Source organism: Protomyctophum bolini, assembly GCF_963924005.1.
Source record: "Protomyctophum bolini genome assembly, chromosome: 11".
NCBI classification, from domain to species: Eukaryota; Metazoa; Chordata; class Actinopteri; order Myctophiformes; family Myctophidae; genus Protomyctophum; species Protomyctophum bolini.
Genome location: NC_137872.1, coordinates 30,511,464 through 30,655,642, shown reverse-complemented (window position 1 = coordinate 30,655,642; position 144,179 = coordinate 30,511,464). Strand labels below are relative to the sequence as shown.

The window sequence follows — 144,179 nt, the reverse complement described above, 5'->3', positions numbered from 1 at the left end:
ATACGGTATATAGTATGTACATGTCGCTATAGGCCTTATTTTGTGAATAATAGTTCTTCGGGTCCATGCCTTCTCTAAAGTTCTCTGGTGGGCGCAAGCTGCATTCAATAGCCAATTAGTGACAAACTGTATATGTGTACAATGTGTACTGTTTTCCTCCTAAAAGTAGACATTCAGGGCTTTCATTCGGTATATGGTTTGTATAGGATATTATTTGTGCTCAATTTTATATCGGTCTTTTGAACTAAAAAAACTGAACTGAAATGTCTGTCAACTTCAGGCCTCCATATCTCTGTTGTTTTTTTTCACAAGCAGCGTGCAGGCAAAAGCAGGTGTTAGAAAAAGGTCAATATCTCCAGAATGGAAGATGGTAGAATCATAATTTTTTTTTTAAATTGAAGTGGACAAGTTGGGCTTTCTTTTGATTTATGCGGTGTGATTCACGCTATAAGAGGCCCCTCGCTGTGGGCCCCCCAAAAAGTTCAAAAAGCCCATGTTAACCCTTCAGCACCAGTAAGCCATGGTCCGCTAGAACCTGTAGCAGTTAAAGTGTTAACAGGAGTCTGAGTCATCTTTGAAATCATATCAGAAAAAGAAAGCAACATTTTTGCCATTTTTGTCAGTTCAGCCTATCAGCATTTATATGGTATTGCCTTGTGCATGTATGTGTGTGTACATGCAGTATCCAAACCAACCATGTATGTGTGTGTGTGTGTGTGTGTGTGTGTGTGTGTGTGTGTGTACATGCAGTATCCAAAATGTATGTGTGTGTACATGCAGTATCCAAACCAACCATGTATGCGTGTGACTGTGTGTGTACATGCAGTATCCAAACCAACTTCTCTGTCTTCCTTTTCCCGTCAATAATAATAATAATAAACACAGCCTTCCTGCCTTTCAGTCTACTACAGGATGCAGTGCTCATCATCGGCATGCTAGACTGGAAAATAACAAGATTTATAGTTTGTTGTGCGCCAGTCAGTGTCACATCTACATGCGTGAGCTTATAGATGAGCTATTTCTGGTGCGTGACACAGTGTTCAGTGAAGTATATCAAACCCTTAACCACATTAACCCTATAGCGTCTCTCTCTCTATTGTGGGCATGTCAGAATAATATAAGGAAACGTTCTACTAAAATAAGTGCACATTTGGTGAAATTAGAAGATCTACAAGCTTGTGTTGTACATTTGGTGTAGAGCGGGGGTCTTCAACAGTGGGTCCGGGACCTTTGTGTGACCCAAGTCACACCCAAGTGGTTAATGTAAAAAAAGTTTTACATTAACCACTTCTGAGAAGAACTTTAACCAAAAACAGCAGAGCTACAAGCTCACAATGTCTCGCACTGCGAGACATTGTGAGCTTGTAGCTCTGCTATTTTTGGCAAAGAGGTCTGTTGTAGAGGGGGGGGGAAAGCAGACTACTAAGTACAGAGTGAAAGGTCAATCACAATCCAACATACGCTGCTGTCAAACAAGTCTAGGAAGCCATCTATGAATGGAAAAGGTTGAATCTGCAACACAGTTTTATACAATATGTATAGTGGGGGTCCCTGCTTCATTTCTCTCTCAGGTAGGGGGTCCTTTCTACTGAAAAGTGTAGAGGGACATAATATAGGCCCCTGGGGGGGCCCGCCTGGTCCAGTATATATAGGGTTTGAGTGGTTAGCCTACTGTACCTCTGTGTTTCCTATAATTGCTTGCAGAGAAGAAATGCGTAAAGTTTCTTCCACGTCTTAAATTGTTCATATCCATCTGCAGACTGCATGCTACAGAACGCCGAGCCAAATCATTCTCAATGCACACTTGAAAAGAGCCAGTGGAAAGTAACTAAGTACATTTACTGGTGGAAAGTAACTACAGTAAGTACTAATTTTCTCCAGTACTGTATTTCTAATTCGTCTTTCCCACTTGTTTTTCTACTCCACTACATGACTGTAGTATTTTACTCTAGGCACTTTAAAGGCATACGTAGATCAACAAAAACATTACTTATTTTCTATGAATTATTCACCCCAAGAAGCCTTGAATTCATTGATTTTCTTTGTCACATTAATTCCTAAGACAATAACTGGATGACTGGCGGTAGCTATAGGGGTGACCCAAAAGCCTGATTTCGACTGCAGCTTTAGCACCATCGCACCACGCCGCATCAAGATATCTAAAGTTTCCATTCAAATAAAGTACCCCCTCGCAGTACCCCAGATAACTGTAATTATAAAAAAATATAAAGTATTATGATGCATTACAACTATGATAATACACTATATGGATTATAACTGATTATAATGCAATGATAAAGTATTCCTTGCGGTGGAAACGGTGGTACAAGTGGGCGGTGGAGTGGTGTGAGGCCATGGTCGTGGGAGTCCTACCGAGTCTCCTATTAACCGATGACTCTGTCATCACATTATTGGCTCAGGAATGTGACAAAAACAAAGAATCTCCATGAATTCAATTTCACGCCTTCTTGCGCTGAATAATTGATACATAAGTACATCTTTGGGTGAAATACTCCTTTAAGTTGCAATTAACTTTACTCAAGTACAATTTGGTAACACATCTGAGCGCCCCGTCCGGCTCTTAAAAAAGCATGTGGTCGTTCTTTTGTTGCAGTTTCGTAAAAGCTGATGTCGGTGATTATTAGGTTGCGTGTCTGCTCTACTTATAGTCTGGCCAAAAAGATTAAATCATCATGAAAACTGTTTCTGCCCCATTAATAATTGATGTCACTGTCTTTTGCATTGCCAAGATCTCCAGAATCACCATAAATAATTCTCAGCCATTATGGATAATAGCTTTGTTTATTCTTTCTGGCTCGATTTAAAGCGTTGCACGCATGGCTCTCGCAGCCCTTTATATAACTCTGTCCATAACTCAGCCACAAGCCTGCATACGGCAGATGTTTACGTCACGTAAATATTTCACAAACATACAATTCGACGCAAGAAAACTCTCGAAGAATGATCCTTTTGAATATGTCACCCCAAGGCCGCTTTTTGCAGTAAAACCGCACGCGTAAAATGATGAATTGCTCTTTTATGAGGACAACATTGTCAGGCAGGCTGTATAGCCATCTCTATGTGCAATGTGGTGCCAAATTAGTGAGGAGATGACAGGTGGCTATAAGGCCATATAGTCTCGCGTAGCCAGGCAACTATTCCACAATCTCCGAATGCTAGATAGAGTCTGGAACTACACATCCCCAAGTCTGAGAAAGGAAGCTGCCATTTCCGTTATTATCTTTACATTTTATTATTTTATTTCCATTTCTGCTAAGCAGCAAGCTATATATGCTTAGATGATTTAGATTTATATCAGAGCTGCCATACTCGCAAGACTATCAAGGCCAGAAATATAGTAGAGCAGCACTGAGAACTGTATACATGAGAGAGAGAGAGAGAGAGAGAGAGAGAGAGAGAGAGAGAGAGAGAGAGAGAGAGAGAGAGAGAGAGAGAGAGAGAGAGACACACAGAGAGAGACACCATGGCACCTTCACTCCATGCATGTTCTGCTTCAAAGAGAGAGCTGCACATTGTGAAAGCAAACAGCAGGATCTGGCAGTGGGATTAGAAGGAAGGGATGTTTCTAGGATTTGAATTGAATGTTAGGGAGGCAGGCTGGCTGGCTGGCTGGGGTTCAGGAGTGAATGCTATAGGCAGGCAGGCTGGGGTTCAGGAGTGAATGCTAGGGAGGCAGGCTGGCTGGGGTTCAGGAGTGAATGCTACGGAGGCAGGCTGGCTGGAGGGCATTCAGGAGTTTAACAGCATCCCTATTCTGGGGAGAGCGCATTCGCCAATTACGAGCAGAACTACAATCTTGCAACAGGATGCGCTGCTTATGTGAGCTTGTATGTAGATCAGCTATTCAGATGGCTATTGGAAATCCCAGTATAGGCTACAGCTGCAGCCCAGGTCTTTTTGTTTTTACTAGGAATAGATGGTTTAAGTCAGTGGTTTTCAACCCTTTTCAATTTTCATACCAAGGCCCATTATTTATTCGGCATGTGAGCCACAGACCATTTGATGAGATTTAGCCTCTCAGACCCCAAACCAAACCAAAGAATATTTTGGTATAGGAAGTCTACAATAGACGCTATATACACAACTAGAGAGAATGTAGAAGAATTATTTTGATCAACCATGCCCGTTATCTATATCTATGGTATACAGTATATCACATCAATACAGAATGGAATTGTGGGCAGAATCGTATCCAACGACAACAAAACAAATTAAGTTTGGGGTCTGAGAGGATACATGTCATCAAATGGCGGTCCATATGGCTCAAATGCCCAATAAATAATGGACCTTGACATGAAAAGGGTTGGAAACCACTGCTTTAGAGGGAACTATACCACTTTGGGCTATATGGCTCGCACATCTGTATGTATCTATGCTGCGGGGCGCCATCTGGAATCATTCTGATGTTCTTGGATTGTGGAAAGACTGTCAGAATATTTCACTCGACTATACCGTCAAAACGGCATGCATGCAATCGCAACGGTACTATAGCAACCATTAGAAGGCCTTTGTTTGCAGTCCATATCTTCAGCCAAAAGGAAAAGAAAAGAGGAGCTTATGTTTCGTCCATCACAGACACACACCAAAGACAAAAAGATATTTCATGCTCAATCCTGTTTTTTTTTTTGCCTCAGTTCTCAGATATTTTTGCTTGGCATTTGGCCTACTGTATCTATAGGCTACTATCTATCTATCTATTTATCTATCTATAGGCTACGACTTAAACGGAAATAAATCGGAAATTCAAAACCTGCAGCATTACTCGGAGAGTAATGTAACCAAATGGACCCCCTGCATGCCCTCAGAGTTAAACGTATAGCACTCAGGGTTTCACAGTGCGGGGCCGGTTAGGACGGGACAACGCCGGTGTTGTCAAATATCAGGCATCTGGATTGAGTTGCTCTCGCTCACCCGTCGGGGCTGCAGGTCCTTAGCAGATGGCGCTCGCCAAACAAACACGCCACTGATTAGAACCAGAGGGGGCGGGTCCCTAGCTGCACTTATACATACGCTCATTTCATGCATGCTTGTCCAAAGGCCAGTTTTAATAACATTTCCCTCAGGGGGGGGAGGGAGGGAGGGGGGGGGGGGGGGGGGTTGCCCCTATATAGCTCTGTGTTAAGGACAGGGAATGCTTAATTTACTTATACAGGGGAGTGATCTGTTGTTTCAGCCTTGGGTGTTTTTAAAACATTAATGTGGGTGAAAAACCGTGAAAACAAAAGAGTCTGAACCCTCGATTCAAGGTTTGTTTTTTTGTGTGGTCCTTCTCCCCCCCCCGCCCCCCTTTTATTCTTCAAATAGGCCGTGGTTCCGAGTTTATGGAAATGGTTCCCAATGCAACATCATGACAGATTTGCATTGACATTTGCATTGACATTCTCACAAACGAGACAGACGGCACTGTGTAAACAACATGCAGGCCTGTCGGGAGATGACACTCACACAGGGTCAGATATATTACGCAGCTTCAGGAGGCTAGAAAAGATGTCCTTCACCCGCACGCGTCGGTGTTCCATCCTAATTAGAAATACACATTATCGAAGAACGACTGACATAGAAACATAGCTTTTGCATAAAACTGTCAGGATGTAGAAGACATTTTTAGAATCTGATCTCAGGTCAAAATGGGTTAACCTACATGAGCAAGATCAGGTCAAATGATCAGTGAATTTCCCAGCTCTACCACAGAGCATTAGAGTACACATACTGTATGAGCTGTGGTGAATCACATGCCAGGGATATGGCTGGCGGTGCGTTGAGCCATGCACTGTGGGCAGGCTGAGGGTGGAATATTAGCAGGTTGGCGGTGTCCTTTTGAAAAGGCTCACCACATGATGTGCACATGACACACAATACAAAACATAGCACAACGTCGCCCACAGTCAATCACCGCCGAGTGGACGCGATTGTTGATTGTTGGCAGCTGCCACGGTGGTCCCTGGGACTCAGCGATGACATCCACCAGGATTTGGAGTGGACTAGAAGGGTTTTTTTGCTAAAGCCTATGCCAGACACAGAAGCTCTTACCATTCTGGATGGCAATGGCATGATGCTTTGAAATACACTGTTGCTTCGTCTGCCTGAGATTAGTTTGAGTCATTGCCAGCGTTATCTCTGTCTATGACACACACAGGTCCAATAATAGATTCAACCACACTATATATATCAATATTCTAAATCAATGTTTCTCAACCTTTTTTGGCTGCTGTGAGCTTGTATATCTGTGGAGTGACGTGCCGTCTGCTGTGAGCTTGTATATCTACTAGTTATTTTAATAGCCAACGCAAACATTTCAAATGACACTGATGCTGTCCCAGTTTTAACGGGTTAAGGAACTGTAGGAAACAGACTAATTATTAGTTTAGTCCAGTGCGTCTCAAACTATTCGGGCCAGCCCTGGACGTTTTTACTTCCCCATTAAAGTTTAAGACCGACCTAAATGCGTGGCTCCATGAACACTCAAATTAAGACTTTACTCAGCTATTTTGTTCCCTGGCCGGCCTTCCATTTCCCCAGGGTTGTAAACGACCCCCTTCCCTCGCTGTGACGTGAGTGACATCCTTCATGTGCCAAATCATCTCCTTTTATGTCACCATGATGAATTTAAACTGTATATTTAGATTTTCTATTATGTTTGTGTATTTAGTTTTTGTTGCACCGTTGTTTTGTTTGAGTGGTGGATGTTTAATGGACCAATGTTTAATGGAAACAATCCTCTGGGGCTTTTTGTGTCGTCCATTTGGTGTGTTTTTAAGACCTGAGGACCTGATTCTACAAATGTCTTCTAAGGGCCGATCCATACTCCTATTTTACCGCTGTAGTGCCGAAATGATTTCGGCTCGTCGGAAATGTTCAGTAGCACCGAAGAGCCGACTTTAGGACAGTATATACCCGCCCCCCCCAGAACCTCAAATGACGTCACATTGTAGGCTCTATAAGAGCCGAACAGACTTTTATTCAGCTCTAAAATAGGAGTATGAATCGCACCTTAATCCTAACAGGTTTCTGAAAAACTTATGTTTCTATATCAGTGGTAAAACCATTCCATGTCAAGGATCCCCAGAATGATATATATTTGGCCGCAGACCCCCATCAAAAAACCCTAACTCTGTGATTACTGTATCTTTTGCAATAATAATCCAAATGTACAAAGTAAACAAATATGGTGGAGTAAAAGTACAATAATTGCCTCCGAGATATAGTAGAAGTAAAAGCATTGGAAATTGGAAATACTCAAGTACAAATATCTCAACATTGAAATTAAGTAGACCTACAGTAGTTAAGTAAATGTACTTAGTTACTTTCCACCACTGCCGGTAGACGTCATCAGTGACAATGAAGGCACGGCAACACAACGGAAACTATAGAAAAATACGCACATCACTTCGGCAACACAACGGGACTTGCCAGACACTCCTCTAATAAAGACACTTTCCCAGACATCATTTTCCCATTGCCTGATGGCCTCTGGCCTCTCTGTGAAGATGCCAGCAGTGCCCTTACATCCATTACAAATCCCACTGCATCGTATGTATAGATGCCCACATGCAATATGTTATGTTTATAATCCTAATGGTTTAATTGCGACCAACGGTCGCAGATTTACATGACATTCCATTATGTTGATCTGACCTCATCAAACCCTGTGTACACTCAAGACACGCTCCATATATGGCCAGCACAGAATTAATTCCACAAGTTGATCTGACCCCCCCCATGCCAAAGCGCCAGCGCTTGCCCAGCAGTCTGCTGTCTGCCGTCACCCAGGCGGATGCTTTCACGCAACCTCGCCCTCAGGGCGCATTACTGGTTATAGTCTGTTAGTTTCAATAAAATGTCATTGTCACATCACAGGTTTACAGTGAAACAGTGGGCCAATGAATATCCTCCACGGTGCATTTGTACCTACAGTATAGCCTACTGCGTCTATTTGTGAAGTAGGCTCAGTTAGGGTCAAAGGTCAGTGGATGCATCGAGGGGAAGAGAAAGAAAGTGACAGCTGAAATAGTTTTTAAAAACATTGTGTGCTTTGACGGAATGTTAAGGGCAACATTTTAACAGCTGCTCCTCTCCTCAGAAAAACAACAAACAACTCATCTCCAGGGTGCCCTCTGCACAGCACAGATAGATAGATAGATAGATAGATAGATAGATAGATAGATAGATAGATAGATAGATAGATAGATAGATAGATAGATAGATAGATAGATAGATAGATAGATAGATAGATAGATAGATAGATAGATAAATGAACGTTGAAGAGGTTTGATCAAACCATCTGCACTGGGAGACTGGGTGAGCGTAAACTACCGTACAGTATATGCATACGTGTGTAACACTATGATCTATATCCAGCATAATGATCTATAACCAGTAATATGAATGAATATACACTACATTATACAATAGGTCGTTTCGAAAAAGACATCTGATTGGTTGAAACAGCCTTCTAGCCGTGGTTCAAACGAGCGCCACTCCACACCTAATCAAAACAAATAATTCAGCTGCTCTGTTCTCCTAGAGCGCAGCAAACTTGGTGGCTAGGCTAGATAGTTTCTTGGGACATTTGTGGTCGTAGTAACTATACATCTGTCATTAAAAAAAGTTTTTTTCTGCGATTTTCTCAGTTTTAAAACTCGAGGGGGAGGTTTAACGTCATTAATGCACGCCTGCGATGCTGCAGGAACAAGTTCCTAAGTATACTTCATGTAACAGATTGACAGAATGATCTACTGTAGCATGTGTGGGGTATCCTGCTGTTGGCTAGAGGTGCGACCTAATGCTCCGACATGTATTCGGGGAGGTTTGGGGGCATGAGACTAGAGAGGCTAACATAAGTGCACTGTTCCTCCTCAGACATGCACACTGTACCCACACAGTGTCCCGTGACCAGGGAGAGACCAGTCACATTTAGCTCCTTTCTCACACTGTGGTTGTCCCTGGTGGGAGGATTCCTCGGGTCCATTCCCACAGCCTCAGCCATGTGAAGGTTCCAACCACGAGTCAGGGAGGTCACAGGAACCACAGAAAGGACACATTATTATAAAGCGGCACCTCACGCCGGGTGGGACTTTAACTATGCAGCGTTTAATGAACTGGGGCCGACGTTTCCTACTGTTTCACACTTTGCCATTCAACTGTGCTGACCTCTGTAACTAATCTGCTATTCTTAATGTAATTTAAAAATAACATACAGCCTCAAACATTGCCACGTCAAGGTCCCTGAAATTGATATGGATTTGCCCATGCAAACCCAAAAGGAGAGAAGTGTTTTCAAGATTTGTTCAGATTTTCAGAAACAGAATAAATAATCTACATGTTCACAAAGCGTCGCTATGTTACACCCTGTGAGCTTGTAGATTGGAAACTTTCAAATAATTAACTGATTAAACAATTCTAAATTGCTGGGGACCCCCTGGAAACTGCCCAAGAACCCCTGCCAGACTCGTGACCTATGACACTGAGTCACTTATAATCTCAATATATTTGAGTGGTGCAACCACTCCTATACAGAGCTTTGTGTGTCTCTGGCTGGCTGGGTCCCTTCATGGGTCCCTGTGTCCGAGAACGAAAATAGCGCTTGGTTGGTCTTCATCACAAAGTGTCACTGTTGTGCAGCCACAGCACACACACACACACACACACACACACGATTTCACGATTACAGTACAGTGACAGTACAGTAGAGGGACCCCCTGGGGACCCCCACACGGTCGTAACTGTCATTTCTCAAACGTTTCGGACATGTCCATTTGGTTTGGAACCCCCTCAAGCAACCCAGAGAGCTAGCTCACTTTGTGGACCAGTGAGTGCATTAAGCAACTCCTAGCCACAATGCTATAATCAATCACACATGGTTTTCGGCCAATCACGTTGCTTGATCGGAACCAGAGAAAAGAAACGTAGTATACTGTAGTAGAACTAACATTAGCCATATGTGGCTAGAAATGTCTCCATTTGAAAAGATGAAGTGGATAGAATTCATTAGTATTATTTTCTTTTTCCTTTCTTTCTTTCTTTAACTTGCCAAATAAAAATAGCATGATCAACCCTGCAGTATAGTCTGGAAGATGCTTCTCCCCCTCATCAGTGTAAAGGGCTTCATTAAATGTATGGCATGACGATGTTGTGCAATGTAATTGATTTGTTGCACCGTTGTTCTTTTGTCTAGTTGTTCTAGTGTTGAATGTATAATGGACTACAATGGAAAGTCTTCGTTTGGTTTTTGTGTCAACCATTTGGCGTGTTTTTAACTGATCTAGAAGATACACACCACTGTGTGACATAAATGGCAAATGGTGCATTTTTATAGTCCTTTTATAGCAACATAGATAGTGCATTACATTCACTCATTCACACACACACACACACACACACACACACACACACACACACACATACACTGATAGCGGAGGAAACCATACAAGGCACCAATTTGCACATCTGGAGCAATTAGGGATTCAAAGTCTTGCTCAAGGACACTTCGACACCAACTCTGGGAGAGCCCGGGATTGAACTGCAACCGCTCAACCGGCCACTCTACCCCTGATCCACTGCCGCCCCCGACGTGTTCTGAGTAGCTTAAAAACCTATAGACTGATTTGCCTTTCTGTGTCGCATCACTCAACAAAGGTTGCATATTTTCAACTGAAAACGCATGATTATTGTCAAGCGATACGTCGCGCAATACGTCAAAACGCAAATGAGGCTTTGGTGTATGTATGTCTGCTGACCTTAGAATGAACCAGGAGATTATATCTATGGCAACATGGTCACATTCTTCCTCTTTCACAACTAGTGGTCATGGATACAGTGGTCTTTGTTTGTTAGTGGCCTTCGAAGACATCAAAGGAGGCGCTGTGGACACTTGCTCTTCGACTGACCACTTGACCCTCAGATGGCCTTCTGGTGGAGAGCGGCGCTAGGAAATGAACTAAAGATTACTTGTAGCACAATCAGTCAAGGGATAAGAAAGGGCTTTGCATCAGAGGATATTAGTCTTTTGGAGAGACCTGGGGGCATCCAGAGATCAATTCCATGGTGGTGGTCCCTCGCATTCAGTTAATGCTGACTTTGGGTGGTAGGGCCATGCGTGCCACTATAAAGCATCTCAGGTTTAGCCGGTGTTATTTATGTCCTTTGAAATAGGCATGCACCGCATTCAAAATGACAAAAGGGACTCAACAAGCTTTGGTCAGAGTGTCATCTTTGACCATCACCCTGGTCACTGATGTGATGTCACTGCTTTGGTTTGCATTCGTTAGGGAGTCTTTCTTTCCCTGCCGTTGCATGCGAGACCATGCGTGACCTCCGTGTTCGCTCTAATCTTCTTGGGTGTGACATTAAAGCCTATAAGGGTATAATTAATTTGTGTACGTCCATCGCAAGGACAAATGCTTGGAGATTAAACAAGGACAAACGCTTGGAGATTATACGAGCTGTGGACTGGTGCAGATCCAACACAGCTATGACGGAAGAAAGATCAAAGTAAGCCAAGAGCCGTGTTCTCCATACTGGAAAATGGCTCAAAGTGTCACATGGCAAAATGTGATTTAAGACAAAGTTTGTCAAAAATATAGAATCCAAAAGAATGGCATTAAAATATGAAGCCTTTTGTTTTGTTTCCAAATGTAAAGTTAGAGCTGGACCAGATATTTCAAACACAGTTGTGGTGGGTCTCTCCCATATTCTGTAGCATGATATGAAATACAAATCTCCCCGAAACAGCAACTGTCCCAGGCCATCCCCCCTGGCTTACTTGCATGCATGCAAATTCCCAATTAAGCCATATAGTCCTGTCACTGCCTCCCCCAGCCCTACCATTTGGTCTTGGGGAGGGTGTAGAAGACAACCCTGTGTCTCCTCCAATAACGTCGCCAGCCCCAAATTCCACCAGGAGGGTGGAACGCGTGTAGACGAACATGCTGTCCTTCCCAGCAACACTTCCTGTGGAGATGGGAAGGAATGTGGCGAAGGGTCTTTTCCTGATCCCTTTCCTGTGTGGAATTGTTACAGTATGTTGGACGCATCCATAACTTATTTTCCAAGAAAGCAAAGCTTGCCAGTCAGTGGAAACCATCGACCGGGCAAGGTCGAGGGATCGAAGCTGATGTGGTAGACCAGGTGGACCTGAAGCAGACAGGCACCCACCCACACTGGCACCACACTTGCTTCTAGTGTGCTAACCAGACACATTGATTGCGTTTACTGCCGAGGGTCCTAGCTATAGCGCATTATTGACTGTACAGTTTTTTAATAATCAATAGCTGGGGATTTGGACTCTGCGGACGCCACTGCGCTGTTCAGCAACCGCTGCTGCTACAGTTATTGTTGATGCTGCTGACATTCCTGCATTTCATCACCCTCCACCTGTAGGCTCTGATTCTAGATTTAATTTGGGAGGTTTTCATCAGTCCCCCCCTACCCTGCCCTCTCATTTGCTAAGCTTTAAATTGTGTGCTTGACAGGGCGAGTTCACAGTCTAGTGTAGTTTATAGACAGTGTCTCTGATGATCTTATCTGAATGAGGGTAACCTTGGTGCCTTTTGAGCATAAATAAAAGGCTTGACATTTTTATTGACCACATAAACTGAACACACAACTTGTAATGTTTACCTCTTTCATTTGCTTGTGAGCTTTGAAAGATGAAATCACGCACGCACGCACGCACGCTCCACATTAATGGTCAAAAACTCCATTTGACCTGCATTTGGGTAAAGTGATGATAATATGAAGACACATTCATTCATGTATCTGACAATGTTTAAAGTCACCATACCGACTTTGATGTTGTGTTGTTCTAAAAACATGTTTTCTTCTTTTTAATTTCCTGAAAAGTTCATATTTTCTGTCCGATAACGACGATAGTATACTGATGTGTCTCTGCAGCACGGAGGGGATAAACAGGCCCTATAGCTGCCACAATAATGCTTTCTTCATAGAGGCCTATGGCAAGACCACGGACCAGCGCAAACAGCAAGAAGAAGAAGAGAAAAACGGTGCTGCTTCATGGTTAACTCCTAAACCGAGTGCCCTCCTCAGGCATTCAAACAATGGCTTTACTCAAGCTTCAATCCACTCTTTTGTTATTGCCTGTGCTTGTGTGAAGCTTTGCTTTAGCATCCTACAATTACAATTTGCAATTCAGGCATTTAGCTTGATGCTTTCATCCGGATAGACTTACAAGTGCCAGATCAGAGTAAGTGGCTTGAACCCTATAGTCGACAAATGACAGGGGAAATGGTCACGTTAAGTAGAGTGTAAAGTAAAAAACAATTGAGTGCTTCAAAGAAACTATAGGATACCATGTAAGCATCAACCCTAGATTCTGTCTGAACAACATGCCATCTAAATATCATTCTTATAGTGGTCAAGCAAACAATATCTACGAAACATAACATCTACGAAAACGTATATACGAACATGTGAACGAGTAGCCAGCTTACATCAACATACTGTACAATAACTAGCGTCTATTAACCCACAAACAAATACAGGAAAGCCAGATGCTTTCTCGCATTTTGTCACTTTTTGATTTTAGCGTTGGCTATTCAAAAATCGCAGCCGAGCTGCGAGCTTGTACAACTGCTATTTCCGAACATTTTTGAAAGATCATGACAGTGTGAGAAATAGGCATTTTGTAGAATCGGCCTCAGGTCTTAAAAAAACAATAGTAAGGATACAACTATATGACTCAAAAGCCATTATCTGCTACCATGCAGGACAGAAACACGATGAAGATCTCCAGTGATTGGGTAGAGAGCCAACAAACAATGACATAACTGGTCCCTAATCAGTGGTGGTGGATGCTCCGGAATAAAGCCAGGCTCTTTTCTGCTACGGCGGTTTCGTTGCATGGCTGATCTTTTCCTCCTGCTGACTTACAGACTGAGAGAGAGGCCTCCAATCCTCCATCCGTTTGAAGTGGTGCCAGACGGTGCCGCGGCACCACCAGGGGAGACATCAGATGCATCTCATGTGATGATAGCCATCTTGTGTTTCCCCCCCCAGTCCGTGTATAGGATTATTATTAAGACAAACCTCGAGTGGTGGAACTACAGTACATGTACTACTGTAGGCCTACTGGGTACTGTACCGGTACTTAAACCCCATAAGATCTAAAGCAAAATTCTAAAAAAGTTATGTCAAGAAGCTTAAAATCAAGTTTTAAGTTTCAGTGGTTCAAAAAACCTTTTCATGCCAAGGACCCCCAAAATGACCAGGGAGTCGGGACCTCCCAGAAGCAAAGATATGAGTTATAAAAATGATACTCTTTCCCGGTTTTAATGGATTAATAATGGACATTGCTGTGAAACATCTCCATAGAAAACTCCCTCACATGGATCTCGTTATGTGGAGCTGACTATCATCACCTGGATCTCCATATACAGTATGAAGATCACAACACTGACCTCATCAAACCCTGGATAGCCATACATGGTTTGACATACTAGATCTGCATATATGGAGCCGGGCCAGCAACTCCACACCTGACATCACTGACACCAGATTAATAGATTAACTCCTGCTTCTCAACTGTGTTGTATTAAGACGCTCTGTTGTTTCAGCGCGACCTCGCCCTCAGGGCGTCTTACTGGTATACGTATATTTGGCTCGACTATAAAACTCCTCAAAAGAAGTTCGGAAACGTAACTTTGGTCCATTATTTCTCCACTTTAATAACACCAATTGGTATTAAAGGGCGCTAAAGGCCTAGTAAAGGGCGATGCCGCTTCTCGCTCTCAGGGCATCTTACTGGTTGTATTATACTGTGTATTATCGCAGTGTATTGGTGTATTATTGTGGTTGCTAAATAATTCATGACTTTTATGATTTCTTTGTATTTTCTGTTGTTAAATGAGGTGTGATTAACCTTTATTTTCTAAATCTCACCTCTGCGACGCCTGTAATATGTTGTTTCAAATTGGTTGTTATTAAATGTGATTTAAAAAAAATGAATAATAACGATAATGCTGATCTGTGTTGCTCGTTACTGTGCCAAGACATAAGACTGCAACAGGTGTACCTCCAGTTGTGTTGGCTCCTATAAGACACAGACACCTGTTGAGAGCGAAGCCTTTGGTGGTGGCGTGCAGGTGGAGGGAGCCTGCCGCGTGGCGTGCCTCTCTGTGGGTAATTAGGCCCTTGTGAAGTGAGCCTCTCTTCTCTTGTGATGCCACGGTGATGATGAGGCCAGGGTGAGGAGAGGAAGGGGCCAACACAGCAAGTCCTTTGTGGCTTCATGAAGCTAGGGCCCCTGTGCCTGTCAGAGAGAGCAGAGATGATGTTGGACAGTTTGCCTCAGAGGAATGCAACAGAGAGAGAGAGACACAGACAGTGCTGCTTGGGTCAAAGCCTGCAGCGTGCACCTCAGTGGAGCAGCAGTGCTCCACTGAGGCCTTTTTTAAACAGGGACCCACTCGTCACTCACAGCAGTCACTCACAATTTAAGGTAAAATAAGTATCAATACTGCAACGTAGAAATACTCTGTTACTACAAGTGAAGGTCTGGAATTCATTGACACCAAAATGTACTTAATGTACAAAAAGTAAAAGTATGAAGAGAAGCAAAGGCTCGCAATTCACTTTTGTAATGCTCCACATACAGTATTGTATTCACAATCACAGCAGGACATACGTTTCCACCGGTATTGGACTTTTTCTAGTATGAAAGTATTAGTTTAGCTCAGCACCAAGATCGGAGGATGTGCGCTGTTCTATCTTATTCAAAAAGTAAAAGTATCCTACTCCTTGTGCGGAATGTCCCATTTCAAGTTTTCAAATGTCTACAAATCTTTTGAAAATATCTAAGTTCAGAGCTTGTAGATCTTGTAGATCGGCTATTTCAAATAGCCAAAATCTAGGTTTTAGAATAATAATCAAAATCTACAAAGTAACTAGTAACTAAAGTTGTCAAATAAATGACTGTAGTGGAGTAAAAGTACAATATTTAGATCCGAGATGTAGTGGAGTAGAAAGAAAAGTATTGGAATTTGGAAATACTCAAGTAGGAAATATCTCAAAATTGTTCTTAACTCATAGAATGCTGAAAGCGTTTTTAAACGTTTTATTATAGCCAAGCGCAAGAAGCGCATAACGTTTTTATACGTTTTATGGTCCAAAAAACGTTTTTTTATTGATTACTATATTTCAACTATATTTGCGCCCGGACAACTCATAATGTAACACCGATCGGCTCTAAAAAGAGTTAAAACCCCCCCCTGCTGAAAAGAGGTGTTGGTCTGAGAAGCGTCTGGCACCGCCTATTGGTTGGTCTATGCGAGGACGTACGACGTATTGGAGACGGCCGTCCGGCATAGACCAACGCAGATGTCAGGGGATCTAAAATGGATGGGACAATGCTCTTGTTTGTGTGAATACACTCGATTCCCCCTCCCCTCCTGTTTCTACATGGTTTCTCCCGAGGGAGAATGGTGGGGGGGGGGGTCTCTTCCTCTTGGATCGCATTGGCAGTTCCCCCCCCACTCCCGAGTCCCCACTGCTTTCAACTGCAAGGCTTGCACTCACTCTCATTCTCGGAACAAGATACAACGCGATTTGCTCTCTGCCCGTATATAAACCTGCAACGATCGGCATTTGATTTCATAACGTAACGTTTGCCAGACACATGTGGAGTTAGTCATGGACAGATTGCACATCATTATCGAGGGCCCGCCATGATACGTTGGTCGCTGATCGCAAGCCGTACTGCTGCTGCGCTGCTCGCATCCAACCATCCAATCCACCCCCCTTTCTCGTTACAACAGGCTATTATAAACTCACCGTCGAGCAGCCTGCCCTGCACCTAATGTGATAAAATGAACGGCAGGACAAAATCGGATCGATTATTATCTGTCTATCAGCAACATACGGGTGTTTGTCTTGCAACGACAGGTGGTGCTTTCTCGTTTTTTTTCTTCCAAATACGTTGACGTGCTGCTTCTGCTGCTGTCGCATCCATCTCGTTGTTTTTCTTGTTTTTTTTCCCAAACATGTCCAGACACAATCCGATCCAGTCTCGCGTCTCACCTTATAGATACGCGAGACTGGATCGATGAGGTTAGTGGTATGTCTGGACATGTTTGGAGCGGCACACGACAATCGACAATAATGTTGATTATGCAAGATCATTTCCTCAAAGCCTAGTTGCCCCCCCCCCCCCCCCCCGTTACTGCGATTGTTTGTAGCTCGAATCACAGAATGAGTTCAATGAGCGTAGGGAGAGGGCACATATGGGGCTACGATTGAAGAAAGTTTCCAAGTCCGTTTTATGATCAGATAATGTGCATCAAGACTCTCTGCTTTCATAAGAAAAAAACTAATACTGTAATTGCGAATGCAATGAGCACTTACTATGAGACCTAGCAGATCACGTCTGTCTGTCTGTCTGTGTGTGTGTGTGTGTGTGTGTGTGTGTGTGTGTGTGTGTGTGTCTGTCTGTCCCGCTTACTGTATATGTGGACCTGGCCCTTTTGTGCCCATATATGGAGCTGAGTGATTTGTGAGTCATGGTGACATGAGTGTGATGGCGTGGTCCTGCTTTGGGGACTCCTTATATGGTTATGGCTGAGTCATGGTGACATGAGTGTGATGGCGTCTTTTGTGACCATATATGGAGCTGGCGTGGTCCAAGCACTAACTATGACACCCTGCAGATCATGTCTGTAATTTATTCTAATTGTTATTGCAATTTACGATCTGCGTTCGCCTTCCGCGTTCGCGCGTCTTACTCGTAATAATAAAAATCACACCCCTGTGAAGTGAGCAGTGCAATGTTGTGAAGTGAGCAGTGCAACATTGCACTGCTCACTTCACTGGGGTGTGATTTCTATTATTATTACAGTATTAGTATTTTTCTTATGAAAGCAGAGAGTATTCTGTTTCATACGGTATATAGTATGTACATGTCGCTATAGGCCTTATTTTGTGAATATTTAGTTGTTAGGTCCATGCTCTCTAAAATTATCTTTTTCAGAGAACTTTAGAGATGGCATGGGCCTGAATAACTATTATTCACAAAATAAGGCCTATAGCGACATGTACATACTATATACCGTATGAAACAGTCGACTCTCTGCTTTCATAAGAAAAATACTAATACTGTAATAATAATAAAAATCACACCCCTGTGAAGTGAGCAGTGCAATTGCACTGCTCACTTCACAGGGGTGTGATTTTTCTGGGTGGTATTTTTCTTATGAAAGCAGAGAGTCTACTGTTTCATACGGTATATAGTATGTACATGTCGCTATAGGCCTTATTTTGTGAATAATAGTTCTTCGGGTCCATGCCTTCTCTAAAGTTCTCTGGTGGGCGCAAGCTGCATTCAATAGCCAATTAGTGACAAACTGTATATGTGTACAATGTGTACTGTTTTCCTCCTAAAAGTAGACATTCAGGGCTTTCATTCGGTATATGGTTTGTATAGGATATTATTTGTGCTCAATTTTATATCGGTCTTTTGAACTAAAAAAACTGAACTGAAATGTCTGTCAACTTCAGGCCTCCATATCTCTGTTGTTTTTTTTCACAAGCAGCGTGCAGGCAAAAGCAGGTGTTAGAAAAAGGTCAATATCTCCAGAATGGAAGATGGTAGAATCATAATTTTTTTTTTTAAATTGAAGTGGACAAGTTGGGCTTTCTTTTTATTTATGCGATTGTGATTCTCGCTATAAGAGGCCCCTCGCTGTGGGCCCCCCAAAAAGTTCAAAAAGCCCATGTTAAGCCTTCAGCACCAGTAAGCCAGGGTCCGCTAGAACCTGTAGCAGTCTATGTGTTAAGTACTACTTAAGTAAATGTACTTTAAAGGAGCCGTCAACGAATCATCTTAACACCACACACACACACACACACACACACACACACACACACACACACACACACACAGTTGCACAATGGTGTAATCTGCAAAAATGCCTTGTAGATCGTCCATATTCATTTTTGGAAAGGTTTTTAAACTTTTTGCCATGACCAAAATAGGATTGATTAATACCAATTATTATAATTTTGTATAACTGATTCAATCAAGGACTTTGATTAACTCTACAGTTTATCAGCCACTAGCCTCGATACCCAGGCTTTCATTTCGTCTGCGCGAAAAATGAAAGCCTGGAGGAACGCATTGGCTGCCTTGGTCTAGAAGTGGGAGTCAACGCTTCCGGGTGGGTGTCGCTACAAATTATGTGACGTAGCGCTTCACTAGGTGGGAGAGGAGTGGCCAGGGCTGACGGACAGATCGGTGAGATCCAATCAGGGTGTGCGCAAATCTCAGCCGCGACCCACCCCTATAGACCAGAAACTTTAGCTCAGGCTAATCAGCCACTAATCTGCGGTGTGTTCTGCAGAAAGGACAGTTGCACAAAGTAGATCACGGCATGCTTGAGGCTAACTGTGTTATGACTCCACACATCCTGGACAGAACAGTATGTGCTGCTACACTATTTAAACAGGGTAGGCCTATCTTTGAAAAACAAAGAAAAGGTCCCGCACACTGTCAGACACTTGCCAAAATGTTTCTCTTTATTAGGTCGACGTTTCGGTCGATTAGACCTTCATCAGGACAGACAATGTCCTGATGGGGTATCTTTGTTTTTCAAAGATACCCTTTTTTGTATGCTCCATTGCCCTACGCACCCGTCACTAGGTGTGCATCGGCCTTTTGGTAAAAATAAATCACACCTGTGTGAACCGAGTGGTGCAATTCCCCCTCACGGCAGGCCATTCCATCCTCACCACTCCCACATTCTGGAGGTACTCTGTGATGAGGTTGGCTCTGTGGGGGCGAGCGTTGTCATCAGTCACTTTTATAGTCACTTTTATAGCTGAGCCAAAAATTCATATCATTGTCCTTGACATGGAAAAAGGTTGAGCACCACTGATACAGCAACATACATTTTTCAGAAAACTGTAAAATCGGCCTCAGGTCTTAATGGGTTAAAAGTGGCATCCTAAGTTCCTATTGTAACATGTCTGTACACATGTGCACCAGCGTGTGTGTGTGTGTGTGTGTGTGTGTGTGTGTGTGTGTGTGTGTGATGTGTGCACACATGCAAGCACACGCACACCCAGAATGAAAGGTTAGAAGGCCCCTGAATTAATGACAGCCCTTTGGTAGCTATAAAAAGCAGCTGGTGGAATATACACATGACTATAAGGCTGTAGTGTGGGTCTTGACAGGTAAGCCTGCATGCGCGCACATGCACACACACACACACGCACACACACGCGCACACACACCAGCAGCAGGTGTGCATGCTTTAATCATCTCATAGAGAGAGAGAGAGAGAGAGAGAGAGAGAGAGAGAGAGAGAGAGAGAGAGAGAGACTCTAAAAAGTATTTCTAATCTATGGATTTTGGGTTCTTTTGAAAAATATTTCTTTATTTGACATTTATTTAAATTTGTTGAAAATATTTTTAAATAATAAATATTTTTTTATGTAAGAAATGTAAAAGAAGAATGAAAGAAATTGAGGATTACTCACAACCCATAGAAAACTAGTCCACGTCTCACAAATGCGTGCTGTCCCACTGTTTGGGAAACACTGCTTTAGATCTGGCAAAGGGTGGACTCAGATTGGGGTGGAATAGGCTAGGTAGGATAGGCTAGGTGGAATAGACAGGTAGGATAGGCTAGGTGGAATAGACAGGTACTGTAGGATAGGCTAGGTGGGATAGGCTACCTGTAGGTGGGCTATGCAGTGTATGGGTGGAATAGGCTATAGGCTAGGTGGGATAGACCAGGTAGGATCATAGATAGGAAGTCAAGCAAAGTATACTGAAGTCACACTGCGTCGCTGCCCAAGTGACGTCACTCATGCGACTTCTCCATGTCTCTGACTCCTCCATGTCTCTGACTCCTCCATGTCTCTGACTCCTCCATGTCTCTGACTCCTCCATGTCTCTCACTGCCACTCAAGTGTGGACTCACAGCGCGTCTTTTCACTGACTTATCAATTCAATCCAAGGGAGCTTTATCACCAGAGCCGGAAGAAGCGTCAACCTTTTTATGTCTATGGGTAGGATAGGAGGGCTCTGCACAGTCTGCGGTGTAACATGTGTGTGTGTGTGTGTGTGTGTGTGTGTGTGTGTGTGTGTGTGTGTGTGTGTGACTGACAGGCTATAGGTGGGTTCTGTAGTGTAACGTGTGTGTGTGTGTGTGTGTGTGTGTGTGTGTGTGTGTGTGTGACTGACAGGCTATAGGTGGGTTCTGCAGTGTTAACATGTGTGTGTGTGACTGACAGGCTATAGGTTGGTTCTGCAGTGTAACATGTGTGTGTGTGTGTGTGTGTGTGTGTGTGTGTGTGACTGACAGGCTATAGGTGGGTTCTTCAGTGTAACATGTGTGTGTGTGTGTGTGACTGACAGGCTATAGGTGGGTTCTTCAGTGTAACATGTGTGTGTGTGACTGACAGGCTATAGGTGGGTTCTGCAGTGTTAACATGTGTGTGTGTGACTGACAGGCTATAGGTGGGTTCTTCAGTGTAACATGTGTGCGTGTGACTGACAGGCTATAGGTGGGTTCTGCAGTGTAACATGCGTGTGTGAGACTGACAGGCTATAGGCGGCCTCTGCTCTGCAGTGTACAGTAACATGTGTGTGTGGAGGATTAGGGTTGTTTGAGGGGAGATAACAGACGGTGGGATCACAGTGCTGTTAAATGTATCTGCCAGAGCACAGCAGCCACCCTGGGCCCGACCCACGCTGCTCTGCCAACATTCCTGGAGATCAACACCTAGTCCTCCCCTCAGCCCCAGCAGCACCATGCATCTCCCCTCCTCAACCCCACCACCATGCCTAAGGTTACAACATACCTGATAAGGAGAGCTCAGCGCAGGCTGTGACATCATCAGCTGCCTTCGCCTCCTCTCCTCTCCTCCTGGGTTTATGGAACATGAGGGAACATCATCACACATCGCCCGCCCGGCAACGAAACACTCAAAGCACTGTAGGGGTGCGAATACATTTTAATGAACGTTATCGATTGCGGGGGTGCATTTATTTTCTTTGTTCTTTCAACATTTCAGCAATTCGATGCGTTGTGAGCTGCTTCTTTGTGACACTGTTGTATGATGAAGTACTGTAGTATGCTAATAAATCGGGCTTAAGTGGTTTTAAGTGGACTATTTCTTTAAGTGTTTGTCGATTATTTAATTATTGAAAAAGCCGATTCATCCTTAGAAAATAATAGTAGTTAGTAGATAGTTGCAGACCCCTAACAGAATGCCATATGACTGAAAACGGCATGGAAAAATACTGCGGTACTTTTGAATGATTTGTTTCCGATTCTTCTTACCTAATGCCTGCCTCCAGAGGCCCTCCTAATCCTTGGCTGGGTCCTCAGTCTCACATGTAGGCAGAGAGCCTTGAAGGATCTGTCAGCAGCACCGACCACAGCCAGACACGGATTAACTAGGCAGCCCCGCCTGGGTACCGAGGCTAAGCAGCCCCGCCTCGGTACCGAGGCTAAGCAGCCCCGCCTGGGTACCGAGGCTAAGCAGCCCCGCCTGGGTACCGAGGCTAAGCAGCCCCTGGCCTCTGCCTCTGGTGGGCTGCCCAGTGCCCATGTTCTGCTGGAGGCCCCTATAACATCCAAAAACACACACATTCTGCACATAAACAAACATCATTCGTACACATGATAGGACCACAATTAAATGGAACCAAGTCCCCAGGACTTTTTTGTGTTTTCGTTTATCGATTTATGAGATAACGGCATTTGGTCTATATTTGATATGGTGGACTCCGACTGGGCGATGTGGATTAAATCAAATCGCCTCAATCGATAATGTGACAATATTGTGGGGATGGCTGCTTTCACAAAACATTTTACGCTGGCCTAAATCATCAGAAAATATGTCTCTTAAAGTGGGTAAGGGCAAAAAGAACAGCTAGAACAGTCTTCAGAAAATGACTTAGGGTCGATTCATACTCCTATTTTAGAGCCGAATAAAAGTCGGTTCGGCGCTGTAGAGCCTACAATTTGACGTCATTTGAGGTTCGGGGGGGCGGGTACCGTCCTAAAGTCGGCTCTTCGGTGCTACTGAAATTTTCTGACGAGCCGAAATCATTTCGGCACTACAGCGCCGAAACAGGAGTATGAATCGGCCCTTATAGTTGGCACCTTTTCTGTTTACTTATATTCTTTATTTAATAAACTTTAAATAAGTTTTCATTTCCCCCCAAAATTTATAAAATAAGTGATAATGGGATATAATGGGTGTGTACAAGCAGGGGGCGTGTCTGATACAAATACCAAATACTGAATACTGAATGGAGCAATTCAAATTAGTCTCGGGGTATTCACAAAAGCCTGAGCAGATGGTAAATTTACTTTTTTTTAAAGTGAAATATCCCTTAAGAATGCTGAAATAGATAATTGATGTTCTCGCATTTAATTGATTACAATAAGTATAAATAAAAATAAATGTTAAATCGAAATGACCAAACCATGACGTCCTGCAGTATGAATATAGGTTTAAACTTAAAAATGGGTAAAGTAACAAATATATACTCCTTTAACTGTATGAAATGCTTTTCTGCCATAGTCCATAGACTATCATGAGATTATGATAGTCAATGAGTCATAATCTCAGACGACGGGTTATCCAGTTTAGAGGCCACCCGCCACTGCCTGCCAGACAATATCGATAATAATATCGAACCATAATTTAATGTCGCCTGCTGCTGCTCTACAAATAGAACTGTCAGAATGCATTACTACAACGGCAATTGACCAACACACTCACATAATCACGGACAAAACAAAATAGCAACCAGCTAAATTGCTGACCCGCATGCCAAGCTATGGTGCTACTGCTACAATCCTTCACTGTAGGTGGTCGAGCTCATTTGGCACTATAGGCGACGTTTAAAAATAATAACCACTTTACTTTTTGTTCCTGGGCGTCCATTCCGTCCAAGGCATTTCCTTCTGAAGACTGTAGTTGCCGCTTGCACACGACACAATTTGCAATCCACATGCACCTGTGGGTGATGATGAATCTCATACCATCATTGAAGCAGGGTCAGCTAAGGTAATGTTATGTTACCAATTAGATTACCATAATAATACCATCAAGACAGCTAGGCTATCCCTCCTGTATTATTATCATCAGTATCAAGAGGGTAGATAGGGGAAGTAAAAAAAAGAAAATAAAGCTGTATAAACTAAAGAAATCTACATGATTTCTATTTGCTCACTGCAACGATTTGTGAAGTTATGAGGACATCTAGTGGTCAAATTGAAAATCCCAAATGAAAACTCATTCTCTTTCTCTCTCCCTCTGTGTGTGAGTGTGTGCATTTTCCCTCAGAAATAAGTGGAATCACTTTAAGTGACATAACTGAATGCAACATGACACTGGCAAGTGGCAACCCAAACAGCTCTTGGGGTAGAAAGGCACCAGGTGTGTGTGTGTGTGTGTGTGTGTGTGTGTGTGTGTGTGTGTGTGTGTGTGTGTGTGTGTGTGTGTGTGTGTGTGTGTGTGGGTGTGTGTGCGTGTGTGCGTGCGTGTGTGCAAAGGCCCCAGCTGCTGGAAGACACTAAAGTATCAGAAAGCTGTCTGGTTCTCAATGAACCTAATATGTCCACCATGTGGCCAGAGGCCATGGTGTCAGCATCAGATCTGTATATGTCCACCCTGTGGTCAGCATCAGATGGTTGTCTCACAGGTCGGTAGGCTACACCATTGTTCCCAACCTTTTTAACAGTGAAGTACCACCTAAGAACATATCCTTCCTACCTTTAATTGTTTTTAAAGCACCTTAAGGTTCATTTTTGTGCTGTACACAAATCAACTTGTCTTTGTCTTGTTTTTCCCTACGATCGCATGCAGTCTCCCTCTTCTCCCAGGATCAGTGTTTGATCCTAGCTGTGCTGACTGGAGGGAAGGCCATTTGACAAAGTAAGGACACACAGAGAGAGAGAGAGAGAGAGAGGAGAGATACTTCAGAGGCATGAGTGGGAGGATATTGGAAAATGCAGGCATGAAAAGACACCGCTGGGAGTCTTTGAATCCACCGACAAGAGTTCAAAACCATCACACCAGAGACTCTTCATTAAGCCTGGCTGCAACTATCGATTATTTGAGTAAATGGTGCAATTGGTGCATGTAGCTAAATAGCCTACATGTAGGCTATATAATAGCGCTTTTATCCAAAGTGCTTTACAATGATTCACTTTACATAGATTCACACACACATTCACACACAGATGGAGGAAACCATGAAGGGACCAACCTGCACATCGGATCGCGAGCAATTAGGGGTTCAGTCTTTCAAAGGACACTTTGACAGTAACTTTGGGCGAGCCCGGGAAACAAAAAAGCACAGCTGATGATATTTCGAATGTGATTAATCCGTTTGCAAATCTTCTATTAACGGCTAGGTGTGCTGTCATTTTTGCGCAACTACTCTGTGTACCACCAGCTCAGTGGCCTTGTGGTTAGAGTGTCCGCCCTGAGAGGTTGGGGTTCAATCCCTGGCCGGGTCATACCAAAGACTCTAAAAATGGGACCCAGTGCCTCCCTGCTTGACAATTAGCATCAAGGGTTGGATTGGGGGTAAGTCCCTGTGACATACTAGTGTCATGTCCAGGGGGTGTACTTGTACATCAAGCTGCCTCACGCTACAGAAACAGGAGATAGGCTCCTGCCCTATGGGCCTCATGGCTCGGCAAGGCTACTTACTTTGAATACCGGTATTCTAAACTGGATCGAACTGGGAACATCGCAGTTGCCGTGCGGCTATACCGCCCGCTCTACCGGCCACTGAGCCACTGCTGCCCCACCTTGTAGAAAATAATGTCTTTATTTGCTCAATTGTTCAGATTTATTTTTTATTACATATTACCAAATTACCAAAACATTACCAAAATAGGGATCAGTATAATCGATCATACTTTCTATTCATGAATCTGTGCTTCTGCCAATGATTGAAACAAGGTACATGTTCATATTTAAATACAATCTTTATTCAAGGTCAAAGACAGGAATAATCCAGTAAACAGTAACACAATCCTTTACAATTCAAGGACGAAGAGTTCACGTTTACAATAGCAAATTATTCTTTTTTTTTTGGTTCTTGCGTACGGTAGCTACGTAGTTTATCGGCAGCTTTTAGATGTTTAAACTAAATAGCATTTAATTTCAGTGTGAGATAAAAATGGCTATTGATGACTTAATTTATACTTCATTGATGGGACTGCCATGCAGTGTTGATTTCGTCGACTAAAACTATGACGGAAAATGTTCGCCAACTGACTTTTTGCGATACAAACGGAATACAAACTAAGCTATGAAGACTAAAACTATGACTAAATCGGCTGACAATTTTGTCAACAAATGAAAACTATATAGACTAAAATGTTAGGGAGGCTCAGGGACGAGTGGAGAAGAGATCCAGTATAGTAGAACTGAATGACAAGTAATTTTATGTTGGTTGCGCTCTGAAAATAGATAGATATGTAGTTGACTAAAACTAGACTAAAACTAAAACCTTTCAGATGACTAAAATATGACTATGGAATTTGGAAAAAGACTATGACTTAAAACTAAGTAAAACATTTCTGTCAAAATCAACACTGCAGCCATGCCCATGGCACAGGGAAAGGTATAGGACTCCTATATACAGTACATGACCTATGTATAGTGGCTCCCAATCTTTTCCGGACCAGAGGGCCCACGTGAATCATGTCTCCAAAGCGTTCGACACACCACACCACCAGTAGAACGAACAACCACAGTGGAGGACAACATCGCTGGGAATGATACACTTCAGAGCTGTTTGATGAACAAACGATAGAAACACTGTCGGCCAAATCCAAAATCAGTCTGAATTTACAACACATTACTCAACGTTATCACGAGCATTATCAATCATCAGTGTGGATAACAGAATTATCATTATTGGTTGTCTTTGTAGTTGTATTCATCATTTGAGATTCTGTAGCCCTGAGGGTGGTGCTATAGAACAGTGGTTCCCAACCTTTTTAGTCCATGACCCAAAAGAGACATTTTATGTCTCAAACTATGAGCCAAACTAGTGAAAATAACAGATCAACAAGCTCACAACGCAATGCGTCACGTTGTGAGCTTGTATATCGGCTATTTTCACTACTCACTACTTTAATTTATGGAATTTCTCAAGATTTTTCTTGAATTTCTTACTGAAAAAAAGAAAATCAATTTTGTTTTTAATTCATGAAAAGTTTTGCTTCTTTGGGAATGTTTTTTAAAAACCATAACAATGTGTCTGCGACCCACAAATGAGTCCCGACCCAGTGTTTGGGAACCACAGTGAGGCCATGGGGTAAATCAAATGACTAGGTTCCAACCTAGTCATTTTTGCATGAATGTGCATGAATTAGCATGTTTCATGGCATTCCGGGACATCTTGAGATCTCTCGTGAGTCGTGTGCAAGTGATGCATCTTTTTAAAATATTGCTGCAAGCCTAGGTTAATATTAACGGGACCATTGCAAAGCATCATAATTGAAAACAAAGTTAACCAAGTAAGGAACAACTGTGTACTTGAATCTGTGGTTTCGTTGAGCATCAGAAGGCAGCCACTCTTCCACAAAGAATAATTGTTTTCAGGGTATTTGTCACTGTACATTTGCACATTATGTGGAAAGTGTCCTTTGCATTTTACCAATCCTATCTATTAGAAGTAGCGGGGATGTGCCATTAGTATGGCATGGCGCTGGGTGAACCGTCTCCCTTCTGATTACCAGCATTATGCTGCGTTCACACGGGCAGATGCAAAGATACAGCTACCATTCATTTTCAATGGAAGCCAGCGACGTGAAGACGGAAAGATACATCCAACGTTTGTAGCTGCTGCAAAAGCTACATACAAACAGCTACAAAGCTATAGATAAAAGTTGAGCTGGTTTCAACTTCAGCTACAAAGATGCAAAGCTACAAATATGCTGTGTAGCTTTGCATCTTTTGCATCTGCCAGTGTGAATGCAGCCTTAGTTCCTGCTCAGTTATGGCTGGCAAGATTATCAACGTTAGGGCCTGTTGTAAAAAGCTTTTTGCAGGAATGAATGAATCAGTGAGTGTAATATGTCATTACTTTTTTATGATTGAAAAAGCCAATTGGAACACTTGACTGGCAGACTTATCAGAATTTATACATTTATTTTCTCGTATAGTGCCGTAATTCAATATAATGAGATCTACCAATTTGGCACTGAGCACAAATAGTTTTCCATAAAGGGGGAGGGGTTGCTACTGAATTCCCAATACTGATTGCCTTTTATGGCCCTGGTTAAAACATATCCACTCATATAATGTATTACAAACTGTGACTCAATCAAAGGAGAGGATGTCACATGGATTAAACATTTCTTCTATTCAAATTCCTTCTATATAATAAACTCCTGAGCAAAAGTTAGGAATGTACCGCATGGGCTCATGCGTAAACAAATGCATCTACGTCTGCCTCCTTTCAAAAGGCATCGTGCAAATGCTTTTTGAATGGACACAAATTAGGGCCGATTCATACTCCTATTTTAGAGCCGAATACTGAATACTGAAAATTTCTGACGAGCACTACAGCACCGAAACAGCGGTAAAATAGGAGTATGAATCGGCCCTTACTCCCATCTCAAGATAAAGAAGATTCTTCAAGACTTTCTTTTAATGCACTAATCACAATTCAGATATGGACAGTCGGTGCCATACGATCACAACTCCACATGGCGGCACAAGAACACAAGCTACAATAAATAACATTTTTAAAATACTACATGTGTCCAATGTTTTGTGTGGACCCTTTGTACTTGCTACAATGATACTTATTTACTTTTTCACGGACACGACTTTCAAGTTTTAACACTTTTTCAATCAATTCCGTGTTGGCTGTGGGGATTACTGTATCCTGACTGCATGAATTAGCAAGTTTAGATTGCAAACAAGCAACAATAATCGGCATCACTTTAGTTTCAATACTGCTAAGCGTGCCATGCTTTGTAGATTTTCCTCAGCTTTGACTGATTACCAACAATATGCTACATTAGTGACAGGTACAAAAAACCTTTACTCGACTCGATACTTGAAAGCAAAACCATGATCACATCACACATGACCTAATTAGGAATTAGTTTGGTAAAAGTGAACGATGTGATTCAACCTACAGCTGTACTGCTTGGAGCCCCACTGATGCCAAATATTCGTTTCCAATGTCGATCGCGATTTTTGAGAGTCTGATATTTTGTCAAAAAGACTTTTGAAAATATTTTTACCGGTGATTAAAGTATTATTGTTTTTAATTTAAAATTAAAATGCATCATATTGCTTTGTGAATTTGTGGATCTGCGCTTGTTGGAAAATGTTGTCAAAACCTTCACCTATAATGTACCCAAAATAGTTTGAAAGTGAATACAAAAATGGCTGTATAATTGCCGATAGTGATGTCCCCTCCTCGCTAGAACACCGACATCACCAAATTTGGAGCGACACCCCTCTGCACTGTTATTGGTTAGCAAAATACAAGGTTCACTCCCACTCCTATGCCACTTTTCCTGGCTCGTTTCCCAGGCTTTTTCTTTTTCTTCTGAAAACAAAACACCTTGAACACCTTGGCTTAGCGAGTTAGGAAACCCTGGCTGTTTCTGAAGGAGAAAGATTTGAGTACCAGAAATCACACAGGCTGGGGCAGGCTACTAACTCACTGATTTCCACGGTTAAGCCGAAGTCCAGTAAACACCTGAATCCAGCTTCAAGTGAACGCGCCACCGGCACATTAAACTCCACAGTGTCCATTTAGAATAATGTCAAACACCTTGTTCATCTTTCTCTACCACTACAACTACTAAAGCATAACTGAGGTATACGGTACGTACTGTAGGCTCAAACTACTACTTTGATATGTAGGCTACTTCCACAAAATAGGTTTTAAATGTTATATCAAAGATATTACAACAAACGTTACGATAACCTCTTTACAAAAAATATAGAGTAGTAACATATACCGGTATGGGTAAACTATTCTATTCTCAATATTATAGTTAAACTAAGACACAAGAGTGTTGCACAGTGACAGGATGCTCTCACAATGTGAAAACTGCTTCATTGTACGTCATTCACCTCAAATGTTTTTTTTTCCCCCAAGCCGACACAGTTGTACAACGAAGTATAAATCTTTTTTGATTCCCTTGTTTTCCTTCTTTTTCCAGTTTGGCATAATTACCGCACACATACAATCAAATCGGGAAAAAAGACTGCAAGTATTGTAAACAGTACAACAAGTACAAAAGCACATGTTTGCAAAGACGGGGCACTGGGAGGGGGGGAGGGGTTCCGATAAAACACACCGATACAGCAGGCGGTGGTGCAGAGCAGAGACGGTCATTACTACTCCTCTTCCATGGACTTCTCGATCTCTTTCAGCCGGCGGACGAACTCCTGAGCCTCCCGGTCTCCGACGCGCGCGTCCAGCAGCCTCATCACTGGCTTCTCTGAAGAGAGAGAGAGAGAGAGAGAGAGAGAGAGAACAGACATCATGACTGGTTATGTAACATATTGGATTAAATACTGTAGATAATAATTGGATTGAATTAAACCGCCCGACTTAGGCCAATTTACCTTACTTACTCCTGACACATTGGATCCCTGGGACAGGTATACTCGTCATATAAATGAATTACGCAGGGTACTCATGACGAGCAGGCTCGTCTTAAGGCGTTTGATATCGCTATAAGATTGCTATTTCATTTCTGGAACCTCTCCGGTTGCCAGGGCTCCGCCCGCGCCGTTTTTTGTTTCTCCATAGCCACTAGCTTCTGTTTTAGCAAACCTAGCGTTTGCATGCACTCTTTTCTCCGAAACTACGTTGCGGTCTGTGGTTTTGAACTATCGGAGGTAATTGCTCCACCACAAGCCAGCATGGCGATGACCACTGGTCTTACCGCTAGGTCTGCTGTGAGTCAGGTGCAAAATGGCCGGTTGGACCGTCTCTTACCGCTAGGTCTGCTGTGAGTCAGGTGCAGAATGGCCGGTTGGACCGTCTCTTACCGCTAGGTTTGCTGCGAGTCAGGTGCAGAATGGCCGGTTGGACCGTCTCTTACCGCTAGGTTTGCTGCGAGTCAGGTGCAGAATGGCCGGTTGGACAGACTTCCCGGCCGCTGAGGCGTTGGGTCTTCCCGGCCAGCAGAAGTCGCTGAGCGGCGCCACGGCTTCACCGGCAAAGTCGTTGGTGGACAACCAGTCGTAGTCCATCACCGTGAAGGTCAGACAGGCAAACCTGTGTCTGTACTGCTCTGGACTGACATGGCTGCAAATAAACAACAACACCAATGAGAATTATACTAGCAGCACACTTTTTTAAACTTTAAAATGGAATGATTGTATTTATTGTTGATTTTCCAAGTCAGTAAAACATTAAGCAATACAATATTGATGGCCAGCAAAGTTCGGAATTTAGTTGTAACTGTACAAAATGTGTACCGATTTGCGTGATGTATGGACAAAATAATATTGAGTAATATTTAAAAAAATGTGAAAAGGGTGCTATTACTTCCCCAGCATTTCACGGCAATCAGACGTGTTCATGATTTGAGGCATTTTGTTCAAAGCGAACCACTCCTGCAAACTTTAGATGCCAATCTTAGCTAATCAGGGTGGAATACAAAAAAAGTCTGAAAGATCCGTCTTGACCACATGACTATACAGATGTGTACCGATGTGCATGTTGGACGACAGTTATAATTTAAAAAATAAATAAAATAAAAAATGTTTTGCAAAATGGGGATTCCGGTGGTGCTATAAAAAGCAGAAGTGAAAAATGCTGGGCAGAGCTTTTTCCTTGGCCTCTGGGGAGTGTGCATGCACAGTTTCACGTCAATCGTGCCAACGGTGCCAGAGATTAGCTGTCCACAGACAGACAGACGGACGGACGTCCAGGGGGCTTGGCGGAGACAATAAGCATGATTACTCACAAGTAAAAGAGTTCGTCAAACACTGGGTGGAGCGTCTTGGGTTTGACTTGGGTACGCTGACTCTTGGCCAAGGGAAACAGGTGGTGAGGACACAGTTCCACGATGACGAAGGGGTCACTCAAACCTAGAGAGGACCAGATACGGGACGGTGTCATATTACAACTAAGCACTGTTTGCTGATCCATTTGTGGAAAAACGTATCTTGCATTTCATTTCGGCGAACACACAGTTTACCTTTAGTGTAGCAAGTACTCAACTGTTCTACTTCAGTAATAGTAGAAATGTAGAAATAATAATGAATTGCATTTTTATAGCGCTTTTCCAAGTGCTCAAAGCTCAACTCGCTCATTCATACATCGGGAGGTGAAGCGGCGAACAGTTGACGCCAGTGTCCTCACTTCCCACACCAATGGTGGCGAGCTCACACTGACCAACTCATTGGAGGCAATGTAGGGTTCAGTGTCTTGCCCAAGGACACTTCGACATGTGGACAGGAGGAGCCGGGATTCGAACCGCTGACCCAGGGATCATTGGACAACCTGCTCTACCTCCTGAGCCACAGCCGCCCTACAAAAACTACACTAAGTAGTCTCGGAGTGTACTTTTGTAAAAGTACAAAAGTGCTCGCATCAAAATGTGTCAAATGTTTTTGTTTTGTGAGTTATTTTCAAAATAGCCTAAGAATAAGAATGGTTGTATGTTTTGTAAATGACTAGCAAGTAAAGCTGTCAAATAAAAGATGTAGCCTACATAACTTTTTGAAAATGTTTTAAAAAGTCTTGTGAAAGTGTGATAACTACTCCTTTAGAAGGCATTTGTAGAATCAGCCTCAGGTCTTAATCAGGGTTAAGTATATTACTTGAGTAAATTTACTCAGTTACTTCCCCCCAGCGTACCGTTGGCATCGAGGGCAATGATATCGGCCGCATGCAGAATCTCCACGGTCAGTCTCTGCTCCGGGGCGTCGTAGTAGCACTTCACACTGATCCGCCCAAAACGAGTGTGTTTCAGTGTTTTCTGGAACAAGGAAGTTTGTCAAGTTTGTCACCAAGAATGACCGTTGCCATCCTTTATCACATGTGGGTTTTCAACAGGGGGGGGGGGAGTTAACCACTTGAACCCTATCATCTCTATTCTGAGGGGAACGTTATTGAGGGTTTAAGAGGTTAACTTTCTAAAATGACATATTAACATGAATGCAAAACAACGCTACACAACATTGACAGTATACGAAGCCATCTATGAATATGTTTAAACTGCAACTCAGTTTTATTTTCTCCAATATATAGAGAGAGGGGGGGGTCCCTGCTTTATCTCTCTCTCACCTAAGGGATCTTTGAAGACCCCCTGCTTTATCATCATCGGCAGAAGAGATAAGTGCAGGAGCAGAGCACTGACAATTCATATTGTAATGAAACATTATAGGCCCTCCTTCCAGCCAGAAGCCACGGTCATAATGTGAGTATTAGCGTATTTGGCTGATCAAATTAAATTGTCAACACAGATCAGCTTCCCACAATTCAATTCCGGCGTGTGAACCACACTTATTAACTACTTAAACCGCTGGAGTCCTTATTCTTATTCTATATGATGTCTCATCATATCAAGAGTGAGGACTGCTGCTTAAGGCATTCGTAGAATCGGCCTGGCATGTTTATGCAATTATGCCAGACATCAGGGTTTCTGTTCATTTCAGTTAAAGGTGTAAAGCGCAATTATATAATTGTGCAAAGTTATGTTCATGTGAATTCTTTATCTGTTTCAAAGCACAGGTTAGATTGGAAAAGTCTATAGTCCCTGGATTGATTGATTTGTGAACAAAATTCAAACATCAACATTGTCTCAATTATTCAGGTAAGTTTGATATTCATTATAATGACTTTGGAGGGGAGGGGGTAACATTATAATGACTTTGTAGGGGAGGGGGTACATTATAATGACTTTGGAGGGGAGGGGAGGGAGGAAACCCAGTAATTATCAGCAGTTCTCAACCCGTCTCAACCGTTGTTATGAATTATAATGTTACACTGATACCTGAACTGCCATCCTGTTTTATTGTTCTATGTGTACTATGTGCCTTTTTACTGTGTTTTTGTGTTTCATGTTACCTGCCTGTGTTATGCCTTGCTGTAAAGCAAATCGCCCCACGGGGACAAACAAATAAATTAACCTTAACCTGAACCTGAACCTGTCCTGGATCAGAGCCCACTTGAAAACATCGAAGATATTCGCCACTGACCACACGGCGGTCGGATGGATGGGTGGACCCGGTCGGATGGGTGGGCCAGGCTGTCTATGGAGCATTGCGAGAGGCAACAGTCTGGCCACCCGAGACTTCTTTTCCCTAAAAAACGGAAGAATAATACCGTCCCAATGAAAGCCTTGATGAGGCGTAGTGCGAGTCACGCTTTTATTGGGAAGGTATCATTGTTCCGGTTTGAGGGAAAGAAGTTCCAAATTTCATATCATATCATCCGCTCCCGACCGGATCATAAACCCCATAAAGGAATGCTGCCCATGCTAAGAGGTCAGAGAGGAGGATTTTCTGCCTAGTTGGATGCAACTCACCTGCAGCGAGATCTTCTCCAGAAAGTACTGCTCGATTAGCTCAGAAGAGGAACACTTATTCAGCCTGAGCTCCTCATCAAGGACCTAGAACAGAAGGAGTGGCGCGCGTGCGTGGGTGGGTGTGTGTATGCGTGTGTGTGTGTGAGAGAGAGAGAGAGAGAGAGAGAGAGAGAGAGAGAGAGAGAGAGAGAGAGAGAGAGAGAGAGAGAGAGAGAGAGAGAGAGAGAGAGAGAGTACAAGTTGAGCTGCGCCTTTGAAAACGGTTCTTTGCTTGCTGGTACGGCAGTCAAGGCAAAATGTCACAAAAGCGCAGGGATGGATTCAAGCACACAAAGAGATCCTAATTGCAAATGAAGAGAGAGGCTTTGCACGTTACTCTGACTCTGTAAATTATGTTTTTTTAATTTCCAATCAAGACTACATTATACATGATACATACAACATATACACACAGCTAGCTAATAGAATGCCGGTGGCATTCATACCTTGAAATCTCCACTCTTCATGTCCTCAAGGGCAAGACCGTCTCCTTCAGCATGGAAGAACTGCAGCAGGGTCTAAGATTAGGAACAAAACAAGTACAAGCTGTAAACAAGACCACAAATAAAGCACCTGATCGGTGATTTTAGTAAAAGTACCAAATACAAGTCAAAGTCCAGAATTCAAAATGTACTTGAGTAAAAGAACAAAATGTGCTTAAAGTAACACAAGTAGAAAGTACTCATTATGCAGAATGTCCCATATTTCCCAAGTTTCCAGATGTAGAAAATCTATAAAAATCGTTTGAAAATAGCAGATCTACAAGTGGATCGGACGAAATGTATACAGGACTGATGTGGATAATGAATGCATGTATTGTAATAATAATGAAAATCTGCAAAGTAACAAAGTTACAAACATTTTCTGAGATGTAGCGGAGTCGAAGTAAAATTGGACATATATATATATATTGGATATATATTCTAGAGGTTTATGGAGTGCCTTCTCTTGGTGGTGGTGTTCTTAAAGGAGAATTCCATACTAGAAGGCTTTCTTACCTTTATTTGTAGTTGTTACGTCCCCACCAAAGAGGTCCAGGTGTTATTTTGTGCAAAAGCGCATTATTGGCTATTTCCCCTACCATAATTGAATTGAATGGGGGCTATGGCGTGTTGTGCTAATTCGCTTATTTCCATCGCTCACAAATCATTTTATTTTGTATATATCCTCTCTTCATAATGTAAATAGTATCCCAAACGGCACACTTTACTACTTATTTCGATGGAAATAAGCAAATTAGCACAAAAACCCAACCCCCATTGAGGGCATATATTGGGGGAAATAGCCAATAATGCACTTATGACACCTGGACCTCTTTGGTGGGGACGTAACAACTACAAATAAAGGTAAGAAAGCCTTCTAGCATGGAATTCTCCTTTAAAGTATCATTTTGATCGTAGCTGAGCACCTGCGGCCAACGATGCGACCAGAGCTAGCGCCCTTGCTTCATTGGGGAACTGTTATTCTTTGAGACTTCAAAATGTGAATGTACTGTACATGTGCAGGTCTATGAATATTTTATGCAAGTACCATTTTCAATGTACACGTGTACGTGTAGAGTGCATTTTAACGAGTGATATCCATAGCTCCGTTCATATCACACGAACCCTTGCATAGGAGTGAGGATGGAGGAGCTAAGTAAAAAAGCCGGAGGCACAGTCTTAGTATTTATACACAGAACTCTGCCATGCCTCTTCTTTCTTGCCAGCTAGTTCCATTGGCCTCAAAATGCTCCCACATTGGCCTCATCCAAGAGGGAACTCCCCTCAGTACACAGACAGTGGCACTGCCTCGTGACTTCATTAATATCTGATCTAGCTGTAGCAGCTGCTCACCAGTGAGCCTGTGGGGTTGGATCGGTCAAAGTCTTTTTTTTTTAAAATAATTTCAAGGACGCCCGGTTTGATGTAGATTAAAATCCCCCCCAGTAACAGATCTGTGTGCAAATGGTACCAGATGGGCCCAGAAGGGTCCATTTGGTTCCATTTAGTATAGACTCTGAGTTATAGACCTGTATAAGAGTCCATTTGTTTCCATTTTTGCAGACTCTCAGGTACAGATCTGTAATGGTCCATTTGGTTCCTGGTAGCTGTGGGCCCCCTGGCACCCCCTCACGGACCACTATGTTAGGTGATGGGTGACCAAGTTACTTTGACCAAAGACGTTTACATAATGGCGTCATACTGTATATGCAGACATATCTCGGGCCGTTGTTCTAATGTCCTTTGTTTCTTAGATCCTTTGCTTCTCAGACGCTCTTATCCAGAGCGTCTGCTAAATGCCTAAATTGTGTCTAATTTTGCATCATGCAGCTGGGGCACAGCTGAACAAAGCCCAACGCTTGAACAGTGTGTGACATTGATGACTGTATAAGCTGTGTGACATGATGACTGTATAAGCTGTGTGACATGGTGACTGTATAAGCTGTGTGACATGATGACTGTATAAGCTGTGTGACATGATGACTGTATAAGCTGTGTGACATGATGACTGTATAAGCTGTGTGACATGGTGACTGTATAAGCTGTGTGACATGATGACTGTATAAGCTGTGTGACATGATGACTGTATAAGCTGTGTGACATGATGACTGTATAAGCTGTGTGACATTGGTGACTGTATAAGCTGTGTGACATGGTGACTGTATAAGCTGTGTGACATGGTGACTGTATAAGCTGTGTGACATTGGTGACTGTATAAGCTGTGTGACATTGATGACTGTATAAGCTGTGTGACATGATGACTGTATAAGCTGTGTGACATGATGACTGTATAAGCTGTGTGACATGGTGACTGTATAAGCTGTGTAGGCGGCGCACTGACCTCCACCGTGTACTGGAAGCGGTTGTAGAACTCCACCTGGATGCCTCTGTTCTCAGCCACGGTGTCCAGGATCATCCTCAGCAGCAGCTCCCACATGCTCTGTTGAACCCTGCCAGGCACAGAGCACCGCCCATACAGTATACACATGTTATGTTCTGACTGGAGAACCCTGCCAGGCACAGAGCACCACCCATACACTCATGTTATGCTCTGGAGTCTGGACAGGCACAGAGCACCACCCATACACTCATGTTATGCTCTGGAGTCTGGACAGGCACAGAGCACCACCCATACACTCATGTTATGCTCTGGAGTCTGGACAGGCACAGAGCACCACCCATACACTCATGTTATGCTCTGGAGTCTGGACAGGCACAGAGCACCACCCATACACTCATGTTATGCTCTGGAGTCTGGACAGGCACAGAGCACCACCCATACACTCATGTTATGCTCTGGAGTCTGGACAGGCACAGAGCACCACCCATACACTCATGTTATGCTCTGGAGTCTGGACAGGCACAGAGCACCACCCATACACTCATGTTATGCTCTGGAGTCTGGACAGGCACAGAGCATGATTCGAGCATGATTTGCAGTAATCTTGGTCTCTAAACTGCCTCCCCCTGGCCAGCCGGGGCGCCTGATGGAGGGGAAAGGAGCTGGTTGGTTCCTTCCACGCGCTACATCCAACCGGGGAAACTCCCCCCCCCCCATCAGGTGAAACGAAGCGGCTTGGACTCCTCATGCGGTGAAGGAAGCATGAGGTCAGTCCGTTGCTCTCCCCAAGTTGTCAGAGGGAGTGTAGTGCCCAGGATTACATTAGACAATTGACACTGGGTGAAAATAAATGTGTTACAAAAATCATGGGATAAAAGTTTTCATCATAAAGATTTTATAGTGAAAATAGCAGATCTATAAGCTCACAGTACATCACATTGTGACAGCGTTGTGAGGTTGTTAGATCAGCTAGTTTCACTTTCCTTTGTGACAAAGTATAAAACCAGACACAGCATTTAATTAAAAATACGTGATCGTAAAAAAGTTATAATTGCAGCCCTGCACACATGCATACACACTCCCACATACACACTGTGAATGTGGCTAATGAATGTGGCTAATGGTCCGAAACGTTGCTTCATTCAAAGGATTCCTGGCTAATAAGACAAATATGCCGTAAAACATTATACTTGCCCTCTAAAACTATTTTTTAAATAAAAGCACCTTAAATATTTGAATTCTTTGAGAATCTTTCACTCAATAGGGACTGCTGCTGTCGCAAGTTGATGATGTCATATGTCCATGTGTGTCCAGCCCTATGGAATTATGGAATAAAAAATATAAAACATTGATTGCTTTGATTCTCATATTAACTTTAGAAAGTATTAATTCCATAGGGCTAGACCACACATGGGCATATGACATCATCAACTGGCGACAGGAGCAGTCCCTATTGAGTGAAAGATTCACAATTTATGAAAGAAATAATAATAATAAGAAGTAATTTTAGTTATAGAGGGCAAGTATGTTTTAAGGCATATTTGTCTCATTAGCCAGGGATCCTTTTAAATAAGAAAATACTCATGTACCGAGCAAATACAGTGTGTGGGTGTATTCTATTGCTTTCAGTGCATGAAGTGTCAAATGGGTATTATTATTATTGCTTGACTGACTTTCATATCTGTAGTAAAGACTATGGACAGTAATAATTACCTTGCCAGGTTCTCCTTCACAAGGGCCTCTTTAAGGACGACCAGAGTTTCGTTTAAGTACTTCATAAGAGGCGACACGGCCTGGAATATTGTCATGTTGTTAGTCCATATTGCATTTGGTACAAAAGACACGTCTTGAGTATTATGAATTCAGACTGCATGAAGCTGCTAGGCCTTACGTCATCGTTGTTAATGGAGTCTGGGGACAGGCTGATGTGTTGTAGACACCTCCGGAGCTCAGGGTGCATCTGCATGCACGCACGCACACACGCACGCGCACACATGTACACACACACGCACACACACACACACGCACACACGCACACGCACACGCGCACACACACACACACACACACACACACACACACACACAATGGAGAACATGATTATACTCACTTATAGTTATACTGTACTGTAAATAAGCTAAAAGAGACCCTACGGCTGTGCCGTTTGTGAAACAAGCTAAATATCTCATTTTGTACTTTTTGTGGTAAAAGCGCTTAAACTTTCTTCTTTCCTGCCTTGATCCCCTCTCTCAGGATGATAAGACCCCTATTTACGCTTTGCTTTACAATCCTATCAGGGTTTATTTCTCAAACGGCTCGCCCTCGCTTAACGGACAGTTTCTTCAGGAGACAGTATACGCCCCATGCCTATAGCCTCGCGGAGCCATACTAATATCACTGCGTGGACATTAGTCTGGTCCCGCTCAGTGTTAGGGTTGTTTCCAAGGGGCGGTTACAAAGAGATGGTCCTACACTGCTGCGGGTTTGCAAAGTCCTACCCACAATGGAGCGACACCAGACAAAATCTGCTTGGGGCAATTCACATTGCAAATGCATATAAGGCTGGCTATGTGAGGCCTGCAGCAATGTGGTGGCTCACCTTATCGGTGAGCAGTGTGGTGGCTCACCTTATCGGTGAGCAGTGTGGTGGCTCACCTCATCGGTGAGCAGTGTGGTGGCTCACCTTATCGGTGAGCAGTGTGGTGGCTCACCTCATCGGTGAGCAGTGTGGTGGCTCACCTTATCGGTGAGCAGTGTGGTGGCTCACCTCATCGGTGAGCAGTGTGGTGGCTCACCTTATCGGTGAGCAGTGTGGTGGCTCACCTTATCGGTGAGCAGTGTGGAGGCTCACCTTATCGGTGAGCAGTGTGGAGGCTCACCTTATCGGTGAGCAGTGTGGAGGCTCACCTTATCGGTGAGCAGTGTGGCGGCTCACCTTATCGGTGAGCATGGCGATGAGGCGCGTGGCCTCTCGCTGCAAGTCCAGGTCCACGTTGTGCAGCTGGCCGTGCAGAGCCTTGTTGACCTGCTCCTTCCCCTCCGCCCCGCACGACTCCTCCATGGCCCGCTCCACCAGCGGCCAGTCCAGGTCCCGCGGCAGCTCGCCCAGGAACACGCGCACGTGCTCCATGTTGTTGAGCGCCACGCACAGCTATGGCGGTGGGAGGAGGAGGGGGGGGGGGGGCAGGCAGGAAGAGCACAGGAGAGAGAAAAGGAGAGAAACAGCGGCAGGACGAGGCAGACAAACGAGGGTGAAGAGAAACGAAGAAGGGGAAAGAGGCAGCAGGGCTACAGGAAGCCAAGTGGGGAGTTTGGGGGGGGCGTGTGTACTGTATGTAAATATAACGGACACAGAAAAGAGGCAGATCTAAAACTATGGCTCAAACATCGTGTTATATACTGTACTGTACGTACAAAATAATGCTTCATGGTTAATTGACTTGTTGTTCAATCATAATAGATTAAAACACGGGATATTTACTCCATAGCAATGTACACCACTGTTTGGTGTACATTGCACTCGACCCACTGTTTGGGAAAAACATACTTTTCTATTTTTCGTCTAATACAAGACACAACACAACAATACAAGACTCAATCAAATGACAGGAAAGTAAGCTTAACAAAACATACAAAAGACACATATTGGTGGGACCGATGACCATCAGAAAGCAGGGACAGTTATGAGCTTGTGTATTCTGTCCATTATGACAGATTTGTTCCAATTTAACAATCAAGAGCATCTTGTTGAGCCATCTCTTGAAACATGGTGAGGTTAGAGACCTCCCAGTTTATCATCAGTATAATTCTTTTGGCAGTAACCATACCTGCCGGAAGGGCCCCTGGTCTTATCAGAGCAACCAGAAATAGCTCAACAGCCACCTGGCTGAATATCCCTTCCCTGGACTCTGGAGAACCAATTAAATATATTTCCCCAGAAATTGGTTATTACTGGACACTGTCAGTATTGATGTGACAGAGAGCCCTCTGCAATACCACATCTATCACACATCTAGAACACACTAACACCTCAGTGGCCGCTCTCCCACTGAGGTGTTAGTGTTGCCGGGGAGAGAACACTGGCTGACATTTACTACCCACGTCACCTTCCCACCTTCCCACCAGCCCAGTGAGTGCACCTACCCGCCTTCCCACCTTCCCGCCTTCTCACCAGCCCACCTTCCCACCAGCCCAGTGAGTGCACCTACCCGCCTTCCCACCTTCCCGCCTTCTCACCAGCCCACCTTCCCACACCAGCCCACCTTCCCACCTTCCCACCAGCCCACCTTCCCACCAGCCCACCTTCCCACCAGCCCACCTTCTCACCAACCCACCTTCCCACCAGCCCACCTTCCCACACCAGCCCACCTTCCCACCTTCCCACCAGCCCACCTTCCCACCTTCCCACCAGCCCACCTTCCCACCAGCCCACCTTCTCACCAGCCCACCTTCCCACACCAGCCCACCTTCCCACCAGCCCACCTTTCCCACCATCCCAGTGAGCCCATCTTCCCACCAGCCCACCTTCCCACCTTCTTTCTCACCAGCCCACCTTCCCACCATCCCAGTGAGCCCACCTTCCCACCTTCCCACCTTCCCACCTTCTCACCAGCCCACCTTCCCACCATCCCAGTGAGCCCACCTTCCCGCTCCCCACAGGCATTCATTTACCTGCACCGTTTGGCTCTTGTGGTCTCTGCCCAGCTGGTTCCTCTCAATCTTGCGTGTTATCATCTCCGAGTAGCTCACGGCCTCGCTGCAAAAGTTCTGCACCAAAACAACACAATCAATGCCGGCGTCTGTGTGAACGTTTTTATTTCATTCCTGCTCTAGTTTGTGAGCCGGGCTTATCGCCCTGCATGGGGAGCTTTTCATTCAACTTGTGTATGTGTGTGTCTGTATAGTCAAGTGTGTACACACTAACACCTCAGTGGCCGCTCTCCCACTGAGGTGTTAGTGTTACCGGGGAGAGAACACTGGCTGACATTTGCGAGCTTGTAGATCCGGCTTGTAGATTTTTTGGCTTTCTGGTTAGGGTAAACATGTCAAAAACAAAACAAAGGCCTTCCAAAAAATGTGTGTGTGTGTGTGTGTGTGTGTGTGTGTGTGTGCCTGCCTGCGTGCGTGCATGCATGCGTGAGTTTGCATAACTTTTGTAAAAGTGTTTTGGCAGGGGCGGGGGTACTCACGTCCGTCAAGCGCGTGACAAAGATGAAGGCCCCAGCGGAGTCGGGCCAGGCCAGCTGGGACCAGATCTGACGCACCTGGCTGAAGCACACTGTCACTTCCACCGCTGACGAGCTGTGTTTGGCCTGCTGCACAGGCTCCAGCTGTCACACACACACACACACACACGCACGCACACACACACACACACACACACACACACACACACACACACACACACACACACACACACACACACACACACACACACACACACACACACACACACACACACACAGCATGTAACTGTACAGGTTCAAGTATGTCCACGCATCATACAGATGTCTGATATTGGTTTTATTCGTATTGCAACTTTCAAATCCTCCAGTCACCAAGACACCGTGAAAACTAGAATAAGGAAACAATGACATTTTGTTCAGTTTTGAGTCATTACACGTGTGCATTCAATTGATTAAACAAAGTCTATAGTTCTACATTACAGAAATATTGAACAATCCACAACAACACATCACAATGAAATCACAAAGAATATACCGTGTGCGCCTTTGAACCATGTGCAGATTGATTAATATCGTCTCTCTCTCAGACGTTCCCAAAACATACAGCTTTTCTCCAGGAAGTCCATTCAACCTCTGACCCTTACTGACAGGTGACGTCATGTGAATGACATGACAACTCTGATCATGTGACTCCCTTCAAAGGGTGTATTTTTACCTTGTAATATAACCCTTTGACATATTTGTTGCCATTCTTAAATTCTATTTATTCATAATGAAATCAACCTTTTTATCCAAGTATGATCATCATAAAAACCATATTTTATATAATTGAAGTTTATACCTGAAACCACTGTCTCTCATTCTGGGACAGTTACACTCCCACCAATTACTGCAATTTAGGGTTTACATATTTGTAATACATTCAGTAATTTCCTGAACCGACCTCTTAACTCTTAGGTCAAGTCCTTTAACCCTCATAGGTAAAAATGAAACACTTTTCGCTTTTCTTCCCTCCACATCCACACAGGTATTATAATGCCCATTTGGCACCTCTCTAAGATGGTGAATGCGACTGTTCACATTCCAATGTACTCCCACCACTGGCTTGGTTGGGAGCTTGCCAGGATCCCCCTCTGTAACTCCACTGGCTTGCTTACTGTCAGGACTTGACTCCAACACTTCTCTGTTGTTGGATATGAACTTGTGAACATGTAATCTCCTTCTCTCAGGTGTCTCCTTCATGTCTCTGTCTTCCACTGTCTCTATTTTGTTGACTGCTTCAAGGGTTCTGATGACAGCAGCTGGTGTCATTGGCAGAAGTTCCTTGACTGATATCCGATGACACAGAACAGTCGCCTCTGTCTTCTTTACTTTCTGTGGTATGCTGCCAACGATGCTCCATCCTAAGTCAGTCTTTATAGCATACGGCTCGTAGTCACCTCCTGTGATAACTCTCCGTGGTGCCAATGCTTTTGCGCAGTCAAACCCAATTAGTAACCCTACCTTGCAATCCATCAGCCCTGTCATTTCGTATGCTATGCCTTCCAGATGCTTCCACCCTTTGGCCGTCTCTGAGGTGGGAATTTGTGAACGCTCATGTGGGATAAAATCCCTGGTATAAGCTGGTGGCAAGTCAACATGACTTTCTGAGTCAACTCCTCTAACTCTTAGCCCACTAACTTTTCCACTATTAACAATGGAGTCTTTTCCCATCATAGTGGTAAGCCTTAACTTAACTGGTTCCATAACTGCCCCCATTCTCTCACACACCTCCTTGTCCACAAAGGTGTTGCTACTCTGGGTGTCCAATAGGGCATACACTAGGAGCGGCCTTGTTTCAGGGGTGGTGGTCGAGGAAAGCCATACAGGCACTATCATGGATGTGCTCCCACCATCACCTCTGTTTACACAACATGAAAGGGATGAGGTGCTTTCTTCTACTTGCTCAAGCTGAGAAGATGATTCATCTCCAACCGGACGGTTTTCATGAAGGGGTGTCGGATGGTATTTCTTACATATGTTGCAAGTGGCCTTTTGCTTGCAGGTTTTCGATACATGTCCTCTTCGAAGACATCCAAAACATAGGTTATTTTCGAATATGAACTTTTTCTTATCCTCAAGAGTCTTGTCACAGAACGTCTTGCATTTGTAGATGAAGTGGTTCTCTCCACAGCATATACATTTGACTGTGTTTGAGGAGGCTGAGGGAGATTTTACTTCCTCGTCTTCAGAAGTGTCCTCCGAACTACTCCCTCCAGCACTGTGTGTCTTTGCCACCATTTTTGGCTCATCTCTGGTACTTAAGTTTGTGACCAACACGTTTGCCTTTGGATGCGTAATGTCTTTGGATTGCCTCTCTTCCATATGTTTCAGCGCATGAAAAGAGCTCACTGGATTGCATGCAATATATGCTTCTTGTGCTATAAACTCTGCAAATTCTTTGAAACTAGGGTAATCCTCATTTTCTTTTAGGCATTTTGAGACTATGCGATTCCACCGAGAGGTCACCCAGTCAGGGAGTTTGTGGAGCATCTCTTGATTCTTTTCCCAGTCGTTCAACGATTGAAGCCCCTTCACATGTGGTATGGCATTGCTGCAAGCTTTAAGAAAATCACCAAACTGTCTTAGTTTAATTGACTCTCGTGAACCAATCTTTGGCCAGTTCTTCAGTTTATCTCTAAAGGCACGCTGGATTATAAAGGGATGGCCATAGCGTTCATTCAGTGCCTCCCATGCCTGATCATAGGCTTCTTCATCCTTCCTGAAGAAGCTTCCCTCCAACACAGAACGTGCCTCTCCTCCGACATATTTTTGCAAGTAAAAGAGCCTGTCTGCTGTGTTTGTGCAGCGGCGTTCAATTAATGCCTTGAAGCTCGTGCTCCACTCTAAGAAGTTCAGTGGGTCGCCTGTAAAGATGGAGGGCTCAGGTGCAGGTAGTCTGGTAAGCACCATTGTGTCATGAAGGGCTTGAACTAATGACACTTCATTGTTGGTACTGTTTGACTGTACATAGTCCTTACACGTTCCTTCACTTTTTATTTCTTTCTTGCTTGCACTTTGTATGTCTGTCTTGTTTTCGCTTTTTATTGTTCTTTCATTTTTTGGTACTGGCTGATGAATGGCCATTTTGCTACGAACTGATCTCTCAGAGCCCTCGCTTGAGTCTACTTCCGAGTATGCCTTAAGCTTGGCAGTTAGTACTTTAATGTCCCTCTGATTTTCTAGCTTTTTGAGCTGTGCTGCCATATCTGCTTGCTTAGCACGTTGCTGTGCTGCCATAGCTTGTTGCTGTGCTGCCATAGCTTGTTGCTGCGCTGCCATATCTTGTTGCTGTGCCGCCATAGCTTGTTTTTGTGCAGCAATAACATCCGCCATGTCCATTTCTGCTTGTTTCGCAGCCAATTCTGCTGTACATTCCGCAATTTTTGCTGAAACATTTGAGTGTTCTGATCCATGCTTTGAGTGTTGCCTCCCATCAGATTGAGTTAATATAGTCTCTAATAAGGACTGGGCATATCCAGGCAATTCTGCTGAACAATCCGCAAATTTTGCTGAAGCATTTGAGTGTTCTGATCCATGTTTTGAGTGTTGCCTCCCATCAGATTGAGTTGATATAGTCTCTATTAAGGACTGGGCATATTCTTGGTCAAACACTGCATCGAGTCTTGTCATTTCTTCCTCAACATTAAACACCAATCCTACCTTTCCCTGGCGTAATTTTAAGAGCTCCATCAGCTCTCCTGTTAGGGCTACACAGCCATCTATTTTTCTCCTAATCTCCGTAGAAGGTGTCGACTGTGCTCTTATGTTATTATACGCATCTTTCAATTTTGTTTCGGACGCTTCAATCTGGTCCCTCATTTCGGTCAAGTCACTGTCCAGGCACTCAAATTTCAGATTTGTACGTACCAATTTCACATAACCCTTCCAATTGTGATACAGAGCGCTAAATCTATTCTCCATTCTGAAAACCTCTTGTTTTTCCAGTTCCTGCATTTTTGGAGTTAGCGTTCTCACTCTACTAGATTTCCTACTAGCTTGTTTTGATGAGACTTGTAGTATTTGTAGTTTGGCATGAGTTTCACCTATTAGTATTTCTAGGCTTTCTCTCTCTTTAACATCACATTCTGCTTTAAGTTGTTCTTTTAGTTTGTTATATTCTATTTGAAGGGACTCGATTTCTTTCTCATCTTCTTGGCCAGGCATAATTCTGTTTTATAACCTGCTGTATATACCATTAACTTATAGTAAATACTCAAACTCTTAAATGCAACTTTGTACAAATTGAACTAAAACTGTGTATACCTTATACCTCAAAATAAACCTTGTGTGCTCTGGTCACAGCCATTTCCCATTATCAATGCTATAATTAAATGTTAAACACAAAAATGGAAAGTATGCATAGCAATGCAACATATATATATATTTTTTTTCTTTCTTTTCTTCTTATGCATACATTTCTTTATAACCTTTTTGTTTGTTTGTTTAATTTTCTTGTCAATAGTTTAACTATATATATTTATTTGTTGTTTACTGTCAAACCTTGACGTCTGGAATGATGATGCAATCTTGATTGGATAACAAAGTCTCTTGTGGAGATGTAGTGCACGCTGGATCGACGCTGCACTCTCTTGGTGACACCGCGCCACTGTTTCAGTTGTTCAAAGCGTACTGTCTTTTCTCTCTTTGGACGTTCTCTCCGCGTCCGCGAGACAACGACACGTTCTTGCGCTTGGATAACAAAGTCTCTTGTGGAGCTGTAGTGTACGCTGGATCGATGCTGACCTCTCTTGGTAACACCGCGCCACTGCTTCAGTTGTTCAAGGCATACTTATTACTTCCTCTCGTTGGACGTTCTCTCTGCGTCCGCGAGCCAGCGACACGTTAGTAATGTTCCACTTATGTCAGTCTCTTTTCCACAATGTTGGCGTGCCGTGTTACATTCTCTAAATCCCTCTGGGACCACGCTGGCATGCCGTTTTCTCTGGTGAACCACGCTGGGCGTGACGTTTTCACTGTAACTGTACAGGTTCAAGTATGTCCACGCATCATACAGATGTCTGATATTGGTTTTATTCGTATTGCAACTTTCAAATCCTCCAGTCACCAAGACACCGTGAAAACTAGAATAAGGAAACAATGACATTTTGTTCAGTTTTGAGTCATTACACGTGTGCATTCAATTGATTAAACAAAGTCTATAGTTCTACATTACAGAAATATTGAACAATCCACAACAACACATCACAATGAAATCACAAAGAATATACCGTGTGCGCCTTTGAACCATGTGCAGATTGATTAATATCGTCTCTCTCTCAGACGTTCCCAAAACATACAGCTTTTCTCCAGGAAGTCCATTCAACCTCTGACCCTTACTGACAGGTGACGTCATGTGAATGACATGACAACTCTGATCATGTGACTCCCTTCAAAGGGTGTATTTTTACCTTGTAATATAACCCTTTGACATATTTGTTGCCATTCTTAAATTCTATTTATTCATAATGAAATCAACCTTTTTATCCAAGTATGATCATCATAAAAACCATATTTTATATAATTGAAGTTTATACCTGAAACCACTGTCTCTCATTCTGGGACAGTTACACAGCATGGTATAGGCTACGGCATGCTGTAATACACAGTATACATACTGTGGTACAGGCTACGGCATACAGGGACACACTGTAGTTGGACAACGCTATGAGGAGAAATTCGGTTTCATTAATGGCACTGATTCGCACAAATGACCGGGCAAGGAGTGGAGCCTTAGCCCATGATCTGCTGCCTCTGATCTGAGCTTGTGTTCAGTGCGTTCCGCTTTGCCTATAGTCTAAGTTACGTTATGTACGCTGTGCATGTGAAGGTGAAGGTGTGTGTGTGTGTGTGTGTGTGTGTGTGTGGTTCCTGATTCTCTCATGCATGAAGGTGTGTGTGTGTGTGTGTGTGTGTGTGTGTGTGTGTGTGTGTGTGTGTGTGTGTGTGTGGTTTCTGGGTCTCTGATGCACACAGAAAAGGTTAATGGTCTAATTCGTCCCCGCTGAGCACAACTGACCCTCTATTATTAGCCTAGCCGTCATCATGCTCACCACATAACATCTTTCATTTAGCCTGCGCTGCAACGGGAATACATGCTAAAGGAAGGAGTGTGTGTGTGTGTGTGTGTGTGTGTGTGTGTGTGTGTGTGTGTGTGTGTTTGAGAGAGACAGAGAGAGAGAGAGAGACACACTTGCAAGTAAATAAATACGACTGCTAAATGCCTCCATCTATTCTCCATTCTCTCTCTCTGTCTCATTCTCTGTCTGTAAAGCAATTGAATGGACTCATTAGTGTGGCGTATAGGCAGTGGAAAGCCGGCAGTTACATTTGGATTTGGAATCATAGCCTTTGATTGACCGGTGATGAAACATAACGGACGCCGGGAATAAAAACCATCAGACTTTGCACATTATACGGAGACATTGACAATGACAGCAATGTGTTTAGAATGACTGTGTGTGTCGGAGATCTGGAGAGAACGGGACACAGCGTATACAAACAGCATAGCTCAGTATAGGGCTCTGCAGCCCGTCATGTTGGAAAGGGCTAATAATAAACCATCCGTCTTTATTTATACACAGATCCCTTCTGAACAAAACACAATGTTATAGAATCATCACATAGGATATATAACCGCTTGGCTCTGAACCTCCTGGGGGTGCTCGAGTACTCGTGTTTTACCTCAGTAAAAGCATCAATATTGCATCTCTTGCATATATGATACAAGTATGAAGTCCGCAATTCAAAATGTACGTGAGTAAAAGTACTGGATATTTGACACATACATAAGTAAAGCACAAATACATCAACAACGCATGGAGACAGCTCAGGTCCAGTTTACTACGTCTAGAGGGTTTAAGAAACTGCATAAGCTGTCTGGTTGTGGTGTTCCATTGATTGATTCAAACATAACTTGATCAAAGTGTGTCCCTTATTATTAGATCAATGAGGGAGACGTGTTTTAGTTTCCAAATAAGGGACAATTCCTACCATTGCATACTGTACAATATGGTTGGTTGGCCCTCCCTTGTTACATACTGTACAATATGGTTGGTTGGCCCTCCCTTGTTACATACTGTACAATATGGTTGGTTGGCCCTCCCTTGTTACATACTGTACAATATGGTTGGCCCTCCCTTGTTACATACTGTACAATATGGTTGGCCCTCCCTTGTTACATACTGTACAATATGGTTGGTTGGCCCTCCCTTGTTACATACTGTACAATATGGTTGGTTGGCCCTCCCTTGTTACATACTGTACAATATGGTTGGTTGGCCCTCCCTTGTTACATACTGTACAATATGGTTGGTTGGCCCTCCCTTGTTACATACTGTACAATATGGTTGGTTGGCCCTCCCTTGTTACATACTGTACAATATGGTTGGCCCTCCCTTGTTACATACTGTACAATATGGTTGGCCCTCCCTTGTTACATACTGTACAATATGGTTGGTTGGCCCTCCCTTGTTACATACTGTACAATATGGTTGGTTGGCCCTCCCTTGTTACATACTGTACAATATGGTTGGTTGGCCCTCCCTTGTTACATACTGTACAATATGGTTGGTTGGCCCTCCCTTGTTACATACTGTACAATATGGTTGGTTGGCCCTCCCTTGTTACATACTGTACAATATGGTTGGCCCTCCCTTGTTACATACTGTACAATATGGTTGGCCCTCCCTTGTTACATACTGTACAATATGGTTGGTTGGCCCTCCCTTGTTACATACTGTACAATATGGTTGGTTGGCCCTCCCTTGTTACATACTGTACAATATGGTTGGTTGGCCCTCCCTTGTTACATACTGTACAATATGGTTGGTTGGCCCTCCCTTGTTACATACTGTACAATATGGTTGGGTGGCCCTCCCTTGTTACATACTGTACAATATGGTTGGTTGGCCCTCCCTTGTTACATACTGTACAATATGGTTGGTTGGCCCTCCCTTGTTACATACTGTACAATATGGTTGGGTGGCCCTCCCTTGTTACATACTGTACAATATGGTTGGGTGGCCCTCCCTTGTTGCATACTGTACAATATGGTTGGTTGGCCCTCCCTTGTTACATACTGTACATACTGTACTTGCGACTAGGAGGTTCTTAGCGTTGGTTCTTATTTATCTATAAAAGCTTTAATTGGGAGTTCAACATTATTCAAGTGAAATGAGTTGGTTATGGTTTTATAGACTATTTAACAGCAACATTGGACTAATATAGCCTGCATGTACGACACAGGACAGGGAATAAAGGTTATATATATTATCATGACGGCAAGCAGACAGACAGACAGTATCAGTGAGCACAGCTGTCCGGGCTAATGTTTCTGAATATCAAGCAGGTTTGATATTTGGCTCTGTCGCCGACTGGACATCGTACAGTATGAAATGGATTGCAACCGCGTCCCGAGAAGTCCTGTATTACAGCCAATGAGAGCACAGGACAGCTGTGCTCACTGATACTGTCTGTCTGTCGTGTCGACTGTATCGATAGATGATCAGGTGATAATATATATAACCTTTATTCCCTGTCCTGTGTCGTACATGGTAGCTATATTAGCCCAATGTTGCTGTTAAATAGTCTATAAAACCATAACCAACTCATTTCACTTGAATAATGTTGATAAAACCGCATATCGGAGAAAACTTTTGGACGTTGTGCGCTCTGTGTGTGTGTGCGAGCGCACGCGCGTGCGTGCGGAGAGAGACAGAGAGTTATTTCATGAAAATCAAGATTTAATGTTCTGTCTCGCTGCAGCCCACGTAGGCTACACGCTGTCACAAACATTTCGCCGTGTAGCCTGGTTATTCCTGTGTGTGGCATGCACAAAGAGAGAGAGAGAGAGAGGCGTCTTTGTCGGTCTCGTGCTTGTATCACGGTATCCTGCACGTGCGTGAGATGTCAAAATGATTTGGAAAAAAAAGTGTGAAAGGCACAACGATATAATGACAGTCAATTAAAAAAAAAGACTCCATAACGATCTGATGACTCACCGACAACTTTAAAACTCCTACAGTGTGTGGGGGCCATTACAGAGGGCCCTCATCAAACCCTGTACACTCAAGAGAATGTCCCCGCTACCACCCTTAGATCTCCATATACTGTATGGACATTCCATATGTTGATCTGACCTCATCAAACCCTGTACACTGAAGACATGCTCCTTATATGGCCTGTACAGAATTCATTCCATGGTGATCTGACCCCCCCGTGCCAAAGCGCCAGCGCTCTCCCAGCAGTCTGCCGTCAAACGAGGCGGATGCGTGCTTCTCGCCCTCAGGCGTGTTACTGGTAAACTATGTGATGAAATGTTATTTTATTCATCTATTTTTCCCCCCTTAATTTTTACATTATTGTTGTTTTGTTTTTTTGTAATCTCGGCACCACTGAAAAAGAGGGTCCCAGCCCTCAGTGTGTTCCTAAATAAAGGTTGAAATGAAATCAAGTGAAAATTCAAAGGACGGTTGGGAGCCCTCCTAGACGGAGGTGGAGTATGAAGAGAGACAGAGGTACGAGCTCCTCTCCTACCTTGTCAATTTCCACAGCTCGGTGAATCCTGTCGCATGACTTCTCATGGACAATTTGCAGCCACTTATGGATGGATGTCTTGAACCAGTTGTGAAAGCCCATCAAGGCCAACAGTTTACCATCCCTGGAAAACGCACACGAACACGAACACGCACACACGAACACGTGCACACGTGCACACACACACACACACACACACGCAAAAACCAAGACATGACATATAAGCTTCACTGTCTGAAATCACCCGTCTACGCTAAATTGTGACTCACTAAACGATTCCAAAAATCGATGCGTTTCTCTGACAGGCTAATGTGAACGGCATAATTGGAGTGAGGGGGAAATAAAGGGTGACTAACTTGAGAGGGAGGAACTCTCGGAAGCCTTTGATTGTTTTCAGGGTCATGAAGAGCTCGAAGATGGTCTCTCCCATGGCGGGCGTGAGCCTGGAGCCCTCCGTCTCCAGTGTCCCACACACCCTCTCCATGGCCACGTTCATGTCGTCCGCGACCTGCGTGGAGGAGGAGCACAAAGAGCCAACCCGTTTAGGCCTGAGGCCGCCGCGTCTGTGTCACCAACGTTAACCATTATTTTAAACTTCACCTGTTGAAAAATAGCAGATCTAAAAGCTCATAGCGCGGCACTTTGGTGCCATTTATCTTGCAGTACGTGTATGTCCATCCAGCACAGACAGACATGCCAGCCTCACATGCAGGGCAGTTATTGAGATTGAGATGGCCAGTTTTAAACATCGATTTTGTTGTCGGTAAACGTCTTTTTCATGTGGATGCATTTTGTCGCTCAGTGGCATGCTGGAAGATCTATTTTCATCCCAGCTTGACCCCCTTGGGAGGAGGTGGGGAAAACATATATATATTTGTATGCCTTGCTGATTACTGAGTTCACGATGCCATGGAAAATGCCAGGAAATGTAGATGCAAAAATAAAGAAAGAAAGATCTGCCATATTTCATTTTAGGAGTTATTATTTCCCATTGAAGTTTCACCTCATTCTGGATGAATGGGGTAACTGATGTTGAAATAGATGCCATTGCCTGGACTGAAATCTGCCAGATGTTTTAGTTTGCATTTATTTTTTGCATGTTTTGCCAGCTAGCCTTCCAGAATGTGTTTTCACTTCGTCATTATGGGGCATTGTGTGTTTAATTAGTTTGAATGAATCATGGAGTATTCTGGTCCCCACTGAAATGTAGTATAAATAGCGAATGGCCGACAAACAAACACAAAAAGCACCATATTACTATGTCAGTCACAAAAGTAATATCACATAATAATGTGTTACAATACGTAATGCATATGTACACTCACTGTATTGCAATGGTTTTCAACCCTTTTCCTATCAGGTCCATTATTTATTCAGCATTTGCGCCACGGACCACTATTCCATGATATTTAGCCTCTCAGACCCAATATTTATAATATATTTTGTTGTTGTTGTTGGCCACAATTCCATGCTGTATTGATGTACCATAGAGACAACAGGCAAACCTTTATGAACATTACAATTCTTCTACAATGTCTAATTGTGTAGACTTTAAGTAAATTAAGTAAATGCAGACGATTAACAATCATTTTACACTCTCAAGAGTTGAAGATCTATAAGGGTCCATTTGGTTACCAACTGGGTGCGGGACCCCCTCCATAGGACCACTGGTGGTGTTCCGGACCACAGGTTGAGAACCATCCACAACAACAACATATCATTATGTTATCCTTAATAATGGCATACCAGTTTCTCCAGCTGTCTGTACGAGATGCTGAAGTAATCTACCTTCACAGCACTGTGAGAGGGTCAAACAGACAAAGACAAAGGTTAAAATGCAAGTCAGTCCGCTAATGAATTCACACGCACGCACGCACCCACGCACGCACGCGGGCGGGCGGGCGGGCACGCAGGCTCGCACGTGCGCTGTTTGAGAGCTGAGCCACACTGTACTCCGTACACTCTGATAGTGTACAAGTGCGGAACCATAATGGAGCCGTGCTGCACGTGCAGTGAAGTGTGTATTGGCGCGCACGCACCTGTGGAAGAGCTGGTTGTAGACAGCGTGTGCTCTCTGCAGGTCAGAGCACACGGCGTCCACCACCTGAACCCTCCTCTTCAGCTGCTCGTCAAGTGGCTGCAGTTATTATTATGGGACGCAAAACACACACACACACACACACACACACACACACACACACACACACACACACACACACACACACAACGAGAGACGATCATTAATGGAAACCAAACCGTTGCCTGTGTTTATTCTGCGGTAATGACCTTGTATGTCGCTGCATGCCGGCTAGCTTATTACACGGCTGCATGTGAAACAAAATCAATGATCCGACAAAGAATATCGACACGGCAACGTAAACACGGAGGCAGAGCGGAGAACTTTTATTCGGAAATCAGACCTTGATTGGACTGACTATTCAGAATAGAACAGTGATTATCAATTTGTGCACTCTTTCAGAGTTATATGGCCGTCATTGAAATTGCAAACTTCGAGAAACACCGGAATTGAGTAAGCTATATATATTATTATATAATAAACATGTTTCATTGTGTTCCAGTCAAAATAAACTTACCCCCTCCTCCGGCTTGTATTGTGCAATGATGCTTTCATACCACTCTGCAGTTCCCTTCTGTTGAAATAATTGCGTGATTATTAAGATATGAAAATAAATCCACTCATTTAATGTCATAGATTACCTCAGATTATCATTATTATTATTGTTGTTGTTAATAATAATAATAATATTATTAACTAGAGCGGTGCCCATTGGAGTCTCTATACAGCAGTACTGGCCTACTTGGAACGATGCAAGTTGGAAATGAATGCCCCACCCAGATATTATGTCTGTGTCCCTTTTATGCCTATATATGGAGTTCTTTGTCAGGCATGCCCAAATATGGAGTCTATGCAGACGTCAGCATGATATCAGAACAGGGCAGCTCCATACTATATATGGTGTCCATATATATATGGACACTGGGTACTGGGTGAGGGTCCTGTCTAAAGCCCGGGAAGAGGCCTTTTTGGGGCGGTTCTGGACAACCGTGGGTCCGACCGACTCGACACCGGGCACTGCTCTCCCTGTGGGGGTGTGGAACGCGTGTGTCGAATTTGAAGTCGGTGGGGCGAACGGTTCTCAAGTTACGTGGATTACACACACACACACACACACACACACACACACACACACACACGGTGCATTTATAGTTAGAAGATTACCTTGACAGCGGTGGTAATGTCCAAATGTAGTTCGTTTCGAAGTGGACATACTATCTTAAATGCCTGCATGGTCTGCATGCATCCAATTCCCCTATCATGTACATGGAGAGAGAGAAAAGTCCAGAAAAATAAAAAGATTATTTGAGTCAAAACATATTTATGATTTATTTATGGATATTTGTTGAAATGGGTTTCCTTTGCTTAACGTTTTACGTGAAGCTCACTTGCATGGCATCGTTGAAATGTGCTTTACTATTAAACCTTCCTGCTGGTCTTGCATTGTCTATGAGGCTTTATAGTTTATAAGGTCAATCAAATACCCCTTTGAAATACCCCTCTCTCTCATTAGCAGGCAACAGAGCAGCACTATCCCTCTCTCTGTTTCTGGCGCCCCCTACTGGAACTAATAGTCATATACTGGTGCTCATTAACGTCACATACATGGGTGAACAACACATAGGTGTACACAGACATTGCTGGTTGTAGGAGTGGTTGCACCACTCAAAAAGACAAATAGGCGTTTTACAAGCTCACAGCGTGTCGATGTACATGCTAGTTTAAAATAGTAAAAATCACACACGCCAATCAAATCATCACATTCCGTGATCAGCCAATCAAATCATCACATTCCGTGGTACAAACACACACACAAAGCTGTGCATAGGAGTAGCTAGGAGTAGCCCCTAAAAAAACCTGTGTGAAGTCATCGTACAAATTTACGTCATATTTGTCAATGGAAAATATTGAGACGTGTGGGGACAAAAGCTGTATATAGGAGGGGCTAACGCCCCTCAAAAAAGGAAAAGAAGTTTAGGGATAAAGGGTAAGGCACTGTCGAAAATAGGGCCCTTAAAGCTCTTGCAAAAGCAACCTGATCTCTCAGATTTAAGCAAGACAAGACGTATATAGTATGAATTTGAATAACTATGTGAATGAGAGAAAAAAGTGTGTGTGTGTGTGTGTGTGTGTGTGTGCGCGCACGTGCGTGCATTCCTGTGTGTGCGTTCCTGTGCGTGCGTGTGTGTGCACATGGGTGCTCGTGTGTCTTTGAGCGATATGAGATCTCTCTTCAAGTGTCAATCTGTGGACCGAGCTGTAAATCTTATTGGAAAAGTCCCAACTGGATATTGACTCTTCCACTCCAGTATCCTCCCAGGTTAGATGGTGCCCTGGGGGGGGGGCAGGCCGCACAGAGAGGACACGGCAACAATCAGACCGTCTTTTATTAGAAAAGTGTCTTATCACTGAGGTGGAACAGGTTCCTTAAGCCATTAAGACCTGAGGCCAAAGTGTCTACAAATGTCTTCTAAATCAGTTTTCTGAAAACACCTGTGTTGCTATATCAATGGTGCTGCTCACCGGTTTTCATGTCAAGGTCCCCCAAAATGATATGTTTGGTCGCTGCAAGCTTTAATAATAATTGTCCAGTTCCACAGAGACATCCTGCACAGAACGTGACCTGAGAGAGTGAATGTGCTCCTATTCTTTCTTCTCCTGCTGCTAACGTGGGGTGAGAGAGGTTGTAATGAATTGCATTTTTATTATAGCGCTTTTCTAAGCACTCAAATAAGCACTTTACAATGTCTCATTCATTCATACATCGGGAGGTGAAGTGGCAAACAGCCAATGGTGGCGAGCTAGCACCTACCGACTCATTGGGAGGCAGTGTAGGGTTTCAGTGTCTTGCCCAAGGGCACTTCCACGTGGACAGCAAGAGCACTCATACTCAATTTACTTATCTGGGTCTCTGTATTTTACTTGAGTGTTTGTAATTTTGAATACTAATGACTTTCACTCCACCACAGTACAAATATTGTACTTTTGACTCCACTACATTTCTACGAAGGGAAATGATATAGTGAAAATAGCACATCTACAGGCAAGTCCAAATTTTGACAGAGCTGCGCTGGCGACGGCCGAATGATCATAACGGCTTCTCACCCTATCGGTGTGTGACATATTGGACGACGCGGAGTCGGCATGCAGAAGCTGGTTTCACGTCGACACATCGCTCCCTCAAGGCCAATCCTGACGGCATGCGCACCTGTCTTCTTTAGTGCAAGCACAACTCAGTGTAAGTGACTCTATTCACTGTACAGCTGGACTAGCACAGCTCAAAAGAGTTCAATATCAGGAAAAGAACTGGCGGAACTCACAGAAATATGCTTCAGGTACTTAAAGTGAAGCCTTCCTCAGCGTGATAATAATTATCACACAGAGTTAGACTTATGCCGAGACGCATTGGTGGTTTATCCGTGACTACCTTTAATTAAAAGTACCTCAAGGACATTTCTGTGAGTACTGGCAGTTCTTTTACCTGATATTGAACACTGCTTTGTTCTCAACTGTCTCTTGACAGCGCATAGTCCCCCCCACAAGGTCTATTTCAGCCATTGTGGTAAGTCTACTTGGCTAACCTTCACATGCACACAATGGAAACAAAGGGGTACCCAGTGGGTTTAAAACTAATGCTTTCTTTGTGTTGTCATAGAACAAAACATAAGTTTTGAAATTATTGATGTAATATTAGGGGCAAATAGGCTATATCTCAGGTACTACTGTATATCTCAGTTAACACTTAAATTAATGAAGATTTGTTCTAAACATTTGACCTTTTTTTTTACCATTATGGTGCGACGTCCGACCCGCAATAGTCCGACGTCCTAACAGTCCGACGCCCTAACCTAACCCTAAACGCACACAGAACGACGGAAGCCACGAGTGAGTCATGACCGCCCACGTATGTCGGACTATTGGTACGTCGGACTAATGTGTACCAGTATGCCTCCCGCATGACGTGGCAAGAGGAAGGTGGTTGGTGGGAGACTTGTTTTTACCTTAGCATGAGCTCGTAGCGTGTTTTTACCTTAGCATGAGCTCGTAGCGTTTCTTTACCTTAGCATGAGCTCGTAGCGTGTCTTTACCTTAGCATGAGCTCGTAGCGTGCGATGGCAGCAGGACTGGTTGTGGGGAACACCTGACGCATGTTCTTCATCAGACTCAGGCAGTGTTCTGTGTACAGCCGGAAGCTGTCTGACAGCTGCCTCTCCTATTGGACACAGGATGGAGGAGGAGGAGCCTGAGGTTATTATAGCTAGTGGTGGAAAGTAACCAAGTACATAATGAATTGCATTTTATAGCACTTTTCCAAGTGCTCAAAGGGCTTTACAATGGTTCATTCATTCATACATTGGGAGGTGAAGTGGCGAACAGTCGACGCCAGCGTCCTCACTTCCCACATTCACACACCAATGGTGGCAAGCTCACACCGACCAACTCATTTGAGGCAATGTAGGGTTCAGTGTCTTGCCCAATGACACTTCGACATGTGGACAGGAGGAGCCGGGATTCGAACCACCGACCCAGGGATCATTGGACTACCTGCTCTACCTTCTGAGCCACAGCCGCCCTTGCACATGCACGTAAGTACTGTACTTATACGTACACATATGTGACCGTTTCTGACTGAGGCTAGGTCATTGAAATGTTTTTAATTTTCGTTCCTTTCACGTCATATGAAAGCAGGGAATCATTTATTTCATATTTACATGTCGATTTCAGCTCTGACATTTATTTCAGACATGCTCTAGTAGTATGTGAAGAGTCTGCCTGTGCTATTATCTCATTTTTGGATAATACATGAATAAAAAACACATTATTTTCTCCTCTCCTGAACACATGGGCACCTGGGCAAACCAAACCACCTACCAGGTCTCCCCTGACAGCCACGGGATCCCACTCGGCGTCCATGGTCCTCAGCAGGCGCAGCAGGAGGGAGTAGCACAGCCTCTGGCTGCGGTGGTGGCTGCTGTAGCAATGCCAGCGACTGCAGCAAAAACACATTTAAACTCCTCGGATGATGAACAATACTTTGGGTGTTATCATGTGTCATATATTGTAATATACAATTACGTGATATCTGTTGCGGCAAATTTGATCTTTTCCCTCCCGTCCTTTACTCACGTAATTGCCTGCTGCAGGGGTGAGAGATCAGTTTGCACGGCATGATGGGAAAGCACGGTCCATGCCAGGGGACTAACCTGCCCGTTCCAATTATATGGCTCCCTCTGCAATAAGCACGATGGTTTATAGCGTTACAGTGGTCAGTGATATTAACTGGAAATGAACATTTACTAAGTACAATTTTGAGGTAATTTGACTTTACTTGAGTTAAGTATTTCCAATATCCAACAACACTTCTCTATTCCACTATACTGCACTTTTACTCCACTACATGTATTTCAAAACTTTAGTTACTAGTTAGCAGTGTTGTAACTAACGCCCTTACATCACGTTACGTTACCTAACGAAACTACTTTTTGCAGTAACTTGTAACCTAACGCTTTACATTTCCCCATTCCATAACGGCGTTATAGTTATTGTGCGTGCGTTACCCGCATTATGGCGTTATTATGTCAACTTATGTGATCAAAGTGAAAATTCTCCCCATGCAGCGCCGTGAGTCTATCTGTCATACAGGCTCTGTGCTGACTGCTGAGAGAGCGCTCTCTGTGTGTTGACAGTTTGTGCTCTCATACTAGCCTCTGAGCACACATGGCTTCTCACTCGCAGAAGAGGTCATTGGTTGGCTAACGTAGGGCCAGATTTCAGGGTAAGCCAAATAGCCAATCAGAGACAGTCTGACAGAGTAGGGCGGGTCTTACTCTTATTGCTGTGGTAAACACCAGAGTCACAGACACACAAACCCTTGTAACGCGTACACACTAAAACGCCGGTTGAACAAACATTATTACCACACCCTACAATGGCAAATGCGGATGTCAGCGAGATCGGATGCTTTGTGGGTTGGAAATACAAGCATTATTTTGAGTACTTGCGACAAAAACATTGAGGTGAAATGCAACTTATGTGGCGGACATAAAGCATTGTCCACAGCCAAGAAGAGCAATGCAAATCTAATAAAGCATCTTAAATCAGTCCATGAGCTAGGCTGCCTCACATGGACCAACACCACCAAAACAGACAAAGATCGGTTTTAAATCGCCACAGCAGCATGTCACCAAGAGTCGACTTGACAAAATGATTGCCAGGTATGTTGTTGAGGAAATGCTTCCCCTCTCAACGGTGGAGTCTGTTCCTTTCAGAGCACTGAAAAATACCAGTGAAAGCAGGGCCAATGTGCAGAAATATACATTTTCAAAATACCTGAACAGTGAATATTCTAAAAATGGAAGATGAGCTCAAAAATACATTCGATGAATTAGAATATCTCTCTACCACTGCAGATATATGGACTCATTTTTTATTTTATTATTATAATTTTTTCCATATTTTTTTCAGCCTCACCTGAACACATGCATGGTCATACTCCAGAATCTGACTCAGCAGTTTCCTGTGAATGGACACGTCAGTCTCTCTCTGGGTCAGGGCTGTGTCTCTCTGGAGGAAAACATCATCCAAACCAATTATGCCAATTCACACAATTAACATGTATGCATTTGTAACTTACAGAGAGTACAGGTTTATGAACAGATTCATGTTATGTACATTTATACATTTAAGTTAAGTCACTGCGGTGAACCCCCATGAAAGAAGACATGTGATATTTTACAGTCCCACGTATTATCAATGGATTTCCTAACACGGCACATCTGCCGTCTGGAGAAATACATGGCGGTCTATGAGCGACCCTGGAAGGCAGTCATGCCTTCACGGGCATATGCGCCTTCCGGGGTCGCTGAGGCATATGCGCCTTCTGACAAAAAGTTGCTATGTGGCTTTTCGGGAGTGAGACTGTGTTGACAAACCTGACTGGTGAAGACTTTCAGGATCAGGTGGCACTCTCCTTGTACTTTGGATGCGCTGGATCTGGGCTCCAGCTTGAACCACTTGTCGTAGCCGGCCACAGGGATCTCCTGCAAGAAGCCAACACAGCGGAACAGCTCATGGACGCTTCGTTGAGCAACATGGGCAAAATGAGTCTTAAGAGCAGTGGAGAAAAGCTTCCCAGGTTTTGACAGTCTATACCTGGGGACTGCTTCACAGTGTAGCCCAGTTGGTTCCCAAAGTGGGGTCCGGGGACCCCCAGGGGTCCTTGAGGGAGTTCCAGGGGTCCCCGGCTAAATGATAGTTTGGGACCAAATGGACCCTTATGGGTCTGTAACTCAGAGAGTGTACAAATGGAACCTGGTTCCATTTGTACACTCCCTGTGTTAAATTAACATTGATTTTACAATGGGGGGTCTGTAGACTAATGCATGTCAAACTGGGGGTAATTGAAATTAAACGGTACTGCTAGACCCGTAAAAAAGTATTCTTTTTTGGAGGTACCTGGCATATCTTTTCAAATGGGGGTCCGTGGGCTAATTAGTGTTAATTTGGGGGTTCTTTGACATGAAAAGGTTTGGGAAGTAAAACTAATCCATTTGTATTAATTAGAAGAAAAAAAACCCCACAATGATAGTTTAATTAACACCAGTGACTGTCCAGGGGCTTTTTCTGGAGAAACAACTTTTCAGTTTCTTGTCAGCTTTGCTTCAATTGAATACACAAGACACATACAATGTTTTTTGTGTATGTCTTTAAATACAGTAGCATAAATGGACTGCAACAGTAATTCAGACTAATCAATGTCATTGATTGGGTGTGGATGGAGATAACAATGAAAACCCATTTTCTCCTTCAAGGTTTGAAAGAAAAATACAGGGACTTTCTGTTTACATATATATTTTTTATATTAATGATACGCCTATATCAAGAATAAAATCGTAGTGTTTTGCCTATTATTTTGGGGCCCACTTGCAATATAGACAAATACGGTGGGCCTCAGCCCATAGAGAATCTCAGGTTTCGTACACCTGGGTTACACAGACTCACGTTCAGAGGGACGTTGATACAGCCGAGGAAGTCGTCTGCGTTCTCCTCAGATCCTGACGAGGCAGATCCATTGGACCGCACTGACTTAGCTATCTGCTTAAAATACCTACACAAATAAACCAATGGACAAACAAGGCAAATGTTTCATTCTAAGGTGCAAAAAAAAAATCTTTGTGTGATAGGAACTTATTTTATTTGCATTAAGCACTTGAACCCAACATCCCTATACTGAGGAGAATCTACAATCTACAAGAGATCTACAAGCTCACAGCGCCTCGCGTTGTGAGCTTGTAGATCCCTGAAGACCCCTGTTGTAAAGGGAAAGCCGGAGCAGACCAAGTATAGAGCCCTGGGGGACCCCAAAGTGACCCCTAGGGGTCCTTGAGGGAGTTCCAGGCGGTCCAAATGGACCCTTATGGGTCTGTAACTCTGACAGTGTACAAATGGAACCAAATGGACCCTAAATTGGGGTCCCAGAGATAGAAATGCCATGACATGGAGGACTGTATAGCCTAATTCAGGTCAAACTGGGGGTCCTTGAAATGAGAATCACTGCTTTAGACGTGAAAATCTTCTCTCATGGAGGTCCTTGGCATATATTTTCCAATGGGGGGGGGGGGGGGGGGTCCCGCAGGCTAATGAGTATCATTTTGGGGGTCCTTTTTGGGAACCACTGAACTACAGTAAGTAAGTACAGTACAGTTTATAGGGATTAACCCATTTTGGGCGGGAACCCCTTTTGGTGTTAGCATTATGTTATGCTTTAGCTATTGAAAAATAGCAGATCTACAAGCTCGAAGAACGACTGACATAGAAACATAGCTTTTTCAGAAAACTGTCAGGATGTAGAAGACATTTTTAGAATCTGATCTCAGGTCAGAATGGGTTAAACACTAAAGATTTCACGTGGTGTACCATGTTTCCTAGTTCATCCTACAACTAAAGTCCAGGTATATAGCTTGCACACACATTTTCTTTAGAGCCTTTTAGGTTCACGGAGGTTCCCGTGTTAATCTGGCCATGATGAGACATTTAATGCCAAAGGTGCGGCACACAGTTAATTTAACTAATTTAAGTGAACAAATCGATTCATTAACACTGAGGATATTACTATGCACGTGCACTTAACCACTTAAACCCTATATATATATACACTTCATTGACCCCTGGACCCCTGGCGTTAATGCTAAAGATGGATTACATCATGACAGTTCCTTTTACCTGCCCATTCCTCGAAGTCCACTGATTTCATTGAGTTTTTTGCAGGCCTCGGCGACAGAGACATCATCGTCATGATCCCTACGACGATGGATGGAAGGACAACATAGAGGACAGTTATTGTACAGTTAGAAACCATTTGCATTTAGCAGACGCTCTTATTCAGAGTGACTTACACAGTGCAAGATGCATACGCAGTTAGATCTTCAACATGATGTTTCTGTATCAGTGGTGCTCAATATTTCATGTCAAAGACCCCAGAAATTATATGTATTTGGTCAACGACCCCCATCTCAAAATATGATGTTCCAGGAACCCCTCAGAAGCAGAAGATTTGAGTTACAAAAGTTCACTCTGAAAGAATACATATTCAAAGATTTGAGCCACATTTTCAAGATTTTTCAAAAATAGCAGACCTACAAGCTCGTAGTGCGGCACTCGGTGCGGCACTCTGTTATTTTTAAATAGCTAAAGTATAACATAATGCTTAAAACACCAAAAGGGGTTCCCGCCCAAAATGGGTTTTAAGAGGCTATTTATAGCAATCCCACTTAATACTATAAATGTTTTACCTGTGATAGATTGTGTATATTCACCATTTACTGTGGATTGACAGTGCATAATTATGATATTTCACCAATACTACTAGGAATATCTCGCTCATGTACAGTACACTTTGATTTACCTACATAATATAGGTTAGCAGGTATATGTACATAAGGTATGAATATAGCCTAGGCTATATTCATACCTTATGTATACCTGCTAACCTACAGCATCTGTCTAAACAAGCAGCTATCTAAATAATACATCTATCCAAAACAGGCAACAAGAATGGATAGAACGGATGAGGATTGTTGAGGGTGAGACATAGAGTCTTCCAACCAATCCAATTTGGCTCAGAAGCATCCAAGATGCTACTGATCCTGAGCCACAATCAAAGAAACATATTTCAGAGCAGAAATTAATCAAATTCAAGACTCTCTCTACTCTTCAATAATAATTCAAACCACAGGCTCGGGCTGCTGTAGAATAGATTATATCCATGTCACGGTGACTCAATGGTCCATCTGAGTCACCACACAGCACAGTGTTCTGGGTGTAGTATTTATCGTGCTTCATGATCTTACCATATGTCAAGGTGCAGGAGATCATTGTGGACGTCATCGATGTCACTGAAACAAAGAGCACAAGAAGTGGTAGGCTACGAAATTCAAGGGATTAAACAAAAACTAGCAAGTTAGACATACTGTAGCTCTAAAAATACAAATAATAATAATAATAAAAACACGGCCCCCTCATGCATTAGGACAATCACCAGAACAAAGGAAATCTAATAGGGTTCAAATGGAGTTGCAGAAGTTACAATTACAGATTGTTACAGTTACAGATTGATAGGAAAGGGGCGTGTCTGATAAAATGAATATCACATATAAATAGTAAATACTGAATCTTTAAGCCCTATTTTATACTTTCAAACATTATTCAAAATAAACAATGCAAAAGTGGTCGATCTACAATGTCACGTAATCGCTTGTGCTCTGCTATCTTCTTTTAAAATAAAAAATATATATTAACGTCACAATGTCGATACTTGGGTATTTGGTGAAAACATTGTGACGTTTAGTATTGCCCATATTGAAGAAATGGAGAAATGCCACCATTCATTTCAACAGATCTTATTTTGGAAGCCGTTTACTTTGAAATGGAAACACAGGACGTTTAAAATCGCCATGTAACGTGACCCGTGAATGTTATTTAATTCACCCAAAAGATACATTTTGTAAGCGGCGATCATAAGCGCTTTAGTTATGAGCTCATCAAGCTTGTTTTGATCAAAAACACAGCCGGGAAAAATAATCAGAATTAAGGTCCTTTAAAACGGGCAGTGATTTAATGTGCCTATAGTTCATTTTCAATGAGACCTGCGTTTTTTTCCTGTATGCCGCGAGAAGTCGAGGGGCAACAACGCAAGCGTATTTACGCAGGCGTGTCCCCTGCCTCACCAGACGCTTTTCTTACGCTTGCGTTGTCGCGCCCCTCTTGAGCAGACGGCGAACAACGTCTGTGTATACATCGCTGCCCGTTTCAAAGGACCTTTAAATGGATTCTACAAAGATCCGTTCCCACAGACATCATAGGTCAGCTGTCTTTTCAGTTTTCTTTTCCCGTTTACTTCACGGCAACCGGAGTGATACAGACGCATGCAGAACTGTGTTATGAAACGTAATCATTAAATATTACAAAGGATCTCAGCAACGAGCGCCATAGGAGCAAAAGACTTCAAAAAACGAACGTGGCCGGCAAATGAGTCAAACTAGCCAAAGTGTCGCACGTACAAGACAAAGTGTTCGTCCCACACTGGGTTGAGCGTCTCCGGCTTGACTCCGGTGGCCTGGATGCAGCGGGCAGGCAGCACCTCCTTGGTGCTGGAGCGTTTCTCCAGCTTGTCTCGTCTCTTCCTGAAGCTGAACCTCCGCTCCTTCTTCTCCTCCGTCTCCCCCGCCCGGCAGGGACTCTGTCCCAGCAGGATCCCCAGCATGCAGTAGGGGTCACTGTACCCTGATGATCCAAGGCCGCGGGGCAGGCAGAGAAAAAAGGTTACCGTGTGTGTGTGGCGTGTGCACACAAAAAATGAGCTGTGAATTCATTTAGAACAGCACTAAAAATGATCTGTGAATGAATTTAGAACAGCACTAAAATGAGCAGTGAATTCATTTGGAACAGCTGGGGTCTTCAATGTGTCTTCAGCTGTATTATCTTAATATCGTATAGATTATATTACTATAGTATTATACAATATAACATTACTGTAGGAGTTATTATTATACTTTCAGTGAGACCTGCGCCACCCATTCCACGGTGACACTCGGCATTACTCGTGTCACCCTTTTCCAGCATCGTGGACTCTTCATTGTGTCAAATGGACCTTCCTTTCCTTTTTGTGATAATGTCTTGCCCAAATTGCACTATAATGCACAATGTAAGCACTCTTTTTATTGTCCAAAAGTGCTGGAAATAAATTAACTGAACAGCCCAAGGACCCCCTAGCTGAGACAGAGAGGTGAAGCAGACCCTCCCACTAACATATTGGATTGACGTTCATGTGTATTTTCAGACAGTCAATACCTAGTAAACTTCACCTTTGGCTCTGTACTTGGTCTGCTCTTTCCTCAGTCTACACCAAACGTCTTTGCCAAAAAATAACGCCTCGCAGCGCGAGGCGTTGTGAGCTTGTAGATCTGCTATTTTTGGCAAAGACGTTCTCCTCGGATTAGGGATGCTATAGGGTTCAAAGTTCCTATCACACAAAGAGTTGGTGGACCACCTGTAGTGACTCTGAGGACCCCCCGCTGATGACCCTGCCCTGATTTAGAACATAATTATGCTATAGTACTGTAGGTAATGAGTGTTGAATGTCAAAAGCATTTAGAATACATTATGGGACGACGAGAACGTTTCAAGATATCATCTTTAAAACCACATTAACCCTGGTGGTGTTCCTATTTTCGGCATGCTGTACAAAGACTTTCACAACACATCATGATGCAATGCATTGTGACTTGTGAGCTTGTGGATCAGCTATTTTTGCTGTAAATAATATAAATGCCTCAACAACATTTTAAAAAAATGGCAAAAACAGCAGCTCTACAAGCCAGTATTTTTAGGTTAAGTGTTTAACCAAATCATGAACCCTATAGCATCCCTATTTCATGCATGTTATAATAGGTGAACATTCTGCAGAAAAAAAGGTGACTACGAGAATAATAGATTTGGTGTAGAGATAATAATAAAATGAGGGGACGATGGACAATGAAGTACAGGGTAACATGATTATAGGAGCATATTGTCATGCACAGAGATTGTTTTTGCATTGTAAAAACATTCAGTGGGTAAAGGAATGCCTCACAGATTGTTTTTGCATTGTTAAAACATTTCTTTTCAAACATTATTTTCATGCACAGAGTACTGTTCTCATTCATTTTCATGCACTGAAACTGTTGTTTATGCATTGTTACACATTCAATGGGTGAAGGAATGTCTTACCGTTGGCATCCTTGGCCATCAGATTCTTTGCTTTCATGACAGACACCCTCATGGAGAAACTGGCTCGCTGAAAAACATGGCCGCACAGTCTAATCAATAATACAGTCAACTGAGTCCAGATATACAATGCCTTATTCATCCCATTAAAACCCATTCTGACCTGAGATCAGATTCTAAAAATGTCTTCTACATCCTGACAGTTTTCTGAAAAAGCTATGTTTCTATGTCAGTGGTTCTTCGATTTAAAAAAAATAGCAGACGAGTGGCGCGCTATGGGCTTGTAGATCTGCTATTTTTCAATAGCTAAAGCATATCATAATGCTAACACCAACAGCGTTCCAAAATAGGTTAAGCCCATTTCTATCTTTTGTCACTGGCAGCACCATGGCAGCACCAGCAAGGAACTGGATGTACCCAACCCACTGTTCTGAACTCCATTCTACAAAATACATTCCAAATCATAGTATTTATTCATTTATAGTCCGGCTTCACCCCCAAAGTGCAGCATTTTACTGAATACACTCTGATAGCTAGGTCATTAAATAGTGCCTTAATGGTGGAACGGGAGACAGCTGAGGGATCAAAACATTCAGGGGAACATTTAAATGCCATGTTTTCGGCATGGTTCGCAGACAGCCTTTGCACAATTGTTGAATGCCTGACAGTCAAAAGCAACAACAACCAAACATTATAATGGGACGGCTTTACCCTGAGAAAACCTCACTTTCCATCCATGGCTTCACATTTAAGGTCCATTCACACCAGGACTGTGTGTGTGTGTGTGTGTGTGTGTGTGTGTGTGTGTGTGTGTGTGTGTGTGTGTGTGTGTGTGTGTGTGTGTGTGTGTGTGTGTGTGTGTGTGTGTGTGTGTGTGCGTGCGTGCGTGCGTGCCCTCCATCCGTCCGTCGATATAAGTGCTACCTGAAATGTGTGCGTTTCACCAAAAATAAATTATAAACGGCTGTGCAATGTGCAACATAACAAGCTTTTGTTGTAGTTTGTAAGTAATTTTCCATAGAAATAGCCTATCTTGTCAGTAGATCAATGCTGGCCTGTATGACCACCAGTGACATAGGTTTACATATTTGGTTCACTTAACAAAGTCATGTGTGAACGCTAAACGGACCCAAATCTAAATGCAACAATGTAAGCATTTGGTCCCTGATCCGGACCTTCTAAACAAACTTTGGGTGTGAAAGCGCCTTTAGTGTCAATACTGCGGCAGCGGCTCAGGGGTAGAGTTGCAGATTGAGCGGCCGGATGGGAAAAGCGCAAGGTTCTCAGTTGGATCTATGTAAAGCGCTCTGGATAAAAGCGCTATAACAATGCACCATTTACCATTTATATTAACCGAGTGCCCTGAACAAACTGATTGGGATCGACCCAATTTGTTCATGACTACAACTGAAGAGTAGCCGTCATTTTGGAATGTTATGAATACACAACAAAGCAAGACAAGAAAAGACCTGTGAATATTTTCTGTGAATATATCTCTATTTATCATCAGAGATAGGGTTTAAATGTCTAAAAAGCACAATCGTTATTTATTGTCACTCTCTTCAAATGGTGACATTTTTCTTTTCTTTCTTCAGCACAGTAAATAGATAGGCTACTGTATGGCAGCATGATGGCATGGCATTATGGAACAAAGCATCTCACCTTGGATTCTTGGACTCTCTGTAGAATGATGTCATGCTCCTCCTGACCCATGTCAAACACCTTGGGAAATAGCAACACAATGAAAAGGTTAGCAAAGCTTTGCGCTACTTACAAAGTTCTTTCTTCCAGGAAATAAAACTTCTGGGTTTCCGAGCCTACTTACAAAGCATCTTGTCCCTGGCAATGTTGTCTTATATCTGTATCTAACTATGGTAGGAGTTAATATACCACAACTAAACCTTGAATGCATTCTATTCATTCAGACAGATCTTCTAATAAAGGGCAGATGTTAATGTTAATGAAAGGCGCACACCACTCTCTCCAGTGCTTTTCGTCAATGTTTTTTCTTGTCCACCTTTCATGAATTAAAGCTGTTAGATATCTCAATATTATACTTCAGTACATCATTTGAAGTGATGAGACCAGTGACAAATTTCACAATAATGTGAGCTTTCCTGTGCACACGAGTTAATTAGGTACAGTACATAGAGAATTGAGCAGTGAGCTTAAGATACAACTGTTAAGAAAGTCTGTCATGGAGGATGTGAGATGATTCATTTTCACCTTGAGGTTTGTTACATAGAAACAAAGTCTAAAATCACCCTGCAGGCAGAATTTTCCTCCCCCTAGGCACCAGATTTGAGTAGTGTTCACACACAATCACACTTGTCTGAAGTGAGGGGCACCCAGATTTCTGGGGACATGTTGATGTTCTCATGTCTATGAAACATGAAATACATGTATTAGTATATTACAAGATGCATTTATATCAGCGAGATGACGGCGCTGATTACTTATCCTAAACAAATATTAAAGTCTATAGACTTGGCTGTCATGAATTACATCATCATTTACACTAAACAAGGTCCATAGACTTTAGCTGGGATGGGACATTTTTAACCCATTCTGACCTGAGATCAGATTCATACGAGGTTTCCACTGGACACACACTGGTCTGATTAACCCATTCTGACCTGAGATCAGATTCTAAAAAAATGTCAGTCGTTCTTCGATTTTTCAAAAATAGCAGACCTACAAGCTCGTAGCGCGCCACTCGGTGGCGCGCTATGAGCTTGTAGATCTGCTATTTTTCAATAGCTAAAGCATAACATGATGCTAACACCAAAACGGGTTCCCGGTCAGAATGGGTTAATTAGGCTCAAAACAAACATTAAAACTAAGTCCATAGACTTGACTGGCCTATGACGTAATTTGGGAAAGCCTTGCATTCTTCCCTTCTACACATTCTACATTCCATCTCGGATCCAAATACTGTACTTTTACTCCAGTACATTTATTTGACAGCTTTAGTTTCTAGTTACCGGTACTTTTGTATTATTGTTACAAAACATACATTAACCACTTCAGCCCTATATATTCTGGCCATTTGAAAAGAGCCGATCTACAAGCTCACAAATGTGTCGCGGTGTGACACATTGTGAGCTTGTAGATCTGCTATTCTAAAACCATTTTTTTAGACATTTGAAAACTTGAAATGCTTTTGGTACATTTTGATGCCAATACTTTTGTACTTTTACTCAAGTAAAAAAAAACCCGGGGCGTACGTACATCCGTCTGTGCACACGCTCCAGGTGCGTGCACGTACATACACACACCCACTGTGGATCCAAGGACACTGCCATCCTTCCTAAATTGAGCCGTTCTCTCTGCATGCAAATTAGCAGATGTCAACGTGTCAAGTGTCTCGATAAAACTCTTGACGAGATGCTCCAGGCATTTCACAGTAATGAAGGGGAGTGTGATAGGTCTTTAACTGCAGCCAGGAGACTTGGGCACTGCCTGCTATGATTATATAAAGCATTTCTTACAACAGCTATAGGAACAACACAAAAAATCTAACCGTAGCAATTCAACTTCAAACTCCGTGTTAGACTCGTCGTAAAAAATACACGCCGGTCCATGCTGTTGTTCTGGTGGTGACTTGTCACCTTCAGATTTAATGGGAGACCTTCATTTTTCTATTAATTTTTCTTTCTTTCTTTATTTATTAAACGAAGAAAAAATGAAGGTTTTCACATTCATTAAAATGACAATAACAGTCAGCAGAAGCAGATATCGTCAAAATATTGAATAAAGCCATTTAAGATGTCTGGGGTGCTTACAAATGTTAGAGTAGATGTGATAATTACCCTAGAAGTGTTTAAAAAAAGAAATAGGCCTTTAAAGGACGACTTCAGCCACTTTATATAATTGGTCCTCACTAAATGCTCATGATAAAATTACAAAAATAAATGGGTTCAGGAAAATACAAAATAATATATAACTGTTCTGTTTCACAATATTCATTTAAATTTGAGTTTGAAAAATAAACTTTCGACTCTATTTTCAGTGCATGGTACCGGCGATACCAAAAGGCCATGTGAAAACATGATGATTACATGATGATTACTGAGAACATCATCAGTAAAGAAACAATATAATGTATGTATAGGGAGAAAATAGACCTGCTTCAGAACTCGCATCTGCTTTTTTTAAATCCTCAAAGCCATTATTTACATACACATCAAAGGTGCAGTGCAAATTGCCCTGTCCCTTAAGTGCAATTTACTGCATGGAATTAATGTCCGGTTTACTAGGGCAGCAAATAATTACACATTCAGCATATGATATGGGCCTCCTTCAAGCCACGTGTTTGAAGCATTGATTAAAAGATACAATGGAATATAGTGGAATTTGGAGCCATCAGCCAGTTCAAGAATAAACTGGAAAAACTAGTATAGCAGAACACGGAAACATTTTGGAGGGATGCAATATATATTTTATAGAATAATAAGATAAGTGATAGGTATATCTAAGTGGCAGCCGATGCTGGGGAAAGGAGATTAATTCATTGCTTCCTTCGCCTCCTTTAGCATATTGGGACAGTACTATCGTTTAAAAAAGGAGATTTTCCGCCGCCCTTCAATTCCCCGTTTGTTAAAGAGACAGCGGAGCCTGGCTCCAGCCCTGAATCGCTAGTCACTGCCATTAAAAAAAAATATATGCTCTGGAGATTCAGGTCTGGTGACTCTTCATATGGCGGTGTTGTCTCGGTCGAAAAAATGCTTGCGGCAGCTGATTTGCCATCGCTGTTGTTTCAACTCAATGACGTCAAACAACAAACATGGCTGCCCCCACTGTGGTAACTTGCGACCGTATCGATTTCGCTATTAAACCGCCCTATGATAAATAATTTCTTAACAGAAACAACAGGTTTTAGAAACATCATCATCCAACATCTGTTACTGTGTTTGTTTACATGCTAGCGCTCGTTGACCGTGTTTGTTTGGTTATAAAGTGCCAACACTATGACTCAGACATATTGTTGTTGGGATGAGCGGTGCGAGGTAGGTGTGAGGGCTGCTGCGCTGCACGCAGCATAAGGTACCCCACAAGGTCCTCTTAACACCCCGTTGGGTGGTCATTCGTAGCATGCCATCTACAGTACGCAATAGGATCATCAGCCAAGACATGATTAACGAAAGACAATTGTACCTTGAGAAGATAAGTGAGCAAGTCCTCTTCGCTGGTCACATAGTCTGGTGAAGGCACTCCCACTCTGTTGACCACTGTGTACAAGGCCTCTTCATACAGAAGGTCCAGCTACGTAACAACACACTGCATTTAGTAACAGGTCATTAAAGGTAGGGTAAGTGATTTTCTTTGGTTAAAATAAGTGTTAAAAAGCTCTATATTGTGATAGTATACTCATTGCTATAGAGTGTTTGTTCACTAACAGCTTTTTATGAAACAGAAAATGCATTTCCAGGTCGGTATACACATTTTATCCAATCAGGATAGAGTATTCAGTCAGGATACAGATTGAACAAGTGGAATTGTAAGTGATGGTGACACAAAGAAATGAGCAGGCAAAATTGGAACTAGAAGGAACACTATAAATAGCTACATTCTCCTGATTGGATGAAAATGTGTCACCTACCTGACCATTGTTTATTAAATTGCCGGAGATAGAGGGAGACCCCTTACTGAACAAATACCAGTCTATAGCAATGATTACTATTGTATTGCGTTGTGCTTGAAATGTACTGTAATTCTGCAAACTGTATACTTCAATCAATCAATCAAAGGGGGCGCAAATTCCGCTGCGCCCGGGAGCCGTTTGTGCCCAGGCGGAAGATTGGGCCCTTAAAACTCAAATGTCTTTTGAATTCCAGTGAAAGCATGCAGGCGAGCTGGGGATGACGACTAACCTCTCTCCTGCTGATTGTGTCTGGGATGAAAGCCTGGTCCACATACTCCAGGGGTGGTGGCGCAGAGCTGGAACCTATTTGGCTCTGTGAAGTCAAAACAAGGTTAACCTATTTTGGGCGTGAACCCCTTTTGGCGTTAGCATCACGCTATGCTTTAGCTATTGAAAAATAGCAGATCTACAAGCTCAAATAGCAGATCTACAAGCTCATAGCGCGCCACCGAGTGGCGCGCTACGAGCTTGTAGATCTGCTATTTTTGAAAAATCGAACAACGACTGACATAGAAACATAGCTTTTAGAATCTGATCTCAGGTCAGAATGGGTTAACCTAAGCAATACCTACCCTTTGCCAGAACGAGACCCCTGCTGAGATGGAGAGTTGAATAGGTTGCGTGAAGCTCGGACACTGTAAATCCCTCAGAGCACACTACACTCTCTCTTGGGAGCAGTGATTGTTATTGATTTTCTTTAGACTGCTTTTTATCTACTTTATCTATGTTCCACTTATGATTTCATAACAAGTCAGCCTCTCACCCCAAATCCTCTGCAACACTTCCCTCTGCACGGCTCTCCACCACATGGCACTCAAACTCCAGAATTCCAAATTTTAATAATAATAATAATGATAATAATATTTAGCCTTAATTATTCTTTTGACTGCACAATATCTTGGAAAACGCAATGTGTATTGGCAGCCTCCATCTGGGGAACCCCGGTGAGCTAAGATGGTATTGATAATCCTTTCCTTTCACTCACAGCACACAATCACTTAGAAGCAATAATTAACTGTTCTTTTCTTTCATCTACTTCAAGAACGTATCACAAAGAAATGGTCATCCAGCTATGGTTTCAAAACGAGAAACCATCCCCTGGTACAGTAGGCACTAGGCAGTATAATTGTCTGGCCAACAATTAAATGAGTTATAACCTTTTACACATGACCATTTGAGATCGATAGATATATAGACATCCAGCTGCCATGGCAATTACAGCAGTTATTAAAACACATCAGATAAGAAAGATATAAAGGAAAGCAAAGAATAAAGGGTCAAGAGCATAATAAAAGAGAATAAATTCATAGTCTGAGTCCCATTGGTCATTAGTCTGCAGAGCGGGCGGAAGTGACCCTGTCCATCAGTCCTCCATAGTGGGGGCCAGGTGAATCTGTATGTCGCTGATACTAAGGGCCCATTCATACTCCTATTTTACCGCTGTTTCGGCGCTGTAGTGCCGAAATGATTTCGGCTCGTCAGACATTTTCAGTAGCACCGAAGAGAACGACTTTAGGACGGTACCCGCCCCCCAGAACCTCAAATGACGTCACATTGTAGGCTCTACAGAGCCGAACCGACTTTTATTCGGCTCTAAAATAGCAGTATGAATCAGCCCCAAGCCGCTCGCCGCTCTTTTAATGGCCATTCAGCCAAAATGAAGTTAAAAGTCATCAAGGGCTGGAGCATAACTCAGTGGAGGGTACAGGAGAGGTGGGCACATTTAAACAGCTAGAGGAGGCATGGTGTCTCAACAAATCTGTCAGGGAATTGGAGGGAAAGGTAGACGCCTCCTCCGGCTCTGGGGCATGTGTATGGTATCATGGCGGAGGCACAGCACGCTGCCGCTCAAAGTGACTACTGGCCATTCACAGCACGCCTACAGGACTATAGTCACTGGGGAGGAAGTGATGTCACTGACGAGGAAGTGATGATTCTGACCCGGGTTGCCCCGGAAATGACTGACTGTGCTGTGCTGTGATTGGCCAGTAGTCACTTTGAGCGCTATAGCGATATAGCCAATATGGACAGCAGCAGCGAATGAGGTATCTAAGTTTTTACTTTTTATATCTGTGGCCTGAAGTCTTATGAGGGGAAAAGAAGAGCATGGATTTGGGTGGTCGTCTGAATGAAACCTTCAAACAGCCAAAGCACATTTTGTTTTCAGTGCCTTCTGACTAACATCACACAACGGGAAATCAATAGGCACCTACCTGTCAACTCAACAGTTACATTCAAGGCGACAAAGACTTGATCCAGTGTGCTGCTTTACTGGTTGTCAAGAGCTCACATGTAGGATTTTCTGGGGATTATGCTGGGATTTAGGAGGAGTGGGATCTAATATTGGAGATCAGAGGCTTGGTGTTGTGTTCATGTAGTGAAAATACAGACGCACTGAGGATGGCCAATGTGTGGAGGATCAGTGCATTGCGACGCATTGTGAGCTTGTAGATCGGCTATTTTCAAAAGATTATTATACATTAGAAAACTTTAAACATTCTGCACAATTAGTACTTTTACTTTAGGTACATTTTAAAGCCAGTACTTTTGAACTTTTACTCAAGTAAATGTTGAATTCTTACTTGTAACGGGGTACTTCTATATTGCAGTATTGACACTTTTACTTATGTAAAAACTTGAAGTACTTTTTCCCCACCACTGACTGTAAGTCTGTCTGGCACCATTCCTGGCATAGTGTAGTAGATGGGGCCGATGGAGGGAGCAGCTTGTTTCAGCTTCCCAACATCTTACTTAACCGTGTCCTTCTGTCTACGGACGTCATATTGGCTTGATCAGTGGGCTGAAGGACAAGCTGTACAGTATGTACAGCACGCCATGCCTTTGGTCATAATTAGCGGGTGGAAAGGGTGGAAACAAGGCTGGCAAGCCCACTCTGTGCTACTAGTTTGACAGAAGGAAAGGTGGTGGGGGTTACCTCCGCCTGAGCAGCGTGCAGCATGTTTTCTTGCTTCTGGAGGATCGCATTTATTCGTTCAAAGAACTCTGCGCTGTCCTCGGAAATCCTGCCAAGTAGAGGAAACAACATGTTAGGCCTATAACTATACATCTATACAATGGAAATTCTAATTTGACGACAAGGCATTGAAATAATAGGAAACCATATCAATGTTGTACATTTGGACATTACTGTATGCTTTCAAAGGTTTCTTCACTATTATACATCCTGTGTACAATAAGTACATGATAGTAAAATGTTGTTCTGGTTCACGTAGGCCTATACAACAACAAAGGAAAAAAAAACGTGTGGAAAAACAACAGTTTGTCCGATTGTCCTGGCACTTTATTTAGGGTGGTTCCCAAGCTTATTTATCTTTTCCCTTTGCTTGTTCATTCACAAGTCTTATTGTCCGGGGAAGTAGCCCTTTAGAGATCTCCTGCCAGTGGCTATGAAGACACTTGCCGTGGTTAACTTGGGATGGCTCTAGTGTTTTTCTGACACCATGTCCATCATTTATGTGCTGGATTGAGAGAGTGCATCCACTGATGCCAGTTACATCCCTGTGCTTCCTTTGCCTTCCTATCATTAATTGTATTCCCATGGGTTAAGACAAACAGATGAGAGCGAAGGCTCTGAGTGATCCACCATTATGTCTTCATTAAGCACCTTAATCTACAATTGTGCGCGGAGGTCCGTGGGAAAACATGTATGACGTTTCCTCATCTCGGAGCGATTGAGTCAACCCCTAGACTCATGTAATTTGGTAATTTCTGAGCCTCTGTTGTCATGGTTATGGACTGAGGCACATGCATGTTCACGGAGGTACATTGAGGGAGATATTGGAATCTTGGGAATCCCCCCCACTGCATACCACCATGATGTTGACGTTGATGCGTCATACCAACACGGTGTCTTCTGAGATGTAACGTCTTTTATAAAGTATAAAATCATCATCATACATCATCTCATTCCAGCCAATCAGAATTTGCGTCCTCACCTTCGTCTTTGTTTGTGTTAAGCAATGTTTGTGTTTAAAAATTGTCCATTCATTGTCACTGTGATTTGTGTAGGACACACACCAAAAGCTGGACATAGGAGGGAGGGGCAAAAAAAACAACCCTGAAAATATGTTACGTTTATTTTGGCAAATGGCGTAGTATGCACCCGTTACGACCAGAGGCCGATTCTACAAATGCCTTCTAAATCAGGAGTTCTTCTCACACTTTCAAGATTTTTCAAACTCACTGTTCAAAAATAGCAGATGTATGCAAGCATGGAGACATGGCCAACGCATTTCCGGGGGGCCCCAGCCAAAACGTTGAGAACCCCTGGTTTATAGAGCACGTTAAACAAACAGAGCACGATAGGTGCCCCTAACTTCACACAAGTGTGATTTATTTAAGCAATATTACACGAGAGGGTGTGGGTTAACGTGATTATTGCCACGACAGGGATGCGGTCAGGAACGAGACGAAGTCGAGTTCCGCAAGCATCACTGAAGTGACAGATGTAGTCACTACGACCACAAATGTCCCAAGAAACTAGCTAGCCTAGCCACCGAGTTTGCTAGCGCTCTGGGAGAACAGAGCAGCTGAATTCTTTGTTTTGATTAGTATGGTGAATGGTGCTGGTTTAACCCACGGCTAGAAGGCTGTTTCAACCAATCAGATTGCTTCCTCGAAACGACCTGTGGTAGAATTATTTATTTTCTGCTTCTTAATTAGCAGCACACAAGTCTATACGCCTGTCATATGAAATGAAGTGTATAAATAAATAAACTTGGCTTGACTGATAGCCTCTTGGGGCAGAGGAATGAGCCACAGCAAGACTAACACAGTCTAACACAGTGTGCCTGTGTGACTGACTCCCACACATCCTGTCTCAGTGATCACCTCTGCTCACTGCCACAGATGGAGAACCACACACACACACACACACACACACACACACACACACACACACACACACACACACACACAGCTCAGTCACACTCCTTTATTAGCGCCCGTCGCGGTATGCACAGCGGGCGCGTGGCAGCTGGGCCGGCCCAGCACCCACTGATCTCTCCTCAGAACGAAGACCAGGCAAAATCCCCGAGGTATTGATGGAGACCAACGGCAGCCATGCTGGGAAAAGGCTGGACGGGTGTCTCCATTGACATGGAGGCACAGCGGAGGCGGAGCTTTGACTGATATATATAGGCTGCGGAACAGAGTTCAAATGTAGTTTGTAAGAGTTGATCTTATTCATCCATCAGAAGGGGGGAGGCTATCCCTGCACAGTGCAGTATGTGATTTCACGGTAAACCTGGTGGTTTCTATACATTCTTTATGCAGAGGAAGTATAGGCTTTAATTATTGTGTTAATAAATGTGATATATTATTTTAAATATTACGCTATGGTAAATAATAGACGTTTATACATAACAGTTTTTTCTGATTTTGTTCTTGTTCATGTTGTTGAACTATTCTCTATTGCAATCCGTCCAACAAAAAAAAAGAAGGCAACTCACACTTTCTATTCCTGCCGTCGACATTTTAACCGTTTTTTAAACTCTTTTCTGAGACTGGACACCACAGAACCAAGTCTCTCTGTGACAATGGATTATTGTTGGCTGAGTTTGATGACTCATAGAGCGTTTGTTTTAGCACATGGAGCGACCATATCTCAGGAGAAACACAGTCCTCGTGTCCATTCACTGCCAGAAGAATAACTCAAGGTTCTTTGTGAGAACATATCTTTTGTTTCCAGATTTCAGCTCATCAAAGCACAAAAATATACTGATTTAATCAAGGCCAATTAATTCACTTTAGCATTAAATGAACAAACGGCTGTGTAACCAAAAGCGAAATCAACATATCATAGTTTACAAGGACACGCACGCACGTGCACGCGCTGAAGCACAAGCACACGCACGCGCGCACGCACGCACACACACACACACACACACACACACACACACACACACACACACACACACACACACACACACACACACACACACACACACACACACACACACACACACACACACACACACAGAATAACAATGCCATTTGTTGTTGCTAGGGAACAGGTTCTTCTTTTGTTTGGTTTTATTCTAATTTACTCTGATTATTCGTTCAAAAGTTACCCTTGTGTTTCATTGTCTGGGGTGGGACATTGATGGAAAACAAATTAAAAAAACAATGACAATGAACCCTTATTTCATATTTGGGCTGTGGAAATTGGATAAACATAGTTTGCAAGTATACATCTCATTGCAATTATATCACAGGTGTCATAGATCAGGCCAAGGGCCCCTTAATTAGCTGAGAGAGAGAGCAGGGACCTTCACTACATAAATTATCCTATGAAATTATGCAGATTCAACCATAAGCAGTGATGCAAATAGCCTGCATCCTGCGTCCTTAGACACACTATTGAGGAAGGAAGGGCGCAATCATGTCACCCTCCGGAGTACTGAGTACTGTAATATTTCATTTCATTTTCATATAAGATGAAATAGTAAGTAGCCTTGCCGAGCCATGAGGCCCATAGGGCAGGAGCCTATCTCCTGTTTCTGTAGAGTGAAGCAGCTTGATGTACAAGTACACCCCCTGGACATGACTCTAGTATGTCGCAGGGACTTACACCCCAATCCAACCCTTGATGCTGAGTGTCAAGCAGGGAGGCATTGGGTCCCACTTTCAGAGTCTTTGGTATGACCCGGCCGGGGGTCGAACTCCAACCTCCCAGTCTCAGGGCGGACACTCTAACCACAAGGCCACTGAGCTAAGATGAAATGGGAGTTTGTAAAAAAAACTCCTAACGTCGTTGAAGTGGGACTCGGACTCGGAGTGTGACTGGGATGTGGGACTGATCTAAAAGAACACCCCTGGGTCCCGGGACCCAGGGGGTTATTCATTACATTGAATAAGACGGGATGGGTGGAGGTTCTTCCTTGGCCTACTACTACTGGGAGTGTGTGTGCACGTTCAAAGCTTCTTATTGATTGGTCAGACTCCAGCAGTGCTTGTGGCATTTCGTGCAAGATGTAAACCTTCCGCACATTTTTAAAGCCAATTGACTCTAGCGGGAGCCCTAATTCAGCCCTACTTTGACTATGCTTGCACCTCTTGGTTCTCAAACATCCCTATGACACTAAAGACCAAACTACAAACCTCTCAAAACAAATTTCGACTATACTTCTCGGTCTGGGGCCCATGACCCATCTCTTTTCAACCCATTTTGATAGTCTAGGGTGGGTCCGGGTAGAAAAAGAGTTAAGCAATTGAAATTGGGACTGACATTTAAAATTGTAAATGCAGCTCTGCCCTCTATGCCCTCTGTACCCGCATACTTGACAACCTACCTAAAACAAAGTGAGCGACTCCCACAGCCACAATACAAGAGGAAGCGAGAACAACGATCTGGTACCACCCACTTTCAAAACATGGGCAAATTCTCCTTCTACAGCACTGCCACCCAAGTGTGGAATGCCCTGACTCCCTCCTTCAAAAAAATAAATCCCTGGCGTCCTTTAAAACAGGCCTGAAAATCCACCTTTCAGCATGCCAAAGGGAGAGGAAATTATTACCCCCCCCCCCCCCTTAGTCTAGTGACTACCTTTTTCGATTTTTGTCGACTTGTCATGATTATGAATTGAATACCCAGGACCTGAATGGAAATAAGACCGCAAGGACTTTTTAGGGCCCCTAATCATATACCCTAGAAAGCACTAGTGTCTAGTTTTGTTAGGGGGGGTCATATTTTGACGGCAGCAAATGCCTGTCATAATTTCACCCCCCTCCCTATCTAATTTTTGGACAGTATAAAGATGTTGATATTAATTTTGTATTCATCTTTAGGGCCCCAAATCATACCCTAGAAAGCACTAGTGTCTATTTCAAACGAAGTGTTTTTAGATAAATGCCTGTCATAATTCCCCCCCCCCCCCCTATCTAATTTTTGGACAGTATAAAGATGTTGATATTCATTTTGTATTTAGAGCCCCAAATCACACCTTAGAAAGCTGAGTGTCTATTTGAAACACAAAGTGTTTTTTGACTGGGGAGTCATATTTTGTATAAAATTATCAAACGTAAAAAGGTTGTGTTTTTTATTTGTTATTTGGATGACCCTAAGGATCATAAAAATCCTTGAACGATTAGGCTACTATTGTAATTCATTTTGGATCAAACCTTAGATAGATTGACTAGCCTACTTATTTCTCTCTTCTGCTCTCTGGCCCTTGGCGCTGTCTATGGTGCTGAATGGTGCTTGGTAGAGAGAAGGTGTTACTTTCTAATCCAATGTGTCAGAATATTATGATTTAATATTTAAGGGTCACAGCGGAGTATTAAACTCCCATCCAGGTCTTTATTGATTTGGCATTTCAGAAGCAGATCCTCCTCCTGCCTGTCTGTCTGTGTGACGGGCAGGAGGTCTCATCATGTCTGATGAGATTCACCTGGGACAGATTCATAGAGACTCACAGGGAGACACGCGGATGTGGCGAGTCACGGAGAAGTCATTACTCCACATGGAGTAATGGTTTTGGTTAAATGAGCATATTAACATATTCACATTATAATCCCATCACAAAAATAACGATACCATTATCTAAACAGGAATGATCATGAAAAGGGTCAAACAACATTGCCATTGCATGACTACGAGGGCTTTCCATTTTTTAACACAATTCATTCTTCTTCAATAATGAGCCGAACGTCATCTCAGTGTCACTGGGTCAAAACAATTTGCATGTTGCAGTGAGTCAAAGACTAACAACACAAAGCCACTTAAAGTATCAAAAACACACCCACATGAAGTGAGGGGCGCTCTTATGGGAATTTGTCATCATGACCGTGACATGTCTATTTGCTCAGAAACTATGACGTAAAATTCTCCATTCATTGTCAAAGGGAATTTAATGTATGTGTAGGATAAAGTTTACCCTAATAGCTGGTTCTAGGAGGGGCTAGCGCTCCTCAAAAAGCAAGACCCCATCTAAATGGAGATGAGCAGGCCATTAAACAAAGCAAACACCTGCTGGGATTCGAATCATGTGTCGATTTATTGCAACGTAATCTCCCACTGTTAATTCCCACAATGGCTGTCCAGTTCGTTTATAGGATGTGAAAAACATCTCGTTAATCACTTGTTAACTCGGCAGAGCAATCTCTAGAGCTGAGAAGTCATAGCTGACAGCGATCAGGGTGCTGATCATGAATATATGCATTTGCAAATCGTTAATGAGTGAGCCTGTGTAACCCTGTCTCTCTGGTTGGATCATTAATGTGGTTGTCGTCCCCCATCCGTGTGTGTGTACGTCTGTCCATCCGTGAACAGCTAATCTCCGGCACCGCTAGAACGATCGGTGTGAATCTTTGCATGCACAGGTCTCGGTCACAGACTGTACAGTAACACGTTACCTATGACTCTTGAACCATAGGTCGTACAATACAACTAGTTTCCCCCTGGATTCCTTGGACACAACTCCCCATTTGCTTCAAAACACACATTTTGCTACAACTCTTGGACAGTTTTTTTCTCTCCAAAACTCACACAAATCTGTACACTACACATTATCTCTGAAGTCGTGTGAACATCATATTTCTCATGCTGCACCATTCCAATTGTCTATAACTGCATTTCAGAGTTTGCGAGCCAGCCAGACAATCCGGACTTGCAGAGACCTGTGCTCTGAGGACAGCACTTTTTTATTTGTTTTGATGTATTAGATGTAAAGTTTAAAAGAAAAACACACGCCATGCATGCCATAAATGCTGCTCAAAGAAAGAAAACGTCAAGGATATAAAAACACAAAAAAATACATTTTTCCCCCATTGTGGTTCTTGGTCTTGGACACACGAAACATGACAAAACAAAGTACAGGCATTGGCACTGTACATGCAATTAAGCCGAGCTAAATAATAGTTTTGTCTCCGGTTGTCGACCGACTCTATTAAATATGCACGACCCAGATGATTTTATTGGCATTTGGTGAAGAAAAGAAAATGAGAGAATTCGACCAACCAAAAAGGTCTTTGATCACTAAAATTCTCTTTGGTTGCGCAAACAAGTCAAAATAAAGTTTTCTTTCATCTAAAATATCACGTGCGCAATTTTTTTGGATTGCGCCAACGCGAGGAGACGCAATCGAGAACACAACGAGAGAGAGATAGAGAGATAGATAGAGAGATAGATAGAGAGAGAGAGAGAGAGAGAGAGAGAGAGACAGATACCCCCCCCCCCCCCCCCTCTCCACCCCCCCTATCCTTCTTCTTCCTCTTTTTCTTTCTTTTTTTCTATGATGCAAGAAAGATGTATTTGGCGCTGCACTGTGGCGACATGGACTAGGGCTACGCTTGCATGCGGGCCCTTTGTCTAAGACTAATTTCTTCCTCGGGAGACTAATAAAGTATATCTCTATCTCTCTAGAGAGAGGTGACGGATGAAATCATGAACATTAATTAAGCCCAACACTTATACACATACGTGACATGACATAGGCCGCCGCCTATCTGTTTCGGAACGGTTCACTTCACTCAGCATGCCGTGTAGCTCTCCACTCGAAATGAATTAATCTCCATGGAGTTTCGATTGTGCCTATACTTCGACTTCGTTGCGTGGCGGCGGTACCGCACACCCAAAATAGCCGCTCTACAATCTCACAACGCGTCCGCATTGTGAGCTGTGTGTAGTGTAGTGTGTGTGTGTGTGTGATGGTGAAGTGGTCCTTTAAGGAAAAGTACTGTGTGATATGGCTGTAGGACATTAGAATGGACATGAAATAGCTTCCATGCTGATGGCTCAAGCAAATTTTCAAAGAATAGGCCGCTATTTTGTCCGGTGTATGCCAATAAACACTATCCTTCGCATGTTGCGGGTCTACAGTACTACTCCAACTGGTCCTTCAAAAGAATGGCAATTCTGATTATGTACAACACAGTTGCAGCCAGGGAGGGTACGCCATGCACCCTCCTTATTAACTAGACAAAATGTAGTCTAGGCATATCATGTTACTAACAAAACACTTCACGGTTCTTTTGTAGCAGCTTGTAGAAATATGAGTTTCATTACTTTTGGCTTTGATGTTGGCTTTGATTGTTGATGTTGTCAGACCAAGACAGAAAATCTAATTATTGATCAAATCTGACACATACAATCACATTTGTTATCAACCTTCAACTTAGATAAACATAGACATGAATTACAAGACAGATGTACCGATTTATTTTTTGTATCCCTCTCATAAGAAGGAAATGATGAAATAGCAAAGTGCCACTAATGAGTTAAATTAAACAGGTGGACAGTGCCATTATCTTGTTGCTAGGAGACATGAAAGCTGCATGTCAACATCATGTATTGCTGGTTTTCATCACTAGCTAATTTAATACAACAATCAATCTATAAATCCAGGAACCTACCTCTGTCTGTCTGTCTGTCTGTCTGTCTGTCTGTCTGTCTGTCTGTCTGTCTGTCTGTCTGTCTGTCTGTCTGTCTGTCTGTCTGTCTGTCTGTCTGTCTGTCTGTCTGTCCCTTTATTCCTATATGGCAGTAGTTCCCAAATTTGTAGCTTTTTCTTTTCTGTGACTGTCACTCCAAAAAGAGAAATCTGATGTGACGTCTCCCAGGGATACAAACTAGTGAGAATAGCAGACCTATTTTATTTTTAATGTTTTGAAATGATATTAAAAACAAAACGTTCCAGGGGTTCCCCAACTTACCCAGCCATAGTAGTAAATATAGCATCATAATTTGAAACCCCTTTATTATTTTACACATTAAAAGCTATCTGCTATTTTTTTTAAATCTTTCCAAAAACGTATAATTATTTTAGAATTTGTTTTAACACAATCTTCTCTTCATGGGGGTCCCTCCCCGGCCAAATATATATGAATTTGGGGGTCCTTTGCACGAAAAGGTTTGAGAACCACTGGTTTCCGATGCAGACAACGGTTTCTGTTGCCGTTTCCCATGGCAACAGAGACAAACAGGAAGTTCACAAAGATGGGAACATTGAATTGATAAGGTGTAAATGCTGCTTTGGATTAAGGCCGATTCTAAAAATACATATCCTAAACCCTAATTAAGGTGTTTTTGTAACCAACGTTAAAAAAAAAAAAGAAGAAAAGTTGGGGAAAAACTATTTGGGAGGTTTAACCTTTGACTTTAACTCAAAATGTCTTTAATTTGCCTAATCATATAATAATAATTACAAAAATAATGACAATAATATGTGTGTATGCGTGTGTGTGCGCGTGTGTGATGTGTTTTTTTACCTGTGAGCCAAGGGACCGGGGCTGTGTGCAGTGAGTGGGCTGCTGGCGGCAGAGGGTGGAGGCTCCCGCCGGCCCCTCAGTGACTGACTCCTCTGCACCTGCCTCAGAACACTGCTCTTCAGGTCCAGGAGCGTCGTCATCCTGTCTCACTGGCTGGACAGAGGAGACAGACACGGTCAAATCCAGTAAAAAGCCAACAAGGTGCTTAAAAGGAGTCAAAGTCTGAAGATGCTTCTAGGACAGGGCTGCCATCATTGGACTGTGGGAACTTGGAGGAGAATTCCGAGCACTAGCAAAAAGTGGAGGAGAGGATCGAGTTGAAACAAACTTTAATAAAAGATGGCAACATGTTTCGACCGGATAATAAGGTCTTCGTCAGGCTGAGAACTTCATTTAACTCCCTCAGAGTGGACAAATGGAACAAAATGGACCCGCATTTCTATTTGTCCGTTTGGATCATAGAGTATTAAAAGGATAGAGACTGATCTGGCGCGAAGCTCCGCCCCCTCCGCTATTCATGTCAGTGGAAGTTGCTCAGTGGCGTTTTGAAGCACCCGGAAGGACCGTCTACTTCCGCCTTTTTTCGCCGATTCAGCATTTGGGCACCAAATTTTGGTGCCCAAATGCGGAAGTGCAGCTGGGCTTTAACATTGAGCACTCGGTTGCACGGGGTTTCCTCGTCAAGAATCCACGGGTCCGCCTGCAGTCCTTCCTCTTACCACTAGGGCCCAGCGCTTCAACATTGGAGTGCCTAGCTGGCCCCTTGGTTTGGATCCATTCATCTCTGAATTAAATTAACAGGAGTGCACTGTGCAGTGTGCAGACAGAGGGAGAGAGAACAAACACTAATAACTACAGCAAACATCAATGCAACACTTGTAACACATTTTGAAACACTCCGTGACATTCCTGGCTTCCTGCAGTTTCCATGCTGGGCCGGAGATTCCACACTATTTTGTCCACGGTTTGATATTTCTAGTTTGATTCCCCGGGCTAATCGGTGGCTCAATCATCGTCCTTGCATAATTACGCTCGTTCCTCAGCAGCAGGTGTGCACAATTTCTGTCTACACCTGACTGTTACGGTAGTCTGGGAGAGTTATCTTCCATTTTATAATAATATGATCTCCGAGTTCAGAGTTCTCACATTCTTATGTCTCAATCGACCTTTATTTAGATGTGGAAAAATGATATAAAATGAAATCACTTCAAAGTGATTAAATAATCATTGGAGTGATTATGCTAAAATATGCTAACACATTTTACACATGATGCCCATTAAAAGACTCAAGGACATGAATAATAAAAGATACAGTATTTCACACAAAATCACAAGGGTTAGTTGCAGTTCCATATTCCATATTGACACATTAACATACACGCACACACGCAAGCAAGCACGCACGCACAAAAAAACACTGGCACGCACGCACGCAACGCACGCACACGCACGTCGCACACGCACAAGCACACAGAAATGTAAAAGAATGGAGTAAAAGAAGTGTGTGTCTCTGTCCAAACTTACTTACTGTACGTACTGCTACTGCCCTCACTGTATAAAGCAAAAATAATTGGGCCACATGGCTCGGCAAGGCTTATTACTAACTAAAGTGCTCATGATAAAAGACAGGCATGCAACTAATTGCAATGAATAGTGCTACAACCTTCAGTAGTCGGCTTCAAAGCAATTAAAATATGTTGAAGAATAGGCTCGATCTCATTGGCAGCAGAGATTTCAAACATCAAACGTAATCATTTAGTTTAAAAAAAAAGAAGTTCAAGATTTTCAGCTATATCGGTTCATAAAATAAATTAAAAAAAGTTTGTGTTGCATCCTTAAACACTATAGCATACATTCTCACTCAATGATGCATACCATCAGGCCATTAGAAAATAGCTCCATTGTACAACAGCAATATAACTCATCATTGCTGCTATCCACAGTATAGCAGTGAAGGAATGGATCAATTCATAATTACAGTATGTCCAGACCCGATATTCAATGAAAAATCACACCAACGTGTGAACTGAGCGGTGCAGTGTGTGCGTGCGTGCGTGCGCGCGTGCATGTGTGTGCGCATGTGTGTGCGTGTGTGACCTGAATGTGACCCCAATTAGCTGACTGCTTGGGGTCAATAGGTCGTACTCTAAAGAGACAGACATAAGGAGAGACAGACATATAGGGACACACATAGCTATTTAAAAGGAGTGGTGTGCGCCTCTCAAAAAGCTACATAGGTCAGTGCCCCCTGAAGAGTGAACTGTAAGTAACCGTGACGAAAACTTAGTTCACAGTGGCTTGTGCAACAGTAAGACGCCCTGAGGGTGAGAAGCGACCTCGCCTTAATTTTCTTTTAACTTACGTTTTCGGGCCCAGGTAGTGCTCAGCTTGTAGATCTGCTATTTTTCAATAGCTAAAGCATAACATAATGCTAACACCAAAAGGGGCAGAATGGGTTAATTGTCGGGCCTGAGAACTCTAGTTTTCGCCGGCTGCCGGGCGTGGCTGCACTATTGACTTTGGGGGACAGGTATCAGTCAAAAGGGGGACATCGAAGAGGAAGGACGGGTGGGGAATGGTCAACATATGGAACGGTCAGCTCCATATATGGAGATCTAACGTCAGATCAACATGAGTGTCCGTGAGATGAGATCTTCATATATGGAGACAGCCATATATGAAGCATGTCACGAGGCGTGACTGACGGGACTAACTGACTGACACGAGTCGTGACTGACATGAAACACAGGCTTTCATAGTAAACACTCACAATAAATGCTTTAAAACACATTTTGGGCGGGAACCCCTTTTGGTGTTTTAAGCATTCTGTTATTGAAAAATAGCAGATCTACAAGCTCATAGACCACCGAGTGACATAGAAACATGGGTTTTTCAGAAAAAATGTAGGATTTAGAAGCCTTTTTTTTAATCAATCTCAGTCCAAAATAGGTTAATCGCAGATGAGTTCATGCCATTCAGTAAATGGCATCACTGCAACTCAAGACAGACAGAGATGCAGGAAATGTTCCTGTTGCCATTTATTCAACTGTCAAGGTCAACACAACGTTTTCAAATGGAACATCCCTTTAACAGCTTTATAGTGAAATATCTATGTATCAGATTGTCCTTTGTAGAGATGATACCTGTTTTTAAGAGAATGTAGGCTACAGTATTTATGAATACCTGATTTACCTGTGTTCAGTATTACGGTATGTTATAGTGCTTAAATGTTGTCACAACAGGAGATCATTTCTGCTCTTTTTTTTAGCAGAAATATAAAACTACTTTAGCAATAAAATAGTGTATAATTTCACAAAAATTATGGAAAGGTCTAGAATGTATTATGCTAACCCTCGAACGCTGATACATCAAGAGAGCAATATCAACTGAAAGAGTATACGCTTCACATGCATTCAATTTCATATTTGACTAGCTGGGATTCAACAATCATAAAATGGAACCCTTAACCAATTTTGGGCAGGAACCCCTTTTGGTGTTTTAAACATTATTATAATTTAGCTATTGAAAAATAGCAGATCTACAAGCTCATAGCCACCAAGTGGCGCGCTACGAGCTTGTAGGTCTGCTATTTTTGAAAAATCGTGAAAATGTGGCACAAATCTTTGAATATATATCTTTTCAGAGTGAACGTTTTTAACTTTTACATATATTTTTGGGGGTCCTTCACATGAAACTGTTTGAGAACCACTGACATAGAAACATGGGTTTTCCTGAAAACTGTCAGGATTTAGAAGGTATTTGTAGAATCGAGCTCAGGTCTAAATGGGATAACATGCCTCCACCGAATGAGTATTGGAAATTATAAGCCTCAAGGCTCAAACACATTGCCTGTCTGACTTCAGCAAAGGAGAGAGAGAACAACCCAGGAGATCCGAGGCAGAGTGAAAACCACATAGGCGGTATAAAAACGACAAAAAGAGAGAAATGACAGGGAACACAAGAGCAAAGGTTTAGTTTGATTGATGGAGAAGTTGTTTCAGGAGACTGCATGATAGACAGTTACATAGACGGATGGACTGACAGAACATCTTTTCAACCGCGGACAACGACTGATTGTCTTTTGTTATGTATGAAAGTGTGCCTCCTGGCCCTGGGCTACGGTCGGTGGAGTCCCACGACCCACGATCACAACCCCAGAGGGGGTTCAACAAACCACGTTCAACCCAGATCCGGCTCAAACAAGGGGTTAAATTAATTTCGCTCCTATATGCCACTAAGATATGGAACGCCCTACCATCAGCCGTCAAGGGATTCAGCCGTTCCGAATCCCTAGACTCCTTCAAAACCACTAGCTCTCAAAGAGCAATTACAGGCGGATGCAATTCTAAACTGGCCCCTGTAAAAGGTATTTCTATACTGTACACGTTTTCCCGTTTTTTTTTTTTACCCGTGTATATGATTTTTTTTTTTTTCTTTTTCTTTAAATGTTTTGATGAATTGAATTGAGCAAGTGCTTTTTCTGGTTTATTTTTTAATGACCTGTACTTTCCTTGAACTGTACTCATTCATACAATTTTCAATCAATCAACACCGCCTATTTGCCCTCACATTTCCTGACTCCCAAATTGTTTGGTCCATTACAAATTACCCTTGTGACAGTGCACTGCATCTATATTTTTATGTGTGTACTGTATGTGTATGTGTATGTACTACTGTCTTCTGTGGGTCCTAGCCACGCCCAAAGAAAGGCTGGTCAGCATTGAAGTGCTGAGCCCTATCTGTCCGGGGAACTGCAGAGAACACACCGATTCTACGGAGGACACACCGAATAAATGGTGCATTTAGCCAAGTCCCTGATTGATTGGCAAACCAGACCTGAGCTTCGCTTCGTTTGTGCTGCAAGATTATTATTGGTGTAGTGAGTAAAAGGAGTGTACCAAGTACAGAGCTCTGGGGGACACCGGTCAACTATGTGTAGTTATGCGAAGATAGCATTAATTACTGCTTCCCCCACACCCCCCACCCCCAGGCACTACCTCTCATTCAGAGTTTTAATAAAACAAACATATGACTTATTGTGCAAAGTGGAACAGAGTCCAGAATATCCACACACAAACATCTCCAGTGTTCATTTAGCTCAACTGCATTACAGTTCAATTAGTTAAATTAACACTAAAGAAAGCAATCCGCCTCTCAAAATGACCGTCCGTCTGTGTCTGGCATTCTGTGGATGTAAAGTGGCAGGCTTGGGAAGCTCAGACAGTTAGCAGGCATCACAGAGCCTGCCGACCTCCCAGGTGAGCTCATTTCAATTAGACGAGTGGATCTCCCCCAACTGGATATCACTCTGTCTCAGTCATCAAGTCCCCCGTGACAAAAATGGCTCGACATGCCACCGTCCGTATGGTGCCGGTGTTGGCTGCCAAGGAAACAGTGTCACTGCCAAAGCAAATGCCTCTCCCTCTGTGTCTCTCTCTCCCCCTCTCTCTCCCTCTCTCTCTCTCCCCCTCTCTCTCTCCCCCTATCTCTCCCTCTCTCTCTCCCCCTCTCTCTCTCTCCCCCTCTCTCTCTCTCTCTCTCTCTCTCTCTCCCCCCCATGCATGCCGGAGACATGCCAGGGCCGGGCTTGCCCGACAGCGACTCTCTCCTGCATGTGAGAGCCCGAGAGCCTCGCTGATAGGGATGAAGTGTCTCTATGGTAACGGCGGTTGGTTGGAAAAAAGGAGCTGGTAAATGAAGGTAAATAGAATTCTACCGAGGCCGTATAAGAGGCAGGTATATACGCTCTTGACGTTCTGATACCAACCTGTGTGGTACCCATGTTAACATGAACAGCAGCCTTGACGTGCTGTCCTGTTGTTGCTTTCTATTCTATTCAACTGCATCACTTAAACGTCTGCTCGTGCGGCATGGCTAAGACGGTTGAATTCTGATAGAGGCCTTCACTCACTCAGGCCTATAGCTGTGATAGGAGATCAGCGGGGGGTTAATTCATTTCTCCACATTATATGGAACAATAATGATAAAAGGCATTCACTGAATCCATTGCATTCCTGATTAAGTGCCCTATCAATTAAAATCTTGAGATGAAATCGTCATTGGAGTTTTTGTAAGAAAGTTGAACATTTTAACCTTCGTAATACTCACACAAATCGACACAAACTACAGATCTGGAACACCGTCTTATAGAGAAACCACCACTGTACTCGCTAAAAGGGCCACGGAGCTAAAGTAATCAAAGCACACTGTGCTAGAATCATCGACAGGCAATAACAGATGAGCTATCATAGATATAGTTTTTCATTAAAGTGTCCTGCATCATAAGATGGTCTGTCTCTATCTCTCTATCTTGGTGTATGTCCACAAAATGGACATACACCAAGATATACCACAAACAAAATACATGAACAGTTACTTATGGATTCTCCTGCCATGCCTGCAAAAAACTTCGTGAAACAGCCAACTTAACATACAACATTCAGACATCCAAAACAAATCTGGATTCATATCCTGGATTTTTTTTTTGTCAAATAATGCATTTTTCTTATACATCATAGTACAGTGGACATATGGAAAGGAAAATAAAACTCATCCTCCAATCATCATGTGTATTATGAGTGAGACCAGAGGTTTAAATGTGTCAAACATGGATGCTGCTGCGTGTTAAACCTTTTTAAGAAGCTTTCAAATGGATCTGGTGTGGAAGAGGCGGGGACATAATATCACCACCATCTACGTGCACAATCCAGATAACACACACATACAATCTACTCTAGCGGTTGCTGATGAAAAGGAACAGAGAAAACACAGGGGTCTACAGGGGGGAGTCTATTCCCCAACGCTGACAGAGTTGATAAGGATAGCTCTCAGAGAAAATCCATAGAATTGATTCCGCACAGGTGTTGGGAACAGCCAGGTCAGGAGGACCATAGTGTAACTAACAAAAAAAAAGTTATAAATAAATAAAAATATGTGAAATACAAAACAAAAATGGCACAGTACAGCACTATACAATATTGACATATATGCATCCAGAAAGCCTGAGGTCTTTACATTGTAAAACATGAATGTGTGTTGAATGATTATAGAGTGTTGTGATGGTCATGCAGCTCTATATACGTCAAGCACCTTCGTACGAGAAAGCTCATACAAAACCATTATATTGTTCTTCATTGTATGGTTTTGTATTCGCTCGCCTCGGACACAACCTTTTCTGGGGGACTCGGAGCATATCTGGACATGACTATAAAGGGGGAGGGTCGGCAATTAGTGCTGCACAATTAAGCGATAAGTGATTGAGATTTAGATTCAGACACCGATCTCATTTCTAAGAATCATGCAGCATTGGCTGTCATTTTAGTTCATCTTTAAAGAGAGGTTTAAGTCAAGCACTTTGATGTTGTCTGTGTAAAGCCACAGTAGGTGGCTCCATGTGCCACATGTTTAATGTAGTAATGTTGAGTAACTATAGACAAAAAATATATTCATGAATTTCTTTTTGATTGGTGATAGGCAGCCACTCCTATAGAGCGTTGCCGTTGCGTCCGCCCCCTTTCATGACGACGCCAGGCCCAGGGAATAATTCCCAAGGCATTTTCCCCATAGACATTTCAAAAAGTATTTATTTAAATACCTTTTAAGCGTCATACGAAGCCAACTCGAGTCGTGACAACTCATGACAACAAACACAATATTTTGGACCAAACAAATAATTACAAAGAAGAAAAACCACAAAAAAAGTGTTGCCGTTTTTTCTTCTTTCTAATTATTTGTTCGGCCCAAAACATTATGTTTGTCATGATTTGTCACGACAAGAGTTGGCTTTGTTCGTGGCGTAAACGTCTTTAAATAAATACTTTTTAAAAAGAAAATGAACGGGGGATTATTTTCCGGGTCTATCGAGGGGGCAGGACTGCGACGCTCTATTGACAGCAATGTGTGTCCCTATGTCTACGTACATGTCTGTCTCTGTGTCCGAACACAGAAAGCTGAAACATCTCACACACACACACACACACACACACACACACACACACACACACACACACACAGAGGCCAGGGAGGAGAGCTTGTACAGTACAGTACAACAGCACGGGTACAGTACAGCACCACTCAGTTCAGGCGGGTCAGATTTTTTCTTAATTGTGAGAAGCGTGATCTCAGTTCTTGTGGAGGAAAATTGAGATTAACATTTGAGCAAGAATCGTACAGCACTAGTCAGCAGTCTGTCTGTCTGTCTGTCTGTCTGTCTGTCTGTCTGTCTGTCTCAGCACGGACAGCTGCAGTAGTGCTATGTGACCTGGGGACCTGGCACTGCTGTGTGGCACACAAACACACACACCCATTGCCCACTGCAGAAGCTTAGCAATGTTAGTTACAGTTAGTACAGTACACACATTGACCAGTGACCACTGCTTGTACAGCAGCAGTACTTTACACTTCTACTACAGTACACAGTACATATATTTATTCACATCGTGGCAAGAGTTGCCAAAGAAGTGACCAACAGACACAGACAGTTATATGTATTGCCCTGCAGTGTCCACCAGTGGGGAAGTCACTTGAAGTCATTCAGGACGGGAAGCCCTTTTGGTGTTTTAAGCATCATGTTGCATTATGTTATACTTTAGCTATTGAAAAATAGCAGATCTACAAGCTCATAGCGCGGCACCGAGTGGCAAGCTACGAGCTTGTAAATCTGCTTTTTTTTTTTTATCGTGAAAATGTGGCGCAAATCTTGAATATATATTCTTTCAGAGCGAACGTTTTTAACTCAAATCTTTGCTTCTGAGGGGTCCCTGGAACGACATATTTTCAGACGACATATTTACAGATCATTCTGGGGGTCCTTGACATGAAAATGGTTGAGCAGTGCCACTTAGAAACAGGTTTTTCAGAAAACCTTCAGGATTTGGAAAGTCTAAATGGGTTAAACTGAATCAACCTGGTCAAAGACGTCCCACAGTTGTCCCTCCTACTGTACCACTATGACAATCAATGTCATATTTGACAACACAACAATAATGGGTTTTCTAGAAAAACAACAACTAGGTAGGTAGGTATGAATGTAGGTAGGTAGGTAGGTATGTAGGTATAGGTAGGTTACTAGGTAGATAGGTTGGTATGAATGTAGGTATAGGTACAGGTAGGTATGAATGTAGGTAGGTAGGTACAGGTAGGTATGAATGTAGGTAGGTAGGTAGGTAGGCCTACAGGTAGGTATGAATGTAGGTAGGTAGGTACGAACAGGGGTGGGTATAAGGCAGGTGGTAGATAGATAGATAGATAGATAGATAGATAGATAGATAGATAGATAGATAGATAGATAGATAGATAGATAGATAGATAGATAGATGTCACATTCGTCTACTGTATTGTCTCACTAAAAAGCATTGTATGAATTGTGCTTCATAAAAAAGAAACTTGACTTATCTTATCTTGCACAATTAGGCTAGTATAGCTAGACTACAGGCGACCTACAAAACCTTTAAAAATAAAGGCAATTATGTCGGCCAATGGTAGCCTATAGTTTCAACATTATCTACGACTACTATGTTAAACTATTAGCCTATAGAGAAAACTTTTAGTCGTCATAAATCATATCAAACAGGGCGTGCATTTCCACGGAAGGTGCTCCTGCAGACCCGGTCAGTTCTTAACGACTATATCTGCCCTTAAATTAATGTGCATGGATATCAACAGTCATTAATGACTGTCAACACCCTTCACGTGACAACTTTGCCGTGCAACAAAATAGGCTTAAATTGGTCAGTTAACTTAAATAATTGTATTTTTCATAGCAGGTAGGACGTAGGCTACCTGTAGTAATGCTGGCTAATTTAAAATACGTGAAACACATAGACTACACAGTACACAGTAGATAGCCTACTGCAAAGAGATGTTGCTCACCTGTGGCGCTTGCATGCAGTTTGGAAATGGAATTAATGTAAAAATGTTGCTGCTTTTACAGCGTCTCAGCAGGAGTTCAAATTAGAGCTGTTGTTGTTGTCTGCTGTTCTCTCTGAAGTCTCAACACAAAACATTCACGCTGTCAACTTGTTGTGCAGCAGAAACGCTCCGAGATGTTTCTCTTTCTCGTGTGAGTCAGACAACAACACATTAAAGCTCTCATATCTTCCTCCGATGTGCTTCCCTGCACTCCGCCGCGCTCCTCGCTGCTCTCCAAATATGGCCATAGGAAGTGCGCGGCGCGGCACTTTGAGCGCCTCGAGCTGTTGTTGCTGAGGGATGTCGGAAGGAAAACCCTGCCTGCACCCACCTGCTGCCACCATCCCAATCTACTTGTAGCCTATCAGTCCGTCTCATTAGCCGACCTATTCAATTAATAACCACTTAAACGCTATAGCCATTGTTATATTGAATAGGCTATCAGGCTATATGGACCCCAATGGAAACAATTAAGCCTTTCTTTTAAGCCTTTCTTCTTGGGTTTAACAATCCTTTAGCAAAGTAAGCAGACCTTCTATGTAACTGAAGGTAGGCTACTTTGCTGTGCTTTTTTGTGTGCCAAAAATTAAATCAATCAATCAATCAAAGCCAAGTGTTTCTCAACCTTTTGTTTTATTTCAAGGACCCCCAGTTAGTTTGATTAGCCCTTTAGTTTAGTATAGCCTGTAGGCCAGTGGTTTTCAAACAGTGGTCCCCAGCTAAATGATGGAGAGATGGCAACTAAATGGACCCTCTCAGGTCCATTTGGTTTCATTTTACCCTCTCAAGAGTTCCATTATTGTTACACAACAGCTAATTAATTTACAAGAAGTTTACACATAAAAACACACACACACACATACACACACACACACACACACACACACACACACACACACACACACACACACACACACACACACACACACATATTAACTATGATGGTTTTGGGTGTGACAGTACAGTACAGCGACAGTACAGTACAGTGAAGAGGGACCCCCGGGCGGATCACCGGAAACGGTTCCTGTGGGTCTGGAAGTTCCGGGGACCCCACACGGAGTTGCACCATTTACTTCACACAAATGTGATAGATTATTTATTTATTTATTTATTTATTTATTTATTTATTTATTTATTTATTTATTTATTTATTTATTTATTTATTTATTTATTTATTTATTTATTTATTTATTTATTTATTTATTTATTTATTTATTTATTTATTTATTTATGGTAAATGAGAGTCCAAGATAAGTAGCCATCAATTTGCATTTCAAAGATATGCATTTCATCAGATTCATCCTTCCACTGTACAGTGCACTGAGGAGTACGTATGGACGTTATGGACTTTTAAAATAGTTGATGTGACAGGACACAGGACTACTGTAGACCTACATGAATTGTGTTGTAGAATTAGAATCAGAAATTCTCCTGAATGCATCAATATTTAGGCTATAAGGCTTCTACCATACAGTACATCCTTTAAAATATGATTTCAGTTTTAAAAATACTCAAATGTGGTCTAAACTGTACGTGTTGTTATTAGAAAACAGTTTTTAGCCAATACTAGACTTCCAAGACGAGTACATTTAATGAGACATTTACAGATCCTTTTGAAATTAAGTGCCTTTTTTTCTAGATAGTCGGGTTTACCATGTCAACACTCATTAGAAAAAGGCTGATGCACAGTTTGCACACCTCAAAAGGTTGGTGACAGCTAGGTGCATATAAAGTACATATATCTTTAAAGGGTATCCTCGAAAACCCCCATGCTGTCGGAAACTCGATTCTAATGATTGCCTGCATGTCCAGATGAAGGTCTAGCGACCAGAACTTTGATTTGATTAAGGATCAACATTTCAAAGATACGCCTTTAAAACATTCATTTTAATGACACCACATAAAAAATGGCAACATATTATTTTGATTGTGCACGAATATGACATTTTCCGTTCTTTTAAAATATTTTCTTTCACATTAGTATAATGATCATTAGACTCAGAACAATAACCCATATAGGCTATCTCCCATAGACTCACTCCCGCAAGATAGAGTTCAGAGTTTTAATGAATGTAGGCTTAATTGCAGGATGTAATTGACATACAAATGTGAGGAACTTGACTAATTATTTTTTAAATAGTTCATTTTAGACCAAAGATCCTCTCTCTCACACTTATGCAATGTGTACCTGTGATCACCCTCCTTTGTGCCAATGCACCAAAGGTTGCCTACTATACCCCTGTATGATGAAACGATCAGGTTACACAAATTACACAATGATAACATTGACATAAAGTGATAGTACCACTCTAAGGCTTAGGCTATACATGTCACACCCAATTGACCTTTTCAATTGAGAGAAACGTTTTGAATGATGATCCTCATCTTTTTCACTATTATATAGCAAAGGTTTCCATACTCATTATGTTTGGACATTGTTTTTCTGGGCATATCTTATATAATCATATGTTCTTATACACAATGTAGTACTTAAGTTAAGATTCTCCATGTACAGCATAGCCCAAATCAGCAGGTTGAGGATATATATAATAATAATAATAATACATTTTATTTATATGGCGCCTTTCAGGTCACTCAAGGTCGCCTAACAAAACAGAAAAGAAATACAATACAATAAAGCAAGTTTAAAATACACACAAAGGCCTGCAGCAGACTTCTACTCAAGGTGGGAGTAGGCTTGTCTGAATAGGTGAGTTTTGAGGTGGGATTTGAAGGTGGGGAGTGAGTCCATGTTTCGAATGTCGGGGGGAAGGCTGTTCCAGAGGCGAGGGGCAGAGCGGCTGAAAGCTCTACCCCCCATGGTGGACAAACGAGCTGGGGGAACAGTGAGGTTGGTGGAGGAGGCAGACCTAAGTGACCGGGTGGGAGTGTTGATATGGATGAGATCAGACAGGTATGGGGGGGAGAGGTTATGGATGGCATTGAATGTGTTGAGGAGGATCTTGTAATCTATGCGGTATTTGATGGGTAGCCAGTGGAGTTGGTGAAGAACGGGGGTGATGTGAGAGATGGCAGGGGTTTTGGTGATGATGCGGGCTGCAGCGTTCTGGACCAGTTGGATTTTATGGAGGAGTTTGTGGGGGAGACCGAAGAGAAGGGAGTTGCAGTAATCGAGGCGGGAGGTGACCAGAGAAAGGACTAGGATGGCAGTGTTGTTGGGGATATATGAGGAGTCAAGTCTGCCTTGACTTCTCATAGTGAAGGGTAGGCATAATAAGCTTCACTGCTTCAGCCTACACCTTTTTGGTGTCACCTCTGTTTATGTAAACACAACAGAAGTATTTAACCATGTAATTGTAAAGCACCAAAATAAACTTTGCATTCATTCATATACTACAGACTAGTACACTGTAATGTACTGTATCAAGTGATCAAGTTCAACACTGAGGATTTCGCAGTGTGCATATTCATCACTCTCTTCTCTTTTGCACATCAAGACACGAGGGGCACGTGCACAGATTCTATAAATAGGTATATGGGAACATTAATTACATGCTTACAGGGTAAGGATGCCTTTGTAACTGTATACTATATACATTATTCCTTGACAAAAGCTCCAGCACAATTTGATACATGACGGATGCTTTCTGAATGGAATCAGACAGCTGATCAACAAAGCCCATTCTCCTTTGTGTTCAATAATTACGTATAAGCTACATAAGTATTTCTGAGGTGTTCAATACATGTGAAGACCCCAAAGCGATTTTAATACATTTGTAGAATTCTGCTGATTATTGTCAGGTGACATAAGCTCAAGATTGTGTTAAAATGTGAACTGTCTTTGACAAAGACAAATTTCTATAGAAAGCTATTGTCATGTTGATTTCATAAACCTACAACATCACATTCCATGCATACTGTATAGGCTCATCAGCTTTGTTCCATACTTCTAATCAAAGAACACATGTTCAACCACAATTAATTATTAATAATACGAAGCTTGCGAGGCAGTTCAGTCAGTCAACCTCAAGGGGGTTCATGCCATGCTCAAGGGCACATACTATACTCAAGGGGTTAACATGCTGCATTACTATGTGGGCGTATAAGTGTGTGCAAGTCTCACACATCATTCGCCGTTGCGGCAGTCAGCTGACCAATCGGGCAGGCTACTTAAGCTCACTAGACTCCATGCCCTTCCTGCCTTCCTCTGCTCATGGTTCCCGGTTGTATGTGATGTTTTCTCCCACCACCACCCCAGCACCACCGGTGGGCTCTGCTATTTATGCGCCCCATGGGGGGGTTATTGTATATCTATCTCCCTGCTCTTTATGTTTTATGTTGTTGCTTAATCGTGCTGAGCAGGGAGAAATCCAGCAGAGCCGAACGCCAAGTAAAATATCATATGCACACTTGTTACTCATTCTTGCAATAAATATTGGTCAATCTATTCGTGAGTTGTCTGACTGAATTATTATTACTTGCGCAAGCAGAGTGCGCAAGTACCATACATGGCCTACTTGTGTGCAAAGCGCAAGTTGGAGCTCGACAGAGCGCATTCCTAGTTTACTTTTAATTGGACCACAAGCTGGACTGTTGGCTGTTCAGTATACAGTAGTAGCCCACTGCACTGGACAGACACACTGTGATGGGTTGAGCACAGCTCTCCAGGTATTTTTGGTTGATTGCAAAGACGGTTCGAATCCCACTTCCCACACTGATATTTTAATTTATTTTTTATAAGTGCATGTTGTCACTGTTTCATACAAGTGAGATTCCACAAACAATCGGATGGATATTGAATGATCTTTATTATTGAAAAGAATATAGAAGATTAGTGAGGGTACTTCCAGCTTCCCTGTGTTGGCTGATCTAAATGCGCGGGAGGGTTTGTAGGGTTCAATCATACTTGCAAGATATAGGGGAGCCATACCTTTGGTTGCTTTGAATGCCAGCATCAGAGTTTTGTATTCTGTGCGGGCAGCGACCGGGAGCCAGTGGAGGGAACGGAGCAGGGGGGAGACATGTGAGAATTCTGGCTGGTTGAAGACCAAGCGAGCTGCGGCATTTTGGATCAGTTGGAGAGGCTTAAGTGCACATGCTGGTAGGCCAGTAAGGAGGGAGTTACAATAGTCAAAAGAGTCGAAATGAGGCATTATGTAGGAAAATATGCAAAATAATCAAAAAATATGAAAAAGCTACTACTGTGGAAGGGTTATCATGTATTAATTTACTTGTATTGATCCTATAAACAATTTAATATAGGTTATAGTTTGCCCACCAACCAACCGGTGGAAAAGGGGTCACTGAAAACTAATTTTCAAGGTTTTAAAGAAGTCTACAGAATATCAGACTCTGTTTTGATAGTCTGTTATGACATGCTTGTCAGAATTTAAAAAGAAAAAAGGAACTGAAGGCTTTTCTGCATACAGTGTGACCCTCTGCTTTGTTTCCATGGACACAACTTCCCCAGCTGGCTTGAACTGCTTGATGAGTCTCTGACACAGAATCTTTCAAATATCAATCGTCCATATAGTATGCATGGATAAGAAAATCATTTTTTAAATAATGGAAAATCTAAACGAAACAGTAGATAGATAGCCCAAGCCCAACAGATTTGGAGTGATTGAACTTGACATTTTAGCTTTAGATGTTTTTTTCTTACCAATAAAATGCAGTATATAAAATATAATTGAATGAATTCATGAGATTCTATGAATATATTGACCAGGGGTATAGGCAACATTAGGCATGGGTGCCATCATTGGCACAGAACCTTTTTTTTCTTCTTCTTCTTTCTTTCTTTCTTTCTTTCAAATATCAAGCATATACAGTACGTCAAGGCAGAGTCATACAACGTTATGTGTCCAGGTATAGCAGACCATCACATTTAGAATTAAATGATGTGAATTCTGACCTCGCATTGGCTGATATAGGCATGCTATGATGAGTGCGTCAACCTTATTTACCTTATACCTGTAACCTAGCAACGGCCACCAGCTGCTGTTAGTAACAACGTAGTTTTCATTTTATTTTATTTCTATAATCATATAGTAAATAACTAAATATAATTACATAATGCAACTGTGTATAGTATTAGTAGCCTTACGGAGGTCGGGCACAATATTGACAATGGTGTGCCAACCACTCGCCCCGCTTCAGCGGAACTCTCGCCCCCAACTCTCGCGGAACACACTTGCCCCGCTTGGTGAGAACAAACTACAGGGCCTATACCTAACATTACGCTAGGAAGTAGTTAGGCAAAAAACTGTGACAGAGCAGATGCATGCCTGGCGGACCTCCATCCGAGGTCTTCTTGTTCCAGGCAGCAGGGGCAGGGAGGCCGAGCTGACCCTGTACATGGATGACATGAATATCCTATGTAAAGATAACAGCTCAGTGGTCAAGGCCCTCGGGTGGAGGGACTGTTTTTCCAGAGCATCAGGGGCCAAGCTCAATAGAGCTAAAAGTGAATGCTTGTACATAAATTGGCATGAGAACAAGTTAGATTTGGGCCTAAAAGAGCAAAAAGAAAGAATCAAAGTTTTGTGAATTGAGATTGGAAAGGATATGACAAAAGTAAATTGGGAGTCCCGACTCCCAATTATAAAAGGAAAATTGTTAAGATGGGAAGATAGAGAGCTCACCATGACAGGTAAAGTCCTCGTGATCAAAGCTGAAATGTATGCCTCCCTAACATATTTGGCTGCCACCCTGCCGGTGCCCAGGGAATTCCTTACAGCACTAAGAAGGGCAGTGTTCCAATTCGTATGGGGCTCTCAGCAGGAGAGAGTCAAAAGGGAAATCATGTACCGACCCAACGAAAAGGGGGGGAAAGCAGTGCCAGCAGCTATACAAAACTAGAAGCCTTGGGTTGAATGGACAGTATACAAGTCTATGGTCTAATTTCGCAAAGGTTTGGGTGCGGGGCAAATCATTTCAAGTAGATTAGGGAAAAGATTACCACTAGACACACCGCATGCAGAAACTAGACCACAAGTATATGAGAAGGCAATTACACTGTTTAAGTCTGCGTTTGGGTGTGGAAATTCAATAGGCAAGGTGAACAGGGGTATGGTGGAAATGAGACTGTCACCACAAACAACTAGACTTGTGCCAGTTGGCATCTTAATTGGAACGGAATGTGCTCAAGTCTGGAAAAATGTTAACTCAAAATACCTGTTGAATGTACAAAAGGATGTGGCCTGGAGTGCAGTGCACAACTGCCTGCCCACCAGAGCCTTTCTGCATGCGAGAAGGTGCTCTAGAAGCAGCAAATGCCCCAGAGTGAACTGTAATGTTGATGAAAATGTACGTCATTTGTTTTGGTTCTGCCAGCATTCTCAGAGGGTGTGGGGAGTCCTGAGGCCCTGGTTGAAGGACCTCTATAGGGACCCCACTGTTAACGATGTCATGTATGGCGAACTACATTGCAAAGACAGTGCGAAATGGTTAAGATGGTGGGCCGCTATTAACAGTACAAAGGAAGCCATATGGAAATGCAGGAATGTATTTGTTTTTAAGAAGTTCAGTATGCCACCAGAGACAGTAGCAAAACTTGCAGTGACTATAGCACGAGCAAACATTCTCAAAGATAAAACAGAATTTGAAAACAGGGAAATAACAGAATTGTGGAAAGTGGGAAATGGGTTTGTACACGACATTTTGAAAGATGCAATGTGAACATGACATGTAAATATGTATATGTATGTGTTTTTGTTATTGACATGCTACTAAGGATGATATTATGAACAATTGAACATGTTTTTTGTTTTTGAAATACCTGTAAATTTGTGACTGAATCAAAGGAAAAAAAGGTGAAAAGTGAAGCAGGCTGTGCTGCTGTTACTGCAAGCAGACACAGGCAGCGCTGTTGATGATCGCACCAGGCGATATTATATTTAATGTATCCTTTATTATAGTTATTTAAGTTTACATATTAGCGTGCTTTTAGAACACATTTTAACGTACTGATGTTATTATATGCCTTTATCTTCTGGATGATTGAACCTCAATGGAAACGGTGCCACTGATTAAACATGCGCATTATATGGTTAAATGGGCCGTAAGAGATGCAGAAATTAACTAGAAAAAGTGCCCTTCTGGGCATAGGTCTCCACCAGGAGGATAGGAGAGTGTGTGATGTTTGGCAAAATGTTTAGGACTAATTTAAATGTGTGTTTGGGTGTGTGTGTGTGTGTGTGTGTGTGTGTGTGTGTGTGTGTGTGTGTGTGTGTGTGTGTGTGTGTGTGTGTGTGTGTGTGCGCGCGCGCATGTGTGTGTGTGTGTGTGTGTGTGTGTGTGTGTGTGTGTGTAAATGGTCACAGGAAAAATGGAGAGACTGAATGAAGGACTAGTTGCACTGGAAAGTATATTCGGATGGCTGGTGCAAGGAGAAGTCACCATGCTAAATATCATAACTGAAGTTGTGGACATTGAAGTGATGCACATCAGCGTCGGAGAGGAACAGGCACTGTCAGAACAGTTGCGCAACTTTTGGGAAATCGAATCACTTGGAATCCACATGAAAGAAATGCATTCTGAGAAGGAAGACATATGGCAGTGTATCCCAAGCCGTGGATATGCTTGGGATACACTGCCATATGTCTTCCTTCTCAGAATGATTTGATGCTATAGCCGCATGTCAGGTAACATTGTGAAGCTGCATACTAAATACATTTTCCTTATAGTTCTCACTTTCTCATTTTCTTTCAAGAATTTTCTAATTCTCTAAACCAGTGGTTCTCAAAAAATGAATAGAAATGATAGAATCTTGGAAAAAAGAAAACAGAAGACAAAATAATAATTTAGAATGGGGGAGTACTGACACAAAACATTTTCTGTTCTAAATCTTCCTCTCATGCACTGCACTCTGTCAAACAGAACTCCATCTTCTCAATAATTGAAGGACTCACTCATATTAAGTATACCCTGCGGCTCTTCATTATATCTCAGCCAGTTGCTTTACATCATATTTATTACGGAGAATACAAACTCCAGTTGTGAGAGGGGCATGGTTTATTTTTAAGTGTTGATTGTAGGCCTATTTATATCGACATTATATGAATTATTATCCAAATACCTAACCCATTCCCAGATAGACAGGAACTCTATAGCAACCAAGTCATGTCATCTTGAATAGATTGCTGCGTTTATGACCCCAAAATATATTACTGAAATGTATTTCAATGCAATGCAAATCCTTGATACAGCTGTTTTGCAGGATCTTAAAAGATTTTGAGAATTGAAGAGAACCCATACACAAAATTGAATGAATTCTGAAGACATGCTGCCCCCTGCAGCAAATTAGTGAACAGTGCAACCGGAAGTGGCCAAAAATGTATTGTTTTTTAATCGGTAAAAAGGAATTTATTTTCCGATTCAATGTAAAAAGTAGTAAATAGTAATACACATCATCAATCATCAACCAAAACAGATTTCCAAACCAAATCGTCCTTGTCAAAATTAAAGCATTGATAATATGTATTTTATTTCGCTGCCTGCTTGTCATCATGATATAATTGACTATTCACATGATGTGAAGTGAATGAATAATGAATTATACCGGTTTGAAAAGATAATTTGGCTGTTTGTTTGTTTGTTTTGTTATTTTAGAACGAGTTATGTTTGTCATCTTGTTTTGAAATTCCACTCAGACCGGACGTTTGCACCTGTTTTTATTTTATTTTTTTGCCACTTGATATCCTTTTAGCCCAGCAGACAGATTTATGTCTCTCTTTAAAAAAAATCATGTCAACATTAGAACGTCAACCAAATCTGTGCATTATTTATTTTCCCGCTGCAGGCTATTGAGGAGGACACAGTGTCGTATCGCGGCGAGTTTTTATCATTTTATACGGAGAGACCTTTATGCGGAGAGACAGAGAAGACTGTGACTGTGAGTGTGTGTGTGTGAGTGGTGTTGTTATTGCAGCGTTAGCATCGTAGCTAACGCTGCTAGCTGCCAGTGTTGATTGATGCCGCGGGGCGGCACAGCGTTTTACATACAGGCAATAATAAGGTAACTTTGGAGTACGAAAACAATGCTGCAGAACAAGTACAGAAGAATTCTGGGGTCGGTGTGAACGGGTCGCTTAGTTTGTACGCCATGCAATGTTACCCAGCAGCAGCATATTAGTCACTGGTGTGGCTGCAGTGAGCGATGTGTTGTTACTGCTTGGCAAGTTGATCAAATAAAAGCAAAGTCAGCTACATGTTTTGCAACGAACCACCTTGATGGAGATGTTGCTAGCCAAGGTTAGCTAGCTGTGCACGATCTGCTGGGTCTGACAGACAGACTGACTGACAACAACAGCAACATTTCCCCAACGTTAAGTTCATTTGAACGTGTTGACAATGATGATGATGGACCACCAGAAGAAGCCAAGTCGATAGCAATGGCTCTCATAATAATACCGCACAGGACATCTTCGTGATATTGTGCGAGTTTGTTTGGTTGTTGTTGTGGTTGTTGTGCAATTTCGGATCGGAGGAGCAGCAATCATGTCTTGTAAATCTGCAAGCAAGGACAAGAAGTCGAGCTTCAGCAAGAAGCTCTTTAGGCGGGGTTCGGTGCGCTCTGTGAGTAGTTTTATGAGCAGGGTGCTGAGGACCCTGTCGACGCTGTCTCACTTTGTGTCCGAAGTGCCAGAGGACGACAAGGATGACGGGGGGTTCACCACCTTCACCAAGACTGGAAGTAACAAAGATGTGCCCACTAGCGTGGAGGATGGAGACATCGGGGTCTTCCTACTCGGGGAGAAGGTGCCCGGGGTGTCTGGTCTCAAGAACCACGGGAACACCTGTTTCATGAATGCCATTCTGCAGTGCCTAAGCAACACCGAGCTCTTCGCGGAGTATCTGGTTCTGGAGCAATACAAGGCCGAGGAGATGGGCGAGGAGAATAGACCAAAGCCAAACGGTTTAGGCCTACACCTACAGAGGAAAGGTGCCCCGGCCAGTGGAGAAGTGACAGAGCAACTATCTGGACTTGTACGTGCGTTGTGGACTTTTGAATATACCCCTCAGCATAGCAGAGATTTCAAAGTAAGTATGAGTAATTGAGTATAGTATGAGTCAAGATAAGTATGACCAAATTAACCTGTGCATTCACTGCTTTCAAAGCTGATAGTGATAGTTGGACTGGGACATTATGATTGTTAATGTTAACACAAATACAGTTCGTTACCGCTATAATGTTAAAAACGTCATAAGAAATGATGACAAAATACTACTGACACACTAACTAATTTTGTATCATGGGAATCAAACACTTAACCTTATTGTATAGACATCACCTTGGGTGTCTATGCTAGGTCTGCCATATAGCCCCTTTTGGGGGACCCTTTTCCTTCTCTGTATTTGTGAAGAATTCACAAATACAGAAAAGGTAAACTAGGGCCACGAAAGGGGCTAGGTTTGCCAGTATTACCCTCCACTAAATCCTTTCTGTGAAAATGCCAGATCTACAAGAGCACAGTGAGTCACAATGAGACACATTGTATAGTTGTAGATTGGCTATTTTGACCGAATGTTCACCCTAGAATAATTTACACACACAAGGGTTCACGTGGCGGTTACGGTCTTGCCCTGCTGAACGTTGGCCGTGCGAATACAAAAGTTAAATTGTACTGACATTTTGACATCACAAGCAGTGTGGTTTTGAGTGGAGGGCATGATGTTGTTTTGTTTTGCAGAATGCTGTGTCAAAAAGCTGCCTGCAGTACAGAGGGAATGCTCAGCATGACGCCCAGGAGTTTCTGCTGTGGCTGCTGGACAGAGTGCATGAGGACCTGAACACGGTCAACCCCAACACCAGACCCTCCATCAAGGTATAGGCTGAGATTTAGAACCAATAATCACTTAATCTTGCTCATGTGGGTTAATCGATTCATTGAAAAGCAATCTTTTTCATACTGTAAATGTATATACTGTATATGTATATATAATGTATATACTTCCATTAATTCTAATCGAGACAACATTTTGAAATAATCGTGATTATCGCCCCGCCCTGATGTGTCCTGTGTACTTGGACACTCTCTTGCACTTCAGAGGTAGGTCGTAGAAAGATTAAAATTGACTCCCTATTCTGGAGACGTTGCAATCCAAGCCACAGGCTGTATTATGTTACCAATGCCTTTCTGAGTCTCTGGAATATAAGGTGGACTGTGTAAAAGTAGATCTAATTTAGTGTGGTGTGGTCCCCACAGTAGCTCTCAGTCATGAATAATGTTTTGCTTGTGAAAAGGAACATTGAGAATAAGCTTCACACCGCCTTGTTTCAGAGGATTAGCTTGTGTTGCCTAAATTGGTAATTAAAGAAAATGAAATGACTAAAACAACCTTAGCTTTTATGGCAAATCTTACAAGAAATGTGAGGAATCTCTGTATGAACGTACGTCTGTAATCCACGTATCTCGACAACCGTTCGACCGACTGACTTCAAATTTGACAACGCGTCACAGACAACCCGAGTGAGTGCAGTGCCCGCCGGTGTCGAGTTTGACAGATAGGTGGTTGTCCAGAATGAATTAATTGCTATGCATTTTTGGGGGATAGCCAATACGATTTCTGTAAAATTAATCCGATAACATGTCAATTTGAAAAGTTGCCCAACAGGCATATTTCTGGATCTCTTGGAAATGTTATCCCATGGATTGCTGATAATGCATTACATAATCCTTGCTAAAAGGATGGCAACTTGTTACACTGCCAAGTAGAGTGAAAAAAAGTGCCTTCTGCTATACCACATCTAAATCAAAGGGACAACATTTTGGGATTATACCATGTAATTTGGAAGAAGTAAGATAGGTCTGATGATGCAAGAGGAATTTTTACCCCATTTTCCCCTTCAATTTAGTCGTTATGACTGGTGTTGGACTCCGATTGACAGTTAGGAGCCCCTATCGGAAGGACACCGCACCTCCGTCCAACTCGTCCCATTCAACCCCCCTGCTGACAGACGCTGCCCCGGCCCATAGGAGTGGCAACAGGCCTATGTGTCTCTGTCAACTAATGTGGTGGGGATCAAATGTCAGATAATAGGGGGGCCTTTGTAGTCTTTGGCCTATAAATCTGGGAGGTTTGTATTTGCTGGTTGACAGAGAGCAACCACAACTTTCCATTTCTCACTGGGACAGAAACCAAACGGCTCACGGACTCGCATGCAAATGCGTATTGAATGTCTTCATGTTTTTCCACTATAACTTCTGCATCTTGCATCAGCATAACTGGCTCATACGAACGCCGCCTTTTACATAAAATCTCATTTTCTTTTCTTAATAATTTAGCCGCCTGTGGAAGAGGATGACCGAAGCCTGGAGGGACCATCTCCTCCCCTCTCTGCTGGGTCATTTGTGCAAGAACTGTTTCAGGCACAGTACAGGTGAGTTGTTTCCCCTCAACAGAAAAATGGTATTCTGGCAGTCACTATTGCCTTGTTAAATCTCTCTCTCTCTGCCAACATGGTGAGGTTCTACTTTGTTTTTCCAACAGGTCTTCACTCACTTGCCCGCACTGCCAGAAGCAGAGCAACACCTTTGATCCTTTCCTGTGCATCTCCTTACCCATCCCGTTACCACACACAAGGTGAGTGATGGCCTTCACTCCAATGTGGGAGACCTAATAGTGAATGATCCATGCTCTCAGAATTCTGGGTCCAATCATGCTTTTGGAGAGTCCTAGACGACCCATTACTGGGGAGAAAAAAATCATTTCATTTAACCACCTAAACCCCATTAACCCATTTTGACCTGAGATCAGATTCTAAAAATGTCTTCTACATCCTGACAGTTTTCTGAAAAAGCTGTTTCTATGTCAGTTCTTCGATTTTTCTAAAATAGCAGACCTACAAGCTCCCTATGAGCTTGTAGATCTGCTATTTTTCAGTAGGTAAAGCTTAACATAATGCTAACACCAAAAGGGCTTCCCGCCCAAAATGGGTTAGACTTGTTAGACTTGAAAGATAGGAAATGAAGGCTTTTGGCCAATGGCAAGGGTCTTCAGTTGCAGATATGTACAGGATTGCAATTCTGTACATATCTACGTATTTCTGTGAGATCAGGTTGAGTCTTTAGTACCTTTGTCATTGGCCAACATTTAACATGTACGGTATATCAATGATTTGTACTATTTTTGCGCTGCCTTAAAATACATTGTGGTGTGGTTAATTGATTTGAAACTGGTCTGAAAACTATTGGCGCTGATCTTCCTAAAAGCAGTTTTATACTAGCGGTAATCTTGCATTCCTCCCATCATGAATAAAAGAGTGATAGACAGCCCTTTCACTGCGGGTGTGTTGTGTGGGATCATGAATTCACATGAATTCATGAGTACATGCAGTCATGCACACAAAACACAAATATTCCGTCGCAGCAATAAAACATTAAACGAGATCAATTTTCACAGTGATTAAAAGCATCAACCTCTGTGAATGAGGCATCACCAAATGAATAGTAGTTTGATGTGAAATATTTGCTGAGAAATCTTTTGATCGTCCATTTATTTAGTACGTAAGGAGGGCGTTTATACTCTCAATGGTTTTGGGAAACTCAGCCTAGTTTATTCAGGTCAGTCAGATGCACAAAACAGGCTCTGGAGCCAAAGTTTACACAATTGAAGCAGTGTATATCAATATTCACATATTTGCATTCTATCTTATGTAAAAGAAAATCCTGTTCTTACTCGAGCTGTAGACCTGGCAGGTTTGTTCTGAGCATCAAAAAGATGGTGTGACATGAGTGCCGGTGCAGGCTAAAGAAAGACAGAAAGAATGTCATGCTGACCGTGTAACAGCAGCAGTGAAGGTTGAGAGCTCACTGCCGTCATGGCATGTCACAGTGATGACATTTAAGACCGTACGCTACTGGCTCAGGACAGATTATTGTTCTTCATGGCGCCCCCATGGCTAATTAAAGACTAAAGTGATGAGGGCAAATGATGAGTTGCACCACATTATACAGTTCATTTCACTATATACTCCTCGAGCAATTCTGCTAAATGACACAATGATGCATTAAGCTGTAAAGAACACAATAATGATAATAATAAGCTGCAGAAGAGAAATGTGACTTGACATTTCAAAACTTAAATATCATCAACATCTTAATCTTATTAGTATTAGTATATAATCATTATTATGATATTATGTGCCTATTATTAGTTCACCCACAAGTGGGTCTGTTACCCCAGTTAGCCATGTGGAGGCACTATAATTAAAGAGCATCACTCACACTTATTGGGTTCAGTGCTATTGTTACAGGCAGCATTTGGCACCCTAGTAATACATTAGTGACTTATATAACTGTGTGATAGTGCCCCATTCATATGAAGGTCCACTTCGAAAATGTATACAGTCTGCTGATTTGCTTTGTTGTAGGTTCTAATCATGTCAACCGAGAAACGAGACTGAAAGACTCCCCGAGTTGGCTCGCAATCGGATTCAGTTTCCAAATTACATAAGGATGTCGCCTCCTGTCCCTGCGCGGGGATTGGTCCGCACAGACTGCATTCATTTCAAAAGGCTGATTAAAATGAAGTATTAACTCTGTCCCCCCAGGCCCCTGTATGTGACGGTTGTCTACCAGGGAAAGTACTCCCATTGCATGAGGATCGGAGTGGCAGTGCCTCTGAACAGCACGGTCTACCGGCTGAGAGATGCTGTGTCACGTGAGACCAAGATCCCCATGGACCAGGTGCATAACCCCTCTTATCAGTCACGCTGCAGTGATACTGGGTTACACGCAGTGTTAGTTCAGCATTCCCACAGCCAGGAAGGATACAGCCTGTGAACAAACATTGTTTGGTTATGTATGTTCTTCTGGCTGTCTGGCTGTCTGTCTGTCTGTGCTAGTGCTGCACGATTCCTGCTCAAATGTGAATGTCAATTTTCCTCCCCATGAATTGAGATCACGATTCTCATTTTTCCCATGAAAATATTCATTGTCTTTTTGTCTGTAGTTGCTGAACATTACTACATTCAAAATGTGGCACATGGAGCCAACTACTGTGGCTTTTAAACAGACAACATCAAAGTGCTTGACTTGAACCTCTCTTACAGTCTCTCTCTTGTGGCAATAGCATAAGAATAACTAAAATTAATTGGACAGCCAACTAGTGCTGCACGATTCTTGCTCAAATTTAGAATTGAGATCACATAGGTGTTTGATTAATTGTGCAGCACTATGTGTACAGTATATACTAATATACTATACACACACTTGGAATCAAAATGAAATGCAGGGAAGCATGCATAGTAGTCAAGTGTGTCAATTTGTAACTCCCTACCTCCAAAAATGTAGAGATGCAGGAAGTGGAGGATACCCCCTGGCTCTACAAATCAAAATATTTCAAATCTGCAAGCCATCGATAACTGTACTGTACTACGACGGTTTTCTCCCCCTTTCAGTTTGTTCTGACTGAAATGTACTACGACGGTTTCCTTTCAGTTTGTTCTGACTGAAATGTACTACGACGGTTTCCTTTCAGTTTGTTCTGACTGAAATGTACTACGACGGTTTCCTTTCAGTTTGTTCTGACTGAAATGTACTACGACGGTTTCCTTTCAGTTTGTTCTGACTGAAATGTACTACGACGGTTTCCACCGCTCCTTCTGTGACGACGACGACGACCTGGACATCATCCAGGAGAGCGATTCCATCTTTGCCTTTGAGACGCCGGAGACTTTCCGACTGGAGGGCATTCGCACTAAAAGAGGTTTCTGCTGCATCAATAATTACACTGACATTATGTATTAGCGCTGGTCAAAGTATCAAAGCCTGTTTTCTCTCTTATCACTCAGGAAGCCTCCTCGCGAACTTGAACCAGAACAACTTGAAGTATGTGAATGAACTGGGCAGGACGCCGTCGTTCATGCAGGGGGCGATGACTCCCGTCACGGCGTCGCCCAACAAGAACGTGGGACCGGAGAAGATAATTCTCTTGGTCTGCAACCGAGCCTGCACCGGACACCAAGGACGGAGGTACTGTTGCATCCCTCAGAGCAGTCACTGTCTGTCCCCCAGTGGACCCCGGTGTTTGACTCAGCATGGGTTTGGATGGCATCCAGTCGAAAACATAAGCTGTTCTGTGAGGAGACTGTATTCACATTTCAGAATACACTTATTTTTTTGTCCCTGTGGCGAAACAAGTCTTTGGACTGAAATGCTGCAATTGTATTGCTGCCTCCATAGTCATCAGTCAAACAGAGAAGCATATTTTGCCTTTTTCCTTGATTACAAACCTCAGTCCAAAGGTTTAGTCATGCTGCCTTTTACTGTGCACTGTATGTGATTGTCTGACATGTGACAGTCTGGCTGCTGTGTTACTGTGGCTGCTGGTCTATGACAAACTGCAACTCCGTCACTAATTTGGTTTCATCAGGTATTGTGCAGGCTAAAAATAAGGCTGCACAAATCTCTCTCTCTCTCTCAATTAGCTATGGACCCAAGCGCCATGAATTTAATTACATTGTGTCTGTCTATGTACCACGTGTAGGGATCCATTTCAGAACAACCACCAAATATCCTCTACAATTCTTGAGTGTCAGAAGATCTCTCTATAGCAAAATTAAATTAATTCACGCCTCACTAGGCTCACCTGGTTGATTTATACTTTTATAACTTGTTTGTTTTTAGTTGCATGTTCATAAGATTGAAATATTCAAGTACCGTACTTGACAAAACAAGTCTCAAAGTGGACGATCAAAGTAGCATGCCAATCTTTTTCATGTAGTTTCCTATTCCAAGGGTTTCAATAACTCATAAAATGCTCCTGATTTTTTATACAGGTATTAATATTCGTTAACCACTTATGCCTTATATTATAGCGAAAACTGTTAGATCTACGAGCTGTGAGCTTGCAAATCTTCTATATTTGACTATTTTCTAAAATAAATAACAAATAAATTTGCCTAAAATAGGGACACCAGGGTTAAAGTGATTAACGGGCCTTAACTTACCTAAGAACACAATGTCTTTCAGATTTGGTCTGCCATTTGTGCTGTACATGGAGCGCACGGTGAGCTGGGACGTCCTGCAGAAAGAGATCTTGGAGAAGATGCGTCATCTCCTGAGGCCTGGAGTCTACATTCAGGTAATACGAGGACGGGGCGTTCCTGGCCTTATCCAGGAACACGGATTAAACAATTCATCACAGTAAATGCAAACAAGCCTCACTATTTCAGTTGTATTCTAATTATTTTAACCGATACAAAGAGCTTCTATCTGCACCCAGTTGCTTAATAACAAAGGTTATTCAAAATGAAATGTCGCAGTAAGATGTATGGGTATTATATTTGCAGATGGGGTGAAGGGGTTGCTGGTTGGGTGCCTTCTCATCTTGCACAAACGAGACATTTTGGGTGGGGCAGTATGAAATGCCTCTTTCAGAAAGGTTGATGGGGAGACTGCGGTGCAGCTACTCTCATATTATTACACCTTAAATGTCCCTCCAGTGTTAAAGGCTGTGAACCTTTTTAGGATTTTACAGATTCCTTCATGACGTAAATTGACTGATTCCTTAATGGTACAATACATTAACCGTTCCCTTTACCGATCTGTCTCTCTCTGTGTGTAATATATCCCCAAAGCACTTTCTGTGGGCATACTGCCCTGGCCAGCGCACACAGCACATTAGATAATGCTAAAGGTGCTATTAGTTCCTCACACCATTAAGTGATGCAGGTCCATTGTTGTGATTTGCCTGTGTCTGATAGAAACACTAGAGGGTCTACTGTTAACACCGTGTCTGTCTGTCTCTCTACTCTAGGTGGGACCTTTCAGTCTCAGAGTGGTCGGTGTTGTTGGAATCACATACCTGCTTCCCCAAGACGATCAACCACTGTGTCACCCAACCGTGGAGAGGTCTGTCTTTCCCTTTGTTTTAACTCTCCTACGTCAACTACAGTATGTACCTTAATGCAGTGGTCGTTGGTTCTCAACCTTTTCAGAAATATGACCCTGTAGTAGAGTAGAGTGTTGAGGCATTCAAGTTTCGGTTAGACAGATACATATTGTGAACACAGCCTATTTTCAAATCTTTTGCCTATTTTGGAGGGGTGCTACTGCTAGCCCCTCCACCGTCATATGGCAACCAAGTCTATGGACCCTTTAATGTTTGTTTAGAGCACTAAATGTGACGTCATGTGGAAGCCAAGTCTATAGTCTGTTTGTTTAGAGCACTTTTAACAGTAGCAGACAAGTCTATGGACTTGTCTTTTAATGTTTGTTTACAGCACTTTGAACAAACCTTACCAGGTGCCCCACTTCACACGAGTGTGATTTGGTATATTATTTGACAATTTGGCCAGTTTTTATAGTAGTTTGTTGATTACCTTTGATGCAGTAATGGTCTTTTTCTTTTCTGTCTTTTTTAAGTATTAACAAGCCCTAAAAGTCCTTAAAGTGTCACTTACTTCACTGTCATCTCTGGGGTCCCGACCCACAGGTTGCCTTACTGTATATCTCTACTATACCTACTTTCTTTCCCAGAACTGTTGTTGACACAGTGGTTACGCAACGCACCCCTCTAGCCATCTCTTCACATACTGTACATGCCCCGACAGATGGTTACCTCTCCTGCTCCACTTTGTTGACATGCCTCGACATGAATTTGATTCCCAGACACTTTTTTTATGCTTTTCCCACCAAATGGCTACATAACACAGTTGTTGATTTTCACCTGGGACCTGGGTCATGATGTTGTCATGAATATCCTCTCTGCTGTGAAGATATATCCATTTAAAATGTCACTTCTTCTTTTTAAAGCACTACATGGTTTGGCCCCATGCACTCATTACTGTATATAGGCCCCTGAGAGTATTTGGATCTTCTTGGGAAGGTCTATTAGAGATTAGAGTTAATTCCCAGAAGAAAATCGGTTCACTTATGCCCCTAATCTGGGGAACACACAACACAGTACCTCAAGACATAAGGGAGCCATTAATCACAGTCAACATCTTTTAAGTGTCAACTGAAAGCCCACCTTTTGACCTAGTCGTCCTAGCATCTTATGATATGGTAGTTAAAAGATATCACTGCTCATTTGTTGTCGTTTTCTGCCCTCAAATTTGATCCTCAATGTGTACTTTGCTCAGCCAATCAAATTATCGCTATGGGGTGATCAGCCAATCAAATCATCGCTAAAATTCACACAAACAGACAAAGCTGGGAATAGGAGGGGCTAGTGCCCCTCAAAAAAGAACGCCTCTCACATCATCACATGACATAACACAGTATATACAGTAAGCTTCGTCGTTCAGTTTATTTACGGTTTATTAAAATGTGCATTTCCACGTGAAATGTAGCTGCGTATGCGTTTAGCCCAGTGGTTTCCAAACGTTTTCACGTCAAGGACCCCCAAATTGACACTAATTAGGCCGTGGACACCCATTTGAAGACATATGCCAGGGGCCTCCTGTCACCTCCATAAGAAGATTTTTACGGCTCTAGCAGTGATTCTTAACCCGTTTCATTTCAAGGACCCCCAGTTTGACATGCATTAGTCTACGGACTCCCATATAATGGCATTTATATCTCTGAGACCCCAATTTATATTGTAAAATCAATGTTACGGGTCCATTTGGTTCCATCTGTACACTCTCAGAGTTGCAGACCCATAAGGGTCCATTTGGTTCCAAACTATCATTTAGCTAGGGACCCCTGGAACTCCCTCATGGACCCCTGGGGTGTCCCCGTACCCCACTTTGGAACCACTGGTTTAGCCGGCTTGCTCTGCTGTTCTGACACAAGTCTTTATTCACAGAGCGTACAAGTCGTGTTCTGACACAAGTCTTTCTTCACAGAGCGTACAAGTCGTGTTCTAACACAAGTCTTTCTTCACAGAGTGTACAAGTCGTGTTCTGACACAAGTCTTTCTTCACAGAGCGTACAAGTCGTGTTCTGACACAAGTCTTTCTTCACAGAGCGTACAAGTCGTGTGGACAAGGGGGGCCCCCGCATGTCAAGATCGTGGTTGAGTGGGACAAGGAGACCAAGGAATAGTGAGTCAAACACGTTAATGTTGTAGCTCTGCATTCCTGTGGTGTGACGTTCACGATGTGTTTGGTTTGTGTTGAATGCCGAGCACATTCAAGACAGTTCTACAAGCTCATAGTGTGGCACAAAGTGACGTGCTTTGAGCTTGTACAGTATATCTGCTATTTTTTTATAGCCAAAGTATAAAAGAATGCTTTTTCTTTTAGCTCAAATCGAAAATGACACAGGCGCTTTCCTGGATTTAACGGGTTAAAGAACGATTCGACTAAGTGAAACCTGCTGCACCAAATTAGTGTTTGTTGGACAAAAGATCCCTTATACTGTATGTAACGAATGCTTTTGTTCACATTGCCGTCTTAGCAAGCTGCTAAAATGTACTACAGGAAAATAGGAAAACGACATAACTGTCCTTAATTTAATATGTGTATAATTAAATCTACCGTAAGCCTATACCAGTACAACTACATATATATTATTTGTGTCAACAGGCAACCGTCTGCTTGATGTTATAGTTCCACACAGTGAAGGAAGGAAGACATGAGGGGGGAGAGAGAGAGAGAGAGAGAAGGCCGGGAGACTTGAGAGGCAGGAACTAGAGACAGGTGCAGGAAGGGCAGCGCTAATTTAAGATATGAAGTAATAAGAGGGAAACCAGAAAACATTGATTCAGAAGCGGAACACGAGTCAAGTGGTGGAGAAATTGTTCTGAGAAGATATTTGTGAGAATGGAGAGTTACGAAAAGGAAAAGATTAAACTGTGATGCAGTACAACATCCTCGGCTCTGGATGGTCTGTCAAAACTGGCCATACTGTCTGAAAAAGCCCCAATTTTCGTTGGCTTTGTGCATCTGCCTCCATTAACCCCCCCCTCCACTAATGTTGGAAGCCAACTTGGCAAACTCTGAACATGAATATGGGGTGTGTCTGGGACTGACATAAAGGTGAAACGACCCACACTGCCCCACACAGACATGAGATCGGGGAGTGCACCGAGTCATGATCTCAACCCCGTCGAACACCTTTGGAGTAGAATTGGGAGCCTGGCTTAACCCATTTTGGGCGGGAACCCTTTTTGTTATGCTTTATCTATTTAAGAATAGCAGATCTACAAGCTCATAGTGTGGCACCGAGGGCCGCACTACGAGCTTGTAGGTCTGCTATTTTTGAAAAATCGTGAAAATGTGCCGTAAATCTAATATATATACCGGTATATTCTTTCAGAGCGAACATTTTAACTGAAATCTTAATTCTGGGGGTCCCTGGAACTACATATTTTGGCGGCCAATTACATATAATTCTAGGGGTCCTTGGCATGAAATAGCTTGAGAACCACTGATACAGAAACATAGGGTTTTCAGAAAACTGTCAGGATTTAGAAGGCATTTGTCGTCCTAGGGTCTAAATGGCTTAATTGACCAATATGAAGCGTCTGACCTGACTAATGCAAATTGCAGCAGCAATGTTCCAACTTCCAACTAGTGGGAAGCCAAATGATCAGAATAGAGGAGAATGTTTCAGTACTAGCAAAGGGGCGAACCAACTCCGTATCAATGCCTGACCACAATGAGTGGTTATGACTCAACGCGGTATGACTCACCATGATGGCAAATAGATGCGGAGAAAGTGTGGGAAATGTGGTCACTGTGATTTAGTCGATGAAAATCCAGCGAGGTCACTGTGAAATATGCATGCCACTGTTCTATCAGGATCCTACCAAGCCCATTAATAAATACTCTCTTGGCTTTGTATCCCTTGGAAATTATTTCTTCAGTTGTAGCTGCAGTACGGTATTTCCAGACGTTGGTCTAGTCAATCTTTCATTTGAATTTTAGCTGCTTATTGTCTTATTTAAAATTGTGTGTATTTTGTTCCACATTATTAAATTGTATTCCATTCCTGGTCAGTTGAGTCTCAAAACATGTTAATATCAAATTGATATATACCACATTTGAAAATATGTTGTCTCTGGGAACCCCATCAGAAGATATGTGAATAGTCATTGTTGTTATACATTATTTAATTGGGCTAACTACTAGTTGGTGATATAATAGTGAAATTAAACCGCTCCCCAGCCAAATCTGTACATTTAACAGCACTTAACCCGTTAAAACCCGGGATAAGCATCTGCCATTTTAGATTTGTTTGCGTTGGCTTTTCAAAATAGCAGATATTCAAGCTCGCAGCGTGTCATTTCATGCAGCGCTGCGAGCTTGTACGTCTGCTACTTTTGAACTTTCTTTTAGAAAAATCTTGAAAGTGTGAATGACCGATTCTACATGTGTAGAATCGCCCTCGGGTTTCAAGTCATTAAGTCAAACAGAAAATGTGACGCAAAGGTCCGCATAGACCATGCAGGGCTTTCCTCTGCGGCCCGGCTGAGAGGCACTGTAAGAGTACTGTAAGCAGCCAGCAGATCCTCTCATTTGATCTGGAGATGGTGTAGCTGACTGCGCTCCTCTCACTACTAGTCTGTTTGGAGAGCGTGTATCTGACTGTGCTCTTCTCCCTTCCTCACTAGTCTGTTTGGACACACGGAGGAAGAGTACATCCCTGACGCTGAGAGCGTGTATCTGCACAGAGAGCAGCACCACCAGCCACAGGCCTGCACACTCGCTCAGTGCTTTACGCTCTACACCAAAGAAGAGCAGGTAACACACTTTTTTATGTGCCTAATGTGTATTGTTTTGTTTAGATTGTCTTGTATTTGCACAAGCACAGTGCAGTGAGCTGTGTGTTTTTGTAGTATGGAGTCTCCCAGCATTAAACCCTTCCTCCCGAGCGGGCCGTAGCCCTGCCTGCCTGCCCGGGGCTTTGCATGTTGTTGTTTCATCAAACTGCCTTTCGGTCCTTTCAGCGGGTTTTTACTGCATATCGTGGCGCTTGTGTTTGGATTAAATCACAACTTCCAGGAGGACACTGGGAAAAGTCCACATATAGAGCGCGTGCGGTTTGGCTTTCCTGGCAGAGGTCTGTTAAAGGATAGCGTTGAAAAGGAGCTCTGGTGGTCAGAGGAAAGTGTGGGTTTGGTGGAAGGGAAGCCTGGCGGGGCCTCCTCCGTTCTCTAAGCAGTGTGTAGTGGTTGGAGCCTGTCCTTGACTCCTTGATGCAGGCTACTGCCTGCTGGGCGCTGTGTGTGCAGTGCTGGATGAAGTACTCAAATGTTTTACTTTAAGTAAAGGTATCAATGCTGCCAGCTCAGTGGCCTTGTGGTTAGAGTGTCCGCCCTGAGGCTGGGAGGTCGGGGTTCAATACCTGGCCGGGTCATACCAAAGACAAATGGGACCCAGTGCCTCCCTGCGACATACTAGCGTCATGTCCAGGGGGTGTACTTGTACATCAAGCTGCCTCACGCTACAGAAACAGGAGATAGGCTCCTGCCCTATGGGCCTCATGGCTTGGCAAGGCTACTTATCAATGCTGCAATGTAGAAATACTCGAGTAAAAGTCCAGAATTCAAAATGTACTTGAAAGTATTTGCATCAAAATGTACCAAAAGTGAAAGTACTCATTGTGCAGAATGTCCCATTTGATGTTTCAAATGTATATAAATCTTTTGAAAATTGCAGATCTACAAGCTCACAATGTGTGGCGATCTGCTATTCTCAAGTTTTTGAAATGTATATAGAGCTGAAGTGGTTAGTTTGTAATGATGATCAAAGTAACTTAAACTTACTAGTAACTAAAGTTTTGCCTCTCAGATGTAGTGGAGCGGAAGTGAAAGTATTTGAAGTGCAAATACCTTCAAATTGTGTACTTAAGTAAATGCACTGTGTGTGTGTGTGTGTGTGTGTGTGTGTGTGTGTGTGTGTGTGTGTGTGTGTGTGTGTGTGTGTGTGTGTGTGTGTGTGTGTGTGTGTGTGTGTGTGTGTGTGTGTGTGTGTGTGTGCGCCTGTGTGTCTGTGTGTGTGTTGGTTCCATCCCAGCTGGCCCCTGACGATGCGTGGCGGTGTCCCCACTGCAAGCAGCTGCAGCAGGGTCGCATCAAGCTCAGCCTGTGGACGCTGCCGGACGTGCTCATACTGCACCTCAAGAGGTTCCGACAGGTACTGCACCCTGAACCGTCCCAAACTACAGAGTGACTATTACCTATTTACTGTCGCCATTCCATTGTGTTTTTGGCGTCAAACGTTGGATCATATGAATACAAATTACATTTCTGTTTGGTTTTTAGGCTTCATAGTCACAAATTGCACAGGGCGGTTATGAAAAGTTACTGACTCATTATTCAAAAATAATAATAATTAAATAGCAGATCTGATCTACAATAGCTTGTCTACAAGCTTACGTGTTTTAAGCTTGTAGATCTGCTATTGTGTTTTTTCTGGCATTACGATTATGTCTGTGACATCAGCTGTATTCTGTGTTGTTTTCCCTCCTCCTTCCTGATATATCTATTCCAGTGTTTCTCAAATTATTATATCCTTTTTTATTTTCCTTTTATTTATTTTTGATTAGCATTACAAAAAGAAGTGTATTGTTTCCAGTGCAGTGAACGGAATAATTGTCTTTGAGTACTTTGAAAAGCACTGCAAACAATGAATGTATTGTCATTGTTAATATTATTATAACATTTTGAGAGGACTTGGATGTTCTTTTTCTCATTGATGAATTGAAGTGAGGAGTTCTTTTGAGCATGTCTTCTGTGGAAGCAATGTGAAACATGGGTTTTTCAGAAAACTGTCAGGATTTAGAATGGCCGTCAGGTCTAAATGTGTTAATCCATGTGCTGTGTGACAACACCACAACGTGCTGCAGGAGGCCGACAGGAGGGTGAAGATGCAGAACATGGTGCGCTTCCCCCTGATGGGCATGGACATGGCGCCCCACGTGGTGAAGAGGAGTCAGAGCAGCTGGAGCTTACCCTCCCACTGGTCGCCGTGGAGACGACCCTACGGCCTGGGGCGCAACCCCGACGACTACCTGTACGACCTGTACGCCGTGTGCAATCACCATGGCAACATGCACGGAGGACACTACACAGGTAACCATGGCAACATGCACGGAGGACACTACACAGGTAACCATGGCAACATACACGGAGGACACTACACAGGTAACCATGGCAACATGCACGGAGGACACTACACAGGTAACCATGGCAACATGCACGGAGGACACTACACAGGTAACCATGGCAACATGCACGGAGGACACTACACAGGTAACCATGGCAACATGCACGGAGGACACTACACAGGTAATTCCAAAGTATGTACATTGTTTAAGTGACAGATGCATGGTTTTCATATGGTACATATATGAACTTTGGCTAAAAGCTTGTGTTTAATTCACATGGTTTAGACTATAGTGCTCTGAACAGCACAACTTTCCCTTTAAGTTTACAATTTACAATTTACACAATTTACAATTTAGGCATTTAGCAGACGCTCTTAATCCAGAGCGACTTACATTAAGCAAGAACAAAAAGCATGGGAATACATCACATAAAGACATTTATCATGAAACATGCGTAGGCTAAGAAAGTAACAGTGGAATATCTATAATGAAACTATACATATAAGCTATACATCTATACTACTATGCTACACATATGTACTATGACGTGCTATGACTACATACAATGCACTTGTCTACATAACATGCTATAAGTCTGTATCAAATGCTATCTAAGTCTACAGAATTGCTATCTAAGGGGGTGGGGTAAGTGCTATGGGCCATGATGGAGTCTGAAAAGGTGGGTTTTCAGACTACGGCGGAAGATTGGGAGTGATGCTGCAGTTCTGACTGCAATGGGAAGTGCATTCCACAGTTTTGGAGCCAGAAGGGAGAAGTTTCAACAAAGGTCATGGTAGCTTGGTTACAACCGAAACGGACCCTCCTCTGAACTTCCTCTTCAAAATAAGAGCCACTTGTAATGATTAGTCAACACTAGTTTTATTTCCAAGTGTACTTACAGGACGTAGATAGACATTTGAGTGCCTGGCATAATGCACCGGAATGTCAGCTGTGTCAGGATTCTCAGCTCTCGCTACGCAAAAGCGCTTCCGTGCCTTTGATCTGCCAGTTATGTGCACCACCCCTGTATATAATTAAGTCCAAGCTAATGGGCCTCGGCTGTGGCTCTGCGGTCCAGGCACCTTGGCTGGTAATCCAGCCTGGCAGTGTGCCGCGGGTTCGACTCCCGGTCCCGACGGCCTTTAATGCACCCCCCCATCTCTCTTCCCATTCAGCCTACTGTCTGTCCCACCATAAAAAATATAAAGTAAAGGCGAAAGCCACAAAAAAAAACATTTAAAGAAAATGTTGTAATGGAAACCCGTTTGACCTCTCTCCTCAGCCTACTGTAAGAACTCTATGGATGGTGTGTGGTACTGCTTCGACGACAGTGAGGTCCAGCCCATGGCTGATGAGGACGTGTGCCAGCAGACGGCCTACATCCTGTTCTACCAACGAAGGACCGCCATACCCTCCTGGTCCGCCAACAGCTCAGTGGCCGGTCAGTGGGGTTTTTTTCCTCGCCTCCCCCCGCCCCCCGCTATCGCATCTGACGTCAGCCTGTTGTATTTTACAGCAGGAGATCTAAAACTCCAGAAGGAAACCGTCACAGGATTACAGGCCTATGTGTGTAGAACACACCTCCTGTGAACCATACTGTTAGTTAAATAGTGTCTTAGTAGGTTGTGTTAGGACTTGTAATCTCTCAAGAACAGATTCTGTGCTGCGCTACTGAAAGAAACAAACAGCAGAGGGTGCTGTTTCTTTTTTTTTTGCCAATGGGTTCCCAGATCTGGACTTACTGTAACTGTTACTTGTAATTAGTAGTGAAATTATATATATATATATATATATAATCAGATGTGAAAGTATTGTATGATGTGTGTATATGGTCCTTTGACTGTTTATTATTTTTTTTACATTTTGTAATTATGTGTAAAAAATGTGTATGTGTGTGATGAATGAGATGGGTTTTGGTAGTTTATTATGAAGCTAATGAGTTGCACCTGTACGGCATGGAGGTGTTGGCCCAGAATTGGTTGGGAACTAACTTTTATTTTGGTCTTTGTTTAATGCAGGTTCCATCAACTCCTCTCTGTGTGACCAATGTCTTTGTTCCATCCATGCTCCACCATCTCCTCTGTGTGACCAATGTCTTTGTTCCATCCAGGTTCCACCAACTCCTCTGTGTGACCAATGTCTTTGTTCCATCCAGGTTCCACCAGCTCCTGTCTGTGTGACCAATGTCTTTGTTCCATCCAGGTTCCACCAACTCCTCTGTGTGACCAATGTCTTTGTTCCATCCAGGTTCCATCAACTCCTCTCTGTGTGACCAATGTCTTTGTTCCATCCAGGTTCCACCATCTCCTGTCTGTGTGACCAATGTCTTTGTTCCATCCAGGTTCCATCAACTCCTCTCTGTGTGACCAATGTCTTTGTTCCATCCAGGTTCCACCATCTCCTCTCTGTGACCAATGTCTTTGTTCCATCCAGGTTCCACCATCTCCTCTCTGTGACCAATGTCTTTGTTCCATCCAGGTTCCACCATCTCCTCTCTGTGACCAATGTCTTTGTTCCATCCAGGTTCCACCATCTCCTCTCTGTGACCAATGTCTTTGTTCCATCCAGGTTCCACCATCTCCTCTCTGTGACCAATGTCTTTGTTCCATCCAGGTTCCACCAGCTCCTCTCTGTGTGACCACTGGGTCAACAGGTTGCCAGGGAGCAGGCCTGCTAGCTTAGCCTCCGGGGCGTCTTCCAGACGCACATCTTTAGCTTCGCTCGCCGAGTCTGTGGAGTTTGCAGCCGAACGCAGCGAAGATGACGGTGAGACATTCTGAAATGTATTATGTAAATGTGAGAAAGTCCGACCTCGGGGCACATGCATCCAAACGATAAAATCCAAGGTTTTAGCCAGAAGAACAAAGAAATGAGACTGCACACTCGATCGAGCTCCCAAAAATGTAAAAATGATGAGATAAAGAAAGAACACACACGTTTTAAGATTATCCTTGGGCATGTTTTATAAACAACACAGTATAAAGAAATTGAAAATTCATGGGCGGAGGAGGGAGGATTGCCCAGAAACAACAACACAGGTCCCCGACTCCAAGTCGAACCGGGGGTTATTGCAATTTTATGGCTGCTGCTCGAACCATTGCACCGTGGAGGCACCCTGAGAAATACACCTTTTGAATGTTACAAAGCACAGTTTGGAGACAAACTCTGTAGGGCCAGCCAATATATCAATATGATATTCATGATATGAGTGATATGGGACTATGGTAACGCACTATTGTGGATTTGTGATGGTAATCATTGCTATAGAGTGCTTGTTCATTAGCTCTTTAACTTATTGACAGCCAAAACCACTATCTGGTGTCTGAAAAGGGTACTCTAGGACCGCCGCCCAGTCAGTTAATACGTGGAAGCTCATAGTTTGAAAGCCATTTCACTCGGAAGCCGAGACCCAGGAAGTGAATTATTGCTATATAACGGGTGCCGCGATTGTTATTTAATTCATCCAAAACATACAATTTGTAACCGGGGATCAAATCGGTTAGAGAAATGAGCCACAAATCAAGCTTGTTTTGAGCCACGATTCTAAAAACGGTGCTTTTTGTCATCATTCCAAATTCACACGTTTATCCTCTGTTCTGTTCTGTGTGAGTTCTCTCTCCTGATTGGATAAGATTGGTATCCCGACCTGAAAATGCATTTCTGTTTAATCAAGAGCTGGAGGAACCCTAAGCTCTATTTTATAGTTTATAAAATGTACGGAAGTGGTTAAACTAGACTATCACAATGTGTCACATTGTATTGTGGCACGTTGTGAGATTGCAGATATGTTTGCAATTTCTGAAACCGTTTGAACGTTATCGTTGCCATCAGAATATTGATATGAAGGTATTTGGTCAAACATATTTTAGTTTGTCCATATCTCCCAGCCCTAGTGTCTAAACTATTGCTACTCCAGTGAGTCATGATTCGATGGAAAAAAACATATCCTATTTTTATAGGAATTGGACACTGTTCTACACAAAATTGTGTAGAACCTTGTTGACCGTGTAGAATTGATGAAAAAAATAATGGACCGTGCCAATGTGTGAAGGAGTACCATCTATTTTTTTTTCTTTATTTATTTTTTTGTACCAGGCGGATTTTCCACCCGGCCTTTTGTGAGAAGCATTCAGCGTCAGAGTTTGTCCTCCAGGTCGTCCATCGCCAGCCCTCTGGCCATCAGTGACTCGGGACTGAAGCCTTCCTGGTCTCTCTCTGCCAAGCTCCACATGAGGTCCAACTCTACCAGGTCCAACTCTCCGTCGCGCTTCTCCCTAGACTCTCGCTCCTCGCCGCCTCTAGAGAGGATAGGTGAGGCCTGCGACGACAAAGTCTCCTCGTCATGTTTTGGCAGCTACAGCAGACACGAGCGTTACTTTGGCAGCAGGTCGCCCCTGTCCATGATGGAGAGCTACAGTGACCAGGAGGGCAACAAGCGTTACCTCGACCACGTCTACAGCAAGTCACTTCCCACCGAGAAGAAAATCATCAATACTGAACCGCGCGAAAACAACAACCAGATAACGGCGTTGGACCAAAACACACTACCGCCCCAGGCCACTCCTTCCAAAGAGCAGAAACGCAAGAGCAGCATCGGAGGATTTGGCTCAAAGGCAGAGAGCGCGGGGTCGTCCAAGAACTGCAGCAAAACGGAGCAGGACCGGACCTCCAAGAAACGCCTGTGCTCGTCCTCTGCCCAGAAAACCTCCGCTCCCCAGTCGTCTTCCAGTACTCCGGTTAAAGGCTCCAAAACGGCCAGTGTCAAGGACAAGAGCACCAATGCCAAGAAAAGCAGCTCCACGCCCAGCGGGACCCCTTCCAAAAAGAAGGAGCCATCTCAGCCCGCCGAGGGGACGCCGCAGCGTAAGCAGTGCACCTGCGCCACGGCCCAGTCCTCCGCCTCCCCCTCCCCGACCGCAAAGAAAACGCCCACCGGCAGCGCGGACATTAAGACCTGCACAAGCAACCGAAAGAGGCTGGTGGAGAGGAGCTACAGCCGGGACTCGATCCACGCCGCCAGCCCTCTCGTGGGCAGTCCCCGCGGCGGCCCCACCGTGGCCCGTCTGTCCATGTCCAAGAGCGGGGACGGCCGGCCGGAGTGGAGGTCCTTCAGGAGCTCCAGCAGCAGCTCGTCCGTCACCAGCCTGCGCTCCCCAAGCGTGTCCTCCAAGGACCTGCGGCGCGGCAGCAAGTCCGAGGACAAGGGGCTGTCCTTCTTCAAGAATGCCCTGCGACAGAGGGAAAGCCGCCGGTCGGCCGACCTGGGCAAGAGCACCATGCTGTCTAAGAAGGCCGCCTCCGATAGGACAGGCAAGCCGTGTGGAGGACAAGGCAAGGACAGCGGCACCAGTGGCACCGACGGCGACGCCACGTCAGACAGTGTGTCTCTGCAGGCGTCCCCAGACAGTCACGCAGGTGAGAAAAAGTCTGCGTCAAAGGAGTCTTCCAGTTCCAAGCCCCCCGGCGGCTCGCTCAGTCGCTCCCTGTTACACGTTGGCAAGTCCAAGTCTTCCAGTTCTGAAATGAGCCTCAAGTCTCCCTCGAACGGGAACAAGCCTCTCGAAAAGAAGGCGTCTTCCAGAAAGTCCAGCATGCAATCTCCTGCACGTCAAACACAGAGGCCTCAATGATATACTAATCGTAGTTCCATTTTAAAGCAATGCAGCTATTTTCTTTGTGCCTAAGTTTAAAGTGAGCGCCAAAAGTATTTGCCAAGTGACAGATTTATTTTTCAATGTTGTGGACACGTACACTAGCTGGCAGTTGATCCATACAAGGACTCTGAGGTTTTCCTATGATACAGTCATCTGGAATATAAGTATTTTTCCACATTGGATGAATGGTAGAAAATATGCAATATTTTTTGCACTTGTCCCCACTTTTAAGGACACAAAACCTATTTTAGTTGAGTATATACGTATAGTGAAAGGTAAATTAATTAAGAATTTGGCTCCTGTGAGCAAATTGCAAAAAGCAGGGTATGGAAAGTACACATGGCAGTACACAGGAACATGCTAATTGCATGCCACATGTGTAGTTATTGTGTACGATACAACTTTTGTGTGTAGTGCACACACACGGTAGTGTAGTGCACTACTGCTATATATTTGATACGTGTTTATTCTAATTCTAAACAGATTATTACCGACTAACTGTATTCAAACCTCTCTGTTTTTGTATCAGTCTCTCACCGTGTACAGTGATAACAACGACACAACCCATACATTGAAAAGGCACCTTGGAAATACTAGAGCTCACATTTGTACAGTTACAGTATATACATAATAATGCTCCGCTAGTGCACACATACATAAAAAAAGAGTTTCATTCCAAAATGTTGTACGCAAGTGAACATTTTCAAGAATTGCCATTGTTTTTGATCAATTACGTTAAGTAATTCAAATCAATCCACACAGTAAAATCTAGTGCGTCAGTAGTCCGTTTGGTTACATTTGCACACAATCTGAGTTGAATTAATTAACACTGAGGATTTTACTGTGTGGGCTGTTATAGAACATTGGCTGTTTTGGAACATTTATAATTTTATATCATATAGAACACATTACGAGGTAATGGGGGGGGGGGGGGGGGGGGGATGGGTTAGGTTTTGCCAAACATCAAGAAGGAAAGCACTTTGCAAAACGGTCAAGTCAATGGAGAATATCATGCGTGCTTTAACAGTATATCCACTTTCTTTTGGCCATGTGGAACATGGATCTATTGGCACTAACTACAGTACCATTGAGTTTTAGGTACTAGATGGCAGGGTCACGGTACACATGTGTCCATGTGGCTGGCACGTCCCATGCTTTCCCATTACTGCATATGACCTTAAGCAACAGCTAAATTAATCTTAACGCATTGCTTGATCGCCGAGTGCAAAATCTAAAAGCATGCTTGCTAATAGTTTGAACCTGGCATTTCCCGACTCTTTTTCACCTCTTGCACCACCATTCTGGCTAATTAACTTTTTGGATTACTTTCCTGGCATTCAGCATTCCAGAATTATTCTATTGTTCTCTTTTGGGCAAGAACATTCATGTATTCACTAAATCATTCCATGTTCTGATTAGAAGCCGAGAACCCATTTTGTGTGTTAAATTAACTAAGTGAATTCATGCTCAGGATTTTACTGTGTAGAACTTTGATTTTAGATTTTGCCACAATATGCCATCTTTGAGAACAATGTGTGATTTGTGATCATCAGGTGATGAAGTGTAGCTCCATGCTGTATTCCAACCATACACAGTACTATGGTTTAATAGACTAGCGGACGAACACTCAAGTTTCATGTTTATGATCCTTTAATATCCCTTAGTGAAATACCCGAAAGAGAAATGGCTCGGATTCAATTTATTGTTTTCAGAAGCACAGTGTAATTTATACTGCATCGTACGCCGATAATGGCAGATCTACACGTTTTCAAGGTATAAATCAGGCTTTTAGATTCACTGGTGTTTCTGCCATGTTTCAATCTCCCAATAATATGCCCCGAATGCTGTGCTCAGCCTCAGGTACGCGTCATATGAGACGGCGCCCCTCTGTCACAGTCTAAAACTACTTGCTTGGAGGTGGGCGTGACGATCCAGCACTGGCCTCGGGTACACCTGACAGACGTGTCGTGCCGTGCAGATAACCGTGGGAAATAACGCGCAGCAGGAATTGATATTTCTATCATGAAATACTAGTGTATGAAGTCTGAACATTGCAGCTGGAAAGGGTCAAATAAGTCATTGGTGGAATGTCACTTACCGTATGAGTCAGGACTGTCGCTTAGGTCTAAATTACTTCTCCGCAGCTGAGGGCCCCTTTTTAAACTGATAAATCCAATATTGATATCCTATTTATTATTTTATGTAATAAGTGCAATATTAGTTGTGGATTTTAATCTAGCTTCATAACCTTGATGTGAATATAAAAGCAGCGTCCATATTTAATATACTTATTTTGTCCATTGTATTTTGGCCAATTGTGACTTATGTTAGAGATTACTATGAAGAAATTAGGGCTATTAAATATCTATATTTTTTTCTACACACATTTCTTCACGGAGATGGTCACAACAGAATGTGAGAAGAGCGGAAAGTAGCCGATCTACAAACTCACAAAGTGTCGCAGTGCGATGCGGTGTGAGCTTGTAGATTGTCCGTTTTTGGTGCGTAACACCTGGCATACAACCTGTTGATTAATTATGGCCCATTTCTTCAGACCAGATAGACACATCCTTTGAAAGAAAAAATGTGTTACTTTAATAACTTGAGTTATTATAAAACCCTCATAACAATAGTAGTTTTTTAGGATAGAATCAAATGTATTTTTATTAGTCAAATGAAATAGGCTAGATGTAGCTTTTCTTTATATAGCAGATATATATATTGTATTTTGGAATGAAACCCTTTAAAAGAAACAGAGAGAAACATATGTGTATATGTACGTATAGACAATATAGATAGTATAAGCGGAGGAACTATAGTATACGCATTTTCCTTTTTTCATGAGAAAGCGCCTTTCAGTACCGTTATGTAACTAAACCATGTCGACTGCTGTATGCATCGCTGAGTAGAAAGGTTTAATTTTATATAGTCTACTGCTGTATGCATCGCTGAGTAGCAAGGTTTCATTTTATATAGTCGACTGCTGTATGCATCGCTGAGTAGAAAGGTTTAATTTTATATAGTCTACTGCTGTATGCATCGCTGAGTAGCAAGGTTTCATTTTATATAGTCGACTGCTGTATGCATCGCTGAGTAGCTAGCCAGGTTTCATTTTATATAGTCTACTGCTGTATGCATCGCTGAGTAGCAAGGTTTCATTTTATATAGTCGACTGCTGTATGCATCGCTGAGTAGCAAGGTTTCATTTTATATAGTCTACTGCTGTATGCATCGCTGAGTAGCTAGCCAGGTTTCATTTTATATAGTCTACTGCTGTATGCATCGCTGAGTAGCAAGGTTTCATTTTATATAGTCTACTGCTGTATGCATCGCTGAGTAGAAAGGTTTCATTTTATATAGTCTACTGCTGTATGCATCGCTGAGTAGCAAGGTTTCATTTTAGCACTTTGTATATATTATATTTTCAAAGAATGTTACACGATAACTTCATGGATCTATATGATATTTTTTTTATTTTGTTGTGTTGCGTGTAAATAGTTTGACGACATATCTTAACGGATGTGTCTAATGGGGCCTCAGACTTGAAATGGTAAAAGGGTACTTTCATCTCTTGTTTATGTATATGAGGTGTTATACTAGGTCACTGTTCCACTGCTATACTTGGTGCTGTCAAAATAAGGTCAGTGCTGCTCCTGCACTGATATTTCTTAAAACTATCATATTTTTTAAGATGCTGACTTTTCAGAACTGTGACCACATCTTAGCGAACTGAAAGAATATCGGTAGCATTAATCATAACCTGTGGTACCTCATTTGAGAAGACGGTAGTTTGCCTTTTTTTCTGTTTCAAGCGGATAAACGATGTATGAATCCATAAAAAGCTTTTATTTTGTTTACTACATTAGATCATCCCCCCACCCTCATTGGCCGGCCCCTAATTGAACGTCACACTGCATGGATAGTTACTGTATCGTAGCTAGCCTGGAAACCAGACGCATCTGACACAGGAAAAACAAACACAAAACCTGGGGAGATTGGTCTGGCTGGCACTCCTCAGTTTATATTACATTTCCGCCACCCCAGAGTTGTGGGTGACCAATCAGAGCCCACTATTCAAAGTGAGACTTTTTTGTTTGTTGCTGTGGAACGTTGGAATCTGTTTGTAACCATGTCCCTAAGTTAGAATCTGTTTGTAACCACGTCCCGAAGTTAGAATCTGTTTGTAACCACGTCCCAAAGTTAGAATCTGTTTGTAACCACGTCCCAAAGTTAGAATCTGTTTGTAACCACGTCCCTAAGTTAGAATCTGTTTGTAACCATGTCCCGAAGTTAGAATCTGTTTGTAACCACGTCCCTAAGTTAGAATCTGTTTGTAACCACGTCCCTAAGTTAGAATCTGTTTGTAACCACGTCCCTAAGTTAGAATCTGTTTGTAACCACGTCCCTAAGTTCCACGCTATTATCTACAGTACACATTGATATTAGTCTGGCCACGCCAGGCTATATCCTAGCAGCTTCACCCCTTAAACCCCGGCATTCGCGTTCTGGTGATAGTACACGGATAGTACTAGTTAATGTAGAGAGAACAAATAGAAACTGAGGGACTTCAGTCCAAAAACCTGGGGGTTTAAGTGCTTAAAGACTTGCCAAGTGTGAGGTCGTGCCACCATGACTGCTGCCCTGTGGGTTTTGAACTGCCACTGATCTTTTACATGTCCACCTGCAAGTGCAATAATGAATGTGAGGATTATGTTGTGAACGTTTGCGCTAGATACCAGCATACTGTATGTTGTCCGTATAGAAATGAGCATGGTTACACAACATTAAAGGTCACCCTTATGCAAATACTCCAGTCTTTTAATCGTACATTATTTTTAAAGGAAGACCAGTTTCCAATTGACCAGTTCGTTTTAATGGGAAATGCCACTAATTTCATGGACTTGCATGTGTAGTTCCAACAACTCCGGTAGCCCAAATACCTACAGTGTATGTTACTGTTGTTTGACAGATTGCTTGAAACCTCGGTTTCCTCTCTTGACTATTTTTATTACTAAACTGTGCCTTTGCTGAATAATTGCAGCTAAATAACTCCAGTGACTTTTGTACGTGGAACACGTAGTTTTTTTTACCAAATTGCATCTCATAATTGGCTTGGCAAAGTAGTCTGTATGAGCCGGCAGGTGAACAGGTTTGCTTGCTGACATTTATCGTTTTAAGTCGAGCAACAAATGTCAGTGCCAAGAGGGAAAAAAAATAATTGTTATGCAGCTTATGCCCAATTTATATACATGACTGTTTGTCGCCCACCAAAGATGGCCGATCTGCAAGCTCACAAAGCGTCACGATGCATTTTGTTGTGAACTTGTAGATCTGCTGGCCCAAAAGACTAAAGCCCAATCAGGCTTTGGTCTTTTTGGTCTGTTGAGCATATTTTTTAGGAGCGCGGTTTGTTTGGCAGCCAGCCAACATGCAACACCATGATTAGCAGCAAGTCAGGTTTTTTTGGCAGGCCTTCAGTTTGGCTACAAATATAATGAAACCTTTAATGTCTTGTTATTCATGAAGGCTTAAGCCCAATTTACAGTATAATGAGGTTTTAGTTATGGGGTCGGGCTCTGGAGTCTTTATATTTTGCTTGCCCGATGGGAGAAAAATGTGTTCACCCTCACTTTATATTGTAACAATGCAACATGGTCTTCTGCCTCCCCAAGAAAAAATAAACATTGTGTCAGAGCAATGTACACTACAGTACATCCATGTAGCTGAGTGGGACAGTGAGGGTTCTCATCTGTGAAGATGGAGTTCGCTAAGGAATCTGCCTTTTAATGATGAAAGTTGAAACTACAGTAACCTCCGTCTTGGTGGACATTGTGTTTAAATTGGCTTTTGTCGTAGGAATAACACACTGTATAGGGATATTAAATTGAGTGGCATTCCCCTGTGAAGCGGATCCGTCCGGTTCTAATTTCAGTCTGCCAGGAAATCGTTTCTTTTGATAATTTTGAACGACATCTTAGCAACCTGTTTATTGTCATTGTCGTTGTAAATTCTGAACTGGTAGTTGGAGCTGGTGGGGAACACAATCTATAAGGTCTCGGCTCATGTGAGCTTGTAGATTTGGCTCTTTTCAATCAAGAGATTTGTTCTTTTGTTGCAGAGGGAAGAAAATGGAGGATACCCCTGTGGGGGTCTGGTTATCAAAGTGTATATATAGGGATTAAGTGGTTAAACATACATTTATTGGGGCACATTTGTCAGGTCATTTTAGGGGGAAATTATTTTATTGAGTCTTTCTTTTGTAGCAGCTGATGGCATAGATACCAAAACCTATTTTTTAATAATAGCATATGTTGCAGAAAGTTGTTGGGGAAAAAAAGACACCTTTTGTTTTAAATCCTCTGCATCTTTTTGTAAATGGATTTATATCTCACTTCATCTGGGTATCCATCCAGCTGTACCTACTGGTGGTCAGACTGAGATTTGTTTCGGAGAAACGCGGTTACATCAAGTAGTTATTTGGGTACCAAGGGCAGGTTACATATTCAGGGAATCGGCCAGCCCCGAACAGGTCACTGTTCTCGTGGATTAAAGTTCTCAGTCGCCATGACTGATTTCAGTCATTTGGATTCCATACATGCGTGTCTTCTGTGAAAGCATGCTGTGCGCCGAAAATAGCCGATCTACAAGCTCACAACACGTCGCACTGCGACGTGTTGTGAGCTTGTAGATTGGCTATTTTCTGTCATTAGTTATTTTAAGATTAACGAGATTTTGAAGTGATCAAACTAGCAATAGAATACAAGTTTAGAAGCTTCTTTCAGAAACATGAATGGTCGATACGTGATTTCTTCAGCTGGTCGGCCTAAATTACATTTTCAGTCTTGAGATTTTATTTTGCTTTATTCCATGTGTTCTATACTAGTAGTAGTTTTTGAGGTTTTCCTCTCCCATGCAGCGCTAGCCAACACTAGCAAACACACAAAAAGGCTGTCCCTCTCTGCTCCGGGACTAAACTTAACATTTCTCAGTTTGTTGCTGGCTGGTTTAAGAATGTGACTCTCAACTCCACGTTGCGTTGTTGAAGAGAGACTAGTGGGGAATGGATTGAGTAGTTGTTTGGTTGCGCTCGGTGTGTAGATCAAGCTTGTAGATCTGCTATTTTCAGCATGCAACCAATTGTAAAAATCTGCCATCATGGCACCGCCAAAATATTGTTTTTTGTCAACAAATGTAAAGACTATGAAGACTATAAAATGAAATACAAATTAGCTGTCAAAATCAACATAGGGGATATATGCGCGCACAGACACACACACACACACACACACTATACAGAATTGAGAATTATTATGGAATGCAGTGTTGCATGAAATGGCTAATGCACGCGCACCTCCTCAACTATGCAAGCTTGCTGCTCTGCAAGCCAAACAAAAAAGAGGAGAAACAAGGCTGGTAACTTTCATTGCTTTTATTTGCACAGCTCACACTAATGCTCGGAAATCTTTAAAAACACCGAATGTTTCAGCATTGCAGTCAAAACAGTGATCTTTTTATATTTTGTTTGTTTGTTTTTATAGATTGTTTTTTTTTATTATGATAATGCCATGTTTTGTTTAGTGTTAAATACGGTTTTTCCTGGGTGCTCATACCTATCTGGTGGAGTTTCTCTTTTTTTCCCATGTTCACCAGCGGGTGCATTTACACTACAGTGGCTATAATCTCTTCCATGATATACTGTAACCCATTCATGACGTGTGTATATAAAGCTTGCCATTAGTTCACAATGGCAAAAAGAAACCCTGCTAATGTTGTCAAATGATATTGTGATTTGACAATGTTCAGTCCTGTTATAAAGGCAAGTCCTTTTATAATAGAACTTCAAGGAGAAGGGTAATAATGATTTAATTACAACATGTACTGTTTTTGTTATGTAAGCAACACGGAGGCCATTAATATGTAAATAGTATTGTTCATGGTGTAAATTATTTATGCTACAACAGCGTTTTGGGACTTAAACCTGAGTTATGCTGTAAATCGTCTATTTTCGGTAACTACGTATACATCAGGCTTAACGGGCATATTTCTTGCGTACATAATTGGCCATTCCATGAAATAATTGGCAGCAGGTCTAACAGCTGACATAGCTACGGGATGCAATCTGGTTTGACATATTCCTATTGGCTTGAAAGACTCGATCATAATCAGTCGCGTGTACCTGCATTATGCTTCGCCCAAGCAAGTTGCGTTCTACTTTTCGTGGCATTACGGAACGGACGAGGCATTCATTTCAGCTGACTGGCATCAGCTAAAACGTAGGCTCTTATTTACCATCTTTACGTGGTGTTTTTAACGACACTTCATCAGCAAATGTATTAACGTTGTTGTGAGAGGGTGGAGGTGACTGATTTAACCTGTTGTGCCTTGATCAAGTCCATGCACGACACGTGCGCAGCCACACCCAGCTCTGAGTCCAGTTCTAGTTTGACTCAGGCCAGGTGTGACTGCTTAAATCAGTCACCCTCCCTCTCACAGTTGTATTGACACATCATACACACACATGAGCCACAGGATCCCTGCCGGGGGTTCAGCACAACGCTACTTCTCAATGGCTGGTCCGGGGACCCCAAGCGGTCCATTATGCACCCTTATGAGTCTGTATTAACCCCCCGAGAGTGTACAGTACCATGGGCTTCATCTCTGGGACCCCCGGTCTATACACTGTCAAATCTGCCCTGCTAAATTAACTCTGTCTGAAGACCCTTACATTTGTCTCATCTCAGAGTTAAAGACCTGTAAGGTTCCGTTTGGAGCCCTGGTGGTCCCTGGGCTCTCACATGTTGAGAAGCGGTGGTTTACAGCAATAGCAGTGCATCCACGGAAACCGGTGTGCTTGTGTTAAAAAACAATCTACATGCTGAGACTCATTTACACTTGGGTGAAAATTGCGAATCATTTCATTTTCAAAGTATAAATCGGTCTGTTACACCTCCATCTACATCTCACTACAGATGGATGGGGAGGCTGTTGCAATACGAAAAAAATGCAAATAAACTGCGCGTATAGGATGGTTTAGTAGCTTGGAAAACCCCCAAATGAATGTCCTTGTGAACCATGTAGAGACTTAAGGCCTACGCATACTCCAGTTTTAGGTGATATGGTGATTGGGAAAACTACAACATGACGTCATTGAGCCACGGTGATATAAGAGACTCACCCCAGAACTTCCCTCTGTTTTTACTAAAACCACAACATGACGTCACTGAGCCACGGTGATACGAGACTCACCCCAGCACTACCCTCTGTTTTTACTAAAACCACAACATGACGTCACTGAGCCACGGTGATAAGAGACTCACCCCAGCACTTCCCTCTGTTTTTACTAAAACCACAACATGACGTCACTGAGCCACGGTGATAAGAGACTCACCCCAGCACTTCCCTCTGTTTTTACTAAAACCACAACATGACGTCATTGAGCCACGGTGATAAGAGACTCACCCCAGCGCGACTCACCTCTCACCCCAGCACTTCTCTCTGTTTTTACCAAACACCATCACCGCGTTCACCCTGGCTCACTCCGGAGGGATACGGGGCCCTCCTAAACCACCTTTTTAGGTTAGGGTTAGGTTTCAGAACCACCGTTTAGGTGAAAACCTTTCCACCGAAAAGGTGAGTAGCTTATCACCTAAAACTGGGAGTATGTGTGAGCCTATACAAGTCATGTTTCATTGTCATTGTATTCACATAGATAAGAACCTTTTTGGGCCATATTATAGTGAAAATATACATAGCTCTTTCTGTCTTTTCAGTCCCTGGGTTGTTAATCGGCGAGAAAGGTGTTTTATAGATGAAAATATATTTTGTTGTTACTATGTTCATCTACCTGGGCCTGCTTTTCTACATACAGTACAGTACAGTATGTTCTCCACACACACGCACTACATCACTGGTTCCCAAATTGTGTGTCAGGGGGGCCCTTTATTTTTTGTTTCCTACATTTACTTTTAAATTTATTTCAAAACATTACAAAAAAAAACATTCCAAAAAGGCTAGCATTGTCATGAATTAAAAACAAAATTCAATGCTTTTTTTTCTCAGTGATTTCATGAAGAAATCAAAGAAAAATCGTAAGAAATTCCATAAATTAGAAAACAAAATGTTTAAAGAAGTAGTGAAAATAGGCGATCTACAACCTTGCAACACGGCGCGAAGCGACGCGTTGTGCGCTTGTAGATCGTCTGTTTTCACTAGCTTGGGTCCCCGGGCCCCAAACGTCTATATTAAATCTCTCTTTGGGGTCTTGACCCGAAAGGTTTGGGAACCACTGACTGCACTTCCATGGGTCTGCATTGGATTTGTGTGCCTGTATCTTTTGCGGTCCGTTCATCTGTGGCTGTTTGGCTGTTCTGTTCCACGGCCTTCCAGGAGAGTCCAGTTCCATTGATTCAATGGTTCTGAACGAGTCCGCCAATGTCTCTTTATGTTAATTTATTTCCTTTCGATGTTCATGCACTTTTTTGTATTTGTATTTCATTTTTTCATATTTGTTTTTAAAGAATGCTATTTCTTTTTCAGAAAAGAGCAACATTTATATACATTGTTGGTTTGCCCATACAAGATAAAATGGAAAATATAATAAAAATGATATTCAAACATATTTGTCAGTGGTGTTTATAAACCCTTTAGTTTGTACTGTATGTCATTCCACCATTCTACACTAGAGGGAGCTTGTCTCCTGTAAATTGTCCTTGTATTGTAACGCTATTGTACAAATTTCAAGGTAATTTTATGTTGACTACTTCCATTTCTTGATACATTTTTATTTTACTTCTACTGCACTACATCTCAAAGACAAATGTTTTTTTTAATTTTCACTGCTTTACTTATTAATAATAATTGATTAAATTATTTATATAGCTTACAAACGTGTTTGCAAAAATAGTGCTTAAGTTGTTAATGATTAATAATTATAGTCCAATAACATGATTCTTAAATTCCTATTCTGCATAATGAATACTTTTACTTTGGCTACTTTAAGTATATTTTTAAGCTAAGCTACTTTTTTAGGCTACTTGTATCATTGTATGGCATGGTAAAAACAAAGCAAACAGTGGAGTTGCACAAATATTTGAATGCATTTGTGTTCACTTGATCCACTGAGCCTCCTGATGTCCACAGCAGCTATTACAATAATTGTATAACTCAGCCAAACCTGTCTGCCTTTTGTTTCCGAGCACACCTTCAGTCAGACGTGCATGAGGCACGTGCACACACACAGACTTCAAAGGGGGCTTGAGCCCCTGCTCTTGTACCCGTCTGTAAAAAACGGACGTCTCCAGACCACGAATGCAGCATTTACTTATGATGAAAGAAATGCAAACGCCCCTCTCTCCATACCATAACCATACCCATTCAGGAGAATTGCCTTTTCCCGAAACTCTTCCTGGACTTGAATGCAGCATTTTGTACCATTCTCTGCACATGCCTGCAGACATGCACTGGATGTCATCAAATAGAAAAACCTTCACCATCAGTGATGATAATTTAACACTGAGGGTGTGCAGGTGCAACCGCTTTAGGGATGCACCGACAAAACATTTATGTTCGATATCGATATCGCTGTTTTCCACAATTAGCCTACCGATGTTGAATATCTGTATATAAATGCAGGTTCAAATTTTGTCCATTCTGAAAAATAGAAATGTGGCTAAAACCTTAAATATGGAGTGCCACAATTGTTTCCAGTTTGTCATGTGTCTATGAGGTGACAGTATTTCATTAGACACCCTGGAGTCGTTTTTATGTGCAATGGTGTATTAACTTTGTATTTAGGGTTTCTTCCTGGAGGCTGAACCCTTGACAGTCAAACAGGCCAATAAAATAAACAGTAACAGTAATATAGTGACATCACCCTATCAGCCCCTCCGCTAACCCCTCTCCCTTTATCATACAACTACAGCTGTGGGTGCGGCTTCAGTTCAGGTGGATCACCACCCATCACCACCCACCAGGCAAACCAGGCATACTTAATGAACTGGTGGGCGTGTCCACATAAAAGCATGATTTTAACAAATACTGTACACTTTTTAGAACAAGTTCTTCCTCCTTATATTATAATAACACCTGATGATCATGTTTTAGGGTGGAAAGAAAGCGTGGCACTCCATCTTTAAGGCCGATACCAATATAATGACCGATTCATTGTCCATCCCTAATTAGGTTACGTAACGTTTGCACACTTTATTTAACCAGTAAAATCACATTGAGAGTTGAGACCATAGTCTCTTTTACGAGTGCGCACTGGCCATGAAGAGAAGAGGCAAATAAATGTTACACAGCTCTGCCAGTAACAACAAATACAGGACATGACAAAGACAAACATATGACATCCGTAATACCAAGAACCTACCACACTCTCAGATGTACCAATGAAACCAAATGTACTTACTGGTCCACTTGGTTTCATTTGTACACTCTCAAAGTTACAACATTCCTGCAAAGCCCCTAGTGTTTGTTTTACCAGGGCGTGTCAGAGGTCACGTGCATCATGCATGCATGAATAAGAGGGGGATTTGGAAGATGCCTTTTGTTTTCCATGTTCAAAGCAGCATCATTCATGTTAAAGATCTCTCTCTCTCTCTCTCTCTCTCTCTCTCTCTCTCAGTCCAAATATAGATTTGGTTGGTGTTGGGCAAGTGTATGAGGGAGAGCAAATCAGTGGTCAAGAGGTGCACGCACATCCACACATTTCAACAGGTGCAGGATCCAAAAGAATAACTAAGAAAGGAAAGAGGAGATCTGCACCGTTGTAAAAGCTCCCAAAACAATGTATTGACAACAGCGAAAATCAATACGTTTCGGCCTCAGGGGCCTTCGTCGGGTGTACTGAAACAGCGCGCCTAAGTGCTGGCATATATAGGACAACGTCAAGTGGTGTCACTCACGTCAGTTTGTGAGTGGAGCAACCTGGGACTCGCTCTGCCCTAATTTAGGGTTGAAATTGACGATTGATCACCTGGTATGTGTCAGAATCAGTCAAATATTCATAAAATATTCATGGCACTCATAAATATATGCACCAAATAGAACCACATGACATGCCTATAATATAATATGTACAGAAATAGTCCATACACAAAGCCAGTCACATAATAGACACAAGCAGTATGTAAATTAAAAGAACATCAATGGCTTATACAGTATAGTCTAGTAGGGGGGGGGGGGGGGGGGGAGCTTTGTCTCAGACAGAAAGGCAGTTCTGCAGGGTGGATAACTATTTCAGGCTCTTCTTAGCCACAGAGAAGGCAAAAGTGACAGTGACAGTCCTCAGAGTTTTGCACACGTCTTGATCATATTTTTCACATTGTACCGAAGGTAGTGGTGGCAGCTTCTCGTCATACATTAGCACCGGTGTGGAGCAGAGCCTTCACACAGGATATGAGGGTGTTATTTCTTGCGATGCCATCATTGTATTCATGCAGGCAGCTCAATCAGCCATCTACAGTATTTACAGTGTTATATGCCCTTCGAAGGCAAATCTATCATGATTTTTTTTTTAAATGTACTGTAGAGTAGGCCTATTAATTATGTCAGCTAGCCCTTTTCACTGACGATCCTCCACCTAAAGCTCACAGGCCCTTTGCCTTTCGGATGGTGTCGTACAGTAATTAATGGCGTGAGAGAACACCAGGCCACGGATGTATGGTGACAGTAACAGAGAGATGTGTTCTGCACACGCCCACCAGCTGTCCTCTGCTCCATTGAACCCATCCTAACTATTAGGGGGACGAGTGGGCCGGCAGCTCCTGAGTAGTGTCTAGCCTGGGGTCCAATATGTATGCTTTCTATGGCATAGGCAGCTCCCGGCAGGATCCCCCGGGAGAATCTAGACGCAGCTGCGTGACATGAGACTAATTAATTAGAGCGACCCCCCCCCCCCCCTAAAATCAGGTACTGATCATCAGGTACTATGATTATACTAGGAGGAAGATGTTTTTCACTAAAGTGTTCAGAAAGTGTTAAAATTATGTTTTTTTATGTGGCCACACCCACCAGTTCATATAAGTATACCTGGTTTTCACCTTAGCACCACTCACATCAGTCACCTGGGTTATGATATCACTAAAAAGTGATTTATTTCGACTGGTCCTTTTGACTCAAAGGCTTTCAGTATTCAGGAAGAAACCAAAAATACACAGGGAAGACATATTTGAATATTAACCACACCTGGGGGTCCATTACTATTAGAGTAATGTTAACTCCATAGACACATACAAAACGGAAAAGGTTGTAAAATCACGGCACTCCATCTTTAAGTATAAAATAATATACACCATGGGAATACAGAATGTTTGATGTGAAATAAATGTATCACTCTGTATCCTTTACATTACATACCAAGACTTTTAACTCCCTGTTTTTTGTTTATTTATATTTTTGCTGTCTCCATCAAAGCATTGCTTTGAATCAGTTTTTATCTCACGGTGACTTTAGCTTTGCTTGTTGTTTATTAGCTTCTCTTCCCCAAGACCATGCAGACAGTCAACCTTTCTGAGGGCGATGTTCAGAGCGAGACAGACAGACAGACAGACAGACAGACAGACAGACAGACAGACAGACAGACAGACAGACAGACAGACAGACAGACAGACAGACAGACACTGCAGAGAGAGAGAGAGAGAGAGCAGCTTGATTTCATTTGCAGGGTACATGTGCTGTGCTGCGGGGGGTTCTGTAGGTCAGCATCCGTCTGACAGCTTGGAGATTGATAACTGAGATCTTTCCCAGACGGAGAAGTGTTGAACAACATGAGCAGTGATCCAAGGCCCAGTGGGGCGGGGGACATGTTGCGTGCGCGTGTGTGTGTCTGCGTGCGTGCGTGTGTGCGTGACGGGGGCGTCCCTTGGCGGAATGCCATCATGTCACAATCCCTTTTGTCACATTGCACCATCATAGGCCATAGATGGGCAACTGTTGCCCCGGGGGCCACATGCGGCCCCCGCCATCTAAAGCTGCCCTCAGATCAGCAAATTAACATTCTTTTATGTATAGCATTTGCTGCATTTATTCATTTAAGCTTCCCTGAGAGCAGAATTCAAAAGCTGCCCTCAGAGCAGCAAATTAGCATGGTTGTAACTTGTATGTATAGCTTTTATGAGCTGCTCTGAGGGCAGCTTTTGAATGCTGCTCAGTCTCAGGGCAGCTTAAACGCTATCAGCATACATAAATGTTGAATACAAAATGAATATCAACATCCTAATAATGTCCAATAATTCGAGGGTGCAAATTATGGCAGTTTCTGCTGTCAAAATATGACACTGTCTTTGAAATAGACACTTCTAAGGTGTGATTTGGGGCCCTAAGGATGAATACAAAATTAATATCAACATCCCTATTATATTGTCATTTCCGGAATGATTAACTTGACTCTAAGTCAAAGGACCATTTCACCAATTTTCAACATCATACCACCAACTTCATATGGTGGTATCATTTCCAGTGGTGGAAAAAGTACTCTTGTACTGAGTACTTTTTAACTTTTTTACTTGAGTAAAAGTATCAGTGCCACAATGTAGCAATACTCTGTTACAAGTAAAAGCCCAGAATTAAATATGTACTTGAGTAAAAGTACAAAAGTATTGTTATGAAAATGTACTTTTAAAAACTTTAAAGTGGCGTATCTTATTTCTCCATGCTGTCTAAATGGCAGCCTCTGGTGGACTCTCTGCATCAGCCATGAGACACATGTGTTGGCCATCACCACTTAACTCATTGGCCAATAGCAGTGTGGGTGTGCCATATATAAGCAGCAACTCAGTCCACACAGGTCTCACTCAGTGCACAGCAGTCACCACAGCACTAGCTTTGCGGCACCACACTTTCCACCTCAGAGGAAAGTCTGCATGGTCTGTACGTGTTCCTAAATTGCTGTGTGATCCGGTCTAGCCGTGGTTTAGACCGGGTGATCTATTTAAACATAAATAAACTCCCAGCGTCGCTTTGTTTTGGTTTTTAGTCTCGCCAGAGTTGGAATCAAAGATGGATATACCAAACAAAACTTATAACTATACCCTCCAAGAACAAGAAGTACTTGAAGACGCTCAAGGCTTTTATTGGATCGGCCCTAAAATGATGATGCCTTGATTGCTGTGAATTATTTTGGGCAATTCTGATTCCGGTTTGGTGGTCCAGGCCTGATAACTACAAACCGGACTACACCATGACGTGAAGTTTTCATCCACTCCCGACCGATCATAAACCTGAAAGACGAATGGTATCCCAGGCTACCCCAGCACTCACCTCTCCAGCCATGAACATGTAAGCCTTTATGTTCTGTATTGAGTTGAATGTATTGTGCTGTGTTTGCTATGTTTAATAGTACCAAAAGTAGGTATAGTGGAAGTGGTTAATGTAAAAACATTATTCCTATCACACACAGAGATGTGGCGGCCCCACTATAGTAACTCTGTTGAAGGCCCCTTGAGTAGCATTAATAAAAAATAAAAAAAATAGGAAATATGGAAATATGAGGTGTGTATCTACAGTAATAGCAACGCCAATGGACAATATCCAGTCACAGTATGGTCAGGCACCATGAGGCTTTCGTTTTATGTATTGGTCGGTCAGAACTTAAATCTGGGGGTAGCCGCAATTTGAAACTCTAGATTTATTTTATAATGGGATGAATCTAGAGTTGCAATACCCTCCATTGACTCCCTACTCATCCAATTCGCGTTTGCGATCTGCTTGTATTAAACGACGTTAAACTCACCATCATTGCAGCTCTAGGCCAAGCTTGAATTATCCTCTTTCAATCTGCCGAGCTTTTGTTTCATAAAAATCCACGGTAGACATGTTATGAGCTACTTTCTGTCAAGAAATTCTGTGCAGGTAATTATTTTTGTAAGTGCTGGATGTGTGTGTGTGTGTGTGTGTGTGTGTGTGTGTGTGTGTGTGTGTGTGTGTGTGTGTGTGTGTGTGTGTGTATAATGCACCATCAAGCACTTTGGACAAAAGCGCTATATATAAATGCACCATTTACTTTACCTGCATCATTCCTGTAGATACAGACAATAAGTGTTGGATTGGATACGAGTCAATAACCTTACCCTGTTCACTTTGGAAAGAAAGTGGTTGGATGAAAAAGCGAAGTGGCATTTGGCTACTGAATAAACAACAAACAACCGTATTGATTGAATGACATTTTTGCCTGCCATAGGATGTTAATGGTAGGGTCACAAGAAACCCCTATAAAAAAGATTGCCCAATACTAACAGCCAGTCAGCAAGTGGATTGATGAATGTATGTATATAGACA

At 42.7% G+C, this 144,179-nt stretch overlaps 2 protein-coding genes across 2 annotated transcripts; one reads left to right on the top strand and one right to left on the bottom strand.

The window, feature by feature from the left end:
* Positions 1–30,384: 30,384 nt before the first annotated feature.
* baiap3 (BAI1 associated protein 3) lies at positions 30,385–85,509 on the bottom strand (the record flags this gene model as incomplete). The annotated part of the gene is made up of 33 exons (XM_080775930.1): positions 30,385–30,488; positions 31,098–31,303; positions 31,968–32,091; positions 32,864–32,984; positions 34,536–34,619; positions 35,021–35,092; positions 37,398–37,506; positions 39,111–39,190; positions 39,289–39,357; positions 40,331–40,546; positions 42,067–42,162; positions 42,585–42,725; positions 52,158–52,281; positions 52,514–52,665; positions 53,904–53,955; positions 54,197–54,294; positions 54,752–54,808; positions 55,399–55,489; positions 58,323–58,447; positions 59,107–59,224; positions 59,362–59,465; positions 60,706–60,798; positions 61,167–61,274; positions 62,236–62,341; positions 63,457–63,534; positions 64,584–64,628; positions 65,793–66,015; positions 67,501–67,567; positions 69,160–69,219; positions 72,655–72,762; positions 73,371–73,454; positions 76,077–76,164; positions 85,370–85,509. The coding sequence occupies 33 exons, from the start codon at positions 85,507–85,509 to the stop codon at positions 30,385–30,387; spliced, it is 3,543 nt and encodes a 1,180-aa protein (XP_080632056.1).
* Positions 85,510–104,947: 19,438 nt separating this feature from the next.
* On the top strand, positions 104,948–137,510 carry usp31 (ubiquitin specific peptidase 31). Its single transcript, XM_080776103.1, has 16 exons — positions 104,948–106,282; positions 106,933–107,067; positions 108,529–108,623; positions 108,734–108,826; positions 110,796–110,931; positions 111,805–111,952; positions 112,038–112,218; positions 113,218–113,329; positions 114,005–114,099; positions 116,160–116,237; positions 118,751–118,880; positions 120,156–120,275; positions 120,988–121,213; positions 122,531–122,689; positions 123,862–124,014; positions 125,344–137,510. Exons 1-16 carry the CDS (start codon positions 105,740–105,742, stop codon positions 126,876–126,878), a joined length of 3,939 nt encoding a protein of 1,312 aa, XP_080632229.1. The 5' UTR covers positions 104,948–105,739; the 3' UTR covers positions 126,879–137,510.
* The last annotated feature ends 6,669 nt before the right edge of the window (positions 137,511–144,179 follow it).

Coding starts and splice junctions, on each gene's coding strand:
- usp31 (XM_080776103.1), top strand. CDS start 105,740: ATGTCTTGTAAATCTGCAAGCAAGGACAAGAAGTCGAGCTTCAGCAAG. Junction 108,624..108,733: donor CTGTTTCAGGCACAGTACAG/GTGAGTTGTTTC, acceptor TTTTTCCAACAG/GTCTTCACTCACTTGCCCGC. Junction 120,276..120,987: donor ACCTCAAGAGGTTCCGACAG/GTACTGCACCCT, acceptor AACGTGCTGCAG/GAGGCCGACAGGAGGGTGAA.